This window comes from Quercus robur, chromosome 4 (assembly GCF_932294415.1).
Source record: "Quercus robur chromosome 4, dhQueRobu3.1, whole genome shotgun sequence".
Taxonomy (NCBI): Eukaryota; Viridiplantae; Streptophyta; class Magnoliopsida; order Fagales; family Fagaceae; genus Quercus; species Quercus robur.
The window spans coordinates 70,843,531-70,967,033 of NC_065537.1; the positions used below are offsets into that span (position 1 = coordinate 70,843,531).

A 123,503-nucleotide genomic window follows, 5' to 3' on the forward strand; every position below is an offset into this window, starting at 1 on the left:
CGAGCAATGTGATGAGAAACTTGATGTAACCAATATCATTAAAATTGCGAAGGAAAACCATTAAAATACCTTCAAATGTTCTGATTGAACTAATGTTCTATATATTTAATAACCCAAGCTAATAATAATAGCACAATTACGATTGACCATTCTCAAGCATAAGCACTAGTTGCATACTAGTTTCTATATAATATACCATAAACATAGATCTAATTTTTTCCCTACAGCAAACAGGACCATTTAATAATAAAATAATACTGCCCTATATTTGTTTGATCAATAAAATAAAACTTTTAAAGATTAAAAAGGGGTCCCAATTACAATCCTGTTCTATATACATAATTCTATTCCAAAGTCTTCTCTGCCAAATCATAATCAATTTTCCATTGAAAAGCCAAAAAAATATTGGGGAAGTAATACAAGGTCCAATTTATCCTCCTTGCCCCATTAATGTCAATAATGTTTCCACATCAACAAACAACCAAAGTGAATCAATAGACTACAGTCTACTTCAAATAATTCAGCAAAGCAAAACTATACTTAATTTTTGGGCAAACACCACTTATGGTCCTTAAAGATTCTCCTAGTTTTCAGTTTTGACCTTAGTGTTTTAAAATAGTTAAAAATTTGTAAAATAAATTTGGTCATTAAAGTTTTCCCCATTACTCCATTTTCTTCCTTTTTATATCCTTGTATTTTCCCAACATTAGAATAGAAAACTATACAACAAATTCAATTTCAGAAAGGTGGACAATCTTATCCTCTTTTTTCGTTCCATGTCAATACCGCGAAACAATTACAAACCATCATGGTAGTCACATGGCACTTGTAATCCACCTAGACTACCAATGTATAAATTTTAAATCGTTTAGAACCCTCTTTTTGTAATCATAAACGTGCCCAATCACATGAAAATGTCAGTGTCCAAATTAACATGTAGACCAAATTATCTCATTCTAAATAATTTAAGGATTCCATTACTATTTTAGAAACTCTAGCTAAATAGGAAAAATGAGGCAGACTTTAATGACCAAAAGTTGCTTTTGCTCATTATTATTATTATTATTTTTTACATTTTTAAAATAAACCCTAAGGTTGTCACTAGGGTAACCTCAGATCAATGCAACTCCCACACTTAATACAACATAACACATTTAATCCATAAAAACCCCTAACGAAACACGACTCTACCTACAGTTACATGATTACAGTAGCTTATGTTTGGCATAATCCTATAGGCTATTGACTTTACATTGATGCAAAACAATATGTCATGTACACAACACGGTATCAGAAGGTAACGGCTGATCATAGCAGAAATTTTTTTGCAAGCCTAATGAAATGGAAAGTGAAACAAATTTTCATACCAAATATGAATTGGATGCGTGACAATTTCAGAATACAGAAAAAGATAGTAACATCAGTCTCCATTTATATTTACCATTTCGTTCTTGGAAATGACTCATCCCCTCAACAACCGAAACCACAAAATCGTATTTAACAATTTTGACCACTCTTAAGAGCATCTTCTTCCACCACAATGGAGATTTTGGCTATCATCAGTCCTCTGTTATTCGGGGGGGCTATCACCCAATGTTTAATGTGGACCATTTGGCAAGAAATAGGAGTACTTTTGACGGGACAGAGAGTACATCATTCTAGTTGAAACTGTTTTTTCTGTGATTGTTGTATGATTGGATGGCTGCCTTGAGTAGGCTGTCTTTTTCCTTTTTCGAGGATTTTGTGGACTTCCATGTTGTTTTTGTTAGTCTCTAAGACTCTCTTGTATACTACCTGTGTACAAGAGGCCTTTTTTTTTTTTTTTTTTTTTTTTTTTTTTTTTTTTTTTTCAGTTTTCTCTAAAATGATACAATTTTGCTAAGTTACCTGTAAAAAAAAGTTAAAAAATTATTACCACTCTTTATATCCATTCAAGTACAAATTAAAATCCAAAAGCCATGTATTGAGGTTTGAAACTTAATATTTAAGTATAGCAACACAAAAATATCTAGTACCAAGAATAAAATAGAATTTAGGAATGTAAATGCTGAAATTTTGAGTTGAATTCTTGAATCGAGCCTTTTTATTTCCACTTTCTCTTCTTGCTCACTTTTCACTTGGAAACTGCATCATTTGGTTTGTCAAGTAAGAAAAGATTCTCCACATAATTATCAGCACAAGAATAACCTGGGCTCCTCCTTCTAGAATACCCCAAATTCTTCACTCGTTGGCTCTCAAGGTCATATGAACAGAGCTCCCAACCAAATGATAGTTCGTACTGCACTAATAAAAGACCATTCTTCCGGAAAGCTAACACTCTACAGGATTGCGTCTTGAGGTCAATAGTGAACAGTTTAGTCCAAGAATCAACAACGCCATACTCTTTCATCACAGAAAAAGAACAACGCTCACCCATATACTCATGGCATATTAGAGAAATCAATCCCTTGAATACCAAGATATCAATATCAGCCTCAAATTTAAAATTACCATTTGGCAAGGATATCACGCGGAAAACCTCATCACCCAAATCAAATGACAAAACTATTGAACCTCGGGCATCACTATGATACGCGGCAAAATAAACAGCTCCATTTAAAGAAACGGCTGTTGATAGGGACCGATTACTACTATAAACTCCAGGCGGATACGAGTCTCCACCACTCGTTATTCTCCAAGATCCCTCGTTAACAGAGTAAACCTCAACCAGAGGTTTTGTGGCGCTAATATTTATAGGTTGAAATGCAATTCTCAACAGCTTATAATCATTGATCCTAGAATCAAACCCAAACGCTAGATAAAAAAGAATGGAGGTCGTATCAGAAGGATTGCGAAGGTCAATATCAAACCCAAACGCTAGATAAAAAAGAAAGGAGGTCGTAACGGAAGGATTGGGAAGGGCAATAGATTTTCTAATGCAGGGATTCCAAACGATGTAACGGCTTTGATCATAAAGGCAAAACAATCCATTAACGAAACCGACTACTTGAAAATTGCGACGAAAATTATTCGGGAACTCAAGTTGTTGAATTTGTTCAGATGACGAGTCATTATTGTCATTGTCTTCTTCGTGAATTAATTTGTAACCCGTGTTGACATCAGAATACGTAACAATTAATTTGTTGGAATTGGAGTGTGATCGAGTGAGATTGGAATTGATGAAGGCAGGACTTGTGATTAGAGAGTTCCATGATTTGGATATGCACCTGAATCGGATTAGGGATTTCACGGGTAGTCTATGCAGGATCTCCAGGAACACATCGCATGGCAGATACTCCGTCATTCCGTATCTTTCTTTTTTCTCTTTTTTTCTCGGCTTTGCCGAATTTAGAGTGTCGAGAAAATTTTCAATTTGAAGCACTTGTTGTGTGCCTTGTGGGTTGTTGTGCATGTGGCTTTTATTTGGATGGCTAAAGCCGGTTTGGCTTTATCCTAGTGATAGTAGAAAACTAAGTTCTACTTGGTTTTGGTTTCTTGCACAGTAATATAGGAATTCAAGTCCTTGTTCGTTTAGTACTGTTATATATATATAATATCCTAGTGATAGTAGAAAACTAAGTTCTACTTGGTTTTGGTTTCTTGCACAGTAATATAGGAATTCAAGTCCTTGTTCGTTTAGTGCTGTTATATATATATATATATATATATATATATAAAAATAAATAAGACTAGTGCAAATACAATAGGGTGCTTTATTATTTGTGTGAAAGAGTCAATGGTGTATTTAGGGCTTGGGTCTTGTGAGAGTGCTTGTGTGCTACTATTGTAATCTCTTTATTTTATTGTAGACCTTTCTTTGTTGCCGCCTATAAATGCAGGCAAGTGTCGAACCACGTAAATCCTTATGTCCATTATTTTCTTCTCTCTTCTTTAATCTTGCGTTTAGTAGGTGTATTTTCACAATAGTCTTGTGACAGACAATTAAATTTCACTAACAAAAATTATATTTTTTTCCCTTTAAAAAAATTGAGATAGTATGTGTGTTGCAGGCCCTGCAAGTTCTTTAGTAAATGAAAATCTTATTTCATAAAAAAAAAAGTCATATCAAATCAATATCTAACTATATAAATCTAAAATTTGAAGCGTGGAATTTTTTAATGTTTCTATGCTCACGCTGACCACAATAGTAGCCATGTCATTACTATCACTTTTCCTGAATTTTTCCTACAATTCAAAAATCATTTGCTCAACTTTAAATACTAAGAAAAAGACAATAATTCCTAGCCCTATCTCCACTGTAAAACCTAATTTTTATGGTTTTAATTCCATCGTAAAGCTCAAACCCAAGCCTATGTTTCAAGGCTTCAATTTTTTAACGGAAACCTTTTTGTGTTTCATGGTTTCAACTTTCTTACTCCTTACCTTTTGGTTTATAGAGTTTACGGTTTCAACCTTCAGCGTTTCAATTTTGCAACGGTTTCAATTTCTCAATGACAACCCTTCAGCTCGCTAACACGAGCCTCTTTGTCTTACCTCCTTCCTCTCTTCCTCCCCTCACAGTATATACTTACTGACAGAAGTTGGATGATTTAGTTCAGGTATCCTCTCATAATAATTCAATGTAAGGATTAGAATAATAGTATTGTTCCTTTTGATTGATGTCTTTTTTTTTTCCTTTTTAAATTTTGTTAGCGCCACTTTTGTGTTGTGGTGTGGATGATTGTTATGTTGATTTTGATTGTTGGGTTTTTTTCCCTCTGTCATTTAATCAAGCTCTTGATATCTTGGCTTTTTTATTTGTCAAGATTTTTGTTAATTCTTTTTTTTGCTAAATGGTCAATATGTTTTTTTTTTTTGAAGAATGGTCAATACGTCTTTCGTTGAACTGTAAAGAAAATGTGCTTCTAGCTTTCTGCCTATCTTCTAATTTAGCTGGCGCAAAGGGTGAGTAAAATAGCTAGCCTAATCGGCTTTCGGCTTTCCTACTACGTTCACATAGTAGCCGAATGGGTCAACTTTAATTTGTAGTCATCCTTCAATAATGAAAGTTTCGACTTGCATTCTTCTAGGAGGTAGCTCAGTTATCACAGTTGTTTGGAGTCATCCTAAACACATGCAAACACACAAAATAGCATACATGCAAAATCTATATTTATATAGTAACTAATAGTCAAAATGTTTGATTTTTTGTTGACCACTTCTCGCTGCGCCATGTGACTACATAAATTAATGTCACGTATACATTTAAAAACAACATTAGGCACATTTTTGGCCAATAGGTACATTTTCAGTCAATAGACACATTTTCAGTCAATATGCACCTTTTATTCAATGGACACTTTTCCTGTCAATAGACACCTTTTGGTGTGTGTATATATATATATATATATTTTTTTTTTTTTTTGGGAATCACCTTTTGGTATATTCAAATATGAAGGATTATGATATTTCAATAGACATCTTTTGGTATATAAAATTTAAAGGGTTATGATTTTTCAATAGATACCTTTTGGTATATACAGTGCCGGCTCAACAGTAGAGCAAGAAATGCAGTCGCCTAAGGCCCCAAGGAAAAAAAAGGCCCCCAAATTTTAACCAATAAGATTATTTATAATCAATAAATAAAATAATATATTTTTTACCAAATGAAAAACAAATAAAAAATAGAGAAAAATGCAACATCTACAATATTTTTTACAACACTTTTACAATTATGCTAAATAGTAGGTTGTTACAACCTGTTATTGATGGCAAAAAAATAATTATAGTGATATTTTCAAAGAGAGAAAAAAGAAAAAGAAAAAAAAAGCAACTTAAAATCTAGGATTTGTTGTAAAAAAAATATTGTGAATGTTGTACTTCTAAAAAAATTAAGAATAATAATAATAGTTTAATTAGCAAATTTTTACTAGTTCTCATCTAAGTCCATCACTAACACAATTGTTTTACTTACTATTATCAATCTACCATATCAACAAGTATGAAAAATTTTGTCAAATTTTTTCTGTTTATAAAATTTCTAAAAAAAGAAAAATTTCTATGTAATTTTTGTTAATTAGTAGTAATTTTGCATATAAAACAAGATAATCAATTTTCGCCTTAGGCCCCCAAATATATTAAGCTGCCCCTGGGTATATATTATAACATATCTTATATAAATAAGGTTTTACAACCTATTTAAGTGAAAATCCTCTCTACATAAAGTGACATCATTTAGATAAGCATGTGACAGTTTTTTTATTTTTATTTTATAAACGCCACCCTTCAAAATCACACTACCACATACCAAAAAAAAAAAAAAAAAAACTTTCATCACCAATCCATTCTTATCAATTAAAAAAAAAAAAAAAAACACATTCTAAACAAAAATAATAATCGTCAAAATTTAGAAATCCGATCAATGATTGAAGGATGTGCAGCATCACAGATTCACAGTGTAAGTATTATATAAAGGTCATTATGCATACTGCGTGTTTAGTTCATGCATAAGGAACATCAATTTTAGGGTCTTGGAGATCAAATTGGCTTCATAGATTGTTTTTATGAATTTTAATTTGCTTATGTAAAATAACATGTCTTTGATGACTTTATTAAACCCATGGGATGCTCCTTATAGAAGTTGACTGGGTACTCAAATATGAAAGATATTTGTATTAACTTTCATGAAGTTAATGAAAGTTCAGTGAGCACGAAGAAGAGAAGCATGCTAACACCAATGGGAGAATTGACCAAGGAATCTTGGTGCCATGGGAATTATTAGAAAATTTTGGATTTAAAAAATTGTATTAGATTGTGATTTTAATAAACAGTACATGTTTATTTCTTTATTTTTACCATACAATCAAAACAATTATAAAAATTATATTTTAAAAAAAAAAGCAACAACAAGATAAAACATTATAAGAAAAAACACACAATATGAAGAAAAGTAATTAATCTGGCGTTATGTAAGACTTTTATTACTTCCCACAAAAAACTAACAAATCAAACAATATTGCTATCTTCTATCTAATTAATAAAACTTTGTGTTATTTATTTCAATATCATTTTTTTTTTTAATTTCATGCATTTTTGCTTACTACCAACTAAAAAAAAAAATGGTTTTTTTGTTCTTTGTCTTGTTTTGTTTGTTTGTTTGTTTGTTTTTTTTTTTTTTTTTTTTGTACGTTTTTAGAGTACCCCTTAAACATAACCAGATTAACCTAGTTATTTAGCCAAGTGATTAACTTAGGTAAATTATGTAGATCTAGGTTAACACATATAAATCATATCATTGACAAGTGCGGAAAATAAAGAATACAACAATATGATAACCCAGGAAAACCAAACCGATAAAAAACTTAGGGAGGATTTAACCTAGCTATCCTTAAGGTAAACTGAATCCACTATGAAAGAATTAAAGTTTACATAATAGCGAGTTAGACCACTAACATCCTATTGCTACATCGAGTAGGAAACTTACTACCACGACCACGTGACAACTCTGAGTCCACAGACTACTTCTTTCTTGGATTCCCAACAAGTACAAGCACTCCTGCTTGTGTATCTTTAAGGTCTTGAATCTGCAACTTAATTAATCACCAAGCTCTCGACATCAATCTTGAGATTGGAAACCCTAAGTATATGTGAAGGCAAACACCTCTAGATCTCACAGAAGATTCACACACACAACATAAAGAGCAACCTCAAAATGTGGCTAGGGTTTTCCTTTTTATACTTAAGGCAAAACATAAAACCCTACACATTAAACGGGCTTGGGCTAAGTTGGAAATTCTGTGAAAAAAAAAAATCTGCACGACTTTCGATTGATTGAGTCTAATTCTCGATCGATCGAGCCAGACAAATTTACACAGTAAATCCTGCAGTAACTCGATTCCAACTTTACATAAAAACACATACTTTGAGCAAGTCTAAACAAGACTAAAACGTTTTGATTATGGTTTGCCAACATTACAAAATGAAGTTCTAATACATTAGTTCCTAATTCCTTAGAAGCTAACAAACTCCCCCTTTGGCAATCCGTGACAAAATACAAACGAAACAAATTGCTCAAAGTTACATAAAAACAACTATTACAAAAATATTGCCCAACACAACAAATTCAACCTAACTACTATCTATCAGTTGCAAGTGTAAACAGCAACATGACTGAATCAACTTGTATATTCTTGAAACACTCAACAAAACGCATAAATGCATGTGTGGAAAATTCAAGTAAAATAAAGTAACTTCTTGATTTCACATAACATAAAAACAAAGACATATATCATGAATAACCTCATAAATAAAAAAAATAAACAATGTGAAACAAGAAACATATATCATCAATGTATCTCCCCCTATCATGGACAACCCAATAAAAAAAAACAAAAATACATCATGAGCCAAAAATGTAGATATAGAATGAAGCACCTAGATACAATTTAAAAGCTCCACAGCTCCAAAGAAAATCTCCCCCTAACAACAAAATCTCCCTTACATATGTACTCCCTTTTTTTGTGACGAATTGCCAAAGGGTACTCACTCATCATCAAAAGGAGGTGGCGGAGGTGACCATCTAAAATGCTCCAAATCTGCTCACAAGGCACGAAACTCATCAAGCATGTCCACCAAAAGCTGACCATAAGCCGCCTAAATGGTCATGACAGTCTCCAATATACGTCGAATGTTTGAATCATTCGAGGTAGAAGGTGGAGCAACAACAGCAGCAATAGCAGCATCAACAGACTCCTTAGCCATAGTATCACCTGTAGAAGAGGGAGGAGGAGGTGCGACACTAGAAGACTCAACCCTCGGACGTTTAAAGCTAGCTCTCATCTGAGTAGTCCTTTACCTAAGAAAGGTGGCACCGATAGGAGCAACGATATGAACAAGCTCAGACGTAGGAAATTGGTCTAATCCTAAATGCAAAAGAATCTGATGAATGAAAACTGGAAAGAAAAGAGCATGAGCAGTAGAACTACTCCTATGAACCTTAATCAAAGAACAAATAAAAAGATGAGGAAAACTTATAGGAGTGTTCGTGACAAGGGCATATAAAAATGCACAACGCTTGATAGGGATGGTGTGCAAATGAGAAATGGGCCAGATGGAATGGCAAGAAATCCAAAAAAAAAAAAAGATAATGAGTCTCGGTCAACTCGTAAGAGGTGATCCAAGGATCAGAACCCTACTAGATAGTAGTACCAGTGATAAATGACATAATGTCATCAAGGGGCGGAGACTCATCGTACGGATGGATAGGATGCTAGACCAGAGGTACCCCAAGAGTAGCAGCCACTACCGAAGTAGTAATGGTGTACTCATCACCCTGTGTCCAACTTCTCACAAGAGTGTTGCAATCATAGGAGTGGACAGAGAGGTTCGAGTAGAACTCTATGATCAAGGTAGCCAGAGGAGGATGATCAATATCCAACAAGGGTAACCAGCCCCTAGGGTCAAAGTTTCTCCTAATCTCACCATCTAGCTCGTCTAACAAAACTTTCCTCTCAACCCAAATGTTCCTACGCAGGTTCAGCTTCTCATAAGCGTCCTGGTTTTTCTCACTCAAGAACCTCTCACTATCAAAAGTGGGGGAAGGAGTAAAGGTGGAGGTCTTATGGGCTTTAGTTTTCCTAACCATGATGCTAAGGACCAAAGGAACAAACACAAAAGAGATAAAGAGAAAAAAAATAGAAAAACCAAGGGCAGACTGCAAGTTAGTACAAAACAATATAGAAATAACAATTCTATATGATGCATGAACAATATCAACACATGATGCATGCTTTAATGCAGTGAGAATAAGTTCAATTACACTTTAAAATAACAAAATTGGCTTGAGCATAGAGTTTAAATAAAAAAACCCCAAATTTGAAAAACCACTTTCAAAAATCCAACAAATTGACCAAATTGATCATTACACAAGATGGATAACATAAAATAATGATCAAAGCAATCAATCTAACAAGCCAATTTCATCAAATTAAGCTCAATTGAACAAAATCTCCAAATCGGGTAGTTTCAAGCCCTAGAAATTTAAATTTTTCCCAAAACACCAAATTGATCAAATTAAACCACAAGGATCATGTTTATAGTATCCCACAACAAAAACCCAATGATCAATTTAGAAAGAAAGTATCAAAAACACCAAAAACCCCAAATTTTTCATAGGTCCGAAAATATCCCTAAATGCATGAAAAATGAAAATAAATGGAAAAATAAGGGTAAAAGGGTCTTACCGGTGTATGAAGACAAAAACCTTGCAAAAGAATCAGAGGAAAACGACAAAAAAATTGATTGGAAGCCTTGACCGATCGAAGAGAGAGAGAGAGAAAAGTTTTTGAAAAAGTTTGAAAGTGACAGAACATGTGAAAACTCAAGGTTTTAAAAAACTCTCTATACAATTTTCGATTGATTGAAAATTAGATTCGATCAAAATGGTCAGGTTCAAACCAAAATTTTAATCGCATTTTTGATCGGTCGAGCAACAGGTTCGATCGATCGAAAATCTGGAAAACACAATTTTTTGAAAAACAAAGCAATTTTATGCAGAAACTCCTCAAAGTATAGTATTTTATGAATAGAATGCATGAGTATGAGATGAAATGCTCTTCAAAAACACTTATATTGAACCCAGATTTCCCAAAAATAAGATTTTTCAATCAATTCTCCTTAAATTCTTAAACGGCAAACATGTGTTGTATAAAACTCAAGGAATTTTCAAATTTGGTTGGTCAAACCAAAATCACACACAATAACATGTACAAGGTTTAGCAAAGAGTAACTTGAGTAGTGTGTGCAACTAGCAAAAACTTGAGATACATGTGAGGTGATATGTAAATAAAAATCAATCACAATTTCTACAAAATTCATCACGTAATTTGAGAGAGACTATTACCTAAAGAGTTACATCATATAACTCTCACATTTCCTAGAATAAAAGCTTGCAATCATGTAAGTTTCTTGATTTGCCTCATAATGTACACACCAATTTTATTTGATTAGAAACTTATTAAAATAGTCAGGATAATGTACACACCAATTTTATTTGATTGTGAAGTTATTAAAGCCCAATAATGTACACACCAATTTTAGCATTTAAACCAAGGCTACACCTTATGTTCTTTTTGTGCATGTGCTACATTTTCTCGAGCACAGAATCATATGATATACACTAAGATGTTCATGATTAACTAGTAAACAATGGTGAGATGATTATTTATGCCTTTCTCAATAAGTTCAAGTCCAACAATCAAAGGCATGTGACTTCAAAATCAAGACAAAATGATCAAAAACTATGAACATCTTCCCACACAACATGCACTACAAAGCTCAAGCTAGTAAAGTGCAATAAATAAGCTCATCAAAGCTAAACAAGGTACATACACATGTTATGTAAAAATAAATTGGCCAACTTGATTTCAAATCCAAGACAAATAATGCAAAACATATTTTGCTTCCCTTTTTCCTTTTTTTTTTTTTTTGAAAAGAAATAACAAAAACAACTTAGAATGAAATGCATGAATGTTATGCAATGCAAATCCTAGAAAAGCAAAGAAAACAAAAGCAACAAAGAAGAATAGTTACAAAGAGTAGAGCGATGAAGCATAAGGACCATGTCAGAAAGACTTAATTAGATTGAGCCTTTTGCATCCAAAACTTTTTAGATGCAACACGAGCATTGGAGTTATTCTTCAAATTATAATTCTGAGCAACTCCAGGATTGGAATAAAGGTTTAAAACCTTTACCAACTCACCAATAAGTACCATAGGATCTTGTGCTTGAGGCACCAGTACTTTTGGTTTATTTGCTCGCTTAGCAGCTTGCAACTTGAAACAGTTTGGACAAATGTCCCCAAACTTTCCACAAAAATGAGGATTAGGAGTCTTAGGTTTAGATTCTTGAAGGTCAACCCTAATTTTCCTAGGAGGTGAAACTTCAACAGGTTTGACAACCTTACTCACAGGAGACTTAGAAGAAGGAACAAAATTTGTGGAATTGGATTCAGGCACATAAATGCTTTCTACAAAACCTAAGCCAGTTTTGTTAGAGGGAGACTTTTGAACACTCAGCATGTGATCAAGTTTGGAGTTTGCAAACCTATTAGTTTTATTCTCTAGCAACAGATAATTCAAGTTCCAAATTCTTAACTTTATCAAGTAAAAGCATGTTTTGAGTCTTCACATTATTCAGCAATTCATTAGCATCAAATAGTTTCACAAGCAAATTCTTCTTATCAAGTTCAAGAGATGCAATTTTCTTTAAGCCTAAATCAACACTCATATTATCCTTTACAACAACTTTGCAAAGTTTATTATAGGCTTCTTGTAAATCTGCATCCTCAGAGAGTTCCCCATCAGAAGGGTTCTCTTCAATAGCAACACTTTCGTCAACTACAGCAGTAGTAGTGAAAGCAATGAAGTTTCCATCCTCATCACTACCAGACTCATTGTCAGAAACTTCATCATCACTAAGGGTTACAGCCATAGCCTTACCCTTAGACCTCAAGAATGTTGGACATTCAGATTTCACATGACCATACCCTTGACATCCAAAACATTGTTGACCCATAGAATTATTAGAAGGTTGAACTACTTTCTCTTTAGGTTTTTCAGTGTTATTAGCCTTAGTGGGATCATTCTTCCTAAAATTTTTAGGTTCAGCATTGTTTTTACCTCTTGCCCTTCTGTTATTGTTCCTAAGAAAGTTTCTAAAGTTCTTGGCAAGATAGGCAATCTCTGTAGTAGAGAGCTCATCATCAAATCCACTCACATCAACATCATCAACTGACTTAAAAGCCATTGATTTGGATTTGCTTGTCTTAGGTAGGTCCAACTCATAGGACTAAAGAGATCCTATAAGTTCATCAACAAGGATGGAGTCCACATCCTTGCTTTCAGTGATGGCAGTCACTTTGGGTCAAAAATCCTCAGTCAAAGATCTAAGAATCTTTCGAACAATTTTAGGTTGATCATAGATTTCACCCAGATTATAAGCAGAATTAGCAATATCCTTAAGCTTAGCATAGAATTCATCAAAAGATTCATCATCAGACATCCTAATGCTTTCAAATCTAGTAGTTAATTGCTGCAACTTATTGATTTTAACTACCTTTGTGCCTTCATGCACAGTTTGGAGGATATTTCAAGCAGTATGAGCAATCTCAACATTAGAGATTCTCTTAAACTCCTCCATAGAAACAACATTAAAGATAGCATTTATAGCTTTGCTATTAAAAGCAGTTGCTTCTTTTTGAGAAGTTTGTCACTCACTAACAAGAGTAGTAGGCTTCTCCCATCCATATTCAACGGAGTTCCAAACTCTCTCATCAATAGATTTCAGGAATGCTTTCATCCTTACTTTCCAATAAGCATAATTATTCCCATCAAAGTGAGGTGGAATAACAAGAGTGTGTCCATGTTCCATGACAACAGGGGTCAAGGATCAGCTCTAAGATCAAAAGATCTTCAATAAGAGAGCAACCTGCTTTGATGCCACTTGTACGTTTTTAGACCCCTTAAACACAACCAGGTTAACCTAGTTATTTATCCAAGTGATTAACTTAGCTAAATTATGTAGATCTAGGTTAACACATATAAATCATATCATTGACAAGTGCGGAAAATAAAGAACACAACAATATGATAACCTAGGAAAACCAAACTGGTAAAAAAATTGGGGAAGATTTAACTTAGCTATCCTCAAGGTAAAACTGAATCCACTATGAAAGAAGTGAAGCTTACACAATAGCGACTTAGACCACTAACATCCTATTGCTAGCTCGAGTAGGAAACTTACTACCACGACCACGTGACAACTCTGAGTTCACGGATTACTTCTTTCTTAGATTCCTAGCAAGTACAAGCACTCCCACTTATGTATCTTTAAACTCTTGAATCTGCAACTAAATTGATCACCAAGTTCTCGACATCAATCTTGAGATTGGAAACTCTAAGTGTATGTGAAGACAAACATTTCTAGATCTCATAGAAGATTCACACACAAAACATAAAGAGCAATCTCAAAACGTGGTGAGGATTTTCCCTTTTATACTTAAGGCAAAACATAAAACCCTACATGTCAAATGGGATTGGGCTGAGTTGGAAATTCTGCAGAAAAAAAAATTTGCACGACATTCGATCGATTGAGTTTAATTCTTGATCGATCGAGCCATGCAGATTTACACAGTAAATCCTGCAGTAACTCGATTCCAACTTTACATAAAAACACATACTTTAAGAAAGTCTAAACAAGACTAAAATGTTTTGATCATGGTTTGCCAACATTACCAAATGAAGTTCTAATACATTAGTTCCTAATTCTTTAGAACCTAATGTGTTTTTTTTTTTTTTTGAAATTCATTCTGTAACTATTTTCATGCATCGCATAGGTTAACGACTAGTAAATCTAAAAGCCGAAGCGTAGCATTTAATGTTACTACGCTCACATTGACACATCAGTAGCCACGTCATTACCATCATTTGTCCTGAAATTTTTTCTACAATTCATAAATTTTTTTTCTCAATTTTAAAATACTAATAAAAAGAAAATAATTCTCAGCCATCCATATCATAAAGCTCAAACCCAAGCATGTGTTTCACGGTTTCAATTTTTCAACGAAAACCCTTTTGTGTTTCATGGTTTCAACTTTCTTACTCCCCACCTTTTAATTTATTGTGTTTTAATGCTTCAATGTTTCAATTTTGCAATGGTTTAAATTTCTCAATGGCAACCCTTTAGCTTGCCAGCCTCTCTCCTTTCTAAAGCAATTTCATATCTTCAGAGTTTGGCTTTCTATCGGCATTCTCTGTCTTCCCTCCTCCCTCTCTTCATCTCCTCATAGTATATAAATATTGACAGAAGTTAGATGATTCAATTCAAGTCTACCCGCATAATAATTCAATGTAAGGATTAGATTAATATTATTGTTCCTTTTGATTGATTTTTTTTTTCCATTATAAATTTTGTTATTGCCTCTTTCGTGCTATGGTGTGGATGATTGTTATTTTGATTTTGATTGCTGGGTTTATTTGCCTCTCTCATTTAATGGAACTCTTGATATCTTGGCTCTTTTATTGGTCAAGAATTTTGTTAATTTTTTTGGGTTGAATGGTCTATATATATATATATATATATATATTTTTGAAGAATGGTCAATGCATCTTTTTTGAACTGTAAGGAAAATGTGCTTCTAGCTTTCTGCCTACCTTCTAATTTAGCTGGCGCAAATGATGAGTAAAATAGCTGGTCTAATGGGCTTTCGGCTTTCCTACTACGTTCACATGAAGCAGCCAAATGGGTCAGCTTTCTGCCTATATAATTTTGTGTGTTTGTAGTCATCCTTCGATAAAGAAAGTTTCAACTGGTATTCTTCCAGAAGGTAGCACAGTTATCACAGCTGTTTGTAGTCATCCTAAACACATGCAAACACATAAAATAGCATACATGCAAAATGGTTTCAATAAAATCACTGTCCTATTGCTAGAGTTGGTGATGAGCCTCACATTAACTTCAAGGCAACCTTCCTAACCTAAGGCCACATAAAGACAATATGGGTTTGTTCATTTTTAAGTATTACCTAGTGTGACTCTAATTTCTTTGTGTAGTGTTGTGGTGTGGATACCTCAACAATTTTGTTTGGTTAACATGTGGGGAAGTTCTAGGTAGGGATACGCCAAAAAGAGTGAAAATCATGTAGTGTAAGATTATAACTTTTGTTTTGTCATTACTGATTTCTGCAATGTATGGTGTGGATACTGAAATTCATTACTATACTTAAAACATGCCACTTTTCCTTTTCTCTTGGTCTTTTCATTTAAGTGAATCTGTCCTTCATCATTGGACGCCATAATTATCAGCAAAAGAATAACATGAGCTTCTACAAAGCCCCAAATTCTTCACTTGTTGGCTCTCAGGGTCATATGAACAGAGCTCCCAACCAAGTAATACTTCTTTATGCAGTAATAAATGACCGTTCTTCCTGAAACCTAACACTCCACACAATTGCCTATTGAGGTCAATAGTGAACAGTTTAGTCCAAGAATCAACAACGCCATACTCTTTCATCACAAAAACAGAACAACACTTGACGCTCATACAATGCTTGCCCACATACTCATAACATATTAGAGAAAGCAATCCCTTGAATACCGAGATATCAATATTAGCCTCGAATCTGAAATTACCATTTGGCAAGGATATCACGCGGAAAACCTCATCACCCAAATCAAATGACAAAACTATTGAAACCCGGGCATCACTATGAATATGATACGCGGCAAAATAAACAGCTCCATTTAAAGAAACGGCTGTTGATGGGGACCGATTACTAATATAAACCCCAGGCGGATACGAGTCTCCACCACTCGTTATTCTCGAAGATCCCTCGTTAACAGAGTAAACCTCAACCAGAGGTTTTTTGGTTCTAATATTTTTAGATTGAAATGCAATTCTCAACAGCTTATAATCATTGATCCTAGAATCAAACCCAAACGCTAGATAACAAGGAAAGGAGGTCGTAACGGAGGATTGGGAAGGGCAATAGATTTTTTAATGCAGGGATTCCAAACGATATAGCGGCTTTGTTCATAAAGGCAAAACAATCCATTAACGAAACCGACTACTTGAAAATTGCGACGAACATTATTGGGGAACTCGAGTTCTTGAATTTTTTCAGATGAGGAGTTATTGTCTTCTTCGTGAATTAATTCGTAACCCTCTACAACATGGGGTATAACATCCAAATACTTAACAATTAATTTGTTGGAGTTGGAGTGTGATCCAGTGAGATTGGAATTGATGAAGGCAGGACTTGTGATTAGAGAATTCCATGATTTGGAAACGCACCTGAATCGGATTAGAGATTTCAAGGGTAGTCTATGCAGGATCTCCAGCAACACGTCGTATCGCAGATACTCTGTCATTCCGTATCTTTCTTTATTTTATTTTTTTTCGGCTTTACCGAATTCAGAGTGTCAAGAAAAGTTTCAATTTATAGGTCTTGTTGTCGGCCTTCTGACCGACAATATATATATAACTGTATCCTACCATAATTAGTATTTCTAATTTCCTTGTTTGTTTAGAGCAACGTATCTGTATGTCTAAGAGATTTTGTCTATTTTACATAAAAAAATTATTTTTTCTATTTTACACTATCACTCTTACAAAACACTCACGTTAATTTATTTATTATATACACTTTTTTATTAAAATAATATTTTCCCTCATTTTTTTTCTATTATTTCTCACCTACCCCCACTTATAACACTTCTTTTTTCTCTGAGAGTATGAATACACTCCCTTCTTCTTCTTCTTCTTCTTGTCCTTATCTCTATCTCCGCCTCTCTTTCTTCTTCTCCTTTTTATTTTTTATTTTTTTGAGAATCTTTTTTTTTCCTCTTCTTCTTTTACAATTTGGGTTTTATACTTTTATTATAGATGATGAATTTGGGTTGGGTTTGATTAAGGGAAGTGATTTTGGGCAGAGAAAGAAAAATTTTGGTTTGGGTTTTTCTTTCCTCTTCTTCTCCTTCTTCTTTTTTCAATTTCGGTTTGATTATTTATATGAATTTGTATATGGGTTTGATGAATTTGGATTTAGATTTAGAACGATTTTGATAATTTTGTGGTGTGTCCGTGTTGTTGTAGTGGTGGTTGGCAATACTGGGTTGCAGTGGTGGTGGTTAGCAGTGTTGGGTGGTTGTGATGGTCAGCTTCTTCTTCTTCTTCTTCTTCTTCTTGGCATTGAAGAATGGGTGAGAGAGAGTTTGACAAGGCAAGAGAGACGAGAGAGAAAAAAAAATATAACTGTGCATATATACACGGTTACTGTAGCAATTGTGCATAAATGCACAGTTTTACACCCACTGATGTGGGTTTTTTTTTGGCTCAAAATGTGTAAAATGAGCAACTTTTTCTATTTTGCAAGATTTTATACATACTAATGCTTTATCCCATGAAAAAATAGAATAAAAAAAGCATATATATATTTTTTGAGAATGAAAGCATACATATTGTTAGAGTTCCATTTGATACAAAATTTAAATCCTATTGAAAATATAATCGTTAATCTATATTGCCATACTAAAAAAAAATAGAATTAATAAAAAAAATGAAAGGCCATATGAATAGAATCAAAGGCAAAAAATTTAAGGGGCACATAAATTAACTAATAAAATGGTCGAAATATTGACATTAATGTTGATTTCAAACATTATGGTTAATGTGCAAAATTGTAAACTTCAAACATCAATATTGGGGAGGTTATATTTCAAAATAAGTTAGGGGGATGCATGGGTATAGCTTATGGAGAATGATTAAAAGGTAAAACGGGGATAAATTTATTCTCTTGAGTAAGGTTTTTGCATGATAATTGGCGCATGAATCATTCTCTAGAACAGTTGCACCCTGATTTATATGCCTCTTCAATGGATAAGGATGTTTCAACTAATTAAATCATGGATAGTAGATTAAATGCGGTGGAATGGAGTTGGAATGTGAGATTTATTAAAAGGTTTTCATGTTTAGAAATTGGGATCAATGAATTTTCTTTTAGATATTCTCTATTCATGGGGATTGAATAGGACGAGATGAAAATTCATGGGGATTGATCATTTTTATATTTGTTCTTAATATGAGGTTATTTGGGGTAAATAAAAGAGCCTTTAGTGCGTCAATGCTCATAGGAGGGCCTCATTTTTCATTTAGAAAATAGTATGTAAGGTGTTGTATGCACCTATATAAATGGTGAGACTGTAAACCATTTGCTAATCCATTTCATATGTTTTATAGAGGATACTCCAACATTCCTTATCTTTCTTTCTTTTTTTCGGCTTTACCAATTTCAGACAAAGGAAAATTTTCTATTTGAAGCACTTGTTGTAGGCCTTGTGGTTGTGGGCCTGTGGCAGACAATTAACATTTACTAACAAAAATTAATTTTTTTTCTCCCTTAGAAAAATTGAAATTTTATGTGCGTTATAGGGGTCCCGCTCCCCTCCCGTTCAAAATTCTTCAGTCTTCTCCAGTTTTTACCCAGATGAAGGACACGTAGCACATAAAACATCTAAAGGTAAAAAACATGCCACACAAAAAATCATTTATCTCCATCTTACCCACCCCTTTCACTTAGCAAACTCCATTCACAAACCCACCTCCCATATTGTCACAAGGTCAGTTTTTCACTCAAATTTTCTGCTTGTGATGGCCCTAAGTCCCTGACTTAGTCTCAGCCAACAACACACACTCACTACAATAACACTTAGAACAAATTATATAGGGACGTTTAAACACATAGCACACACAATATTTACAGGGAACCCACCCCCAACCTTTATTACTTAATCTCAAGTACAAAGGAAACCCTTTTACAAGCCTAGAGAATTACACAGAATTTTCCCAATGCCAAATACACTTTGTTGTTAACACCCCCAATAGCCTTGGGGTTAAATACACAGAATTAACTGTTATGGCAGTTACTGCTTAGTAATAGCCTGGGTCTTGGACAATTTGCCACTTGTGTTTTGACTTAGGACACCTTCAACTGATGCTGTCTTGACCTGCTCTCCATGTTTTCAGCCCCTACATAGCAGGTTTGATCATCAGGAAAGCTATGAACTACTTGGTAACTGCTTAGTAACTATCACTACACATGCTGCATATGCACAACCCATGTCTCAGCAGACCATGGGGCCTCTACCCATCCTCCAACAGCCCACACAACATGTTCCCACACATTTTAGGGAGGTTTGGCCCATGCTCAAGGCCTCCCATCAGCACTACAGTCCACACAACATGCCCACATGCAACACACAAAGTAACTGCCATCAGCCCACTAGCACTTGTCCATGCATTCAGTCAACCCCTACTAGCCCAATGCCTTGCACACAACATTTAATCATCATAGTAGCCTAGCCCTGCCTTGCATTCTAGCCACCAAACCCACACATAAGGAACCAACAACTAAGCCAGCAATGCCATGCACCATCACATAGGGTCATCACTACCTACTGCTGCTTATCATCAAAATCCACCTCTGCCCACCATGGCCCTCCTCTGCCATGGCCTTGGGGCATCATGTGGAGCAAGGTGCCTCCATATGTTGACCCTCATCATTGCTCATCGATCTAACTTGAGTAGGGAGACTGGGTAGGTCCCCCTCAAAGAGCCCTTAGGAGCATCACTAGTCAAGCATGAAAAGCCATGAGTGTGTTGAGAAAATAGGAAGCCAAGTGATTGGCCTAATGCTACCCAAGCACCCTTATTCCTCATGTCATCATCAACAACACATAATGCTCATAACACATATACACCAACAATCTTGGCAAACGGATAGCAAGGAGCCATCAGAATGGTGCCGGAGGCACCACCCACTAACGCCCATGGTGATTTTCATCTCCTTAGAAAGGCCACTTGGTGATTGTCAATTTTCACTTTTTGCTCATCACCGGCTTGCACTTTTTGGTCTTTGAGAAAGTGTAAGAAAAGAAATTGAAATCTTGAAGCTTTTATCAAAAAATGGAAATTGAAATCTTGTATATGGGTAAGTTTCTTTCCTTTCTTACATTGCTTCCTCTCCTCTTCTTCTCAAAGCCGCATTAAAGAACATCCCAACTATGGTTGGTTCCAGCAAAGCAACCATTTCCTTTTAAGAAAACAAAAAATAAAAGTACAGTAGCCGCAAAACCTTCGTAGCATTGCTATTTGTTGCCATGCGTATTAGTGGATGGCGTCGCTAGCACCATTCTAATGGCTCCTGGCCGTCCGTTTGCCAAGATTGTTAGTGGATATGGGAGGTGGGTTTGTGGATGGAGGTTGCTGAGTGAAAGGGGTGGGTAAGATGGAGATAAATGATGTTTTGATGTGGCATATTTTTGACCTTCAAATGTTTTATGTGCCATGTCTCTTTTATCCGGGTAAAAACTGGAGAAAATTGAAGAATTTTGAACCGCGGGGGGGGGGGGGGGGGGGGGGAGTCGGACCCAATAATAATATCCTTATTTTTCTTTTCTTTTCTTTTTCAATTTCAATAAAAATCAAAATTTTATTTCATCAAAAAAAAAAAAATCTTATCAAATTAGTTGAAATTTAAAAGGCCTTTTGTTGTTTAGCCAAAAAAAAAAAATTAATTAATTAATTAAAAGGCCTTTTGTCAAAAACAAACTTAAGGAAAAAAACATTTTAGTGAATATGAGATTTGCTCGAAGATGCAAAATTTAATGGCCACCTAACTTAACTAATAAAATGTACAAAATATTGATATTAAAATTGATTTCAATCATTAGGGCTAATGTACAAAATTGTAAACTTCAGATGTCAATGGGGAGGTTAAATTTCAAAATCAGTTAGAAGAATGCATGGGTGTAACCAATGGAGGAGGATTAACGTAGATTGGGATAACTTCATTCAATTAAGTAAGGATTTCGCATGATAATTGGCACGGGAATCATTCTCTAGAAGAGTTGAACCCTTTATTTGCGTATTCATTGAACAAGGATGTTTCAATTAATTCAATCATGGATGGTCAATTAGATGGGGGCGCAATGGAGTTGAAATGTGAGATTTATCAAAAGGTTTTCATATTTAGAAATTGGTGTCGATGAATTTTCTTTCATATCTTTTGTACTCAAATATTCCCAAGAGGTTAGCGACCAATAGGATGAAATAAAAATTCAAGGGGAGTGGTCATTTTGATGTTCATTCTTAGTATGAGATTATTTGGGGTAAAATAGAAAAGTCTTTAGTGTGTTAAAGCCCGAAGAATTTTTCATTTGGAAAGTATTAGGGGAGGTGGTGTATGCATGCACCTATATAAATGGTGAGAATATAGACCATTTGTTGATCCATTTAATATGTTTTATAGAAGGTAGTCTTAGAGCCTTTTGAGATCCAATGGCTATTACTAGGGAAGGTAGATTGGAGGAATTAGTTCGAAAAACACCCCTCAAATATTTGGAATTTTGACTCGTTATGTCTTATGTCGCTATCATTAGAAATAGTTATATTTTTTACAATACCCAAAAAAAAAAAAAAAAATCCTTATGTTAAGTTGAAATCATTGATGATTTGAACCAAGTTTAATTGGTCTCATGTGTGGGGTCTTACTAGTTGCATTTCCATTTAGATTTTATAGAATCGCTTCATTCATGTGCAATTCTTTTGGGTTCTTTGTTTATCATCTTGAACACAAAGTAATCTTGTCTTCTAATAAAATATCTTAGTTTATAAAAAAAAAAAAAAAAAATTCTAAATAGAAAGTGTACTTACATTTTTGTCTAAAATTTAAAATGATCCTTTCCAAACAAAGAAGGCTTGACAAAGAGCCATAGGCCCCCTCCAAAATATATATATATATATATATATATTCTAGGAAAAAAGAAAAAACTACTGCCACATTACGCGATTGCATCCTTAGTCCTATGTATTGTTGTTATCTGCAACACAAACGGCAATCATAAAAAATATTAATCTTCAATTTATAAAATCATTAGCTAAAATAAATTTTCTCCTATTAGCATCCATACTCTAAAATCACCTACTAATAACAATCACATCACAAATACAACAATAATAGGCACAAGAATTGTGTCACATTACAAACCATATAAAATAAACTACAATGAACTATTAACCAAGTGCTGTCCAAGGACTGTCAATTCTGCGGTACAAACTATCCAGCCAACTATGAATTCCAATATTTGTATTTGCAGTCTTTGTTTTTTTTTTATTAGGTAGTAATAACAAAGATAATCAACAAATAAAGATATATAAAACACCAAAAACAAATCAATAATCAATAAACAGTAAAGGCAAATTTCCTTGAATTATCAACCATGCTAGAAAATAATCCTGAAATTCATTTCTTTCCCCTGATTATCCATGAAACAAACATAGCCAAAGTACAATGATTATATATATATATATATATATATAAACAAAAGAAAGATCTACAGTGAAGTCCAAAACACCAAAGCAGCAGCAAACGAACTTGCAAACACCATTTTGAAAACTAAACAGAGCCACCTCCCCCAAACTAATAAATTACACCAAGAAAGGGGTGCATACAAACTCTCCTGCAAATATATTACACTCCACCTAGAGGATTAGTCAAATAACCTACTAGCAGCAAACAGCATCTAGCTAGCACAGAAGCTGCAACAATTTGAAAGCAGCAAGCAGGGGATACGTGATTCACCAGCCCCACTTTCTATGTGCAAATTATTGTTTTTTTTAGCACAAGCACATGACTACTAGCTCAACCATCACCAAAACAGTCACAACCATGCTACAAAAAAATTGTTTAACACCTAATCCTCGACATATACTTACTGTCAATTGTTGTGATTCTTTTAGGTACAAAGGCCCCTATTCTCCATTGTATTTCGCAAAAAAAAAAAAAAAAAAAAAAAACTTTTAACTATTTGTTCTTCAGTAAACATAATTTTTGAAAATTTACAAGTGTTCCTCGGCCTCCAGATATGATATACAGCAGCTGCTATGGCCATTTTCCCCACTCTCAATTGTATACTTCTACCTCTTATGATTGTTCCTCGGCCTCCAGATATGATAACATAGTTCAAGGAAAAATAAAAATATTATCTACAAGATACATACTACATCTCCATCATTTCAGTTCTCTAACATGGTTCAAGGAAACAAAAGAATATAATCTATAAGATATATACTACATCTCCATCATATCAATAGATTTTTTTTTTTTATAAGGTAAAAAAAAAAAAAAAAAAAATTGTTTACTTGTGTTTGACTAGTTTGTGTGTTAGCTGTCCTACCCTTAGCAGCACCAACGGGTTGTGATGTACTCAACACAATTATAGGGGCAATTTATCAAGCATGTTAAGCATGAACAAAGAAGTAGGGACTCTGGCCTTGGCCAACAAATTAAACACAATCAAAGAATCAGAAAATTAAGAGAGAGAGGACTTCCTTTTGCTGAAGAGCTGAGTTTGCTGAGAAAACAATAACCCACCGCCAGCGAAGGCAGATGTGGCATCCAACTAACTGCTTGAAAAAAATCAGTTTAGGCGTGGCTAAGGCTGAGGAGAGTTGGGTTAAGTTCTATTTACCCTAGGTTAGTTAGAGGGTTAAGTTTACCCGGTTTAAGTTGTCCAGGGTTAGGTTATTTGGGTTGGGTTAAGTTTAGAACTTTCACAATAGAATATTCTAGATTCTGTTAGAATTAACTGCGGTAATAACAGAATTGGGGTATTTGCACATTTACGAAACATAAAGGAAGAAATTGGTTGCTTCCAAAGAAAAGAGATGGGGGGAAATTCTGAACCACCCCCAAAAAAAAATTTCAACTCTCAAAAACTTAAACTGTTAAGAAATAGTGAATTTAACCATTGAATCATAATTCTAATAGTTAAGTAATTTCCAACATTTTTTTTATTAAAAATATTTATTAAATTGCTTTCCTTTTTGGGCCAGAACTCCAATTCCTCTAGAAGTTGAATGAAAGAGTCCAATAGCTTTGGTTCTTTTTGAGGGTGTGATTGCCTTCTTTTATTAAGTCCAATTGCCTAAAGAAACCTAAGCTGTGATTGCTTACACTTACATCATCTTCCTTCTAATTTCTATATAATATACAATAAACATAGATCTAATTTTCTCCCTAAAGCAAACTGGGCCATCTAATAATCAAATAATACTATTGCATATTTGTTTGATCAGTAAAATAAAACTTCTATAGAAAAAAAGGTCCCAATTACAATCCTATTCTATACTCATAATTCTATTCCAAAGTCCTCTTTGCAAAACCCTAATCAATTTTCCATAGAAAAGCCAAAAAAATTATTGGAGAAGTAATACAAGGTCCAATTTAACCTCTTTGCCCCATTAATGTCAATAATCTTTCCACATCAATAAACAACCAAAGTGAATCAATAGACTGCAGTCTACTTCATATAATTCAGCTAAACAAAACAATACTTATTTTCTGGGCAAACACCACTTATGGTCCTTAAAGTTTCTCCCATTTTTCAGTTTCGACCTTGGACTTTCAATATAGTGAAAATTTTGTAAACAATCAAATTTGTATTTTCCCAACATTAGAATGGAGAACTATACAACAAATTCAAGTTCAGAAAAGTGGACAATCTTATCCTCGTTTTTTGTTCCATGTCAATACCACGAAGCAATTATAAGCCATCATGGTAGTCACATGGCACTTGTAATCCACCTAGACTACTAGTGTACAATTTCTAAACCATTTAGAACCTTTTTAAAAAAATTCATACACGTGACCAATCACATCAAATGTTAGTGTCCAGATTAGAATGTAGACCAAATTATATCATTTTAAAAATTTAAGGATTCCATTACTACTTTAGAAACTCTAGCTAAATAAGAAAAATGAGGCAAAATTTAATGACCAAAAGTGGCTTTTGCTCATTATTTTTTTATTTTATTTTTTACATTTTTAAAACAAACCCTAAGGTTGTCACTAGGGTCACCTCAGATCAATTCAACTCCCACACTCACACATTTAATCAATAAAAACCCCTAACAAAACACGACTCTACCTACAGTTACATGGTTACAGCAACTTATGTTTGGCCTAATCCTATACTCTATTGACTTTACATTGATGAAAAACAATATGTTAGGTACACAACACGGTATTAGAAGGCAGCGACTGATCACAGCAGAAAAATCTAAGCATGCCTAATGAAATGAAAAGTGAAACAAATTTTTATACTGAATATGGATTGGATGTGATGCTTTCAGCATATAGAAAAAGATAATAGCATAAGTCTTCATTTACCTTTACCGTTTCGTTCTTGCGAATGACTCATCCTGTCATCAACCAAAACCACAAAATCATATTTAACAATTTTGAACACTCTTTAGAGCATCTTCTTCCACCACAATGGGGATTTTGGGCATCATCAGTCCACTATTATTTGGGGGGATACCCCTCCATGTTTAATGTGGACTATTTGGCAAGAAATAGTCATACTTTTGAGGGGACAAAACATACATCATTGTAGTTGAAACGGTTTTTGCTGTGATTGTTGTATGATTGGATGGCTGCCTTGAACAGGCTGTCTTTCTCCTCTTTCAAGGAGTTTGTGGACTTGTGTTATTTTTGTACATTGTGTCTTTTTCTTTTTCTTTTTTCTCTAAACTGATAAAATTTTGCTACATTACCTATAAAAAAATTTTAAAAAATTATGACTGCTCTTTTTTATCCATTCAAGAAAAAATTAAATCCAAAAGCCATATATTGAGGTTTGAAACTTAATATTTACTTATAGCAATGCAAAAATATCTAGTATATACCAAGAATAAGATAGAACTGAGGAATGTAAATGCTAAAATTTTGAGCTGAATACTTGAATCAAGCCTTTTTACCTGCACTTCCTCTTCGTGCTCACTTTCCTCTTGGAAACGGCATCATTTGGTTTGTCAAGTAAGACAAGATTCTCCACATAATTGTCAGCATAAGAAAAAGAATACCAGCTGCTTCCATAAAACTCCAAATTGTTCACTTGTTGGCTCTCAGGGTCATATGAAAAGAACATCGAAGCATCTAGTTGTATTTTCTGCCCTAATATATGATCATTCTTCCAGAAACCTAACACTTTCCAACATTGCATATCGAGGTCAATAGTGAACTGTTTGGTCCAAGAATCCACATCACCAGACTCTTTCATAACCCAAACAGAACAAGACTTGACACTGCACATATAATACTCGCCCATAAGCTGATGCTCATAACATATTAGAGAAAGCAATCCTTTGAATACTGAGGTAACAATACGAGCATTCAATTTGAATTTACCATTTGGCAAGGATATCACGCCGAAAACCTCATCACCTAAATCAAATGACAAAACTACTGAACTCTGGGCTTCGCCCCAATCATTCGCCAGAAAATAAACAGCTCCATTTAAAGAAGCTGCTTGATGGGGCCAATTACTAATAGTAATCTTAGCCGGATATGAGTCGCCACCACTAGTTATTCTCCATGATCCCTCTGTTATAGAGTAAACCTCAACCAGAGGTGGTTTGGCACCTTCGGAACTAATTTTTTACTAATTGATATGCAATTCTCACCACCTTATAATCATTGTTCCTCGAATCAAACCCAAGTGCTAAATAACAAGGAAAGAGGCCAGTAACTGAAGGCTTGGGAAGCGTAATAAGTTTTCTAATACAAGGATTCCAAAGAATAAAGCGGTTTTCTTCATAAAGGCAAAACAATCCATTCACGGAACCGACTAATTGAAAATAATCGCATCTACTCCTTAGTGGGAACTCAGGATCTTGAATTTGTTCAGATAAGGAGTCATTGTCTTCGTGTATTAATTCTTTTTTTCGGCTTTACCAATTTCAAACTAGGGAAAATTTTCTATTTGAAGCACTTGTTGTAGGCCTTGTGGTTGTGGGCCAGTGGGGCAGACAATTAACTTTTACTAACAAAAATTATTTTTTTCCCCTTAGAAAAATTAATAAAATCTTATCAAATTAGTTGAAATTTAAAAGGCCTTTTGTCAAAAACAAACTTAAGGCAAAATACATTTGAGTGAATATGAGATTTGCACAGAGATGCAAAATTTAATGGCCACCTAACTTAACTAATAAAATGGACAAAATATTGATATTAAAATTGATTTCAAACATTAGGGCTAATGTACAAAATTGTAAACTTCAAACATTAATGGGGAGGTTAAATTTCAAAATTAGTTAGAGGAATGCGTAGGTGTAACCAATGGAGGAGGATTAAGGTAGATTGGGATAACTTTATTCACTTAAGTAAGGTTTTCGCATGATAATTGGCACGGGAATCATTCTCTAAAGGAGTTGAACCCTAATTTATATGCCTATTCAGTGAACAAGGATGTTTAAATTAATTCAATCACGGATGGTCAATTAGATGGGGTGCAATGGAGCTGGAACGTAAGATTTATTAAAAGGTTTTCATTTTTAGAAATTGGTGTCAATGAAATTTCTTTCAGATCTGCTATACTCAAATATCCCCAAGAGGTTAGCGACCAATAGGATGAAATGAAAATTCAAGGGGAGTGGTCATTTTGATGTTTGTTCTTAGTATGAGATTATTTGGGGTAAAATAGAAGAGTCTTTAGTGTGTTAAAGCCTGAAAAATGGCTCATTTTTCATTTGGAAAGTAGCATGGGAGGCGTTATATGCATACACCTATATAAATGGTGAGACTATAGACCATTTGTTGATCCATTTAATATGTTTTATAGAAGGTAGTCTTTAAAGCCTTTTGAGATTCAATGGCTATTATTAGGGAAGGTAGATTGGAGGAATTAGTTCAAAAAACATCCCTCAAATATTTGGAATTTTGACTCGTTAAGTTTGAATATATATATATATATATATATATATATATATCTTGTGTTAAGTTGGAATCATTGATGATTTGAACTAAGTTTAATTGGTCTCGTGTGGGGTTCTACTAGTTGCATTTCCATTTAGATTTTATAGAATCACTTCACCCATGTGCAATTCTTTTGGGTTCTTTGTTTATCATCTTGAACACGAAATAATCTTGTCTTCTAATAAAATATCTTAGTTTATAAAAAAAAAAAAATAATTATTCTAAATAGAAAGTGTACTTTACATTTTTGTCTAAAATTTAAAATGATCCTTTCCAAACAAAGAAGGCTTGACAAAGAGCCATAGGCCCAAAAAAAAAAAAAAAAAAATTCTAGGCAAAAAGAAAAAACTACTGCCACATTACGCGATTGCATCCTTCAGTCCTTCTATGTATTGTTGTTATCTGCAACACAAATGAAAATCATAAAAAATATTAATCTTCAATTTATAAAATCATTAGCCAAAATAATTTTTTATCCTATTGGCAACCATATTTTAAAATCACCAACAAATAACAATCACATTACCAATACAATAATAATAGACACAAGAATTGTGTCACATTCCAAACCATATAAACTAAACTACAATGAACTATTAACCAAGTGCTGTCCAAGGACTGTCAATTCTGCGGTACAAAGAATCCAACCAACTATGAATTCCAATATTTGTATTTACAGTCTTTGTTTTTTTATTAGGTAGTAATAATAAAGATAATCAACAAATAAAGATATATAAAGCACAAGATATATAAAGCACCAAAATCAAATCAATAATCAATAAACAGTAAAGGCAAATTTCCTTGAATTATCAACCATATAGAAAATAATCATGAAATTCATTTCTTTCCCTTGATTATCCATGAAACAAACATAGCCAAAGTACAATGATTATATATATATATATATATATTAAAAAAACAAAAGAAAGATCTACAATGAATTCCAAAACACCAAACCAGCAGCAAACGAACTGCAAACCCCATTTTTAAAACTAAACAGAACCACCTCACCCAAACTAATAAATTACACCAAGAAAGGGGTGCATACAAACTCTCCAGCAAATATATTACACTCCACCTAGAGGATTAGTCAAATAACCTACTAGCAGCAAACAGCCTCTAGCTAGCACAGAAGCTGCAACAATTTGAAAGCAGCAAGCAGGGGATACGTGATTCACCAGGCCAACTTTCTATTTTCAAATTATTCTTGTTTTTTTAAGCATAAGCACATGACTACTAGCTCAACCATCACCAAACCAGTCACAACCATTCTACAAAAAAATTGTCTAACACCTAATCTTCGACATATACTTACTGTCAATTGCTGTGATCCTTTTAGGCGCAAAGGCCCCTAATCTCCATTTTATTTCCAAAAAAAAATTCTTTTAACCATTTGTTCTTCAATAAACATAATTTTTGAAAATTTAAAAGTGTTCCTCGGCCTCCAGATATGATATACAGCAGCTGCTATGGCCATTTTCCCCACTCTTGATTGTATACTTCTGCCTGTTAAATTTTCCCCCCAATCAATTACTGCTCCACAGTGATCACGCACCTGCTGCCATAAACATTCCCACACTACTTGCTGCCACATCCTAATTGAAAAGGAACATTCAAAGAAAATATGATCCCACGATTCACACTTGTTTCTGCATAATCAACACAACAAATTTCCTTGCCAGCCCCACTTAACTAATCTATCAAAAGTGGAAAGCCTATCCTGAATAGCTAACCAAAAAATAAATGCATGTTTTGGCTTGATGGCAGTATCCCAAACCACTTTATCCCAATCAACTTCATTGCTTCTATTTCTAAGGGCTTCCCAAGCAGATTTACAAGAAAATATACAATTTTTAGTTAAGAGTCCATACTAAAGTGTCTTCTCCATGAATAGGAACCAACATTGCTGCTGTAAAAGACTCTGATCCATAGATTGAGGAGGCCTCCACTGCCAATAACCATTGACAATAATACTAGACACCCTAGCTGAAGGATAGCTGCCTGCTGCAAATATGGCTTTAGTATCAAATCTGTGACTAAGGACCCCTTGAGGATGCCAATTATCATGCCAGAAACCCTACTCCCATCTCCAATTTTCCATTTAAAAAACAGAACAGTTCTGGGGGGGTTTTACCTCCCAAAAAATTTGCCCTTTCTAAAGGTATTTGTGTATCCATGCCACCCACAAGGAGCCAGCTTGCACAAGCAAAATCCAAATGTGCTTCGTTATGGCAGCCCTATTCCACTCCCTCCCTAACCCTTTTCAGCCCCAAGTCACCCTCCTTTGTTGGCAAACAAACTTGAGTCCAAGCTACTTTAGCTATCTGAACAGCCTGATCAGATTGAAAAGCTTCTCAATGTCCTTAATGAGCTTAGCTGGAAAAATGAAATAGCTTGTCCAATAAACTTGAATCCCAAACAAAACATATTGAATAAGTTGGACTATACCAGCAAAAGATAGGTTTTTAGTTGCCCAAGAAATTATTCCAGCAGCTATTTTCTCCAAAACCAACTTTCGATCCATATAAGACAGTTCCCTGGTATGAGAGGTAATCGAAGATATTTGACAAGAAGAATCCCTTCCTTAAAAGGTAAGACATGAAGAATTTTTTGTTTTGTTTTACTAATTTTGGTATAGAAGAGAAGAAAATTTCACTCTTCAAAGCTAGGAACTCAAGGATGGATGAACAAATAGAAAAACCCCAACACCTTGACAAATCAAAAAGAGTGTGATGAAACACATTTTCATTTGAAGATAAAGAGTCTATGTCATACATTTAGCCATGGATAGTCAATAAAATGGGGTGCGATGGAGTTGGAATGTGAGATTTACTAAAAGCTTTAATGTTTAGAAATTGGAGTCAATTAATTTTCTTTTAGATATTCTCTACTCAAATATCCCCAAGAGGTCAGCTACTGATAGGATGAGATGAAAATTTAAGGGGATTGATAATTTTGATGTTTTTTCTTAGTATGAGGTTATTTGGAGTAAAGTAGAAGAGTCTTCAGTGCTTCAATGCCCAAAGGAGGGTCTCATTTCTCATTTAAAAAGTAGTACGTAAGGTGATGTATGCACCTATATAAATGGTGAGACCGTGAACCATTTGCTAATCCATTTCATATGTTTTATAAAGGGTAGTCTTTAGAGCCTTTTGGGATCTGATGGCTGTTACCAAGGAATGTAGATTCAAGGAATTACTTTGAAAAACACCCCTCATTCCTGCAGCACATATTGTTTCTCTTATGGAACTCACATAATGAGAGAGACTGCATCACATCAGTTCTAACTATCCTAGGGTAGAAAGGGTACCATGAAAGGAAAGAGAGAAAATCATTACACCTATACAAGAAAACCATGAGAGGGTCATGCCAGGCTTTTGAGGCAGGGTTGTTATTTTGTTGGAGTCACTGGCATGGAAACCATAGTTCAGATATTTGGAATTTGATTCTAGGCTGTTTGATGTGAACTTTATGGATGAAACGAAATCGTTGCTCCTTTGAGGACACTGAGAAGACGTTGGTTGAGTTAAAAGATTTGTGCCACCATAGTCCTTTTGATTGGTCATGGTGCTGGGGTTTTACGGATTGTTCCTCTTTTATAGAGTTTGTTTTTTCTCATAGAATAGCCTCTTGATTTCTTTTCTCTTTGCTTTCTGTTTTTGCTTTTCTGTGTTCATCATCATTAACACCATGTATTTTCATTTTTTTTTTTTTTTCTTAAATAATATTATTCTTATTACCTATCAAAAAAAAAAAAGGAAACATAACAACAGTTCTCTAACATAGTTCAAGGAAAAAGAAAAATATAATCTATAAGATATGTATTATGTCTCTATTGTATCAGTTCTCTAACATGGTTAAAGGAAACAAAAAAATATAATCTATAAGATACATACTACATCTCAATCATGTCAATAGATTTTTATTTTTTATAAGTAAAAAAAAAAAATGTATACTTGTGTTTGACTAGTTTACATGTTAGCTGTCCTACCCTTAGTAGCACCTACGGGTTTTGATGTACTCACACAATTATTGGGGCAATTTATCAAGCATGTTAAGCATGAACAAAGAAGTAGGGACTCTGGCCATGGCCAGCAAATTATACACAATCAGAGAATCAGAAAATAAAGAGAGAGAGAGGACTTCCTTTTGCCGAAGAGCTGAGTTTGCTAAGAAAACAATAACCCAGCACCAGCGAAGGCAGATGTGGCATCCAACTGACTGCTTGAAAAAACAAAATCAGTCTAGGAGTGAGTAAGGCTGAGGAGAATTGGGTTAAGTACTATTTACCCTTGGTTAGTTAGAGGGTTAAGTTTACCCGGTTTAAGTTATCCGGGTTAGGTTATCTGGGTTGGGTTAAGTTTAGTACTTTCTTTTCTTTTTTCTTTTTTTGATAGGTAAGAAAAAATATTATTAAAGCTGGAAAAGAATGATAAAAACAGAAGGTTCACGATAGTGAACAAAGAGGAAAGAGAAGTAAAAATAAACGAATTGTCACTAAACTATTCTAAGAGACAAAAGAAAATCCATAAGTGTAGAACAATCCAAGAGACCACAACACTGAGATCAACCAAAAAGGGTCCAATGACATAAATCTAACAACTATGCCAAAGATTTTCCAGTATCCTCAAAAGAACGCCGAGTCCATTCAGTCCAAATAGTCCACATTAACTGAGGTAGAGACAGAATTGGGGTATTTGCACATTTATGAAACATAAAGGAAGAAATTCCAATTCCTCTAGAAGTTGAATGAAAGAGTCCAACAGCTTTGGTTCTTTTTGAGGTTGTGATTACCTTCCTTTATTAAGTCCAATTGCCTAAAGAAACCTAAGCTGTGATTACTTAGACTAACATCATTTTCCTTCTAATTTCTATATAATATACCAAAAACATAGATATAATTTTCTCCCTACAGCAAACCGGGCCATTTAATAATCAAATAATACTATACCATTATTTGTTTGATCAATAAAATAAAACTTCTATAGAAAAAAAAAAAAAGGTCTCAATTACAATCCTATTCTATACTCATAATTCAATTCCTAAGTCCTCTCTGCAAAACCCTAATCAATTTTCCATAGAAAAGCCAGAAAAATTACTGGAGAAGTAACACAAGGTCCAATTTACCCTCCTTGCCCCCATTAATGTCAAAATCTTTCCACAACAACTAACAACCAAAGTGAATCAATAGACTGCAGTCTACTTCATATAATTCAGCTAAACAAAACAATACATATTTTTTGGGCAAACACCACTTATGGTCCTTAAGTTTCTCCCATTTTTCAGTTTTGACCTTAGAGTTTCAAAATAGTTAAAAATTTGTAAAATAATCCAAACTGAATTTTCCCAACAGCAGAATAGAGAACTATACAACAAATTCAAGTTCAGAAAAGTGGACAATCTTATCCTCTTTTTTTGTTCCATGTCAATACCACGAAGCATTTATAAGCCATCTTGGTAGTCACATGGCACTTGTAATCCACGCAGATTACCGGTGTACAATTTCTAAACCTTTTATAACCTTTTTTTTTTTAAATCATAAACAAGCCCAATCACATGAAATGTCAGTGTCTAGATTAGCATGTAGACCAAATTATATCATTCTAAAAATTTAAGGATTCCATTACTACTTTAGAAACCCTAGCTAAATAGGAAAAATGAGGCAAAATTTAATGACCAGAAGTGGCTTTTGCTCATTATTATTTTTTTACATTTTTAAAACAAGCCCTAAGGTTGTCACTAGGGTCATGTCAAATCGATGCAACTCCCACACTCAATACAACATAACACATTTAATCAATAAAAACCCCTAACAAAACACGACTCTACCTACAGTTACATGGTTACAGCAACTTATGCTTGGCCTAATGCTATACTCTATTGACTTTACATTGATGCAAAACAATATGTCAGTTACACAACACAGTATCAGAAGGCAACAGCCGATCACAGCAGAAAAATCTAAGCATGCCTAATGAAATGGAAAATGAAACAAATTTTCATACAAAATATGGATTGGATGTGACACTTTCAGCATATAGAAAAAGATAATAACATAAGTCTTCATTTACATTTATGATTTCGTGCTTGCAAATGACTCATCCCGTCATCAGCCAAAACAACAAAATCATATTTAACAATTTTGAACACTCTTTAGAGCATCTTCATCAACTACAATGGGGATTTTGGCCATCATCAGTCCAATATTATTTGGGGGGCTATCCCTCCATGTTTAATGTGGACTATTTGGCAAGAAATAGGCAGACTTCTGAGGGGACAGAACGTACATCATTGTAGTTGAAACTGTTTTTGCTGTGATTGTTGTATGATTGGAACAGGCTGTCTTTTTTCTCTTTCAAGGAGTTTGTGGACTTGTGTTATTTTTGTTAGACTCTAAGACTCTCTCTAGTATACTACCTGTGTACATTGGGTTTTTTTTTTTTTTTCTTTCTCTAAATTGATAAAATTTTGCTACATTACCTATAAAAAAAATTTTAAAAAATTATGACTACTCTTTAGTCTTTATATCCATTCAAGAACAAATTAAATCCAAAAGCCATATATTGAGGTTTGAAACTTAATATTTAAGTATAGGAACACAAAAATATCTAGTATATACCAAGAATAAGATAGAACTGAGGAATGTAAATGCTGAAATTTTGAGTTGAATACTTGAATCAAGCCTTTTTACCTGCACTTCCTCTTCTTACTCACTTTCCTCCTTGGAAACTACATCACTTGGTTTGTCAAGTAAGACAAGATTCTCCACATAATTATCAGCATAAGAACAACATGTGCTTTCACAAAACCCCAAATCCTTCTCTTGTTGGCTCTCAGGGTCATATGAAAAGAGCATCAAACCACCTGATTGCATTTTCTGCACTAATACATGATCATTCTTCTAGAAACCTAACACTTTCCAATATTGCATATTGAGGTCAATAGTGAACTGTTTAGTCCAAGAATCCACAATGCCGTACTCTTTCATCACCCAAATAGAACAACACTCGATGTCCAAATGCCGATACTCATAACATATTAGAGAAAGCAATCCATTGAATACTAAGGTACCAATATGAGCATCCAATCCAAATATACCATTTGGCAAGGATATCAAGTGGAAAACCTCATCACCCAAATCAAATGACAAAACTATTGAACTCTGGGCATCTTCCCAATCAATCGCCGCAAAATAAACAGCTCCATTTAAATAAGCTGCTTGTGGGAGCCAATTAGTAATCCTAGGTGGATATGAGTCACCACCACTAGTTACTCTCCAAGATCCCTCACTAACAGAGTAAACCTCAACCAGAGGTGGTTTGGCACCTTCGTACCTAACATTTACACTTTGATAGGCACTTCTCACCACCTTATAATCATCGGTCCTCAAAACAAACCCAATTGCTAGAAAACAAGTAAAGAGGCCAATAAAAGAAGGGTTGGGAAGGGTAATAACTTGATGCCATAAATGGGTAACTTCCTTCCCAAAGCGCCACAGCCACTTTCCAAGCAAAGCTTATTTAAAAAGCCCAATCCTCATAATCCCCAAACCACTTGCCTCCACCGGCCAAAAAACCTTATCCCAAGCAACAAGCAGATATTTAAAAACTTCATCAGATCTCCCCTAAAGGAAATTCCTGTGAATTCTCTCTAATCTACTAGCAGAAAACAGCATCTAGGCACAAGACCAGAACAGCAAACTAGCACAGAAGCCACAACAATTTGAAGGCAGCAAGTAGGGGATAAGTGATTCACCAGCTCCACTTCCTATTTGCAAAATCTTCTAGTTTCTTTTACCACTAGCACAAGACTACTAGCTCAACCATCACCAAACCAGTCACAACCATGCTACAAAAAATTTCCTAACACCTAATCTTTCACATATACTTCTGTTAATTTTTGTGATCCTTTTAGGCACAAAGCCCCCTATCTCCATTTTATTTCCAAGAAAAATTCTTTTAACCATTTGTTCTTCAGTCAACATAATTTTTGAAAATTTACAAGTTTTCCTCAGCCACCAGATATGATATACAGCAGCTGCTATGGCCATTTTCCCCACTCTTGATTGTATACTTGACTGTTAAATTTTTTCCCCCAATCAATTCCTGCTCCCCAGTGATCAGGCACCTGCTGCCATAAACATTCCCACGCTACTTGCTGCCACATCCTGCTTGAAAAGGAACATTCAAAGAAAATATGATCCCTGGATTCACACTTGTTTCTGCAGAATCCACACAACAAATTTCCTTGCCAGCCCCATTTAATTAATCTATCAAAGTGGAAATCCTATCCTGAATAGCCAACACAAAAATAAATGCATGTTTTGATATGATGGCAGCATCCCAATCAACTTCATTGCTTCTATATCTAAGGGCTTCCCAAGCAGATTCACAAGAAAACATACAATTTTTAGTAAGAGTCCATACTAAAGTGTCTTCTCCATGAATAGGAAATAACTGGCATTCCTGCTGTAAAAGACTTTGATCCATAGATCAAGGAGGCCTCCATTGCCAATGACCATTAACAATAATACAAACCCTTGCTGAAGGATAGCTGCCTGCTGCAAATATGGCTTTAGTATCAAATTTATGACTAACGACCCCTTGAGGAAGCCAATTATCATTCCAGAGACCCCATTCCCATTCCCATCTCCAATTTTTCATTTAAAAAAACCTCTCACAGATTCCCTAAGCTTCAGAATCTTTCTCCATCCCCAAGAGCAGTTCTGGGGATGGAGAAAGATTCTCCCAATTCCAGTCCCTCCCTAACCCTTTTCAGCCCCAAGCCACCCTCCATTGTTGGCAAACAAACTTGAGTCCAAGGTACTTTAGCCATATGAACAGCCTGATCAGAGCCACTCCATAAAAAGGAATTGAAAAGCTTCTCAACGTCCTTAATGAGCTTAGCAGGAAAAATGAAATAGCTTGTCCAATAAACTTGAATCCCAAACAAAACATGTTGAATAAGTTGGACTCTACCAGCAAAAGATAGCTTTTTACTTGCCCAAGAATTTATTCTAGCAGCAATCTTCTCCAAAAGCAGCTTTCAATACTTATAAGACAGTTTCCCTGGTATGAGAGGTAATCCAAGATATTTGACAGGTAGAATCCCTTCCTTAAAAGGTAAGACATGAAGAATTTGTTGTTTCACTAATTTAGGGACAGCAGAGAAGAAAATTCCATTCTTCAAAGCTAGGAACTCAAGGACGGATGAACAATTAGAAAAACCCCAACACCTTGACCAATCAAAAAAAGTGTGATGAAACACATTTTTAATTTGTAGATAAAGAGTCTATGTCTTACATTCATCCAAACAAAACAATACTTATTATCGGGCAAACACCCCCTTTGGTCCTTAAAATTTTTGCTACTTTTGGTCCTTAAAGTGAAAATTGGGAGAAACTTTGAGGACCAAAAGTGGACAAGGATGTTTCAATTAATTCAATCATGGATAATCGATTAAATGGGGTGCGATGGAGCTGGAATGTGAAATTTATTAAAAGGTTTTCATGTTTAGAAATTGGAGCCAATGAGTTTTCTTTTAGATCTTCTCTACTCAAATATCCCCAAAGGTTAGCAACCGATAGGATGAGATGAAAATTCAAGGGGATTGATCATTTTGATGTTTGTTCTTAGTGTGAGGTTATTTGGGGTAAAAGAAAAGAGTCTTTTGTGTGTCAATGCCCAAGAAGGGCCACATTTTCCATTTAGAAGGTAGTATGTAAGGTGTTGTATGCACCTATATAAATGGTGAGACTATGAACCATTTGCTGATCCATTTCATATGTTTTATAGAGGGTAGTCTTTAGAGCCTTTTGGGTTACCAAGGAATGTAGATTCAAGGAATTAGTTAGAAAAACACCCCTCATTCCTGCAGCACATATTGTTTCTCTTATGGAACTCACATAATGAGATAGACTACATCACAGCAATTCTAACTATCCAATGGGGTAAAAAGGGTACCATGAAAGGGAAGAGAGAAAATCATTAAATGTATCCAAGAAAACCATGAGAGGGTCATGTCAGGCTATGAGGCAGGGTTGTTATTTTGTTGGAGTCATTGGGTTGGAAACCATCATATTTGGAATTTGAAAAGAGCTGTTTGATGAGGACTGTATGTACGGACCAAAATCGTTGCTCCTTGGAGGACACTAAGAAGATGTTGGTTGAATTAAAAGATTTGTTTTTATTAAAAAAATTGATTAAATTGCTTTCCTTTGTGGCCCAGAATTCCAATTCCTCTAGAAGTTGAATGAAAGAGTCCAATAGCTTTGGTTCTTTTTGAGGGTGTGATTACCTTCTTTTATTAAGTCCAATTGCCTAAAGAAACCTAAGCTGTGATTGCTTACACTTACATCATCTTCCTTCTAATTTCTATATAATATACCATAAACATAGACATAATTTTCTCCCTACTGCAAACCGGGCCATCTAATAATCAAATAATACTATCCTATATTTTTTTGATCAGTAAATAAAACTTCTATAGAAAAAAAAGGTCCCAATTACAATCCTATTCTATACTCATAATTCAATTCCAAAGTCCTCTCTACAAAACCCTAATCAATTTCCCGTAGAAAAGCCAAAAAAATTACTGGAGAAGTAATACAAGGTCCAATTTACCCTCCTTGCCCCATTAATGTCAATAATCTTTCCACATCAACTAACAACCAAAGAGAATCAATAGACTACAGTCTACTTCATATAATTCAGCTAAACAAAACAATACTTATTTTTTGGGCAAACACCACTTATGGTCCTTAGAGTTTCTCCCATTTTTCAGTTTCAACCTTAGAGTTTCAAAATAGTTAAATTGTAAAATAATACAATTTGTATTTTCCCAACATCAGAACAGAGAACTATACAACAAATTGAAGTTCAGAAAAGTGGACAACCTTATCCTCTTTTTTTGTTGCATGTCAATACCACGAGGCAATTATAAGCCATCATGGTAGTCACATGGCACTTGTAATCCACCTAGATTACCGGTGTAATATTTCTAAACCACTTAAAACCTTTTTAAAAAAAAATCATAAACGTGCCCAATCACATGAAATGTCAGTGTCCAGATTTGCATATAGACCAAATTATCTCATTCTAAAAAATTTTTTTTTTGATAAGTAATAAGATATATTGAAAAAAAGAAACACCCAAGTGCACCGGAAGTGAACAAGGGATAGGAATCAAATACAAAAATTACAAGAGTCTAGGAAAACAATAAAAGAAGGGAAAGATTTATTTTGCAAAGCAAACAACCAATCCCTTAAAGTTCTAAAAAAGAGAAGCTTGAGGTCCGGAATAGATCTCTCAGAATCTTCAAAACATCTACTATTCCTCTCCCTCCAAAGGCACCACAATAAGCAATGAGGAATGATAGACCAAATAAAACCATTTCGATGACGACCAAAGCTGCCTTGCCAACAACGCAGTAGCCCCAAAACAGAGTGTGGCATAACCCAAGAAACTCCAAAAAGACCCAAAACCATAGACCATAGATCCGAAGCAAAAGGACAATGAAGGAATAGATGGTCAATCGATTCACCATTTCTCTTACACATGTAGCACCAATCCAAAATCCATACCTTCCTTTTACGTAAATTATCAATCGTCAAGCATTTCCCTAAGGCAGCAGTCCAAACAAAGAAAGCAACTCTAGAGGGAATCTTCTGCTTCCAAATACTTTTCCAAGGAAAACCAAAGAAGGCGGAGCCAGCTAAAATTCTATAATAATCACTAACCAAGAAACCCTTAACTTTGCTAGGAATCCAACACAATTTATCCTCACCTAGCCCCCTTATAGAAGAACCATAAATGGTTTCCAAGAAATCAGACATAGCCTCTAGATCCCGAGCATGCACACCCCTAACGAATCTCACATCCCAAAAGCGGACACCATTGGTGGACATCATAAGCTCAGCCACACTAGCATCCTTATTCCTGCAAAATCTAAACAAGTCCGGATAACTAACAGCAAGAGAAGTCTCTCCACACCACCGGTCCTGCCAAAACTTCACTCTAGACCCATCACCAATATCATATAAAATATGGCTAGAGAAGGAAGGCCATCCCTGATGGATATTTTTCCATAAACCAACACCATGAGGGCCAATCACAGCTCTGGTACACCATCCCCCCCACATACATCCATATTTTATCTCTATCACTTCCCTCCAAAGGGCATCTTCCTCAATCCCGAATCTCCAAAGCCACTTCCCAAGCAGAGCTTCATTGAAGAGTCTAAGCTTCCTTATCCCTAAGCCACCCGAAGAAATAGGAGAACAAACAGTAGCCCATTTAACCAAATGAATTTTAGGATCATCACCAAAACTGCCCCATAAGAAATTCCGCTGGAGCCTCTCAATTCGGTTAGCCACATTAGCAGGAATAGGAAATAGAGACAGAAAATAAGTGGGTAAATTAGAAAGGGTGCTTTTGATTAGGGTGACTCTACCTCCCTTGGATAAATATAAGCGTTTCCAACCCGCCAATCTCCTCTCCATTTTCTCCAGAATTGGATTCCAGATAGTCTTATCCTTGAATTTAGCACCCAAAGGAAGACCAAGATATTTCATTGGGAGAGAGCCCTGCTTGCAGCCCAGAACAACCAAGAAAAGGTCTAAATGATTGACTACCCCAACTGGAACCAATTCTGACTTGCCTAGGTTAATCTTTAGGCCTGACACCGCCTCAAACCAGATAAGAATCATACGAAGAATCAAAATCTGATCTAAATCAGCCTCACAAAAGATTAGAGTGTCATCCGCAAAAAGGAGATGAGACACCGCCTTGGATCTTCCCTCCAAGTTACCCACACTGAAACCCGACATGCGACCTTCACGAACAGCTTTATCCAACATTCTTCCAAGAGCTTCCATCACCAAGACAAACAAGAAAGGAGACAACGGATCACCTTGCCTCAAGCCTCTAGTGCTACCAAAGAATCCACAAGGAGAGCCATTAATCAAGATGGAGAAACGGACAGTGGATAGACAAAAGAGGATCCATTGTCTCCATTTGGCAGAGAAACCACTTCTTTCTAACATCCGCAGCAGGAAATTCCAATTTACATGGTCAAAGGCCTTCTCAACATCCAACTTACAAATCAGCCCCGGCATCCCAGACTTCAATCTACTGTCAAGACATTCATTAGCAATAAGAACAGGGTCAAGGATCTGCCTGTCCCTCACAAAAGCATTTTGGGAAGCTGAGATTAAATCCCCCATCACCGAGCGGAGACGATTAGCCAAGACTTTAGCAATAATTTTATAAACCCCTCCAACCAAACTAATGGGCCGAAAATCTCCAATCTCATTAGCCGCATGTTTTTTAGGAATGAGAGTAATAAAAGTTGCATTTAAACTTTTCTCAAACTGACCAATGGCATGAAAATGATGAAAAACAGCCATGAGATCAGGCTTAACAATCCCCCAGCAAGCTTGGAAAAAAGCCATAGGGAAACCATCTGGACCAGGGGCTTTATCACCATTAAAACTTTGAATGACATCAAAAATTTCTGCCTCTTCAAAAGGCCTCTCTAACCAATCCGCATTCTCACCAGATATCATTGGAAAAACCAACGAATCCGGAAATGGCCGCCCAACCTGCTGCTCAGAGTATAGATTCATGAAGGAATGAGTAATGTAGTCTGCAATTATACCCTGATCCGAAGACAAGGTACCATTAACCATTAGGCTTTCAATACCATTATTTTTTCTGTTAGAATTAGCCATTCTATGAAAGAATTTGGTATTGGCATCCCCTTCCTTCAAATACAACACCCTAGACTTTTGCCTCCAACTAGTCTCTTCCATAAGAGTCAACTTTTCAATATCTGTACGAAGATTAGTTTGAGCTAACTTCTCCTCAACAGATAGACTAAGAGTCTCCGCTTTAGCATCCAAACCATTCAGTTTGTTCCAAAGGTCTTGTTTCTTGAAAGTGACATTGCCAAACTCGGTCTCATTCCACTTTTTTAAATCCAACTTTAAGGCAGCCAACTTCTTAGCAAGAATAAAACTTGGGGTTCCTTGGAACGAGTAGGAAGCCCACCACATCTTCACTTTGTCGACAAAATTATCCACCCTCAACCACATATTTTCAAAACGGAAAGGAATTTTTCCTCTTCGCTGCCTCCCACCCTCCAACAATATAGGAAAGTGGTCAGAAAGAACTCTAGACATCCTTTTTTGGGTGAACTGAGTGAAGTGATCAGCCAAAGTAGGGGAGAAAAGGAACCGGTCTAGCCGAGAAGCAGAGGAAGAATTGGACCAGGTATAAAGGCCCCCTTCCATATTAATGTCCATCAACCCATGCAAAGAAACAAAATCAGAAAATCCAAACATAGCCCTAGAGAAGGTAGCAGCCCCCAACCGCTCAGAAGGGAAACGGATAATATTAAAGTCCCCTCCTAGACACCAAGGCAAATCCCACCAAGTGATCAACCCGGTTAGTTCCTCCCACATCAACTTACGCCTATTGTTCAAATTTGGCCAATAGACGCCTGAAAAAGCCCACTCAAATTGGTCGCCTACATTTTTAAACTTGCAAGAAACCGAAAAATGCCCCACCGCTTCCTCCACCTTTTCCACAACTCGACTATCCCACATCAATAAAATTCCTCCAGAAGCACCATCTGAGGCCAAGTACAGCCAATCTACATATGGACAACTCCATATACTTCGAACAATACCTCTCGTAATCCATTCTAGTTTGGTCTCTTGCAAACACACAATATCTACCTTCCAGGATCGCAACAAGTTGCGGATCTGAAGCCTCTTGCCAGCTTCATTCAGACCTCTGACATTCCAAGAAAAAAGCTTCAAATTCATTGATCAATGGAAAGAACCCGATTCCGATTAATACCACAACGCCTAGCAGATGAAGAGCCATAATTTATGGAACTAAACAACCCTTTCAACTCTCTTAAACCTTTCACCCCCGAACCTTTTGAACCACATGATTTCTTATTCACCTCAGCCCTTCGAAATAATTCAGCTTCAACAGCCAGTAAAAATTCTGTTGCTTGATCTTCTAAACCCTCAAGGGACGTGCCAAGGAAACTATGAAAATTATTGAATCTCTTTTGAAACCAATCAGAATGAGGTTCAAGATTCTGTGAAGTATCCGTACTCACCACACTTCTCTCATCTACAAGAGATTGTTCTGCCATGGCTGAAGGTAGAGAAAAAGCAATTGGCTCAACAACTAGGGGCTGATCAGCTTCCTCCGAGTAGGAATCCAAAGCCCCATCCTCCACCAGAACCTCATCCTCTTCGAAAAGAGCCGATGACACATTCGTGAGGTCAGGAGATTCCAAATTAACTAAGGCCAACTGTTGATGCATTTCCAAAACATCTGTAGCTTCACACCGAGGCAAAGCGATCTGAAGCGGAACCGCAACCCTCCTCCCATCGCGTAATTCAAGAACCCACTGCTCCGAGTCCCCCCATTTCTTGACTATATTACCGGAATGCTCCTGGAGAGACAAACGGAGTTCACGCAGTAAGCTCTCTGCGCCATCTGAGGTGCATTCCACCCCATTCATGGCCTCCTCGGACTCGTCGGAGCTGAGAAGCTCAGAGTCGACTACGTCGGAGCCGAGAAGCTCAGAGTCGAGAACGTCGGAGCCGAGAAGCTCAGAGTCGAGTACGTCGGAGCCGAGAAGCTCAGGGTCGACTACATCGGAGCCTTGGAGCAACTCAGTCGACGCCGCTGGCTCAAAGCAGGCTTCAACGAGCTTGTCGGAGTTGAGGGGTTGAGCAGCGGCGACATCGGAGACGTCGGAGGGCATCGACGACATCCGAGGCTTGGACGATGAGCACGAAGAAGTCTGGTTGGGTCGCTCGCCTAGACTCGACATCCCTGGGTTATGGGTCACTCGCATCGGAGAGACTCTGTTGGGCTTTGCTTTTCTTTTGGGTTGCCAGATCTTAGAGGGCTTGGGCTTAAGTTTGAGGGGCTGGGGTGGGTTAAGTGGGGAGGCTTCAGCAAGATCATTGGGCCTAAAAGTACCTTGCGTGGGCCCAGCACCAGAACAGCCCACTTCCTTAATATTGGAGCACTTAATATCCCACTTGCCATTCAGCCCACGCACCAAACTTAGAGAAACTTCTAGGGACAGAGGAGAATCAGCACCATTAAGAGTGTCGTCCTTTATATCAAGCATGACTTCAGCCTCAGGAACTGTGCTTACCTGCCCAGCACCCCTTTCACGCAGATCCTGGTTCTGAGTCTTCCGCCTGCTCAAGGTAGACTTGATAGATTGATATGATTTGATTGAATTTTGAATTATGGGCATTGCAAGCTTTCCTGAACTGCTTCCTCCATTGGTTTTCCGATGACCATCCGCCGCTGCCGACAGAAACGATTTTTGATTTCTAAACTTCTGCACTGTCGGGAACATGGCAGATTGAGGTGGCGATTTAACACCAAGAGTGTCAGGAGCAATAGCCTTACGAAGATGTAAGCCAAAACCTCTCCACCCACAACCCAACTTTCCTTCCGGTACAATGATGAGGCCCTTCCGACGACCATGAAGAAGTTCAGAGATCATAAGAAAGCTTCCATGCACATTGAATCCCAGTTGCAAAATAAAAACCTTACTACCATCCCTGAAGGTTCTAGCAAAATTATCAGGACGAGTATTTGACAGGAGTTCCTCAACATAAGATAGCAGACGAAAAGCACTATCTTTTCCCATGAAAACCGACCTGAGAGAATCCTTATATCTTTCAAATATACGTAAAGAGTAGAAAGTACCTCCCTCCTCTACTGAAAATTCAAACGTTTTGGATTCGACAAAAAAGAAAATGGAACCACCCATGAAAACCAAGGGCACGAACAGACCAGAGAATTATGTGACTAATCCGAGGTAGCCAGGCCTCACTTCATAGCCAAAAGTTTTAATCCTTTACCCGTATATTATCACCCTAACAAATAAACAAATATCTCATTCTAAAAAAAATTTAAGGACTCCATAACTATTTTAGAAACTCTAGCTAAATAGGAAAAATGAGGCAAACTTGAATGACCAAAGATGGCTTTTGCTCGATATTATTTTTTTACACTTTTAAAATAAACCATAAGGTTGTCACTAGGGTCACCTCAGATTGATGCAACTCCCACACTCTTTACAACATAACACATTTAATCAATAAAAACCCCTAACAAAACACGACTCTACCTACAGCTACATGGTTAAAGCAACTTATGTTTAGCCTAATCCTATACTCTTGACTTTACACTGATGCAAAACAATATGTCAGGTACACAACACAGTATCAGAAGGCAACGGCTGATCATAGCAGAAAAATTTAAGCATGCCTAATGAAATGGAAAGCGAAACAAATTTTCTTACAGAATATGGATTGGATATGACACTTTCAGCATATAGAAAAAGATAATAACATAAGTCTTCATTTAGATTTACCATTTCGTGCTTGTGAATGACTCATCCCATCATCAACCAAAACCACCAAATCATATTTAACAATTTTGAACACTCTTTAGAGCATCTTCTTCTACCACAATTGGGATTTTTGCCATCATCAGTCCAATATTATTTGGGGGGGATATCCCTCCATGTTTAATGTGGACTATTTGACAAGAAATAGGCATACTTTTGAGGGGACAAAACGTACATCATTGTAGTTGAAACTGTTTTTGCTGTGATTGTTGTATGATTGGATGGCTGCTTTGAACAGGCTGTCTTTTTTCTCTTTCAAGGAGTTTGTGGACTTGTGTTATTTTTGTTAGACTGAAGACTCTCTCTCGTATGCTACCTGTGTACACTGGATCTTTTTTTTTTCCCTCTAAATTGATAAAATTTTGCTACATTACCTATAAAAAAAATTTAAAAATTATGACTACTCTTTACTCTTTAGTCTTTATATCCATTCAAGAACAAATTAAATCCAAAAGCCATATATTGAGGTTTGAAACTTAATATTTACTTATAGCAACACAAAAATATCTAGTAATACCAAGAACAAGATAGAACTGAGGAATGTAAATGCTGAAATTTTTAGTTGAATACTTGAATCGAGCCTTTTTACCTGCACTTCCTCTTCTTGCTCACTTTCCTCTTGGAAACTACATCATTTGGTTTGTCGAGTAAGGTAAGATTCCTCGCATAATTATCAGCATAAGAATAATATGTGCTTCTATAAAACCCTAAATTCTTCACTTGTTGGCTCTCAGGGTCATATGACAAGAGCTTCGAACCATGTGATTTTATTTTCTGCACTAATACATGATCATTCTTCAAGAAACCTAACACTTTCCAACGTAGCATATTGAGTTCAATAGTGAACTGTTTAGTCCAAGAATCCACAACACCATCCTCTTTCATAACCCAAACAGAACAACTCTTGACGATGCTCAGATGCTGATACCCATAACATATTAGAGAAAGCAATCCATTGAATACTGAGGTACCAATATCAGCATCCAATCCAAATTTACCATTTGGCAAGGATATCAAGCGGAAAACCTCATCACCCAAATCAAATGACAAAACTATTAAACTCTGGGCATCGCCCCAATCATTCGCCGCAAAATAAACAGCTCCATTTAAATAAGCTGCTTGTGGGTGCCAATTACTAATAGTAATCCTAGGCGGATATGAGTCACCACCATTAGTTACTCTCCAAGATCCCTCGCTAACAGAGTAAACCTCAACCAGAACCAGAGGTGGTTTGGCACCTTCGTACCTAATATTTCCAGCAATTCTCACCACCTTATAAGCATCGGTCCTCAAATCAAACCCAACTGCTAGATAACGAGGAAAGAGGTCAATAAAAGAAGGGTTGGGAAGGGTAATAAATTTTCTAATACAAGGATTCCAAAGAATAAAGTGTTTTCCTTCATGAAGGCAAAACAATCCATTCGCGGAACCGACTAATTGAAAATAGTCCCAACTACTACTCCTTAGTGGGAACTCAAGATCTGGAATTTGTTCAGATGAGGAGGAGTCATTATTGTCATTGTCTTCGTGTATTAATTTGTAGCGCTCTACATGGGATTTGACATCCAAATACCTAACAATTAATTTGTTGGAATCGGAGGGCGATCGAGTGTAACTGGATTTGATGAAGGCAGGACTTGTAATTAGAGAGTTATATGATTTGGAAACGCACCTGAATTGAATTAGGGATTTCACGGGTAGCCCATGCAGGATCTCCAGCAACACTTCGTTGGGCAGATACTCCAACATTCCTTATCTTTCTTTTTTTCGGCTTTACCAATTTCAGACTGCTGGGAAAATCTTCAATTTGAAGCACTTGTTGTGGACTTGTGGCATGCCGCAGACAATTATATCCTTCTTTTCTTTTCTTTTCTTTTTCGATTCCAATAAAAATGAAATTACTACTACAGTATTTCATAAATAAATAAATAAATAAATAAAAATCTTATTGAAATTTAAAAGGCCTCTTGTCAAAAACACACTTGAGGCAAAATACATTTTAGCGAATATGAGATGTGATTAGAGACATAGAATTTAACGGCCACGTAATGTAGCTAATAAAATAGACAAAATATGGGAGGTAATTTGTAGGCTAGCATGCATTTGGGAGATAATAGCATTAGTTAGCATGCGTTAGAAACAATTCAGTAAAGTAGCATCTCAAGTTTTATTGACTGAAACTCGAGTCTCAAAAACTCAAGTTTCACTTGTTGTTCTGGAGGTTTTTTTGCCATATAGATCTCAAGTCTTATAGACTCAAGTTTGTAAACAGTAAACCCAAGTCTATAGGACTCGATTTCTATAGATGAAGATCTAGAAGACAAAGAAGAAGAACAAAGGACCATGGTTTTCAAAACCGGACTGGGAGGTTGGACCGTGAAAATAAAAAATCATGATGAAAACTGGTTTTTTAAGCCTAAAGAACCGGATTTTTTGTTAATTCCGTGAACCTCTAAAACCGGGGTTGGACCATACGAACTGGTGAGAACCGCGCGGTCCAACCCCTTATAAATTTAAAAAAAAAAAAAAAAAAAAAAAAAAAAACACAACTTAACACAATTTTATTCTACTTAATTAAATTATCCATCTCTTATAATTAAAATCCTTCAAAGATATTCAACTTTACTTCAAAATTAATCATAAATTTTAATGTTTTCATGGTTATTATTTTATTTTATTAACTTTCTTATTTAATTATTAAATATATGCTTGAAAATCATTAAATTTTCCTCACATATATAGATATATTGTTAATTTTACTAGTTTTATAAATTTAATATCTATATTTAGGCTTTAATTAATTATTAAATTAATTATGACTTCATCACGGTTTGACCCCAATTCGACCACGGTTCGACCTCAAAAACCTTGAACCTCTCCCTTTTACGGTTCAATGAACGGTCTGAGTCTGAAAACCTTGCAGAGGACCAGATCAGATCTAGAACTGAGGACCAAATTAGGAAGGCAGAAGAAGAAGAAGAAGAAGAAGAAGTGGAAAGGAAGAAGAACAGTGGACTAGATTGAGCAAGAAGAAGAAGAATCAAATCTGGAAGGAAGAAGAAAAGAATTGAGGAAGAAGAAGAAGAGGTTTGTTCGTGGAATGTGGAGAATGGGGAACTCGAGTTTTAAATACTCGATTCCACGTGGAATTTTTTTCCACATCAGACTGCCATCACATGCAACTCGAGTTCAACCTTTGAACTCGAGTTTTAGAGTCTTGAGATGCTAGTTTGCTACATAGTTTTGCAAACATGACAACTAATTGAAATATTTCAAAAATAATGTTAAATGCAAAAAAAAATTCTGATATATGGACATTAAAATTGATTTCAAACGTTAGGATTAATGTCCAGAATTGTAAACTTTAGACGTCAATGGGGAGGTTAGATTTGAAAATCAATTAGAGGGAGGCATGGGTGTAACCTATGATGGAGGTTTATGATAGGTTGGGATAACTTTATTCACTCGAGTAAGGTTTCCACGTGATAATTAGTGCGAGAATCATTCTATACATAGTTTTGTAAACATGAAAACTAATTAAAATATTTCAAAAATAGTGTTAAATGCAAAAAAAAATAAAATAATAATAAATAAATAAAATAATTCGAAATATGGACATTAAAATTGATTTCAAACGTTGGGATTAAGGTCCATAATTGTAAACTTCAAACGTCAATGGGGAGGATAGATTTCAAAATCAGTTAAAGGGAGGCATGGGTGTAACCTATGATGGAGGATTATGGTAGGTTGGGAAAACTTTATTCACTTGAGTAAGGTTTCCACATGATAATTAGCATGAGAATCATTCTATAAAAGAGTTGTTGCCTGATTTATATGCATATTCAGTGGACAAGGATGTTTCAATTAATTCAATTATAAATAGTCGATTAGATGGGGTGAAATGGAGGTTTTTTTTTTTTTTTTTTTTTTTTTTTTGAGAAGGAGGGTGAAATGGAGTTGGAATGTGAGATTTATTAAAAGGTTTTCATGTTAAGAAAAGAAATTGGAGTCAATGAATTTTTTTTAGATCTTCTCTACTCAAATATCCCCAAGAGGTTAGCAATTGATAGGATGTGATGAAAATTCAGGGGGGGGGGGGTCATTTTGATGTTTGTTCTTAGTATGAGGTTATTTAAAGTAGGCTAAAATGCAAAACTGACCTTCTAAGTTTTTGCAAATTTCATTTCAGTCCCCTAACTTTGTTTTTGTTCATTTCAGTTTTCTAACTTTCAAGTTTATTCAATTTGGGCTTTTCTATCAACTTTTGCTATATGTTGTGGTTAATTTTTCAATTTTTTAAATTAAAAAAATTCAATTAATGATTGAAAATTTTTTTTCCAATTTTTTTTTTCAAAAAATTTTAACAAAAGTTAATGGAAAAGTCTTAATTGAATAAATCTGAAACTTAGAGGACTCAAAAATGAAAAAAAAGCAAAGTTAAAGGACTGAAATGAAATCTGAAGAAACTTAAAAGATCAGTTTTGCATTTTAGCTTTTAAAGTAAGATAGAAGAGTCTTTAGTGCATTAAGGCCCCAAGGAGGGCCCCATCTTTCATTTGGAAAGTAGTATGGGAGGTGTTGTATGCACCTGTATAAATGGTGAGACTATGGATTATTTGTTGATCCATTTCATATGTTTTATAGAGGATGGCAGTCTTTAGAGTCTTTTGGGATCCGATGGCTATTACCAGGGAAGGAATGCAGATTGAAGGGATTAATTCGAAAAACACCCCTGAAATTTTTAGAATTTTGTCTCGTTATATCTTATGTGGCTATCATTAGAAATAATTATATTTATTAATTATTACTATACATATAAAAAAAAAAATCTGATCTTAAGTTGGAATCATTGATTATTTGAACTAAGCTTAATTGGTCTCATGTACAGCGTCTTACTAGTTGTATTTCCATTTAGATTTTATAGAATCGCTTCATTCAAGTGCAATTCTTTTGGATAATTGTGTTTTTCATATTGAACACGAAGTAATATTGTCTTCTAATAAAATATCTTTGTTTATAAAAAAAAAAAATTAAAACTATTCTAGACTTAAGTGTACTTTACATTTTTGTATAAAATTTAAAATGATCCTTTCCAAACAAAGAAGGCTTGACAAAGATCCATAGGGCAAAAAATAAATCTAGACAAAAAGAAAAATTGTTGCCACATTACACGAATGCATCCTTCAATTTTCCTATGTATTGTTGTTATCTGCAACACAAATTACAATCATAAAAAATATTAATCTTCAATTTATAAAATCCTTAGCAAAAAAAATTTCTCCCATTACCAACCATACTCTAAAATCACCTACTAACAACAATCACATTATCAATACAATAATAGACAAGAATTGTCACATTACAAATCATATCTCATAAACACTTCAAAACCATAGCCGCGCGCATTGCCAATATTGTAATAAACTAAACTATATCGACTATTAACCAAGTGCTATCCAAGGACTGTCAATTCTATGGTACAAAGAATCCAACCAACTAATGAATTCCAATCAACTCCCCTTTTTAAATATTTGTATTTGCAGTCTTTGTTTCTTAGTTTTTTATTTGGTAGTAATAGTAAAGATAATCAACAAATAAAGACATAAAACATCAAAATCATAATCAACAAACAGTATAGGAAAATTTCCTTGTATTATCAACCATACTAAAAAATAATCCTGAAATTCATTTCTTTCCCCTGATTATCCATGAAACAAACATAGCCAAAGTACAATGATAACATGCCTACTGCAAATATGGCTTTAGTATCAAATTTATGACTAAGGACCTCTTGAGGATGCCAATATCATGCCAAAGACCCTACTCCCATCTCCAATTTTCCGTTAAAAAAACCTTTCACAGATTCCCAAGCTTCAAAATCTTTCTCCCTCCCTAACCCTTTTCAGCCCCAAGCCACCCTCCTTTGTTGGCAAACAGATTTGTGTTGACACCTCATTTTGCAACCTGCATTTAACCTTACTTGGAAGGTAAAAGGGTAATTTTGACTTGAAAATATGCATCTTGATTTTGGTCATTAGATCCTTAATCTCATTTCACCAAAATGATCTTGATGTTGTAACGATCAAATCGACTGGTCAAAAGCCTTAATCGGACCACCAGATTAAAAGTTATCATCAAATCAAGTTTTAATGGCCGAGATGCACTATCACAAATTGAGTCTAACTATATACGGTTATGAACAATTGATTCCAATTGGTTATAATTATAATCAATTTGAGATTAATGATGTGTCATAATTTGATTGGTTAGGACTACATTTTATGATAAGGTTACACACACCTAATTAATTAGATAGTTAGACATTAATTATTCAATGAGTAATTTGTGCAATTATCTTTTAATTAAGGTAAATTTGGAACCAATTAAGTTTGAAATGGGAGTGATTGGAGCCATTTAATATTATTTGGGAGCTAATTTGAGACCTATTAATGTTAATTGTGCTGAAATCATTTTCTAACAAATTACCTCTACTCACCATTTCGTCAATATCTCTTAGAATATTTTGAATTTGCGAATGAGGTTAATTTTCCTAGAAACTACACATCCGGGGCTTCAATTTGAGCACACAAAACCTCTCCCTCTTCTCCTCTCTTGAGTTCTAGTGAAGTTGAGTAGTCTTGTCATATCTTGGTCTTCCTAAGACTCAAGGTATTAAGTGAGACTCACTCTTCCTCTCCTAACTCTTCTTTTCCTCCACCCTTAGGACCTCTAACGTATGGATATTGCATGAAGGTATAATCCATTTCCCTAACTTGTTTTTTGTATTGCCATGATGAGAATTTAGGATTAAAGCATGATAGTAATTATTTAAATTCTTTTGAATATGTTTGAATATTTTTAAATGTTCTTAGTTGTTCATCACATGTTCATGCATAAACATTAGTTTTGATCTTAAATCCACATAAAAAATATAAAAAACATGTTTTTTTTTCATAATTCTTTCAAATCCTTGAATCTAGGATATCACTATACACACACATTCACTAGAATTTATTTTTCAATTCAAATGCAATGCTTAATAAATTGAATTAAGGTCATCAAATGCACACACTTTAAATTCAACATATAAATTGATTGACATATTGGATGATATGATATGAATGTTGGCCACCATAGTCTAGAAGACTGATTTCACCGGCAAGGTGGGTGCCTAACACCTTCCCACCTTGTAACATGGCCTCTGAACTTAGATCAAGGGTTAGTAGATCAAATGCTTATCCATGTAATTTTTCAATTTCTAGATTGTAACTAGGAAAAAAAGCCATGTACTTTATCTTAGATTGTATCTAGGACCAAAGCCATGTAATTTTCCTATGATTAATGTAAATTCAATTTCAAATTAATAAAATAAGGAATCTTTCAATTATGGTTTTCTTATTTTTCCAATAATTAAATAAGTGGCGACTCCATTGTAAAACCCCTAATCTAAGGGGGGGAAATATAATCAGTCGAACCTCCATTTTGAGAGGCAATAACACGACTCTACCCATTCACGTGGGTTTAGCTCAACATCCATAAAAATGGGCCAAGGGCGCGGTCTCTCACAACTTGAGTCCAAGCTACTTTAGCCATATGAACAGCCTTATTAGAGCCACTCCAAAAAAAGGAAGCGAAAAGCTTCTCAATGTCCTTAATGAGCTTAGCAGGAAAAATGAAATAGCTTGTCCAATAAACTTGAATCCCAAACAAAACATGTTGAATAAGTTAGACTCTACCAGCAAAAGATAGCTTTTTAGTTGTCCAGGAATTTATTCTAGCAGCTATCTTCTCCAAAAGCAACTTTCAATCCTTCTAAGACAGTTTCCCTGGTATGAGAGGTAATCCAAGATATTTGACAAGGAGAATCCCTTCCTTAAAAGGTAAGACATGAAGAATTTGTTGTCACTAATTTAGGGATAGCAGATATGAAAATTTCACTCTTCAAAACTAGGAATTAGAAAAACCCCAGCACCTTGACCAATCAAAAAGAGTGTGATGAAACACATTTTAATTTGAAGATAAAGAGTCTACATCATACATTCAGCCAAACAAAACAGTACTTATTTTCGGGCAAACACCACTTTTGGTCCTTATTTTTGCTACTTTTGGTCCTTAAAGTGAAAATTGGGAGAAACTTTAAGGACCAAAAGTGGTGTGCGCCCTAAATTCAGTACTGCTTTAAGAATTTGATTACTAATTTAGAAACTCTAGACTAAATAGGAAAATGAGGAAAAGTCTGATGACCAAAAGTGGTGTTTGCCAATTTTTTTTACGTTATTAAAATAAATCCTAGGATTGTCACAAGGGTCAACTTGATTGATGCAGCTCCGACACTCAATACAACACAACACATTTGATCAATCAAAACCCCTAACAAATTTCATTACTCTACCTAAAGTTACACGGTTGACAGTTACAGAAAATTTTTAAATGTTTGGACTCATCCAATACTTTGTTGAATTTAAATGTACAAAACACAGTATCAGAAGGAAACAACTGAACATAGCAGAAAAATCTTAGCAAGCATAATGAAGTGGAAAGTGTAAAAAAATATTTATATTGAATATGGATTAGATGTGACAAATCAGCATATAGAAAAAGATAACAACATCAGTCTTTAATTAATATATACAAATTCTTGCTTGCAATGTGTAATACAATCATCATTCTCAACCACAAAATCATATTCAACAAAATAAATATAGTATATTCAGGTTTGAAAATTAAAATTTATTTATAGCCACACCACAATATCTAGCATATACTAAGAATAAGTAGAATTAAGGAACGTAAATTCTGAAATTTTGAATTGAATCATGCTTTTACCTGCATTTCCTCTTTCTCTGTTTAGGCACTCTCCTTTTGGAAACTGCATCATTTGGCTTGTCGATTTAAACAAGGTTCTCTCCATTGACTCCACTGTAGGGAATTAAACCGAATTCCCAACCTGTGAGAAACAAAAAAAAAAAATAGAGAAAACACACGCCAAAGAAAAAACAATCACATGCACAAGACAATATTTACGTGGTTCGGCAATTTGCCTACGTCCACAGAGTTACAGGGATTTCACTATTATCAGGGAAGAATACAGAGTACAAGATGTGGCTACAATATTTTCTCTCACTCTAAAACACAGCAACACCACTCATAATGAAACCATTACCCCCAAAAGGCTTGTCCATGAGCGCTCCAACTTGGGCCTATCGGCCTAAGCCTCCGCTCCATGGACTAATCCTCAGTAAATCTCCCATTAAAAACCACGCAATATTATTCGGGTCAGGTCGGGTTGTCGAATCGGATCAAACAAAACTAGGCTCCACAAAACCCAACAAATCTCCCACTTGGAGACTAGTTCAATCACCTACATCAAACCGCTATCCTCCAAAACACAATCCCTCATCCCTACAACTCATCCTCTTGTCCTCAAGCTAAAAGACCAATTGAAACTACACACAGCTTCAACTTCTCAATAGTGACACCCTTAGTCAATATGTCTGCTGGGTTCTTAGATCTACAAATCTTCTCAAGTATTACCAGATTATCTTCAACAAGGTAATGGATAAAGTGGTATTTTGTTTGTATATGTTTCGACTTTGAATGAAAAGTCGAATTTTTGGCAAGAAAGATTGCACTCCGACTGTCACTGTGTAGAATGCCCATCTCCTGCGTCTTACCCAATTCATCTAAGAAACCATGTAGCCAAATCATCTCCTTTCCAGTTTCAGTTGCAGCAACATTGATGCAGCGTAAGCGTGTAGAAGCAGAATCTGTAACGCACAAATACCACAATTCTTCCACAAAACCTAAGTTCCACAAGAACACTAGGCAAGTAGGCAAAATAATAGAGAAAACCTCTCTAACAAGCTTTTATTAATCAACACATAACAACCATAATCAACCCCTCTATAAAGAGTATTTATAGGAACAGAATTTCTCCTACTCCTTTTAGGAAAAGACATAATAAACCTACGCCTACTTGAAAAAGGAAAAACAATTTAACTTGGAAAAGAAAAACAATTAAAACCCTAATTCATCTATGGAAAAAGAAAACAACATAAAATATTAAAATATTTTATTCTCCCTTAACCAATCTGCATCATTCTCTCGAGGTTGGGGAAAACTCGTCCTCGAGTTTTGTGGAATCTTCCACGATCATTTGGAACCCCGAATAATCCTCTCCATCCTATTCTTCTGCGCAAGACAAGATGAATCAATATGCTACTTATTAATCTTTTCTCACTCATAATAAATCTTGATGTACGAATTTTTATTCTTGACCTCTTTTGCCATGGCAGGATATATGAAGCAAGTACTAAAAAAAAATCCATGCACACGTCCAAAAACTTCATATTTCCTCCTCGACAAAGATTACTTAAAATCACTCGTTCACGCCTGTTGTTGACCTCTATCAATTCTTGTTCAATAAAATCCTCCCAGAAGGGATCAATAACGTTTTCCATTAATCTTTCCAAATTGAAGTAAACTGTATTACCAAAGAAATTTGAGAGAAGCTCATCAACCCCAATGAAATCATAGTGTCTAATGTGTTCAAGTTCAAGCTTTAATAGATTGAAACTTTGTTCATCAATTGAAAACTCGTCTACTACTGAACAAACTGATTGTACCAACCTATGATTGTAATCAGTAAAATCAATAACCTTTTGTCTTTGAAGGTCGAAAGTCTCATCAATGGTGTGAGTTATGGGCTCACCTTGTATGTATATGACTTTATTTTTATCGAGCTCAATCTTGTCTTCTTGACTAAAATCTTCAGGATAGTTATCATAAATTGGTGGAGAATCCCAATTTATTACACAGACTCTTTCAATGTATTCATCCTCCTTTTTGAGATCGTAGTCCTCCTCCTCAACATCAAAATACTCCTCCTCCTCCACATAACATGGATTTGGATGGCAGTTTTGAGGTTGGTTTTCAACGGCTAAGGCGGCGAGCTGCTTTAAAAGCGCATCAAACCACTCCTCTGTTCGTTGAAAGAGCGCCTCTAATTGCGCATCGTGTGCAACCTCATCGCATTCATACACGTCATCTATGGCAACAAGTCTTCCCCCACATGCTCCTCTTTGTGCCATGGTAGGAACCTAGCCTTGCTCTGATACCAACTGATGCAGCATAGGCGTGTAGAAGCAGAATCTGTAACGCACAAATACTACAATTCTTCCACAAAACCTAAATTCCACAAGAACACTAGGCTAGTAGGCAAAATAATAGAGAAAACCTCTCTAACAAGCTTTTATTAATCAACACATAACAACCATAATCAACCCCTCTATAAAGAGTATTTATAGGAATAGAATTTCTCCTACTCCTTTTAGGAAAAGATATAATAAACCTACGCCTACTTGAAAAAGGAAAAACAATTTAACTTGGAAAAGAAAAACAATTAAAACCCTAATTCATCTATGAAAAAAGAAAACAACATAAAATATTAAAATATTTTAATCTTCCTTAACGTGGAAGATTGCCACAAAACTCGAGGACGAGTTTTCCCCAACCCCGAGAGAATGATGCAGATACGTTAAAGAAGAATAAAATATTTTAATATTTTATGTTGTTTTCTTTTTTCATAGATGAATTAGGGTTTTAATTGTTTTTCTTTTTCAAGTTAAATTGTTTTTCCTTTTTCAAGTAGGCGTAGGTTTATTATGTCTTTTCCTAAAAGGAGTAGGAGAAATTCTATTCCTATAAATACTTTTTATAGAGAGGTTGACTGTTGTTATGCATTGATTAATAAAAGTTTGTTAGAGATGTTTTCTCTATTATTTTGCCTACTAGCCTAGTGTTATTGTAGAACTTAGGTTTCGTGGAAGAATTGTAGTAATTGTGTGTTACAGATTTTGCTTCTACACGCTCATGCTGCATCAAACATACTCAGCTTCTGTAGTAGACAAAGTAACAATGTTCTGTAGATTTGAAGCCCATGATATAGTTGTACCACCCAGTGTAAAAACAAACCCGGTAGTACTCTTTCTACTATCAATATCACCAGCAAAATCAGCATCTACATAACCCTTCAATTTCAAACTTGCATTTGTGAAGCAAAGACATGTATCTGATGAACCCTTCAGATATCTCAAAATCCACTTTACTACCTCCCAATGCTGCTTTCCAGGCCTACTCATGAACCTGCTCACAACTCCCACTACATGTGCAATGTCTGGCCTTGTACACACTATAGCATACATCAAGCTGCCAATAGCTGAGGCATAGGACACCTTGCTCATATGGTCCCTTTCTTCTTCTGTCTTCGGTGACTGTTCTTTGCTTAGTTTGAAATGACTACCCAAGGGTGTGCTCACTGGTTTTGCTTCATTCATGTTGAATCTGCTGAGAACTTTTTTCACATACTCTGACTGTGAAAGTTTCAATGTACCATTAGCCTTGTCTCTAATGATTCTCATACCAAGGATTTGCTTTGCAGCTTCCAAATCCTTCATTGCAAACTGTTTAGACAACTGCTTCTTCAGATTATTAATCTCCTCAATACTAGACCCTGCAATAAGCATATCATCCACATACAACAGTAATATAATGTAAGAATTGTTAAAAGACTTAACATAGCAACAATGATCAGCTTCACATCTCTTGATCCCAATTCTATGCATAAAACTGTCAAATTTCTTGTACCACTGTCTAGGAGCTTGTTTTAGGCCATAAAAACTCTTTCTTAGTTTGCAGACTAGATTCTCTTGTCCCTGAACAATGAACCCTTCTGGCTGAATCATGTTAAGGTCTTCCTCCAAGTCACCATGAAGGAATGCTGTCTTCACATCTAACTGTTCAAGATGTATGTTTTCTGCAGTCACCATTCCCAGTACCAGTCTAATTGTTGACATCTTCACAACTGGAGAAAATATCTCTGTGAAGTCAATGCCCTCCTTTTGCTGGAACTCTTTAACAACTTCTAGCCTTGTAACGTTTACTACCATCATGCTTATTCTTTATTCTGTATACCCACTTGTTATGCAATGCCTTCTTTCCTACTGGCAATTCAGTTAGTTCCCATGTCTAATTCCCCAACAAGGAATCCATCTCATCCTTCATGGCTAACTCCCACTTGCTTGAGTTATCATCTTGCAAGACTTCATCATAACACTCTAGCTCACCACCATCAGTCAACAGGAGATAATTTAGAGTAGGTGAATAACGATGTGGAGGTTTAACGTTCTTGGAAGATCTCCGGACTTCAGCTACAGGTGTACTCTGATCTACCTGTGAATTTACATTCTCCTTATCTTCTTCACCCCTTTTCTGGATAGTACTTTCAGTCAATTCATCTAAGTTGACAAACTCAGATTTCTTTTGATCTATCTCTGCAACATCTGATACTACAGTTGACCTGTCCTTGTACATAACATGTTCATTAAATATTATATTTCTACTTCTGATGATTTTCCTGTTTTGTTCATCCCAAAACCTATAGCCAAATTTCTCATCACCATAGTCAATGAAAAAACATATTTTAGACTTTGCATCAAGTTTATTACGAGCATCAGAATCAATATGAACATAAGAAACACAACCAAAAGCTTTTAAATGTGAAAACTTTACCTCTTTACCACTCCAAACCTCCTCAAGAAGTCTGAACTCCATGGGAATTGATGGTCCTTGGTTTATCAGGTAAACTGCAATGCTAACAGCGTCAGCCCAGAAAGTTTTTGGCAGTCCAGCATGCAACCTCATACTCCTAGCATGCTCATTGAGAGTTCCGTTCATGCGTTCAGCCACATCATTCTGCTGTGATGTCCCAGGAATGGTTTTCTCCATCCTAATTCCCTGTGCAGCACAATACTCACTTAACCCTCCATCTATGTACTCTCCTCTATTATCTGACCTCAAACATTTTACTTTCAAACTTGTTTCTATCTCAACCATGGTTTTCCACTTCTTAAAAGTTTCAAATATATCAGATTTATTTTTCAGAAAATAAACCCATACTTTTTTGCTTGAGTCATCAATAAAAGTGATGTAGTACCTTGAACCTCCAAGGGATGCAACCGGAGAAGGCCCCCACAAATCAGTGTGTACTAACTCCAATTTTTCAGCCTTAGGTGTCCTGCCAGTTTTTAAGAAGCTCACCTTTTTCTGCTTTCCTAAGATGCTGCTTTCACACATGTCAAAATCAATGGACTTCAATTCTGGTAGTTTTCCTTTTCACAGCAACATCTTCATCCCTTTCTCACTTATGTGACCAAGTCTGCGATGCCATAGGCTTGTATCAGTACTTGCATCAACAATTGCAATTATGTCTCTTGGACTTGAGGTCATATATAGAGTACCGGTTTTCTTTCCATGAGCCAATACCCTAGCTCCCTTTGTAACCTTCCAAGTACCACCAACAAATAGTATTGCATGCCCTTCATCATCAAGTTGTCCAACAAAAATCAGATTCCTCCTCAGGTCAGGAATATGTCGAACCTTCTCCAATAACCAAACAGATCCATTGGGCAATAATATCCGGACGTCTCCCATACCTACAACATCCAAGGCTGAACCATCAGCCAAATACACCTTACCAAAATCACCTGCAACATAATTCTGTATGATTTCTCGGTGTGGAGTGGTATGAAATGAAGCTCCTGAATCCAAAACCCAATCATCAAGTGGATTGTCTACTGCAAGAAGTAATGCATCCTGTATCTCTTCTATTACAGCATTAGCAGAATCATCTCCATTCTTCTTCTTAGGACTTTTGCATTGATTCCTAAAGTGACCTGTTTTCCCATAGTTCCAGCATTGTACTTGTTGGCCTGATCTAGATTTGCTTCTGTTCTGATTAGAATTTCTGGATTTTGATCTGCCCCGATTTGAATTTCTGTCATTACCTCTTCCTTATGGTAGAACCAGATCCTGAGGTTTCACCTGCGTCTCTTCTACGAATCTCCTCAGCCAGAATTAAATCTCGTATATCATTGTACTTCAGCTTTTCTTTTCTTGTAGAATTGCTTACAGCCATCCTCATTGGCTGGCAAAGAAACCAAAACGATTAGAGCACGAATCTCATCATCAAAATCAATTTCTACAAACGACAATTGATTTATGATAGTACTAAATTCATTCAGATGTTGTGCTACTGAAGCATTCTCTGTCATCTTCAAATTGAACAATTTCTTCATCAGATGCACCTTGTTATTTGCGGACGACTTTTCATACATATCGGACAAAGCCTTCATCAGATTTGCTATGGTTTTCTCCTTTACAACATTATGTGCAACAGACCTAGACAGAGTTAACCTGATAACTCCCAGTACCTGTCTGTCAAGAAGAGCCCATTCCTCAGCCTTCATAGCCTCAGGTTTTGTCCCCAAGAGAGGCAAATGCAATTTCCTCCCATAGAGATAATCTTCAATCTGCATCCTCCAATACGCAATTTTTGTGCCATCAAAATTTTCTATTCCAGACGACTTTCCTGCTTCCACTGCCATTGCTCCCACTTAAACCTAACCCTAGGCTCTAATACCAGTTGTAGGGAATTAAACTGAATTCCCAACTTGTGAGAAACAAAAAAAAAAAAAAAGAGAAAACACACGCCAAAGAAAAAACAATCACACGCACAAGACAATATTTACGTGGTTCGGCAATTTGCCTACGTCCACGGAGTTGCAGGGATTTCACTATTATCAGGGAAGAATACAGAGTACTAGATGTGGCTATAATATTTTCTCTCACTCTAAAACACAGCAACACCACTCACAATGAAACCATTACCCCCAAGAGGCTTGTCCATGAGTGCTCTAACTTGGGCCTATCGGTCCAAGCCTCCGTTCCATGGACTAAGCCTCAGTAAATCTCCCATTAAAAACCACGCAATATTATTCGGGTCAGGTCGGGTCATCAAATCAGATCAAACAAAACTAGGCTCCACAAAACCCAACATCCACAAATTATCAACACCAAGAAATAAGTGTGGCACACCACAAATCCCCAAATCCTTAACTTGTTGGCTCTCAAGGTCGTATGAAGAGAGTTCAGAAAAAAATGGTTTTACTTGTCTTTCCACTAATATATGACCATTCTTCTAGAGACCTACCATCCTTCTAATTCCTTCGTTGTGATCAATAGTGAATTGTTTAGTCCAAGAATCAAAAGTGCCATAGCTTTTCATCCCCCACACGGAGCACTTAATTGTTCGTAAAATCACAACATACTAGAGAAAGTGATCCCCTGATTACTAAAGTATCAATCTCAAGATTAGCTCTGAATTCATCATTTGGCAAGGATATAACGCGAAAAACCTCATCATGCAAATCAAATGACAAAACTAATGAATGACCATCATTGGCAAAATCATTCGCCACAACTCCATTTAAAGAAGGAGCTGGTTTCAACCAATATTTAAAACTAATCCCAGTTGGAAACAAGGCGCCTTGGTCTTCCTCTTCAGTTCTACATGGAAGTGCAATCATTACCACCTTGATCCTTAGATCAAACCTGAAAACTGAACGATTCCACATTTTGAAATTAATTAAATGAGTAATTATCATCGTCATTGTCAACGTGAATTAATTTTGTACATTAAATAAATGCGGAAACTGAACGATTCCGCGTTTGTTTTTGCTGTTTCTGCATTTTGGGTCTTAATTAATATTTTTAGGTTAGAAATCGAGTCTCTAAGACTCGATTTCCAGGAAGACACCATGTGGAAAAAAATACCACATCAGACGTGATCAACCCATGAAAATCAAGTCCCAAAAACTCGATTTATAGGCCCTAAATCGAGTCTCTTAGACTCGAGATACTAGTAAAAAATATAGTTTGAAAATTTGACTACTAACTATATAGTTGGAAAGTTATGTCTAGTTTCCCATTTTCGCCAATTGCTAACATTTACATCAGTTTCCTTCTAATTTCTATATAACATACCATAAACATAGATCTAAATTTCTCCCTACAGCAAACCGAACCATTTAATAATCAAATAACACTATCCTATATTTGTCTGATCTACAGAAAAAAAAAATGGGGGGTCTCAATTACAATTCTATTCTATACTCATAATTCTATTCCAAAGTCCTCCCTGCAAAACCCGGACACCACTTATGGTCCTTAAGTTTTCTCCCATTTTTCAGTTTTGACCTTAGAGTTTCAAAATAGTTAAAATTTGTAGAATAATCCAATTTGGTCATTAAAGTTTCCCCCATTACTCCATTTTCTTCCTTTTTATATCCTTGTATTTTCCCAACATTAGAATAGAGCACTATACAACAAATTCAAGTTCAGAAAAGTGGACAATCTTATCCTCATTGTTTATTCACTTGAGTAAGGTTTTTGCATGCTAATTGGCATGGGAATCATTCACTAGAAGAGTTGCACCCTGATTTATATGCCTATTCAGTGAACGAGGATGTTCAATTAATTCAATCATGGATGGTCGATTAGATGGGGTGTAATGGAGCTGGAATGTGAGATTTATTAAAAGGTAAATTGGAGTCAATGAATTTTCTTTTAGATCTTCTCTACTCATATATCCTCAAGAGGTTAGTAACCGATAGGATGAGATGAAAATTCAAGAGGAGTGGTCATTTTGATGTTCGTTCTTAGAATGAGGTTATTTGGGGTAAAAGAGAAGAGTCTTTAATGTGTTAAGGCTCGAAGAAGGACCTTATTTTTCATTTGTAAAGTAGTATGGGAGGTGTTCCATGCATGCACCTATATAAATGGTGAGACTGTGGACCATTTGTTGATCCATTTCATATATTTTATAGAATGTAGTCTTTAGAGCCTTTTGAGACACTACAAAAAAGATTGCTATTTGCGACGAAACTTTTTTGACGATTACAAAAAGCCATCGTAAAAACTAGCTTTTTCGACGGCAAGTCTCTTCCATCGACAATGACTCATCAAATATCAACACATTTGTGACGGCAAAATGAGTCTGTCAAAAATGCTTATTATTTTTGTCGAAAATGTGATTTTTTTTTGAGGGAAATGTTCCCGCCTTACTTTTTACGATGGCATAAAAATGTTCATCGCTAGTAAGATATTATTTATGACAACTAAAGAAAAATTGTCGGAACTATTAACACTTGTGACAGCTTTGGTACATCGAAAATATAAAATATATATTTTTTATGGTGTTAGTATTTGCGACAAACAATCTTCCATCGTAAATATAAAAGAGGGTATTATTTACAACGACAGAAGAAATACCGTCGGCACTATTAACACTTGTGACGGCCTTTGTGACAAACATGATTCCATCATAAATATAAAAAAGGGTATTAGCGATAGACATGAAGCCATCGAAATTGGTAAAATATTTTGGAGGGAAAATTCCCCCCTTAATTTTCACATTTATGACAACATTTATCCATCGCAATTAATTTTTTTTTTTCTAATTGAGTTTGTATTTGCGACAAACATGCTAACTGTCGTAAATAGTTAATTTGCTTTAAAAGAAAGAATGTATACTTTAAAATTTGGTAGCAAAATTTTATTTTTCTTTACCGCCACTCCCTCCCTCCTACCCCCACCCCTCTCAAAATTTAGAATTTGGCAGTAAAAAATTTAAAATTCAGATCATCCAAAAAAAAAAAAAATTTATACTTTAAAATTTTATAATTGACCCTTATAAATTTGTCGAAAAAAATTCAAAAAATAAAATAAAGTTGGTACAACAATGTGAATGATCCCATCTTCTCAACCCAAAGAAAAAAAAAAGGATAAAAAACCCAAAAATATAGGAAATTCATATCAGGTAAACATATCCCTAATTACAAAACAAAACAAAAAAAAGCCCAAATCTATCTTCCTCAACAAATCCTTAATTCCTAGTACAAAAACCAAAAAATAGAAAAATAAAAAAAATAAAAAACACAACGCTGTCTTACAGTTACTCTCTTATGCCATCAGTATCTTTGCTTATCTCTACACCATCGTTCTCCATACTTGCTAGAATCCAATTACCACAAAAAATTTATTTTTTGTGTGGGTTAAAGATATGCCCTTACTAATACTAAATTATTTGCGAGGGCTACGATTGACCTTCACAAAAAATCATTAATATATTAATTTTTTTTGGAGATGAAAGTTATTCTAAAATTCAAAGAAAAATAAAAAGAAATGCATAAATGCATAATTGTTTAAATTCAAGTTTTTGTAGTTTAAAATAATGCATAAAAGATAAGTTTACAAATTAAATGGTAAATTACATCTGATTGGTATGAAAATTGGCATTCATGTTAAAAACATATAGAGCATATAATCCAATGGTTGGATTTTCAAAATATGAATTCAAAAATAAGTTATTGGGTGGTGTAACATTTGTTAGAATTACGTTAGGTGTAATTTGAACCTAAACCTATATTTCTTAATTCGATGTGAATTTTAACAAATCTTCTGCTAGATCACATTATCTTTGTATATTTTTCATGCTTACAAAATTTCAAGGTGATTAAAGATCAATAGTCATGTCATCAATCAATTGTCTAGATTCAAGTTTTAGTAGTTTAAAATAATGCATAAAAGATGAGTTTATAGATCAAATGGTAAATTACATCCAATTGGCAGGAAAATTGGCATGCATGTTAAGACCATATAGAAAATGTAATCCAACGGTTGGATTTTCAAAATATGAATTCAGTAATAAGTTATTGGGTGGTGTAACATTTTTTAGAGTTATGTTAGGTGTAACTCAAACTCAACCCTATATTTCTTAATTAGATGCGAATTTAGACAAATCTACCGTTAAAATACATTATTTTCATATATTTTTCATGCTTACAAAATTTCAAGGTGATCAAAGATTAATAGTCATGTCATCGTTCAATTGTCTCGATTCAAGTTTAAATAGTTTAAAATAATACATAAAATATGAGTTCATAGATCAAATGGTAAATTACATCCGATTGGGATGAAAATTAGCATGCATGTTAAAAATATATAGAACATGTAATCCAATGGTTGGATTTTCAAAATATTAATTCAATAATAAGTTATTGGGTGATGTAACATTTTTTAGAGTTACAACACATGTAACTTGAACCCAACTCTATATTTCTTAATTCGATGTGAATTTTGACAAATCTACTGTTAGATTACATTATTTTCACATATTTTTCATTTTTATAAATTTTCAAGGTGATCAATTATTAATTGTCACATCATTAATCAATTGTTTAAATTCAATTTTTTATAGTTTAAAATAATGCATAAAAGATAAGTTTATAGATCAAATGGTAAATTACATCCGATTGGCAGGAAAATTGTCATGCATGTTAAGACCATATATAACATGCAATCTAACGGTTGGATTTTCGAAATATGAATTCACTAATAAGTTATTGGGTGGTGTAACATTTTTTAGAGTTATGTCAGATGTAATTCGAACCCAACCCTATATTTCTTAATTCGATGTGAATTTAGACAAACTACCGTTAGATTACATTATCTTCATATATTTTTCATGCTTATAAATTTTCAAGGTGATCAAAGATTAATAGCCATGCCATCAATCAATTGTCTAGATTTAAGTTTTAGTAGTTTAAAATAATGCATAAAAGATGAGTTCATAGATCAAATGGTAAATTACATCTGATTGGCATGAAAATTGATATGCATGTTAAGAACATATAGAAAATATAATCCAATGGTTGGATTTTAAAAATATTAATTCAATAATAAGTTATTAGGTGATGTAACATTTTTTAGAGTTACAACATGTGTAACTTGAACCCAACTCTATATTTCTTAATTCAATGTGAATTTTGACAAATCTACCGTTAGATTACATTATTTTCATATATTTTTCATGCTTACAAAATTTCAAGGTGATCAAAGATTAATAACCATGTAATCAATCAATTGTCTAGATTCAAATTTTAGTAGTTTAAAATAATGCATAAAGGATGAGTTCCTGGATCAAATGGTAAATTAAATCCGATTGGTATGAAAATTGGCATGCATATTAAGAACATATAGAACATGTAATCCAATTGTTGGATTTTCAAAATATTAATTCAATTATAAGTTATTAGGTGATATAATATTTTTTAGAGTTACAACACGTATAACTTGAACCCAACTCTATATTTTTTAATTCGATGTGAATTTTGACAAATCTACCGTTAGATTGCATTATCTTAATATATTTTTCATGCTTATTAAATTTCAAGGTGATCAATTATTAATTGTCATGTCAACAATCAATTTTCTAGATTCAAGTTTAAGTAGTTTAAAATAATGCATAAAAGATGAGTTCATAGATCAAATGGTAAATTACATCCAATTGGCATGAAAATTAGCATGCATATTAAGAAAATATAGAACATGTAATCCAATGGTTGGATTTTCAAAATATTAATTCAATTATAAGTTATTGGGTGATGTAACATTTTTTAGAGTTACAACACGTGTAACTTGAACCCAGCTCTATATTTCTTAATTAGATGTGAATTTAGACAAATCTACCATTAGATTACATTATCTTCATATATTTTTCTTGCTTACAAAATTTCAAGGTAATCAAAGATTAATAGCCATGTTATCAATCAATTGTCTAGATTCAAGTTTTAGTAGTTTAAAATAATGCATAAAAGATGAGTTCATAGATCAAATGGTAAATTACATCTGATTGTCATAAAAATTAGCATGCATGTTAAGAACATATAGAACATGTAATCCAATGGTTAAATTTTCAAAATATTAATTCAATAATAAGTTATTGGTTGATATAACATTTTTTAGAGTTACAACACATGTAAGTTGAACCTAACTCTATATTTCTTAATTCGATGTGAATTTTGACAAATCTACTGTTAGATTACATTATTTTCACATATTTTTCATTTTTATAAATTTTCAAGGTGATCAATTATTAATTGTCATGTCATTAATCAATTGTTTAAATTCAATTTTTTATAGTTTAAAATAATGCATAAAAGATAATTTTATAGATCAAATGGTAAGTTACATCCGATTGGCATGAAAATTGGCATGCATATTAAGACCATATATAACATGCAATCTAACGGTTGGATTTTTAAAATATGAATTCACTAATAAGTTATTGGGTGGTGTAACATTTTTTAGAGTTCTGTCAGGTGTAACTCGAACCCAAACCCTATATTTCTTAATTCGATGTGAATTTAGACAAATCTACTGTTAGATTACATTATCTTCATATATTTTTCATGCTTACAAATTTTCAAGGTGATCAAAGATTAATAGCCATGTCATCAATCAATTGTCTAGATTCAAGTTTTAGTAGTTTAAAATAATGCATAAAAGATGAGTTCATAGATCAAATGGTAAATTACATCCAATTGGCATGAAAATTGGCATGCATGTTAAGAACATATAATCCAATGGTTGGATTTTTAAAATATTAATTCAATAATAAGTTATTAGGTAATGTAACATTTTTTAGAGTTACAACATGTGTAACTTGAACCCAACTCTATATTTCTTAGTTCAATATGAATTTTGACAAATCTACCATTAGATTACATTTTTTTCATATATTTTTCATGCTTACAAAATTTCAAGGTGATCAAAGATTAATAGCAATGTCATCAATCAATTGTCTAGATTCAAGTTTTAGTAGTTTAAAATAGTGCATAAAGGATGAGTTCATAGATCAAATGGTAAATTAAATCTGATTGGCATGAAAGTTGGCATACATGTTAAGAACATATAGAACATATAATCCAATGGTTGGATTTTCAAAATATTAATTCAATTATAAGTTATTGGGTGTTGTAACATTTTTTAGAGTTACAACACGTGTAACTTGAACCCAACTCTATATTTCTTAATTCGATGTGAATTTTGACAAATCTACCGTTAGATTGCATTATTTTCATATATTTTTCATGCTTATAAAATTTCAAGGTGATCAATTATTAATTGTCATGTCAACAATTAAAATTTAATTAAAATTTTTTTGAGAAAACTTTAATTAAAATTTTAAATCAGTAAATTTTATTTATAAAATAAGATAATTTTGGAAAATTGAGAGCAAGTTAGTATACAACATTTTTAATATTAATTAAAAAAAATTTGGTTAATGAGATTTCAAGTGAAAAATGTTTTTTTCCTTGGGAGGTTTTGCCAAATAAAATACACAATTTTTTTTTTTTTTTTTAAATATTGAGGTTATATTTTCTTACAAAAAAATCCACCTACACAATATTGAGGTTATATTTCACTGACTTTTGAAACTTCCTATTTGAGATGGAATAAAATTGCAACATAGGTTAAAATTTTCTTTACCGCCACCCCCTCCCTCCTACTCCTACCCTTCTCAAAATTTAGAATTTGGCAGCTAAAAATTTAAAATTCAAATCATCCAAAAAAAAATAATAATTTATACTTTAAAATTTTATAATTGACCCTTATAAATTTGTTGAAAAAAATTCAAAAAAAAAAAAAGTTGGTACAACAATGTTAACAAACCCATCTTCTCAACAAAAAATAAAATTTTAAAAAACCCAAAAATATAGGAAATTCCTTTCAGGTAAACATATCCCTAATTACAAAACAAAACAAAAAAAAGCCCAAATCTGTCTTCCTCAACAAATCCCTAATTCCCAATGCAAAAACCAAAAAATAGAAACATTAAAAAAAAAAAAAAAAAAAAAAAAAAACAAAAAACAAAAACACAACTCTGTCTTATTACTCTCTTGCGCCGTCAGTATCTTTGCTTGTCTCTACACCATCGTTCTCCATACTTGCCAGAATCCAATCATCTTGCTAAGCCACTGGTATCACTTACTCTATCTCACTCTCTTTGTCTGCACTTTAGTTTTTTGTACAGTTTTAAGTTATACTGCACGATTTGGTTAAATGAATCCACTGAATAGACATATAGTGATAGTGGATGGTTGGGTGTTGAGCCAAAAAGCTAATGAATGAATGGTTGAAAATTTTTTTTGATTAAAAAAATATATTTGAATGAATGGTTGGTGTTTGTTGTGGATATATAATAATATAATATAATATTAGTGTATCGTTGAATGTTTCTTTGTCTGTAAAACTGCAAGGAGACTAGAATCCTATTGAACACTTTTCAATAATATGTATTTGTTGAAGTTGTGACAATAGTATAATAATAATAGTATTTGTCTTGTAGTATATAATAATATAAGTGTACCGTAAAAAGTAACTTTAGCATTTTTATTTTTTTTTGCTAAACTTTAGCAATTTGTTGAAGTTGTTCATTTTATTTGTATATAATTATTTAATTAAATTAGTGGATCTCTAAAATTTGATTAAGCTTTTCATGTTAGTTAGTTAGTTTACAATATATTCAAATGTGGTGTTGTTAAGTTAGTTTTTTAGTTTTTAACTTTTATAACAAGTTTATCTATCACAAATTTTTTTTATCTTTATATTGATATTTCTAATATGGTCCTGGGTTTTAATTATATTTTTATTGACTAAATAATTACAACTTATCAAAGATGTGGCTTTCTTTTTAACTACGTTACAGGTGAATGGCAAAGAAAAGTAAGAAGCGAGCTATAAAACAAGCGAGAGATAAAGGTGATAGTGGTAGTCAATCACAAGTTGTACCTTCATCATCTGAGTCTCCAACTAATGAAGCACTTGTTTCTTCTAATAGTGTGATTAATGGGGGCAGCGAAGGTAATACTTAATATTTTCCTAAAGTTTATATCCTAATATACCAATTTTATGCTTAAAGCTTATTTATTTATTTTTACTTATTCCATTATTGGTAGGATCTACTGTACAAAAGAAAAGAGGTCGGGGAAAGGCTAAGGGTGTTTATCTAGGTCATAACCACAAGTGTGAGATACATGACAAGTCTTTTTTCCCTATTTTTTGGTTACTTTAATCATTTTATTTTTTAGTGCTTACATTTCATTTATATGTAATATTTTACATGCTTTGTGTTTCTTTCATATTATTAGATTCATAGAAAAGAAAATACCACAAGAGATTACTATTAAGTTCCACCAAAACATTACTGGGCCATGGACAACTTTTTCAAAATACCCTAAAGAACAACTGAATATGCTTTATGAGTTATACAAAGAAGCACAATTTGAGACAGATGACTTAGTTCTTGAGTGGGAGGTATTTGATGAGCATGTCAAACGAAGCTATCCTGATTGGATGTGGCACCTTAGAGAAGAATGTGTAACAAATAAAATTCCTCAAGATGAATGGTACAAGCATCCCCCAGATGATGTAACTCCAACTATTTGGAAAGAGACGTGCAACAAATGGAATAATCGCAAGTGGAAGGTGATTATAAAATGAACTTTATTAATATTTTTTTTAATATATTTTTTTCTAAAATCTTTCTTAGAAGCAAATGTTTAATAATTAACTCATTTAGTGTATTTTTTTTCATGTAACTAGGAAAAGAGTGATAGAAACAAAAGAAATCGCAGAAGGAGATCAAAATATTACAGACCAATGCTGGAGAAGGAAATCAAAATGTGGATGGAAACACAAAAGATGACTCTGAGGAGGAAGATGACTAAGATGGCTCTCAGAAGGAGAATACTGACTCAGATGATGATTGATCTTCCAATATTTATGCTTTCAAGTTTGGTGAAGGATATTATAGCTTTCATGTAGATGTTTTAATTAATATTTTTTATTCTATTTTATAGACGTTTTAATATTTTTTTTATTGCATTATGCACTTTCTAGATTTGGACAATTATGGATTTGTGCTTGTTATTTGAATTGAAAAACTTTTGGGAGATTTATGTTTCCTCGCAATTAAAATATTAGAAATGATTTCTCTTTTGTTATTGACAGAGTTATTTTGTTGCAAATAATGTATTACTGATGTGGTGAATAGGTTTCAATAACGGTCAAAGTCCATTGAAAAAGGTAAATGGTCACATTGATAATGTATTGTTGACGAAAAACCAATTATTTTACGATGGCTTTTAGTCGTTGAAAAACTACATTAACGACGACTATAGTTCATCACAAAAGTTATTTTCGACGACAAATCAAGTACTTATGACGGCTTTTATTCGTCAAAACAAGGACATTAACAACGGCCTTAGTTTGTCGTAGAAAGTATTTGGTCGTTTCACTTCCTCGTATGAAGTTACATTGTCGATGACAAATCAAGTAATTACGACCGCTTTTATTCGTCAAAAAAAGGTATTAACAACGGCCTTAGTTCGTCGTAGAAAGTATTTGGTCATACGACTTCCTCATATAAAGTTGTATTGTCGATGACAAATGAAATTACTACGACGGCATTTTGTCGTTGAAACTATGCATTAACGATGGCCGAAGGTCGTCACAAAAGGTATTTGGTCGTCCAACTTCCTCATATGAAGTTGAATCTACGACAACAATTATCAAGTACTTATGACAGAGTTGTGCTGTCGAAAATGAGTGTTAGCAACGGTCTCGTCGGTAATATAGTATTACCGACAAGGCTTTTTCCGAAGGCCGTAGACGGCCATTTACCGTCGGCAATACTAATCTACGACGGCTTTTTGTGTTGTTGCGACAAACTCTGGCCATTGCTAATAGCAATCTTTTTTGTAGTGGATCCGATGGCTATTGCTAGGGAAGGTAGATTGGAGGAATTAGTTCGAAAAACATCACTCAAATATTTGGAATTTTGACTCGTTATATCTTATGTGGTTATCATCAGAAATAGTTATATATATATATATATATTTGATAAATAACGGAATTGTATTAATCAAAAGTCCAGGTACACTGGGGGTGTGCATAGATAACAGTACATCAAACACAAATTACAAAGATCAAACATTTCTAAAAAAATTAGAACAAGGAAAAGATTAAAGGAAGAACTCCAAATACACCATAGGACACAATGTGGGGTATCCCTCCATAAATCAATGCGCCAATGCCCACCGAAGGAACCTTGCCAACTCGAAAATAAATCATAGACACTATGCGACATAACCCATAGAAGACCAAATAGAGCCCACACCATAGACCCCAATTCATAAGCATTAGGACAATGAAGAAGAAGATGATTCATCAATTCCCTATTCTTTTTATACATATAGGGGCGGAGCTAGGATTTTTTGTTTAGGGGGCCAAATTTTGGTACTAATATATTAGTTTGGAGTCAAGATAACTCATCACACACATGCATAAATGCGCATACACAAATATAAACATTAATATTTTGATACTAGAGTAGGTCGTAATTTATAAATATATTGTATATAAAATTAACAACTTTCACATGTATATTCGCAATATAATTTTTTAAGGGAACGTTTCATTTGTTAAACTCTAACGAGTATACAAAAGCTGTCTAGTTTGATATTAAACATGTACGAAAAACCAAATTAGAGAAAACAAAAATCATCTTGTCTTTATAACTACTAGACCAATTGACAAATTCTATTGGTTTTTCAGAGCATCGTTGGACAAAATGGGCATTTGCCCTTTTCGCCAAAACTTTCTAGCAAAATACCCCATGTCTGAAACTATTTAGGGAAATGCACTTATTTTGAAACTTGATTTTTTAAAAATCGAGTTTCATTTTAAAACTCGATTTTGGACAATCGAGTTATAGCGAACTGAAAATTCAAAAAAAAAAAAAAAAAAAAAGAATCTAGAACTTGAGTTCATGGCACTCGAGTTCCTTGAAAAAATTCAAGTGGAACTCGAGTTCCATGAACTCGAGTACTTTGAATGGAACTCGAGTTCCCCAAAAAAAAAAAAAAAAAAAAAAATTCTAAGTCCACATTCACTATAACTCGATTTTCCAAAAATCGAGTTTTACATTTGAAACTTGATTTTTAGAAAATCGAGTTTCAAAACAGGGGCATATCCCTAAATAGTTTCAGATATGAGACATTTTGTTGGAAAGTTTGTGAGAAATGGGTAAAAGCCCATTTTGGCCGAGCATCGTTAAATGAACTCAAACATTTGGGAGGCCAACTTATATTTTTGTAGCAAAATATTTAAAGTTTTTAATACTTATACATAATATAAAATCATTTTCTTTTTTTTTAAATTTTGGGAGGGCCATGGCCCCCCCAAGCCTTGCATTTCCATTTAGATTTTATAGAATCACTTCATTCATGTGCAATTCTTTTGGGGTTCTTTGTTTATCATCTTGACCACGAAGTAATCTTGTCGTCTAACAAAATATCTTTGTTTATAAAAAAAATTAAAATTATTCTAAACTTAGAAAGTGTACTTTACATTTTTGTCTAAAATGATCTTTTCCCAAGGATTTTTATTCAAAATTACATTAATTTTCAAACAATTTTGTTAGTTAGTACGTTTTCAAAACTATTTAGAAAACTAATATCTCGAGTGTAACATACTTGATTTTGAGAGTGATAAATCGAGTTTGCAGAACTCGATTTCATTTAAAATGAAATCGAGTTTGTAAGGCTCGATTTCTCATCCATGAAGAACAGAAACTCCGCCTAGAAACTCAACGCATGAAGAAACCCAAAACCCATAGGAAAACCCAAACCAACAAAGACACCCGCAGAAAACCCAAACCACGAAGATAGAAAAAACAAACCCTCAACAGTGAAGGCGGCGGCGATTGAACCCAGGCGGCAAAGGCATGCGATAGTGACGGGGTATGATATTTCTCTCTGTATTTTTGGGTGGGTTTCTTGATGTTTCTCTCTCTAGGTTTTTGGGTTTCATTGGGTTTGTTGAGTGATCTGAGTGAAGGAGATTCTTGAGTGAGGAAGAGACAGAGTGAAGAAGGCAAGATTGTGAAATTGAGTCTATAAGGCTCGATTTCAATTGAAATGAAATCGAGTTCAATGGACTAGATTCTAGCACTCCAAAATCGAGTCTATTGCACTCGAAATGTTAGTTCCCTCAATAGTTTCAGTGTTATTTTCCAAAAAAAAACCACCTTGTAGGCACTACAAGTTCTTAAGTAAATAATAATATCCTTATTTTTCTTTTCTTTTCTTTTTCAATTTCAATAAAAATCAAAATTTTATATCATCAAAAAATAAATAAATAAAAATCTTATCAAATTAGTTGAAATTTAAAAGGCCTTTTGTCAAAAACAAACTTGAGGCAAAATACATTTTAGTGAATATGAGATTTGATCGGAGATGCAAAATTTAATGGCCACGTAACTTAACTAGTAAAATGGACAAAATATTAATATTAAAAATGATTTCAAACATTAGGGCTAATGTACAAAATTGTAAACTTTAGACATCAATGGGGAGGTTAAATTTCAAAATCAATTAGAGGAATGCATGGGTGTAACCAATGGAGGAGGATTAAGGTAGATTGGGATAACTTTATTCACTTAGGTAAGGTTTTTGCATGATAATTGGCACAAGACTCATTCTCTAGATGAGTTGAACCCTACTTTATATGTCTATTTAGTGAATAAGGATGTTTCAATTAATTCAATCGTGGATGGTCCATTGAATGGGGTGCAATGGAGTTGGAACGTGAGATTTATTAAAGGTTTTCATGTTTAGAAATTGGTGTCAATGAATTTTCTTTCAAATCTTCTGTACTCAAATATCCCCAAGAGGTTAGCGACCAATAGGATGAAATGAAATTTCAAGGGGAGTGGTCATTTTGATGTTCGTTTTTAGTATGAGATCATTCGGGGTAAAATAGAAGAGTCTTTAGTGTGTTAAAGCCCAAGGGCTCATTTTTCATTTGGAAAGTAGTATGGGAGGTATTGTATGCATGCACCTATATAAATGGTGAGACTATAGACCAATTGTTGATCCATTTAATATGTTTTATAGAAGGTAGTCTTTAGAGCCTTTTGAGATCCAATGGCTATTACTAGGGAAGGTAGATTGGAGGAATTAGCTTGAAAAACATCCCTCAAATATTTGGAATATTGACTCGTTAAGTTCGAATATATATATATATATATCTCTTATGTTAAGTTGGAATCATTGATGATTTGAACTAAGTTTCATTAGTCTCATGTGTGGGGTCCTACTAGTTGCATTTTTAGATTTTCTAGAATCACTTCATTCATGTGCAATTCTTTTGGGTTCTTTGTTTATCATCTTGAACACGAAGTAATCTTGTCTACTAATAAAATATCTTAGTTTATAAAAAAAATTTAAAATTATTCTCAATAGGAAGTGTACTTTACATTTTCCAAACAAAGAAGGCTTGACAAAGAGCCATAGCCCCCACCCCCCCCCCCCCCCCCCCCCAAAAAAAAAAAATTCTAGGCAAAAAGAAAAAAACTACTGCCACATTACGCGACTGCATCCTTCAGTCCTTCTACGTATTGTTGTTATCTGCAACACAAATGACAATCATAAAAAATATTAATCTTCAATTTATGAAATCATTAGCTAAAATAAATTTTCTCCTATTAGCAACCATACTCCAAAATCACCTACTAATAACAATCACATTACCAATACAATAATAATAGACACAAGAATTGTGTCACATAACAGACCATATAAACTAAACTACAATGAACTATTAACCAAGTGCTGTCCAAGGATTGTCAATTCTGCGGTACAAAGAATCCAACCAACTATGAATTCCAATATTTGTATTTACAGTCTTTGTTTTTTTTATTAGGTAGTGATAATAAAGATAATCAACAAATAAAGATATATAAAGCACCAAAACCAAATCAATAATCAATAAACAGTAAAGGCAAATTTCCTTGAATTATCAACCATACTAGAAAATAATCCTGAAATTCATTTCTTTCCCCTGATTATCCATGAAACAAACATAGCCAAAGTACAATGATTATATATATATATATATATATATATTCCACTCCCTCCCTAACCCCTTTCAGCCCCAAGTCACCCTCCTTTGTTGGCAAACAAACTTGAGTCCAAACTACTTTAGCTATATGAACAGCCTGATCAGATTGAAAAGCTTCTCAATGTCTTTAATGAGCTTAGCTGGAAAAATGAAATAGCTTGTCCAATAAACTTGAATCCCAAACAAAACATATTGAATAAGTTGGACTATACCGGCAAAAGTTAGGTTTTTAGTTGCCCAAGAATTTATTCTAGCAGCTATCTTCTCCAAAACCAACTTTCGATCCATATAAGACAGTTCCCTGGTATGAGAGGTAATCCAAGATATTTGACAGGAAGAATCCCTTCCTTAAAAGGTAAGACATGAAGAATTTGTTGTTTTGTATCACTAATTTTGGTATAGCAGAGAACAAAATTTCACTCTTCAAAGCCAGGAACTCAAGGACAGATGAACAAATAGAAAAACCCCAACACTTTGATCAATCAAAAAGAGTGTGATGAAACACATTTTAATTTGAAGATAAAGAGTCTACGTCATACATTTAGCCGTGGATAGTCGATTAAATGGGGTGCAATGAAGTTGGAATGTGAGATTTACTAAAAGGTTTTCATGTTTAGAAATTGGTGTCAATTAATTTTCTTTTAGATCTTTTCTACTCAAATATCCCCAAGAGGTTAGCTACTGATAGGATGAGATGAAAATTTAAGGGGATTGATAATTTTGATGTTTTTTCTTAGTATGAGGTTATTTGGGGTAAAATAGAAGTCTTTAGTGCTTCAATGCCCAAAGGGGGCCTCATTTTTCATTTAGAAAGTAGTATGTAAGGTGATGTATGCACCTATATAAACGGTGAGACCATGTACCATTTGCTGATCCATTTCATATGTTTTATAAAGGGTAGTCTTTAGAGCCTTTTGGGATCTGATGGCTGTTACCAAGGAATGTAGATTTGAGGAATTAGTTTGAAAAACACCCCTCATTCCTGCACAGCACATATTGTTTCTATTATGGAACTCACATAATGAGAGAGACTGCATCACATCAGTTCTAACTAACCTGGGGTAGAAGGGTACCATGAAAGGAAAGAGAGAAAATCATTGCACCTATCCAAGAAAACCATGAGAGGGTCATGCCAGGCTTTTGAGGCAGGATTGTTATTTTGTTGGAGTCATTGGCATGGAAACCATAGTTCAGATATTTGGAATTTGATTCTAGGCTGTTTAATGTGGACTGTATGGACGAAATGAAATCGTTGCTCCTTTGGGGACATTGAGAAGCCATTGGTTGAGTTAAAAGATTTGTGCCACCATAGTCTTTTTGATTGGTCATGGTGCTAGGGTTTTATGGATTTTTCCTCTTTTATAGAGTTTATTTTTTCTCATAGAATAGCCTCTTGATTTCTTTTCTCTTTGCTTTCTGTTTTTGCTTTTCTGTGTTCATCATCATTAACACCATGTATTTTCCTTTCTTTTCTTTTTTTTCTTAAATAATATTATTCTTATTACCTATCAAAAAAAAGGAAACATAACAAAAGTTCTCTAACATAGTTCAAGGAAGAAGAAAAATATAATCTATAAGATATGTATTATGTCTCCATCATATCAGTTCTCTAACATGGTTCAAGGAAACAAAAAAATATAATCTATAAGATACATACTACATCTCAATCATATCAATAGATTTTTATTTTTTATAAGTAAAAAAAAAAAATGTATTCTTGTGTTTGACTAGTTTACGTGTTAGCTGTCCTACCCTTAGTAGCACCTGCGGGTTTTGATGTACTCACACAATTATTGGGGCAATTTATCAAGCATGTTAAGCATGAACAAAGAAGTAGAGACTCTGGCCATTTCCAGCAAATTAAACACAATCAAAGAATCAGAAAATTAAGAGAGAGAGGACTACCTTTTGCCGAAAAGCTGATTTTGCTGAGAAAACAATTTCCGAGCACCAGCGAAGGCAGATGTGGCATCCAACTGACTGCTTGAAAAAAAAAAATCAGTCTAGGAATGAGTAAGGCTGAGGAGAATTGGGTTAAGTACTATTTACCCTTGGTTGGTTAGAGGGTTAAGTTTACCTGGTTTAAGTTATCCGGGTTAGGTTATCTGGGTTGGGTTAAGTTTAGTACTTTCTTTTCTTTATTTTTTTGATAGGTAAGAAAAAATATTATTAAAGCCGGAAAAGCATGAAAAATATAGAAGGTTCACGATAGTGAACAAAGAGGAAAGCGAAGTAAAAGTAAACGAATTGTCACTAAACTATTCTGAGAGACAAAAGAAAATCCATAAGTGTAGAACAATCCGAGAGACCACAACACTGAGACCAACCAAAAAGGGTCTGATGACATAAATCTAACAACTGTACCAAAGATTTTCCAGTATCCTCAAAAGAATGCCAAGTTTGTTCAGTCCAAATAGTCCACATTAATTGAGGTAGTGATAGAATTGGGGTATTTGCACATTTATGAAACATAAAGGAAGAAATTCCAATTCCTCTAGAAAGTTGAATGAAAGAGTCCAACAGCTTTGGTTCTTTTTGAGGTTGTGATTACCTTCTTTTATTAAGTCCAATTGCCTAAAGAAACCTAAGCTGTGATTACTTACACTTACATCATTTTCCTTCTAATTTCTATATAATATACCATAAACATAGATATAATTTTATCCCTACAGCAAACCAGGCCATTTAATGATCAAATAATACTATACCATATTTGTTTGATCAGTAAAATAAAACTTCTATAGAAAAAAAAAGGGTCCCAAATACAATCTTATTCTATACTCATAATTCAATTCCAAAGTCCTCTCTGCAAAACCCTAATCAATTTTCCATAGAAAAGCCAGAAAAATTACTGGAGAAGTAACACAAGGTCCAATTTACCCTCCTTGCCCCCATTAATGTCAAAATCTTTCCACATCAACTAACAACCAAAGTGAATCAATAGACTGCAGTCTACTTCATATAATTCAGCTAAACAAAAAAAATACTTATTTTTTGGGCAAACACCACTTATGGTCCTTAGTTTCTCCCATTTTTCAGTTTTGACCTTAGAGTTTCAAAATAGTTAAAAATTTGTAAAATAATCCAAATTGTATTTTCCCAACAGCAGAATAGAGAACTATACAACAAATTTAAGTTCAGAAAAGTGGACAATCTAATCCTCTTTTTTTGTTCCATGTCAATACCATGAAGCAATTATAAGCCATCTTGGTAGTCACATGGCACTTGTAATCCACCTAGATTACCAATGTACAATTTCTAAACCATTTAGACCCTTTTTTTTTTTAATCATAAATATGCCCAATCACATGAAATGTCAATGTCCAGATTAGCATGTAGACCAAATTATATCATTCTAAAAATTTAAGGATTCCATTACTACTTTAGAAACCCTAGCTAAATAGGAAAAATGAGGCAAAATTTAATGACCAAAAGTGGCTTTTGCTCATTATTTTTTTTTTTTACATTATTAAAACAAACCCTAAGGTTGTCACTAGGGTCAAGTCAGATCGATGCAACTCCCACACTCAATACAACATAACACATTTAATCAATAAAAACTCCTAACAAAACACGACTCTACCTACAGTTACATGGTTACAGCAACTTATGTTTGGCCTAATGCTATACTCTATTGACTTTACATTGATGCAAAACAATATGTCAGTTACACAACACAGTATCAGAAGGCAACAGCTGATCACAGCAGAAAAATCTAAGCATGCCTAATGAAATGGAAAACAAAACAAATTTTCATACAGAATATGGATTGGATGTGACACTTTCAGCATTTAGAAAAAGATAATAACATAAGTCTTCATTTACATTTACCATTTCGTGCTTGTGAATGACTCATCCGGTCATCAGCCAAAACCACAAAATCATATTTAACAATTTTGAACACTCTTTAGAGCATCTTCTTCAACTACAATGGGGATTTTGGCCATCATCAGTCCAATATTATTTGGGGGGATATCCCTCCATGTTTAATGTGGGCTATTTGGCAAGAAATAGGCAGACTTTTGAGGGGACAGAGCGTACATCATTGTAGTTGAAACTGTTTTTGCTGTGATTGTTGTATGATTGGAACAGGCTGTCTTTTTTCTCTTTCAAAGAGTTTGTGGACTTGTGTTATTTTTGTTAGACTCTAAGACTCTCTCTCGTATACTACCTGTGTACATTGGGTATTTTTTTTTTTTCTTCTCTAAATTGATAAAATTTTGCTACATTACCTATAAAAAAATTTAAAAAAATTATGACTACTCTTTAATCTTTATATCCATTCAAGAACAAATTAAATCCAAAAGCCATATATTGAGGTTTGAAGCTTAATATTTAATTATAGCAACACAAAAATATCTAGTATATACCAAGAATAAGATAGAACTGAGGAATGTAAATGCTGAAATTTTGAGTTGAATACTTGAATCGAGCCTTTTTACCTGCACTTCCTCTTCTTGCTCACTTTCCTCCTTGGGAACTACCTCATTTGGTTTGTCAAGTAAGACAAGGTTCTCCACATAATTATCAGCATAAGAACAACCTGTGCTTTTACAAAACCCCAAATTCTTCACTTGTTGGCTCTCAGGGTCATATGAAAAGAGCATCAAACCACCTGATTGCATTTTCTGCACTAATACATGATCATTCTTCCAGAAACGTAAAACTTTCCAATATTGCATATTGAGGTCAATAGTGAACTGTTTAGTCCAAGAATCCACAATGCCGTACTCTTTCATCACCCAAATAGAATAAATATAATGCCAACTCTCATAACATATTAGAGAAAGCAATCCTTTGAATTCTGAGGTAAAAATACGATCATCTGATCCAAATTTACCATATGGCAAGCATATCAAGCGGAAAACCTCATCACCCAAATCAAATGACAAAACTATAAAACTCTGGGCATTACCCCAATCATTGGCCACAAAATAAACAGCTCCATTTAAAGAAGCTGCTTGCTGGGGCCGAATACTCATAGTAATCTTAGGCGGGTATGAGTCACCACCACTAGTTACTCTCCAAGATCCCTCGTTAACAGAGTAAACCTCAACCAGAGGTGGTTTGGCACCTTCGTACCTAGTATCACTTTTATAGGCAATTCTCACCACCTTATAATCATTGGTCCTCGAATCAAACCCAAACGCTAGATAACAAAAGAATTCGGCAGTAACAGAAGGGTTGGGAAGGGTAATAAATTTTCTAATACAAGGATTCCAAAGAATACAGCGGTTTCCTTCATAGAGACAAAACAATCCATTGGCGGAACCGACTAATTGAAAATAGCTAAGACGACTACTCCTTAGTGGTAACTTAAGGTCTTGAATTTCTTCAGATGAGGAGACATTATTGTCATTGTCTTCGTGAATTAATTTGTAGCGCTCTACACGGAGTGCAACATCCAAATACCTAACAATTAATTTGTTGGAATCGGAGTGTGATCGAGTTCGAGTGAGATTGGAATTGATGAAGGCAGGACTTGTGATTAGAGAGTTCCATGATTTTGAAACGCACCTGAATCGGATTAGGGATTTCACGGGTAGCCTATGCAGGATCTCCAGCAACACATCGTATGGCAGATACTCCAAGTCCATCATTCCGGATTTTTTTTTTTTCGGCTTTACCGGATTCGGAGTGTTGGGAATTTTTGTCAATTTAAAGCACTTGTTGTGGGCCTTGTGACAGACTATTAAATTTTACTAACAAAAATTACTTTTTTCTATTTTGTATATATAAAAATATATTAAAAAAAAAAAAAAAGTAGAGTAGGATAGTTTTATTCACTCAAGGAAGGTTTTCACATGATAATTGGCACATGAATCTATAGAAGAATTGTACCTTGATTTATATGCATATTCAATGAACAAAAATGTTTCAATCATGGATAGTCAATTAGATGGAGTGAAGTGAAGTGAAGTTAATGTGAGATTTATTAAAAGGTTTCCATGTTTAGAAATTAGAGTCAATGAAAATTTTTTTAGATCTTCTCTACTCAAATAAGAGGTTAGCAACCGATAGGATGAGATAGATGAGATAGAGTGTAGTCTTTAGAGCCTTTTGGGATCTAATGGCTATTACCAGGGAAGGTAGATTAGAAGAATTAATTTGAAAAGCACCCCTTAAATATTTGAAATTATGTCTCGGTATGTCTTATGTGGCTATCATTAGAAACAATTATATGTTTTACTATACATAAAAAAAAAAATATTTTCTAATCTTAAGTTGGAATCATTGATGATTTGAACTAATTTTAATTGGTCTCCTGTGTGGCGCCTTACTAGTTGCATTCTCATTTTGATTTTATAGAATCGCTTCATTCATGTTGGGTTGGGTCATCACGAACAAGGAGTAATCTTGTCTTTTAATAAAATATCTTTGTTTATAAATATATATATATATATATAATTAAAATTAAAACTATTCTAGACTTAGAAAGGCACTTTACATTTTTGTCTAAAATTTTAAATGATCCTTTCCAAACAAAGAAGGCTTGACAAAGATCCACAGGCCAAAAAACAAATCTGGACAAAAAGAAAAAACAGCTGCCACATTACGCGAATGCATCCTTCAGTCCTATGTATTGCTGTTATCTGCAACACAAATGACAATCATAAAAAATATTAATCTTCAATTTAAAAAATCATTAGCAAAAAAAATTCTCCTAGTACCAACCATACTCTGAAATCGCCTACTAACAACAATCACATTACCAATACAACAATAATAGACAAGAATTGTGTCATATAACAAACCATGTAAAATAAACCATAACGAACCCTTCCAAGTGCTGTCCAAGGACTGCCAATTCTACCGTACAGAGAATCCAACCAGCTAATGAATTCCAATCAATTCCCACTTTTTAAATATTTGTATTTGCAGTCTTTTTTTATTTTATTTTTTTTATTGGTCGTGATAATAAAGATAATCAACAAATAAATTCATATGAAACACCAAAATCAAATCAATAAACAATAAAGGCAAATTTCCTTGTATTATATCAATCATACTAGAAAATAATCCTGAAATTCATTTCTTTCCCCTGATTATCCAAGAAACAAACATAGCCAAAGTACAATGATAATATATATATATATATATATTTTTTATTTATGAATAAAAATGTATTAAAAAAAACAAAAGAAAGATCTAAAGTGAAGTCCAAAACACCAAACCAGCAGCAATCAAACTGCAAACCCCATTTTGAAAACTAAACAGAACTAACTCCCCCAAACTAGAAAATTACACCAAGAAAGGGGTGCATACAAACTCTCCAGCAAATATATTACACTCCACCTAGAGGATTAGTCAAATAACCTACTAGCAGCAAACAGCATCTAGGCACAAGACCAGAACAGCAAACTAGAACAGAAGCTGCAACACTTTGAAGGCAGGAAGCAGGGGATAAGTGATTCACCAGCCCCACTTTCTATTTGCCTTGTTTTATTTTTTTAACCACTAGCACATGACTACTAGCTCAACCATCACCAAACCAGTCAACCATGCTACAAAAAAAATTGTCTAACAAGTAATCTTTTACATTTACTTCTCTCAATTGTTGTGATCCTTTTTTTTTTGCTAGGTAATAAAAGTTTTATTGATAGCAAAAATGCAATGAGTTTACGATTGTAAACACATGGCAAAGAAAGAACACAAACAAATCAAATAGCAGATCTAAGAGAAATAAGAAAATCAGACAAGGAAATACAATGCATGAGGCCCCAAAACAAAGTCCTAGCTAGCGATGTCTTTAACAGTTCAATAGGTCTCTCAATGTCCTCAAAAGTTTGGGCATTGCGTTCCTTCCATACTAACCACATAAGACATGCCGGTACCATATTCCAAACATTTGAAGAATAATTCCCCAAACAATTCCTCCAAGTGAAAAGAAGAGAGTCAACTATATACTACATCACCCACTGAACACCAAACATAAGGAAAACCTCACTCCACAAAGCATGAGCAAACTTACAATGGAGTAAAAGGAGATCCACAGTTTCCTCATCACACCGACAAAGACAACACTAATTAACAAGAGGCAAGTTCTTCTTAACAAGGTTATCTACGGTAAGAATCTCATCCCTAACAGTAGTCCATAAAAAGAAAGACACCCTTTTAGGTACCTTAATACACCAAATGCTCTGCCAAAGGAAAGAAACAGAAGGGGATTTTAATAAAGAATTATAAAAGGTGCGCATATCAAAAATACCACTACGATTCAACTGCCAAATTAGAACATCATCACTCTCCCCCTTGGTATTCTGGTAGAAACATGCTAAAAAAAAAAGGAGTAAAATCTCCCATTTTCCTAGTCATTGAATGCACGACAAAAAAGTAAGTTTCAACTCCTACCACCCCCATCTGGTGCATAAAAAAACAGATCAGAAATCAAAGCCTCTTGAGCCATAGCACAGACAAATAGTTCCAGATATAACTCTTTCAAAGAAGTAGGACCGCTCCAAGGGTCATGCCAAAATCGAATGCGACTACCCTCTCCCTCTGCATACACCATATGACTAAAGAAACTATCTGCATCTTTTCTAATTCTCTTCCTCCACAACCCACAGCCATGTGTCCCTCTAACAACTCTAGTGCACCACCTCCACTACCCTCCCCATATATGGTGGCAATGACCTGAAGCCATAAATGGGTAACTTCCTTCCCAAAGCGCCATAGCCACTTCCCAAGCAAAACTTGTTTAAAAAGCCCAATCCTTAGAATCCCCAAACCACTTGCCTCCACCGGCCAAATAACCTTATCCCAAGCAGCAAGCGGATATTTAAAAACTTCATCAGATCTCCCCCAAAGGAAATTCCTCTGAATCCTCTCTAATCTGTCCACTACATGTTGTGAAATGGTAAACAAAGAAAGATAATAAACGAACTGTCACTAACCTATTCTAAGAGACAAAAGAAAATCCATAAGTGTAGAACAATCAGAGAGATCCCAACACCGAGACCAACCAAAAAGGGTCCGATGACATAAATCTAACAACTGTGCCAAAGATTTTCCTGTATCCTCAAAAGAACGCTGATTCCATTGAGTCCAAATAGTCCACATTAACTGAGGTTGTAACAGAATTGGGGTATTTGCACATTTACGAAACATAAAAGAAGAAATTCCAATTCCTCTAGAAGTTGAAAGAAAGAGTCCAACAGCGTTGGTTCTTTTTGAGGTCGTGATTACCTTCTTTTATTAAGTCCAATTGCCTAAAGAAACCTAAGCTGTGATTGCTTACACTTACATCATTTTCCTTCTAATTTCTATATAATATACCATAAACATAGATATAATTTTCTCCCTACAGCAAACCAGGCCATTTAATAATTAAATAATACTATACTATATTTGTTTGATTAGTAAAATAAAACTTCTATAGAAAAAAAAGGTCCCAATTAAAATCCTATTCTATACCCATAATTCAATTCCAAAGTCCTCTCTGCAAAACCCTAATCAATTTTCCATAGAAAAGCCAGAAAAATTACTGGAGAAGTAACACAAGGTCCAATTTACCCTCCTTGCCCCCATTAATGTCAAAATCTTTCCACATCAACTAACAACCAAAGTGAATCAATAGACTGCAGTCTACTTCATATAATTCAGCTAAACAAAAAAAATACTTATTTTTTGGGCAAACACCACTTATGGTCCTTAGAGTTTCTCCCATTTTTCAGTTTCGACCTTAGAGTTTCAACATAGTTAAAAATTTGTAAAATAATCCAATTTGTATTTTCCCAACAGCAGAATAGAGAACTATACAACAAATTCAAGTTCAGAAAAGTGGACAATCTTATCCTCTTTTTTTGTTACATGTCAATACCATGAAGCAATTATAAGCCATCTTGGTAGTCACATGGCACTTGTAATCCACCTAGATTACCAGTGTACAATTTCTAAACCATTTAGAACCTTTTTTTTTTTAATCATAAACGTGCCCAATCACATGAAATGTCAGTGTCCAAATTAGCATGTAGACCAAATTATATCATTCTAGAAATTTAAGGATTCCATTACTACTTTAGAAACCCTAGCTAAATAGGAAAAATGAGGTAAAATTTAATGACCAAAAGTGGCTTTTGCTCTTTTTTTTTTTTTTTTTAAAAAAAAAAAAAAACAAACCCTAAGGTTGTCACTAGGGTCACGTCAGATCAATGCAACTCCCATACTCAATACAACATAACACATTTAATCAATAAAAACCCCAAACAAAACACAACTCTACCTACAGTTACATGGTTACAGCAACTTATGTTTGGTCTAATGCTATACTCTATTGACTTTACATTGATGCAAAACAATATGTCAGTTACACAACATAGTATCAGAAGGCAACGGCTGATCACAGCAGAAAAATCTAAGCATGTCTAACAAAATGGAAAGTGAAACAAATTTTCATATAGAATATGGATTGGATGTGACACTTTCAGCATATAGAAAAAGATAATAACATAAGTGTTCATTTACATTTACCATTTCGTGCTTGCGAATGACTCATCCTGTCATCAGCCAAAACCACAAAATCATATTTAACAATTTTGAACACTCTTTAGAGCATCTTCTTCAACTGCAATGGGGATTTTGGCCATCATCAGTCCAATATTATTTGGGGGGATATCCCTCCATGTTTAATGTGGACTATTTGGCAAGAAATAGGCATACTTTTGAGGGGACAGAACATACATCATTGTAGTTGAAACTGTTTTTTCTGTGATTGTTGTATGATTGGATGGCCGCCTTGAACAGGCTGTCTTTTTCCTCTTTCAAGGAGTTTGTGGACTTGTGTTATTTTTGTACATTGTGTCTTTTTTTTCTTTTTTCTTTTTTCTCTAAATTGATAAAATTTTGCTACATTACCTATAAAAAAATTTAAAAAATTATGACTACTCTTTTTATCCATTCAAGAAAAAATTAAATCCAAAAGCCATATATTGAGGTTTGAAACTTAATATTTACTTATAGCAACGCAAAAATATCTAGTATATACCAAGAATAAGAAAGAACTGAGGAATGTAAATGCTGAAATTTTGAGTTGAATACTTGAATCGAGCCTTTTTACCTGCACTTCCTCTTCTTGCTCACTTTCCTCTTGGAAACTGCATCATTTGGTTTGTCAAGTAAGACAAGATTCTCCACATAATTATCAACATAACAATAAGAATACCATCTGCTTCTATAAAATCCCAAATTGTTCACTTGTTGGCTCTCAAGGTCATATGAAAAGAGCATCGAACCATCTAGTTGAATTTTCTGCACTAATATACGATCATTCTTCCAGAAACCTAACACTTTCCAATATTGCATATCGAGGTCAATAGTGAATTGTTTAGTCCAAGAATCCACAACACCATACTCTTTCATAACCCAAACAGAACAACACTTGACACGGCACATAAAATACTCGCCCATATGCTGATGCTCATAACATATTAGAGAAAGCAATCCTTTGAATACTGAGGTAACAATATGAGCATTCAATTTGAATTTACCATTTGGCAAGGATATCACGCGGAAAACCTCATCACCTAAATCAAATGACAAAACTACTGAACTCTGGGCTTCGCCCCAATCATTCGCGGGAAAATAAACAGCTCCATTTAAAGAAGCTGCTTGATGGGGCCAATTACTAATAGTAATCTTAGGCGGATACGAGTCGCCAGCACTAGTTATTCTCCAAGATCCCTCTCTTACAGAGTAAACCTCAACCAGAGGTGGTTTGGCACCTTCGGACCTAATTTTTACCAATTGATATGCAATTCTCACCACCTTATAATCATTGTTCCTCGAATCAAACAGAAACGCTAAATAACAAGGAAAGAGGCCAGTAACTGAAGGCTTGGGAAGGGTAATAAATTTTCTAATACAAGGATTCCAAAGAATAAAGCGGTTTTCTTCATAAAGGCAAAACAATCCATTCACGGAACCGACTAATTGAAAACAATCGCATCTACTCCTTAGTGGGAACTCAAGATCTTGAATTTGTTCATTATTGTCATTGTCTTCGTGTATTAATTTGTAGCGCTCTACATGGGATTTGACATCCAAATACCTAACAATTAATTTGTTGGAATCGGAGTGTGATCGAGTGAGACCGAAATTGATGAAGGCAGGACTTGTAATTAGAGAGTTGCATGATTTGGAAACGCACCTGAATTGAATTAGGGATTTCAAGGGTAGTCTATGGAAAATCTCCAGCAACACTTCGAATGGCAGATACTCAAACATTCCTTATCGTTCTTTCTTTTTTTCGGCTTTACCAATTTCAAACTAGGTAAAATTTTCTATTTGAAGCACTTGTTGTAGGCCTTGTGGTTGTGGGCCTGTGGCAGACAATTAACTTTTACTAACAAAAATTATTTTTTTTCCCCTTAGAAAAATTAATAAAATCTTATCAAATTAGTTGAAATTTAAAAGGCCTTTTGTCAAAAACAAACTTAAGGCAAAATACATTTGAGTGAATATGAGATTTGCACAGAGATGCAAAATTTAATGGCCACCTAACTTAACTAATAAAATGGACAAAATATTGATATTAAAATTGATTTCAAACATTAGGGCTAATGTACAAAATTGTAAACTTCAAACATCAATGGGGAGGTTAAATTTCAAAATAAGTTAGAGGAATGCATGGGTGTAACCAATGGAGGAGGATTAAGGTAGATTGGGATAACTTTATTCACTTAAGTAAGGTTTTCGCATGATAATTGGTACGGGAATCATGAAGAGTTGAACCCTAATTTATATGCCTATTTAGTGAACAAGGATGTTTCAATTAATTCAATCATGGATGGTTAATTAGATGGGGTGCAATGGAGCTGGAATGTAAGATTTATTAAAAAGTTTTCATTTTTAGAAATTGGTGTCAATGAATTTTCTTTCAAATCTGCTGTACTCAAATATCCCCAAGAGGTTAGCGACCAATAGGATGAAATGAAAATTCAAGGGGAGTGGTCATTTTGATGTTTGTTCTTAGTATGAGATTATTTGGGGTAAAATAGAAGAGTCTTTAGTGTGTTAAAGCCTGAAAAAGGGCTCATTTTTCATTTGGAAAGTAGCATAGGAGGTGTTATATGCATCTGCCTATATAAATGGTGAGACTACATACCATTTGTTGATCCATTTAATATGTTTTATAGAAGATAGTCTTTAGAGCCTTTTGAGATCAAATGGCTATTATTAAGTAAGGTAGATTGGAGGAATTAGTTTGAAAAACATCCCTCAAATATTTGGAATTTTGACTCGTTAAGTTCGAAATTATATATATATATATATATATATATCTTATTTTAAGTTGGAATCATTGATGATTTGAACTAAGTTTAATAATTCTCATGTGTGGGTTCCCACTAGTTGCATTTCCATTTAGATTTTATAGAATCACTTCACCCATGTGCAATTCTTTTGGGTTCTTTTTTTATCATCTTGAACACGAAATAATCTTGTCTTCTAATAAAATATCTTAGTTTATCAATAAATAAAAAATTAAATTATTCTAAATAGAAAGTGTACTTTACATTTTTGTCTAAAATTTAAAATGATCATTTCCAAACAAAGAAGGCTTGACAAAGAGCCATAGGCCCAAAAAAAAAAAAGAAAAAATTCTAGGCAAAAAGAAAAAACTACTGCCACATTACGCGACTGCATCCTTTGGTCCTTCTATTTATTGTTGGTATCTGCAACACAAATGAAAATCATAAAAAATATTAATATTCTTTTTTTTTTCCGCTAAAAAAAATATTAATCTTCAATTTATAAAATCATTAGCTAAAATAATTTTTTATCCTATTGGCAACCATATTTTAAAATCACCAACTAATAACAATCACATTACCAATACAATAATAATAGACACAAGAATTGTGTCACATTCCAAACCATATAAACTAAACTACAATGAACTATTAACCAAGTGCTATCCAATGACTGTCAATTCTGCGGTACAAAGAATCCAACCAACTATGAATTCCAATATTTGTATTTACAGTCTTTTTTTTTTTTAATTAGGTATTAATAATAAAGATAATCAACCAATAAAGATATATAAAGCACCAAAATCAAATCAATAATCAATAAACAGTAAAGGCAAATTTCCTTGAATTATCAACCATGCTAGAAAATAATCCTGAAATTCATTTCTTTCCCCTGATTATCCATGAAACAAACATAGCCAAAGTACAATGATTATATATATATCTATAAATATATATATTAAAAAAAAAATCTACAGTGAATTCCAAAACACCAAACCAGCAGCAAACGAATTGCAAACCCCATTTTGAAAACTAAACAGAACCACCTCCCCCAAACTAAAAAAATTACACCAAGAAAGGGGTGCATACAAACTCTCCAACAAATATATTACACTCCACCTTGAGGATTAGTCAAATAACCTACTAGTAGCAAACAGCATCTAGCTAGCACAGAAGCTGCAACAATTTGAAAGCAGCAAGCAGGGGATACGTGATTCACCAGGCCCACTTTCTATTTTCAAATTATTCTTGTTTTTTTAAGCATAAGCACATGACTACTAGCTCAACCATCACCAAATCAGTCACAACCATGCTACAAAAAAATTGTCTAACACCTAATCTTCGACATATACTTACTGTCAATTGCAGTGATCCTTTTAGGCACAAAGGCCCCTAATCTCCATTTTATTTCCAAAAAAAATTCTTTTAACCATTTGTTCTTCAGTAAACATAATTTTTGAAAATTTACAAGTGTTCCTCGGCCTCCAGATATGATATACAGCAGCTGCTATGGCCATTTTCCCCACTCTTGATTGTATACTTCTACCTGTTAAATTTTTCCCCCAATCAATTACTGCTCCACAGTGATCACGCTCCTGCTGCCATAAACATTCCCACACTACTTGCTGCCACATCCTGATTGAAAAGGAACATTCAAAGAAAATATGATCCCTGGATTCACACTTGTTTCTGCAGAATCAACGCAACAAATTTCCTTGCCAGCCCCACTTAACTAATCTATCAAAAGTGGAAAGCCTATCCTGAATAGCCAACCAAAAAATAAATGCATGTTTTGGCATGATGGCAGTATCCCAAACCACTTTATCCCAATCAACTTCATTGCTTCTATTTCTAAGGGCTTCCCAAGCAGATTTACAAGAAAATCTACAATTTTTAGTTAAAAGAGTCCATACTAAAGTGTCTTCTCCATGAATAGGAACCAACATTCCTGCTGTAAAAGACTTTGATCCATAGATCGAGGAGGCCTCCACTGCCAATGACCATTAACAATAACACTAGACACCCTAGCTGAAGGATAGCTGCCTGCTGCAAATATGGCTTTAGTATCAAATCTGTGACTAAGGACCCCTTAAGGATGCCAATTATCATGCCAGAAACCCTACTCCCATCTCCAATTTTCCATTTAAAAAACAGAACAGTTCTTGTGGGGGGGGGGGGGGGGGGTGTAGGTTTTACCTCCCAAAAACTTTGCCCTTTCTAAAGGTATTTGTGTATCCATGCCACCCACAAGGAGCCAGCTTGCACAAGCAAAATCCAAATGTGCTTCGTTATGGCAGCCCTATTCCACTCCCTCCCTAACCCTTTTCAGCCCCAAGTCACCCTCCTTTGTTGGCAAACAAACTTGTTCAAGCTACTTTAGCTATATGAACAGCCTGATCAGATTGAAAAGCTTCTCAATGTCCTTAATCAGCTTAGCTGGAAAAATGAAATAGCTTGTCCAATAAACTTGAATCCCGAACAAAACATATTGAATAAGTCGGACTATACCAGCAAAAGATAGATTTTTAGTTGCCCAAGAAATTATTCCAGCAGCTATCTTCTCCAAAACCAACTTTCGATCCATATAAGACAGTTCCCTGGTATGAGAGGTAATCGAAGATATTTGATAGGAAGAATCCCTTCCTTAAAAGGTAAGACATGAAGAATTTTTTGTTTTGTTTTGTTTTACTAATTTTGGTATAGCAGAGAAGCAAAATTTCACTCTTCAAAGCTAGGAACTCAAGGATGGATGAACAAATAGAAAAACCCCAACACCTTGACAAATCAAAAAGAGTGTGATGAAACACATTTTCATTTGAAGATAAAGAGTCTATGTCATACATTTAGCCATGGATAGTCAATTAAATGGGATGTGATGGATTTGGAATGTGAGATTTACTAAAAGCTTTCATGTTTAGAAATTGGAGTCAATTAATTTTCTTTTAGATATTCTCTACTCAAATATCCCCAAGAGGTTAGCTACTGATAGGATGAAATGAAAATTTAAGGGGATTGATAATTTTGATGTTTTTTCTTAGTATGAGGTTATTTGGAGTAAAGTAGAAGAGTCTTTAGTGCTTCAATGCCCAAAGGAGAGTCTCATTTTTCATTTAAAAAGTAGTGTGTAAGGTGATGTATGCACCTATATAAATGGTGAGACCGTGAACCATTTGCTGATCCATTTCATATGTTTTATAAAGGGTAGTCTTTAGAGCCTTTTGGGATCTGATGGCTGTTACCAAGGAATGTAGGTTCAAGGAATTACTTTGAAAAACACCCCTCATTCCTGTAGCACATATTGTTTCTCTTATGGAACTCACATAATGAGAGAGACTGCATCACATCAGTTCTAACTATCCTAGGGTAGAAAGGGTACCATGAAAGGAAAGAGAGAAAATCATTACACCTATACAAGAAAACCATGAGAGGGTCATGCCAGGCTTTTGAGGCAGGGTTGTTATTTTGTTGGAGTCACTGGCATGGAAACCATAGTTCAGATATTTGGAATTTGATTCTAGGCTGTTTGATGTGAATTTTATGGACGAAACGAAATCGTTGCTCCTTTGAGGACATTGAGAAGACGTTGGTTGAGTTAAAAGATTTGTGCCACCATAGTCCTTTTGATTGGTCATGGTGCTGGGGTTTTACGGATTGTTCCTCTTTTATAGAGTTTGTTTTTTCTCATAGAATAGCCTCTTGATTTCTTTTCTCTTTGCTTTCTGTTTTTGCTTTTCTGTGTTCATCATCATTAACACCATGCATTTTCGTTTCTTTCTCTTTTTTTCTTAAATAATATTATTCTTATTACCTATCAAAAAAAAGGAAACATAACAACAGTTCTCTAACATAGTTCAAGGAAAAAGAAAAATATAATCTATAAGATATGTATTATGTCTCTATCGTATCAGTTCTCTAACATGGTTCAAGGAAACAAAAAAATATAATATATAAGATACATACTACATCTCAATCATGTCAAGAGATTTTTATTTTTTATAAGTAAAAAAAAAAAAAAAATGTATACTTGTGTTTGACTAGTTTACATGTTAGCTGTCCTACCCTTAGTAGCACCTACGGGTTTTGATGTACTCACACAATTATTGGGGCAATTTATCAAGCATGTTAAGCATGAACAAAGAAGTAGGGACTCTGGCCATGGCCAGCAAATTATACACAATCAAAGAATCAGAAAATAAAGAGAGAGAGAGGACTTCCTTTTGCTGAAGAGCTGAGTTTGCTGAGAAAACAATAACCCAGCACCAGCGAAGGCAGATGTGGCATCCAACTGACTGCTTGAAAAAACAAAATCAGTCTAGGAGTGAGTAAGGCTGAGGAGAATTGGGTTAAGTACTATTTACCCTTGGTGAGTTAGAGGGTTAAGCTTACCCGGTTTAAGTTATCCGGGTTAGGTTATCTGGGTTGGGTTAAGTTTAGTACTTTCTTTTCTTTTTTCTTTTTTTGATAGGTAAGAAAAAATATTATTAAAGCTGGAAAAGAATGAAAAAAACAGAAGTTTCACGATAGTGAACAAAGAGGAAAGAGAAGTAAAAATAAACGAATTGTCACTAAACTATTCTAAGAGACAAAAGAAAATCCATTAGTGTAGAATAATCTGAGAGACCACAACACTGAGATCAACCAAAAAGGGTCCAATGACATAAATCTAACAACTGTGCCAAAGATTTTCCAGAATCCTCAAAAGAACGCCGAGTCCATTCAATCCAAATAGTCCACATTAACTGAGGTAGAGACAGAATTGGGGTATTTGCACATTTATGAAACATAAAGGAAGAAATTCCAATTCCTCTAGAAGTGAATGAAAGAGTCCAACAGCTTTGGTTCTTTTTGAGGTTGTGATTACCTTCATTTATTAAGTCCAATTGCCTAAAGAAACCTAAGCTGTGATTACTTACACTTACATCATTTTCCTTCTAATTTCTATATAATATACCAAAAACATAGATATAATTTTCTCCCTACAGCAAACCGGGCCATTTAATAATCAAATAATACTATACCATTATTTGTTTGATCAGTAAAATAAAACTTCTATAGAAAAAAAAAAGGTCTCAATTACAATCCTATTCTATACTCATAATTCAATCCCTAAGTCCTCTCTGCAAACCCTAATCAATTTTCCATAGAAAAGCCAGAAAAATTACTGGAGAAGTAACACAAGGTCCAATTTACCCTCCTTGCCCCCATTAATGTCAAAATCTTTCCACATCAACTAACAACCAAAGTGAATCAATAGACTGCAGTCTACTTCATATAATTCAGCTAAACAAAACAATACTTATTTTTTGGGCAAACACCACTTATGGTCCTTAGAGTTTCTCCCATTTTTCAGTTTTGACCTTAGAGTTTCAAAATAGTTAAAAATTTGTAAAATAATCCAAATTGAATTTTCCCAACAGCAGAATAGAGAACTATACAACAAATTCAAGTTCAGAAAAGTGGACAATCTTATCCTCTTTTTTTGTTCCATGTCAATACCACGAAGCAATTATAAACCATCTTGGTAGTCACATGGCACTTGAAATCCACGCAGATTACCGGTGTACAATTTCTAAACCTTTTATAACCTTTTTTTTTTTTAAATCATAAACATGCCCAATCACATGAAATGTCAGTGTCTAGATTAGCATGTAGACCAAATTATATCATTCTAAAAATTTAAGGATTCCATTACTACTTTAGAAACCCTAGCTAAATAGGAAAAATGAGGCAAAATTTAATGACCAGAAGTGGCTTTTGCTCATTATTATTTTTTTACATTTTTAAAACAAACCCTAAGGTTGTCACTAGGGTCATGTCAAATCAATGCAACTCCCACACTCAATACAACATAACACATTTAATCAATAAAAACCCCTAACAAAATATTTGGCAAGAAATAGGCAGACTTCTGAGGGGACAGAACGTACATCATTGTAGTTGAAACTGTTTTTGCTGTGATTGTTGTATGATTGGAACAAGCTGTCTTTTTTCTCTTTCAAGGAGTTCGTGGACTTGCGTTATTTTTGTTAGACTCTAAGACTCTCTCTAGTATACTACCTGTGTACATTGGGTTTTTTTTTCTCTAAATTGATAAAATTTTCCTACATTACCTATAAAAAAAATTTAAAAAAATTATGACTACTCTTTAGTCTTTATATCCATTCAAGAACAAATTAAATCCAAAAGCCATATACTGAGGTTTGAAACTTAATATTTAAGTATAGGAACACAAAAATATCTAGTATATACCAAGAATAAGATAGAACTGAGGAATGTAAATGCTGAAATTTTGAGTTGAATACTTGAATCGAGCCTTTTTACCTGCACTTCCTCTTCTTACTCACTTTCCTCCTTTGAAACTACATCATTTGGTTTGTCGAGTAAGACAAGGTTCTCCACATAATTATTAGCATAAGAAGAACATGTGCTTTCACAAAACCCCAAATCCTTCTCTTGTTGGCTCTCAAGGTCATATGAAAAGAGCATCAAACCACCTGATTGCATTTTCTGCACTAATACATGATCATTCTTCCAGAAACCTAACGCTCTCCAATATTGCATATTGAGGTCAATAGTGAACTGTTTAGTCCAAGAATCCACAATGTCGTACTCTTTCATCACCCAAATAGAACAACACTCGATGTCCAAATGCCGATACTCAACATATTAGAGAAAGCAATCCATTGAATACTGAGGTACCAATATGAGCATCCAATCCAAATTTACCATTAGGCAAGGATATCAAGTGGAAAATCTCATCACCCACATCAAATGACAAAACTATTGAACTCTGGGCATCTCCCCAATCAATCGCCGCAAAATAAACAGCTCCATTTAAATAAGCTATGTTGTGGGAGCCAATTACTAATAGTAATCCTAGGCGGATATGAGTCACCACCACTAGTTACTCTCCAAGATCCCTCACTAACAAAGTAAACCTCAACCAGAGGTGGTTTGGCACCTTTGTACCTAACATTTACACTTTGATAGGCAATTCTCACCACCTTATAATCATCGGTCCTCAAAACAAACCCAATTGCTAGAAAACAAGTAAAGAGGCCAATAAAAGAAGGGTTGGGAAGGGTAATAACTAGACACCATAAATGGGTAAATTCCTTCCCAAAGCGCCACAGCCACTTTCCAAGCAAAGCTTATTTAAAAAGCCTAATCCTCATAATCCCCAAACCACTTGCCTCCACCGGCCAAAAAACCTTATCCCAAGCAACAAGCAGATATTTAAAAACTTCATCAGATCTCCCCCAAAGGAAATTCCTGTGAATTCTCTCTAACCTACTAGCAGAAAACAGCATCTAGGCACAAGACCAGAACAGCAAACTAGCACAGAAGCCGCAACAATTTGAAGGCAGCAAGTAGGGGATAAGCGATTCACCAGCTCCACTTCCTATTTGCAAAATCTTCTAGTTTTTTTTACCACTAGCACAAGACTACTAGCTCAACCATCACCAAACCAGTCACAACCATGCTACAAAAAATTTCCTAACACCTAATCTTTCACATATACTTCTGTCAATTTTTGTGATCCTTTAAGGCACAAAGCCCACTATCTCCATTTTATTTCCAAGAAAAATTCTTTTAACCATTTGTTCTTCAGTCAACATAATTTTTGAAAATTTACAAGTTTTCCTCAGCCACCAGATATGATATACAGCAGCTGCTATGGCCATTTTCCCCACTCTTGATTGTATACTTGACTGTTAAATTTTTCCCCCAATCAATTCCTGCTCCCCAGTGATCAGGCACCTGCTGCCATAAGCATTCCCACGCTACTTGCTGCCACATCCTGCTTGAAAGGGAACATTCAAAGAAAATATGATCCCTGGATTCACACTTGTTTCTGCAGAATCCACACAACAAATTTCCTTGCCAGCCCCACTTAACTGATCTATCAAAAGTGGGAAGCCTATCCTGAATAGCCAACCAAAAAATAAATGCATGTTTTGGCATGATGGCAGCATCCCAAGCCAATTTATCCCAATCAACTTCATTGCTTCTATATCTAAGGGCTTCCCAAGCAAATTTACAAGAAAATATACAATTTTTAGTTAAGAGTCCATACTAAAGCGTCTTCTCCATGAATAGGAACCAACATTCCTGCTGTAAAAGTGTCCAACATTCCGGATTTTTTTTTCTCGGCTTTACCAAATTCGGATTGTTGGAAATTTTTTCAATTTAAAGCACTTGCTGTGGGCCTTGTGACAGACAATAAATTTTACTAACAAAAATTACTTTTTTCTATTTTGTGTGTATATATATATATATATATAATTTAAATAAAAAATAAAAAAGGAAGAAGAAGAGTAGATTCGGATAACTTTATTCACTCGAGTAACGTTTCCACATGATAATTGGCACATGAATCATACTATAGAAGAGTTGCACCCTGATTTATATGTATATTCAATGAACAAAAATGTTTAAATCAATTCAATCATGGATAGTCAATTAGATGGGGTGAAATAGAGTTGAAATGTGAGATTTATTAAAAGGTCTTCATGTTTAGAAATTGGAGTCAATGAAATTATTTTTAGATCTTCTCTACTCAAATATCCCCAAGAGGTTAGCAACTGATTGGATGAAATAGAGGGTAGTCTTTAGAGCCTTTTGGGATCCAATGGCTGTTACGAGGAAAGGTAGATTGGAGGAATTAATCCTAAAAGAACCCCTTAAATATTTGAAATTATGTCTCATTATATCTTATGTGGCTATCATTAGAAATAATTATATTTTTTACTATACATTAAAAAAAAAAAAAAAATTTAATCTTAAGTTGGAATCATTGATGTTTTGAACTAATTTTAATTGGTCTCTTGTGTGGCGTCTTTCTAGTTGCATTTCCATTTAGATTTTATAGAATCGTTTCATTCATGTGCAATTCTTTTGGGTTACTGTGTTTATCATCATGAACACGAAGTAATCTTGTCTTTTAATAAAATATCATTGTTTATAAAATAAATTAAAACTATCCTAGACTTAGAAAGACACTTAACATTTTTGTCTAAAATTCCAAACAAAGAAGGCCTGACAAAGATCCATAGGCCGAAAAACAAATCTGGACAAAAGAAAAAATAGCTGCCACATTACGTGAATGCATCCTTCAGTCCTATGTATTGTTGTTATCTGCAACACAAATGACAATCATAAAAAATATTAATCTTCAATTTATAAAATCATTAGGAAAAAAAAAAAAAAAAACTCTTATTACCAACCATACTCTAAAATCACCTACAAACAACAATCACATTATCAATACAACAATAATAGACAAGAATTGTGTCACATTACAAACCATATAAACTAAACTATAACGAACCCTAAATCAAGTGCTGTCCAAGAATCCAACCAACTAATGAATTCCAATCAATTCCCCCTTTTTAAATATTTGTATTTGCAGACTCTGTTTTTCTTTTTTTTCTTTTTCTTTTTTTTTTCTTTTTTTCTTTTTTTTTTTATTGGTAGTAATAATAAAGATAATCAACAAATAAATACATAACAAACACCAAAATCAAATCAATAAACAGTAAAGGCAAATTTCCTTGTATTATCAACCATACTAGAAATAATCCTGTAATTCATTTCTTTCCCCTGATTATCCATGAAACAAACATAGCCAAAGTACAATGATAATATATATATATATATATATATGAATAAAAATGTATTAAAAAAAAAAAAACAAACAAAAGAAAGATATAGAGTGAAGTCCAAAACACCAAACAAGCAGCAAATAAACTGCAAACCAAACTGCAAACCCCATTTTGAAAACTAAACAGAACCACCTCTCCCAAACTAGAAAATTATACCAAGAAAGGGGTGCATACAAACTCTCCAGAAAACATACTACACTCCACCTAGAGGATTAGTCAAATAACCAACTAGCAGCAAACAGCGTCAAGGCACAAGACCAGAACAGCAAACTAGAACAGAAGCCGCAACAATTTGAAGGCTGCAAGTAGGGGATAAGTGATTCACCAGCTCCACTTCCTATTTGCAAAATCTTCTTGTTTTTTTTTTTTTTTTTTTACCACTAGCACATGACTACTAGCTCAACCATCACCAAACCAGTCGCAACCATGCTACAAAAAATTTTCCTAACACCTAATCTTTCACATATACTTCTGTCAATTGTTGTGATCCTTTTAGGCACAAAGCCCCCTATTCTCCATTTTATTTCCAAAATAAAAAATTCTTTTAACCGTTTGTTCTTCAGTCAACATAATTTTTGAAAATTTACAAGTGTTCCTCGGCCTCCAGATATGATATACAGCAGCTGCTATGGCCATTTTCCCCACTCTTGATTGTATACTTCTGACTGTTAAATTTTTCCCCCAATCAATTCCTGCTTCCCAGTGATCAGGCACCTGCTGCCATAAACATTCCCACACTACTTGCTGCCACATCCTGCTTGAAAAGGAACATTCAAAGAAAATGTGATCCCTGGATTCACACTTGTTTCTGCAAAATCCACACAACAAATTTCCTTGCCAGCCACATTTAACTAATCTATCAAAAGTGAAAAGCCTATCCTGAATAGCCAACCAAAAAATAAATGCACATTCCTGCTGTAAAAGACTTTGATCCATAGATCAAGGAGGCCTCCACTGCCAATGACCATTAACAATAATACCGGACACCCTAGCTGAAGGATAGCTGCCTGCAGCAAATATGGCTTCAGTATCAAATTTGTGACTAAGGACCCCTTGAGGAAGCCAATTATCATGCCAGAGACCCCATTCCCATTCCCATCTCCAATTTTTCATTTAAAAAAACCTCTCACAGATTCCCTAAGCTTCAGTTTCTCCATCCCCAAGAGCAGTTCTGGGGGGGTTTTACCTCCCAAAAACTTTGCCTTCTAAGAAGTATTTGTGTATCCAAGCCACCCACAAGGAGCCAGCTTGCACAAGCAAAATCCAAATGCACAAGCAAGAAATATTACCGGTGTAATATTTCTAAACCACTTAGAACCTTTAAAAAAAAAAAATCATAAACGTGCCCAATCACATGAAATGTCAGTGTCCAGATTAGCATGTAGACCAAATTATCTCATTCTAAAAAATTTAAGGACTCCATTACTATTTTAGAAACTCTAGCTAAATAGGAAAAATGAGGCAAACTTTAATGACCAAAAATGGATTTTGCTCGATATATATATATATATATATATTTTTTTTTTTTTACACTTTAAAATAAACCCTAAGGTTGTCACTAGGGTCACCTCAGATCGATGCAACTCCCACACTCAATACAACATAACAGATTTAATCAATAAAAACCCCTAACAAAACACGATTCTACCTACAGTTACATGGTTAAAGCAACTTATGTTTGGCCTAATCCTATACTCTATTGACTTTACACTGATGCAAAACAATATGTCAGGTACACAACACAGTATCAGAAGGCAACGGCTGATCATAGCAGAAAAATCTAAGCATGCCTAATGAAATGGAAAGTGAAACAAATTTTTATACAGAATATGGATTGGATGTGACACTTTCAGCATATAGAAAAAGATAATAACATAAGTCTTCATTTAGATTTACCATTTCGTGCTTGCGAATGACTCATCCTGTCATCAACCAAAACCACAAAATCATATTTAACAATTTTGAACACTCTTTAGAGCATCTTCTTCTACCACAATGGGGATTTTTTTCCATCATCAGTCCAATATTATTTGGGGGGATATCCCTCCATGTTTAATGTGGACTATTTGACAAGAAATAGGCATACTTTTTAGGGGACAGAATGTACATCATTGTAGTTGAAACTGTTTTTGCTGTGATTGTTGTATGATTGGATGGCTGCGTTGAACAGGCTGTCTTTTTTCTCTCTCAAGGAGTTTGTGGACTTGTGTTATTTTTGTTAGACTCTAAGAGTCTCTCTCGTATACTACCTGTGTACATTGGATCTTTTTTTTTTCTTTTTTTTTTTTTCCCTCTAAATTGATAAAATTTTGCTACATTACCTATAAAAAAATTTAAAAAATTATGACTACTCTTTTGTCTTTATATCCATTCAAGAAAAAATTAAATCCAAAAGCCATATATTGAGGTTTGACACTTAATATTTACTAATAGCAACACAAAAATATCTAGTATATACCAAGAATAAGATAGAACTGAGGAATTTAAATGCTGAAATTTTTAGTTGAATGCTTGAATCGAGCCTTTTTACCTGCACTTCCTCTTCTTGCTCACTTCCTCTTGGAAACTTCATCATTTGGTTTGTCAAGTAAGGTAAGATTCCTCACATAATTAGCAGCATAAGAATAACGAGCGCTTATAGAATACCCCAAATTCTTCACTTCTTGTTGGCTCTCTGGGTCATATAACAAGAGCATCGTACCATATGCTTGTGTTTTCTCCACTAATACATGATCATTATTCAAGAAACCTAACACTTTCCAATCAACACAATGTAGCATATTGAAGTCAATAGTGAACTGTTTAGTCCAAGAATCCACAACACCATACTCTTTCATAACCCAAACAGAACAACTCTTGATGCTGCTCAGAAACCGACTCTCATAACATATTAGAGAAAGCAATCCATTGAATACTGAGGTACGAATATCAGCATCCAATCCAAATTTACCATTTGGCAAGGATATCAAGCGGAAAACCTCATCACCCAAATCAAATGACAAAACTATTGAACTCTGGGCATCACCCCAATCTTTCGCCGTAAAATAAACAGCTCCATTTAAAGAAGGTACTTGATGGTGCCAATTACGAATAGTAATTCTATGCGGATATGAGTCACCACCACTAGTTACTCTCCAAGATCCCTCGCTAACAGAGTAAACCTCAACCAGAGGTGGTTTGGCACCTTCGCACCTAACATTTACACTTTGATAGGCAATTCTCACCACCTTATAATCATCGGTCCTCAAATCAAACCCAATTGCTAGATAACAATGAAAGACGTCAATAAAAGAAGGGTTGGGAAGGGTAATAAATTTTCTAATACAAGGATTCCAAAGAATAACGCGGTTTCCTTCATGAAGGCAAAACAATCCATTCGCGGAACCGACTAATTGAAAATAGTCCCGACTACTACACCTTAGTGGGAACTCAAGATCTTGAATTTGTTCAGATGAGGAGGAGTCATCATTGTCATTGTCTTCGTAAATTAATTTGTAGCGCTCTACTTGGCATATGACATCCAAATACCTAACAATTAATTTGTTGGAATCGGAGGGCGATCGAGTGAGATTGGAATTGATGAAGGCAGGACTTGTGATTAGAGAATTCCATGATTTGGAAACGCACCTGAATCGGATTAGGGATTTCACGGGCAGTCCATGCAGGATATCCGGCAACACATCGTATGGCAGATACTCCAGGTCCAACATTCCGGATTTTCTTCTTCTTCTTTTTTTTTTTTTTTCGGCTTTACCAAATTCGGCGTATTGGGAATTTTTCTATTTAAAGCACTTGCGTGGGCCTTGTGATAGACAATCAAGTTATACTAACGGAAATTACCTTTTTCTACTTTGTATAAAAATATATATATTAAAAAAAAAAAATAGATTGGGATAACTTTATTCACTCTGTAAGCAGTGGCGGCTTCAGAAATTTTTTTCAAAATGTTTTTTAAGAAGTTCATTTGAAATACTAATAAAATTATTAATTATTGTTATTTAGTTGTTTCATTAATTTGTTTGTCTTTTATAAATTATAATTTGTTATATTGTTATTTCATTAATTATAAAATTATTAATTGTTGTTTAGCCTAACATAATTTAATTTGTTTGTCTTTTATAATGTATTGGTTAATTAAATTATTAATTATTGTTTATTAGTTGCTTCATTATTTTTCTTGACTAACTATTAGCACACACCCCATAATTTAATTTTGTCTTTTATTGGTAAGCTACAGTCTCTGCTCTGAATGCCTTTACTTCCCCAATTCAAATATCCCACCCAGCCCCATGGCCCCATCCATCCCTCACTCAACAGACAAGCCCTATGGCCCAAATCGCAAGAGCTAATCAAATGAATTCACACGTCACAATACACTAAAAGACAACTCAGTAACTCACCCACACCAACACCAACACCAACACCAACGGAGAAAGCCAAAACAAACAGCAACCGATAGGATGAGATGTAATTATACAATACTCTCAGAATACCATAAATACATACTCCTCCATCTCACATAATTGTGAATCTCACTAATTAAATTTATAATGGGACCCACAATTCGTGTGAGAAAGGGAAGTATGCATTTATGGTATACTCGGAGTATACAATAATTTTCCAATAAAGGATAGTCTTTAGAGCCTTTTGGGATCCAATGGCTGTTATCAAGGAAGGTAGATTGGAGGAATTAATTCAAAAAGCACCCCTTAAATATTTGAAATTATGTCTCGGTATATCTTATGTGGCTATCATTAGAAACAACTAATAAGTTTCCCATGCGATACACATAATTTTGTGATATTTTATATAAGACGGTTTTGAATAATGTTGTGCATATATTATTAAAAAAAAAAAGTAAAGTAAATTAGAGTAAAGAAACATATACATTTTGAGATATTAAAAATTAATTTAGTAGTTTCACAACATATTTATAGCCTTCTCAAGGTAAGATTTAAAAAAAAAAAAAAAATCATGAAACCAAAGATAAATGCAAAAAGTAATAGGACCATGAAAATCAACCAATTTATGTTGTGTTCACATATTTCATACCATGAAATGAAAATATGCCCAACTCTCTCACGGTCTTCTACTCATCGATAGTGCGACATTAAGACATGATGTGGGCAAATGTATATTCATATATCTTATAGATGATTTAAAATTAAACCATGATAGAATATGACTTTACATTGCACACCAAATAGTCTCTCTACTTATATAATCAAAACAAAAACTATCTAACCAAAATATCTAAATCTAAATCATATTTTAAACCCCTAATTTTAAAAAGAAAAAAGAAAAAAAATTTACCCATAAGGGTTTCGGTGTCTTAAAGGTGATGGAAGGCTAATATAACAAAGGTGGTGACCCGTCAAATTCCCCCCTCTCTATTTTTCAAATGTTTTGTCAGTCTCAAGTCTTTTATTATAGTAATATATGGTGAAACAACGCCTTTTTTTTTTTTTTTAAACAGTTCACAATATTTTTGGTTCTCTCTCTCTCTTCAAGGCCTTATGTAGTTAGTTATAACCATTAGTCCTTAATTAATTATTATTTTTTTTTGCTTTAAAAAAAATACTAAAACAGTGGATACGCTAAAAGACATGAAGAGTAGAGAAAGATGTAGCGTAAGCTTAAGCAATTAATGAGATATTAATAAGATAACAATAAAATAAGTTAATCTAATCTTTTGAATAACAGTAAAAATAACTTAATGAAAGAAGTAAAAAAAAGGCTTAATACAAAATTAGAGTACCACTTAGCAGGATCTCATGCTTTTCCACATAAAGTCTTTACTCTTATATATATATATATATATATATATATTGATGATTACATGTTTTACTATACATAAAAAAAAAAATAAAATAAAATAAAAAAAAATTCTGATTTTAAGTTGGAATCTTAATGATTTGAACTAATTTTAATTGGTCTCCTGTGTGGTGTCGTATTAGTTGCATTTCCATTTAGATTTTATAGGATCGCTTCATTTATGTGCAATTGTTTTGGGTTACAGTGTTTATCATCATGAACTAGAAGCAATCTTGTCTTTCAATAAAATAACTTTGTTAATAAAAAAAAATTCAAACTATTCTAGACTTAGAAAGACACTTTACATTTTTGTCTAAAATTTTAAATGATCCTTTCCAAACAAAGAAGGCTTGACAATGATCCATAGACCAAAAAACAAATTTGGACAAAAAGAAAAAACTGCTGCCACATCACGCGAATTCATCCTTCAGTCTTATGTATTGTTGTTATCTGCAACACAAATGAAAAAAAAAAAATATATATATATATATATATATATTAATCTTCAATTTATAAAATCATTCGCAAAAAAAAAAAAAAAAAAAAAAAAAAAAAACTCCTATTACCAACTATACCCTGAAATCACCTACTAACAACAATCACATTACCAATACAACAATAATAGACAAGAATTGTGTCACATTACAAACCATATAAAATAAACTATAACGAACCCATAACCAAGTGCTGTCCAAGGACTGCCAATTCTACCGTACAAAGAATCCATTATTGTTGATTATCTTTATTATCACGACCAATTAAAAAAAAAAAAAACAAATAAATTCATATAAAACACCAAAATCAAATCAATAAACAGTAAAGGCAAATTTTCTTGTATTATCAACCATACTAGAAAATAATCCTGAAATTCATTTCTTTCCCCTGATTATCCATGAAACAAACATAGCCAAAGTACAATGATAATATATATATATACATACATACATATATATAGTTATTTATGAATAAAAATGTATTAAAAAAAAAAAAAAAAAACCAAAAGAAGATCTACAGTGAAGTCCAAAACACCAAACCAGCAGCAAACAAACTACAAACCCCATTTTGAAAACTAAACAAAACTAACTCCCCCAGACTAGCAATTTACACCAAGATAGGGGTGCATACAAACTCTCCAGCAAATATATTACACTCCACCTAGAGGATTAGTCAAATAAACTACTAGCAGCAAACAGCATCTAGGCACAAGACCAAAACAGTAAACTAGAACAGAAGTTGCAACACTTTGATGGCAGCAAGCAGGGGATAAGTGATTCGCCAACCCCACTTTCTATTTGCAAAATATTCTTGTTTTATTTTTTTTAACCACTAGCACATGATTACTAGCTCAACCATCACCAAACCAGTCAACCATGCTACAAAAAAATTGTCTAACAAGTAATCTTTCACATTTACTTCTGTCAATTGTTGTGATCCTTTTTTTTTTTTTTTTTTTTTGCTAGGTAATAAAAGTTTTATTGATAGCAAAATGCAATGTGTTTACGATTGTAAACACAGCAAAGAAAGAATACAAACAAAATCAAATAGCAAATCTAAGAGAAATAAGGAAACCAGACAAGGAAATACAACGCGTGAGGCCCCAAATACGAGACCACTCAAACAAAGTCCTAGCTAGCGATGTCTTTAACAGTTCAATAGGTCTCTCAATGCTCCCAAAAGTTCGGGTATTGCGTTCTTTCCATACTAACCACATAAGACATGCCAGTACCATATTCCAAACATTTGAAGAATAATTCCCCAAACAATTCCTCCAAGCGAAAAGAAGAGAGAACTGTATACTGCATCACCCACTGAACCCCAAACATAAGGAAAACCTCACTCCACAAAGCATGAGCAAACTTACAATGGAGTAAAAGGTGATCCACGGTTTCCTCATCACACCAAGAGGCAATTTCTTCTTAACAAGGTTATCTATGGTAAGAATCTCATCCCCAGCAGCAGACCATAAAAAGAAAGACACCCTTTTAGGTACCTTAATACACCAAATGCTCAGCCAAGGGAAAGAAACAGAAGGGGATTTTAATAAAGAATTATAAAAGGAGCGCAAATGAAAAATACCACTACAATTCAATTGCTAAATCAAAACATCATCACCCTCCCCCCCTGGTATTCTGGTAGAAACATGCTAAAAAAAGAGAGTAAAATCTCCCCGTTTCCTTGTCATTAAATGCACGACAGAAAAGTAAGTTTCAACTCCTACCACCCCTATCTGGTGCATAAAAAATCAAATCAAAAATCAAAGCTTCTTAAGCCATAGCACAAACAAATAGTTCCAAATATAACTCTTTCAAAGAAGTAGGACCGTTCTAAGGGTCATGCTAGAATTGAATGCGACTACCATCTCCCGCTGCATACACCACATGACTAAAGAAACTATCTGCATCTTTGCTAATTCTCTTCCTCTACAACCCACAACCATGTGTCCCTCAGACAACTCTAGTGCACCAACCTCCACTACCCTCCCCTTATTTGGTGGCAATAACCTGATGCCATAAATGGGTAACTTCCTTCCTAAAGTGCCATAGCCAATTCCCAAGCAAAGCTTGGTTAAAAAGCCCAATCCTCAGAATCCCCAAACCACTTGCCTCCACCGGCCAAACAACCTTATCCCAAGCAACAAGAAAATATTTAAAAACTTCATCAGATCTCCCCCAAAGGAAAATCCTCTAAATCCTCTCTAATCTGTCTGCTACATGTTGTGGAATGGTAAACAAAGAAAGATAATAAGTTGGAAGGCTCGACAAAGTGCTCTTCAATAAAGTAAGCCTACCCCCTTTCGGTAAAAATAACCGCTTCCAATTCGAAAGCCTTTTCTCCATCCTTTCTATAATAGGGTTCCAAATCAAAGCATCCTTGAAATTAGCCCCAAGAGGCATTCCCAAGTAAGACATGGGCAAACAACCAACCTTACAACATAAAACACAAGCCAAAGCATCCAAGTTCCCAACCTCACCCACTAGCATAATCTCACTTTTACCAACATTCACTTTCAAGCCTATAATAGCTTCAAAGAATATCAACACCATCCGAATATAAAATAATTGTTCCCTGGATGCATCATAAAAAAGAATAACAAAAAAGAATAGTATCATCAATAGACAGAAGATAAGAAATATGCAAACCACCATTGTGACTAGCTTGGAAACCCCTAATAAAATCTCCCTCCTCTGTCCTCTTCACTGTGAATTGAGGATTTCTTTAGGCAATTCCTCTAGAAGTTGAATGAAAGAGTCCAACAGCTTTGGTTATTTTTAAGGTTATGATTACCTTCTTTTATTAAGTCCAATTGCCTAAAGAAACCTAAGCTGTGATTGCTTACACTTACATCATTTTCCTTCTAATTTCTATATAATATACCATAAACATAGATATAATTTTCTCCCTACAGCAAACCGGGCCATTTAATAATCAAATAATACTATACAATATTTGTTTGATCAATAAAATAAAACTTCTATGGAAAAAAAAGGTCCCAATTACAATCCTATTCTATACTCATAATTCAATTCCAAAGTCCTCTTTGTAAAACCCTAATTAACTTTCCATAGAAAAGCCAAAAAAATTACTGGAGAAGTAATACAAGGTCCAATTTACCCTCCTTGCCCCATTAATGTCAATAATCTGTCCACATCAACTAAAAACCAAAGTGAATCAATAGACTGCAGTCTACTTCATATAGTTCAGCTAAACAAAACAATACTTATTTTTTGGGCAAACACCACTTATGGTCCTTAGAGTTTCTCCCATTTTTCAGTTTCGACCTTAGAGTTTCAAAATAGTTAAAAATTTGTAAAATAATCCAATTTGTATTTTCCCAACAGCAGAATAGAGAACTATACAACAAATTCAAGTTCAGAAAAGTGGACAATCTTATCCTCTTTTTGTTTCATGTCAATACCACAAAGCAATTATAAGCCATCTTGGTAGTCACATTGCACTTGTAATCCACCTAGATTACTAGTGTACAATTTCTAAACCATTTAGAACCTTTTTTTTAATCATAAACGTGCCCAATCACATGAAATGTCAGTGTCCAGATTAGAATGTAGACCAAATTATATCATTCTAAAAATTTAAGGATTCCATTACTACTTTAGAAACCCTAGTTAAATAGGAAAAATGAGGCAAATTTTAATGACCAAAAGTGGTTTTTCCTCATTATTATTTTTTTTTTTTACATTTTTAAAACAAACCCTAAGGTTGTCACTAGGGTCACGTCAGATCGATGCAACTCCCACACTCAATACAACATAACTCATTCAATCAATAAAAACCCCTAACAAAACACGACTCTACCTACAGTTACATGGTTACAGCAACATATGTTTGGCCTAATGCTATACTCTATTGACTTTACGTTGATGAAAACAATATGTCAGTTACACAACACAGTATCAGAAGGCAAAGGCTGATCATAGCAGAAAAATCTAAGCATGCCTAATGAAATGGAAAGTGAAACAAATTTTCATACAGAATATGGATTGGATGTGATTCTTTCAGCATATAGAAAAAGATTATAATGTAAGTCTTCATTTACATTTACCATTTCGTGCTTGCGAATGACTCATCCCATCATCAGCCAAAACCACAAAATCGTATTTAACAATTTTGAACACTCTTTAGAGCATCTTCTTCAACTACAATGGGGATTTTGGCCATCATCAGTCCAATATTATTTGGGGGGATATCCCTCCATGTTTAATGTGGACTATTTGGCAAGAAATAGGCATACTTTTGAGGTGACAGAACGTACATCATTGTGGTTGAAACTGTTTTTGCTGTGATTGTTGTATGATTGGAACAGGCTGTATTTTTCCTCTTTCCAGGAGCTTGTGGACTTGTGTTATTTTTGTTAGACTCTAAGACTCTCTCTTGTATACTACCTGTGTACACTGGGTCTTTTTTCTTTTCCCTTCTAAATTGATAAAATTTTGCTACAATGCCTACAAAAAAATTTAAAAAATTATGACTACTCTTTAGTCTTTATATCCATTCAAGAACTAATTAAATCCAGGAGCCATATATTGAGGTTTGAAACTTAATATTTAAGTATAGCAACACAAAAATATCTAGAATATACCAAGAATAAGATAGAACTGAGGAATGTAAATGCTGAAATTTTGAGTTGAATACTTGAATCAAGCCTTCTTACCTGCACTTCCTCTTCTTGCTCACTTTCCTCTTGGAAACTACATCATTTGGTTTGTCAAGAAGTTAAGATTCCTCACATAATTATCAGCATAAGAATAATATGTGCTTCTATAAAACCCCAAGTTCTTCACTTGTTCACTCTCAGGGTCATATGACAAGAGCTTCGAACCACGTGATTCTACTTTCTGCACTAATACATTATCATTCTTCAAGAAACCTAACACTTTCCAATGTAGCATATTGAATTCAATAGTGAACTGTTTAGTCCAAGAATCCACATCATCATACTTATTCATAACCCAAACCGAACAACACTGGACTCTCCTCCTATGCTGACACTCATACTTATAAGATAGTAGAGAAAGCGACCCATTGAATACTGAGATACCAATATCAGCACCCGATCCAAAGTTACCATTTGCCAAGGATATCACACGGAAAACCTCATCACCCAAATCAAATGACAAAACTACTAAACTCTGGGCACCGCCCCAATCATTCGCCACAAAATGAAGAGCTCCATTTAAAGAAGCTGGTTGTGGGTGCAAAACACTACAAGTAATCCTAGCCGGACATAAGTCACCACCACTAGCTACTCTCCAAGCTCTCTCGCTAACAGAGCAAACCTCAACCAGAGAAAGTTTGGCACTTTTGGCAATTCTCACCAACTTATAATCATTGTTCCTCGAATCAAACCCAAACCCTAGAAAACAAGGAAAGAGGCAAGGGGTGGGAAGGGTAATAAATTTTCTAATACAAGGATTCCAAAGAATAAAGCGGTTTCCTTGATGAAGGCAAAACAATCCATTCGCAGAACCGACTAATTGAAAATAGGCCCAACTACTCCTTAGTGGAAACTCAAAATCTTGAATTTGTTCAGATGAGGAGGAATCATTATTGTCATTGTCTTCGACAATTAATTTGTAGCGCTCTACATGGTATTCGACATCCAAATACCTAACAATTAATTTGTTGGAATCGGGGTGGGATCGAGTGAAACTGAAATTGATGAAGGCAGGACTTGTAATTAGAGAGTTGAATGATTTGGAAACGCACCTTAATTGAATTAGGGATTTCAAGGGTAGTTTATGCAGGATCTCGTACAAAACTTCGTTTGGCAGATCCTCAAACATTCCTTATCTTTCTTTCTTTCTTTCGGCTTTACCAATTTCAGACTGTTGGGAAAATCTTCAATTTGAAGCACTTGTTGAGTTGTTGTGGAATTGTGGCATGCCGCAGACAATTATATCCTTCTCTTCTTTTCTTTTCTTTTTCGATTTCAATAAAAATGAAATTATTACTATTTCATAAAAATAAAAATAAAAATCTTATTGAAATTTAAAAGGCCTTTCGTCAAAAACACACTTGAGGCAAAATACATTTTAGTGAACATGAGATGTGATTAGAGATGCAGAATTTAATGGCCACGTAATGTAACTAATAAAATGGACAAAATATGGGAGGTAATTTACAGGCCAGCATGCATTTGGGAGATAATAGCGTTAGTTAGCATGCGCTAAAAACAATTCAATAAAGTAGCATCTCAAGTTTTATTGGCTGAAACTTGAGTCTCAAAGACTCAAGTTCCACTTGTTGATCTGGACGTTTTTGGCCATATAGATCTCAGTCTTATAGACTCAAGTTTGTAAAAAGTAAACCCAAGTCTATAGGACTCGATTTCTATAGATGAAGATCTAAAAGACAAAAGAAGAAGAATAGAGGAACAGATCAAATCCAAAACTGAGGACCAAATTGGGAAGGAAGAAAAGGAAAGGAAGAAGAATATAGGACCAGATTGAGCAGGAAGAAAAAGAATCAGATCTGGAAGGAAGAAGAAAAGAATTGAGGAAGAAGAAGAAGAAGAGGTCTATTCGTGGAATGTGGAGAATGGGGAACATGAGTTTTAAATACTCGATTTCCACATGGATTTTTTTCCACATCAGACCGCCATCACATGCAACTCGAGTTCAACCTTTGAACTCGAGTTTTAGAGTCCTGGGATGCTAGTTTGCTACATAGTTTTGCAAACATGACAACTAATTAAAATATTTCAAAAACAATGTTAGATGCCAAAAAAAAAAAAAAAAACTAAAATATGGACATTAAATTGATTTCAAACGTTAGGATTAATGTCCAGAATTGTAAACTTCAGACTTCAATGGGGAGGTTAGATTTCAAAATCAGTTAGAGGGAAGCATGGGTGTAACCTATGATGGAGGATTATGGTAGGTTGGGATAACTTTATTCACTCGAGTAAGGTTACCACATGATAATTAGTGGGAGAATCATTCTATACATAGTTTTGCAAACATGACAACTGATTAAAATATTTCAAAAATAATGTTAAATGCAAAATTTTTTTGAAATATGGACATTAAAATTGATTTCAAACATTAGGATTAATGTCTAGAATTGTAAACTTCAGACGTCAATGGGGAGGATAGATTTCAAAATCAGTTAGAGGGAGGCATGGGTGTAACCTATGATGGAGGATTATGGTAGGTTGGGATAACTTTATTCACTCGAGTAAGGTTTCCACATGATAATTAGCGAGAGAATCATTCTATAAAAGAGTTGCAGCCTGATTTATATGCATATTCAATGGACAAGGATGTTTCAATTAATTCAATTATGGATAGTCGATTAGATGGGGTGAAATGGAGTTGGAATGTGAGATTTATTAAAAGGTTTTCATGTTTAGAAATTGGAGTCAATGAATTTTTTTTAGATCTTCTCTACTCAAATATCCCCAAGAGTTTAGCAATCCGATAGGATGAGATGAAAAGTCAAGGAGGGTCGTTTTGATGTTCATTCTTAGTATGAGGTTGTTTGAAGTAGGCTAAAATGCAAGACTGACCATCTAAGTTTCTTCAAATTTCATTTCAGTCCTCTAACTTTGTTTTTGTTAATTTCAGTCTTCTAACTTTCAAGTTTATTCAATTAGGGTTTTTCTATCAACTTTTGCTATATGTTGTGATTAATTTTTCAATTTTTTAAATTAAAAAATTCAATTAATGATTGAATTTTTTTTTTCCAAAATATTTTAGCAAAAGTTAATGGAAAAGCCTTAATTAAATAAATCTGAAACTTAGAGGACTCAAAAATGAACAAAAGCAAAGTTAGAGGACTGAAATGAAATTTGAAGAAACTTAAAAGATCAGTTTTACATTTTAGCTTTTAAAGTAAGATAGAATAGTCTTTAGTGAATTAAGGCCCCAAGGAGGGCCTCATCTTTCATTTGGAAAGTAGTATGGGAGGTATTGTATGCACCTGTATAAATGGTGAGACTATGGACTATTTGTTGATCCATTTCATATGTTTTACAGAGGAGAGCAGTCTTTAGAGTCTTTTGGGATCTGATGGCTATTACCAGGGAAGGTACGCAAATTGAAGGGATTAATTCAAAAAACACCCCTAAAATTTTTAGAATTTTGTCGCTTTATATCTTATGTGGCTATCATTAGAAATAGTTTTATTTATTACTATACATAAAAAAAATAAATAAATAAATTTTGATCTTAAGTTGGAATCATTGATGATTTGAACTAAGTTTAATTGGTCTCATGTGCAGCGTCTTACTGGTTGCATTTCCATTTAGATTTTATAGAATCGCTTCATTCACGTGCAATTCTTTTGGGTAATTGTGTTTATCATCTTGAACATGAAGTAATATTGTCTTCTAATAAAATATCTTTGTTTATAAAAAAAAAAAAATTAAAACTATTCTAGACTTAAGTGTACTTTACATTTTTGTCTAAAATTTAAAATGATCATTTCCAAACAAAGAAGGCTTGACAAAGATCCATAGGGCAAAACACAAATCTAGACAAAAAGAAAAACTGTTGCCACATTATGTGAATGCATCCTTCAGTCCTCCTATGTATTGTTGTTATCTGCAACACAAATGACAATCATAAAAATATTAATCTTCAATTTCTAAAATCCTTAGCAAAAAAAATTTCTCCTATTACCAACCATACTCTAAAATCACCTACTAATAACAATCACCTTATGAATACAACAATAATAGACAAGAATTGTCACATTACAAAACATATCTCATAAACACTTCAAAACCATAGCCGCATTGCCAATATTGTAATAAACTAAACTATAACGACTATTAACCAAGTGCTATCCAAGGACTGTCAATTCTACGGTACAAAGAATCCAACCAACTAATGAATTCCCCTTTTTATATATTTGTATTTGCAGTCTTTGTTTTTTAATTTTTTATTTGGTAGTAATAGTAAAGATAATCAACAAATAAAGACATATAAAACATCAAAATCATAATCAACAAACAGTATAGGAAAATTTCCTTGTATTATCAACCATACTAAAAAATAATCCTGAAATTCATTTCTTTCCCCTGATTATCTGTGAAACAAACATAGCCAAAGTACAATGATAATATATAAATATATATATATATATATATATATGTGTGTGTATTAAAAAAACAAAAGAAAGATCTACAGTAAAGTCCAAAACAGCAAACCAGAAGCAAACAAACTACAAACCCCATTTTGAAAACTAAACAGAACCACCTCCCTCAAACTAGCAAATTATACCGAGAAAACCTACTACATTTCACCGAGAGGATTAGTCAAGTAACCTACTAGTAGCAAACAGCATTTAGGCACAAGACTAGAACAGCAAACTAGAACAGAAGCCGCAAAACTTTGAAGGTAGCAAGCAAGGGATAAGTGATTCACCAGCTCCACTTCCTATTTGCAAAATCTTCTTGTTTTTTTTTATTTTTTTATTTTTTTATTTTTTAACAACTAGCACATGACTACTAGCTCAACCATCACCAAACCAATCACAACCATGCCACAAAAAAATTGTCTTTCACATATACTTCTGTCAATTGTTGTGATCCTTTTAGGCACAAAGGCCCCTATTCTCCATTTTATTTCCAAAAAAAAAATTCTTTTAACCATTTGTTCTTCAGTCAACATAATTTTTGAAAATTTATAAGTGTTCCTCGGCCTCCAGATATGATATACAGCAGCTGTTATGGCCATTTCCCCACTCTTGATTGTATACTTCTACTTGTTAAATATAACCCCCAATCAATTACTGCTCCCCAGTGATTAGGCACCTGCTGCAATAAACATTCCCACACTACTTGCTGCCACATCCTGCTTGAAAAGGAACATTCAAAGAAAATATGATCCCTGGATTCACACTTGTTTCTGCAGAAACAACAGTGGAAAGCCTATCCTGAATAGCCAACCAACAAATAAATGCATGTTTTGGCATGATGGCAGCATCCCAAACCAATTTATCCCAATCAACTTCATTGCTTCTATATCTAAGGGCTTCCCAAGAAGATTTACAAGAAAATATACAATTTTTAGTTAAGTCCATACTTGTCTTTTCCATGAATAGGAACCAACTGACATTCCTTTTGTAAAAGACTTTGATCCATAGATTGAGGAGGCCTCCACTGCCAGTGACCATTAACAATAATACACACCCTAGTTAAAGGATAGCTGCCTGCTGCAAATATGGCTTTAGTAGCAAATTTATGACTAAGGACCCCTTGAGGATGCCAATTATCATGCCAGAGACCCTACTCCCATCTCCAATTTTCCGTTAAAAAAACCTTTCACAGATTCCCTAAGCTTCAGAATCTTTCTCCATCCCCAAGAGCAGTTTGGGGGGGGGGGGGGGGGGGGGGGGTGGTGTTTACCTCCTAAAAACTTTGCCCTTTCAAGAGGTATTTGTGTATCCAAGCCACCCACAAGGAGCCAGCTTGCACAAGCAAAATCCAAATGTGCTTCATTATTGCAGCCCTATTTCAGTCCCTCCCTAACCCTTTTCAGCCCCAAGCCACCCTCCTTTGTTGGCAAACAAACTGAGTCCAAGCTACTTTAGCCATATGAACAGCCTGATCAGAGCCACTCCATAAAAAGGAACTGAAAAGCTTCTCAGTGTCCTTAATGAGCTTAGCAGTAAAAATGAAACAGCTTGTCCAATAAACTTGAATCCCAAACAAAACATGTTGAATAAGTTGGACTCTACCAGCAAAAGATAGCTTTTTAGTTGTCCAAGAATTTATTCTAGCAGCTATCTTCTCCGAAAGCAACTTTCAATCCTTCAAAGACAGTTTCCCTGGTATGAGAGGTAATCCAAGATATTTGACAAGGAGAATCCCTTTCTTAAAAGGTAAGACATGAAGAATTTGTTGTCACTAATTTAGGGACAGCAGATATGAAAATTTCACTCTTCGAAGCTAGGAACTCAAGGACCGATGAACAATTAGAAAAAACCCAACACCTTGACCAATCAAAAAGAGTGTGATGAAACACATTTTAATTTGAAGATAAAAAGTCTACATCATACATTCAGCCAAACAAAACAGTACTTATTTTCGGACAAACGCTACTTTTGGTCCTTATTTTTGCTACTTTTGGTCCTTAAAGTGAAAATTGGGAGAAACTTTAAGGACCAAAAGTGGCGTGTGCCCAAAATTCAGTACTGCTTTAAGGATTTGATTACTAATTCAGAAACTCTAGACTAAATAGGAAAATGAGGAAAACTCTAATGACCAAAAGTGGTGTTTGCCAATTATTTTTTACGTTATTAAAATAAATCCTAGGATTGTCAGTAGGGTCAACTTGATTGATGCAGCTCCCACACTCAATACAACACAACACATTTGATCAATCAAAACCCCTAACAAAATTCATGACTCTACCTAAGGTTACACAGTTGACAGTTACAGAAAAATTTTAAATGTTTGGCCTCATCCAATGCTTTGTTGAATTTAAACGTACAAAACACAGTATTAGAAGGAAACAACTGAACATAGCAGAAAAATCTTAGCAAGCATAATGAAGTGGAAAGTGTAAACAAATTTTAATATTGAGGGCCTGTTTGAGATCCGCTTATTTTGTTGAAACTGAAATTTTTTTATTGAAAGTATTGTAGATAAAGGTAAATGCCAGTTGAAATAGTATAGTGGGACTCATGAATAGTACCAAAAAGTGCAGTAGGGCTCATGAATAGTAACAAAAATAAGCTGAATAGTAAAATAAGTTGGCAAAAAATAAGTTAGCCAAACGGACACTGAATATGGATTAGATGTGACAAATCAGCATATAGAAAAAGATAACAACATCAGTCTTTAATTACTATATACAAATTCCTGCTTGCAATGTGTAATAAAATCATCATTCTCAACCACAAAATCATATTCAACAAAATAAATATGGTATATTCAGGTTTGAAATAATAAAATCATCATTCTCAACCACAAAATCATATTCAACAAAATAAATAAGGTATATTCAGGTTTGAAACTTAAATTTACTTATAGCCACACCACAATATCTAGTATATACTAAGAATAAGTAGAATTGAGGAACGTAAATTCTGAAATTTTGAATTGAATCATGCTTTTACCTGCATTTCCTCTTTCTCTTTTTGTGCACTCTCCTTTTGGAAACTGCATCATTTGGCTTGTCCAGTAAAACAAGGTTCTCCACATAATTATCAACGACTCGAAATAAGTGTGGCACACCACAAATCCCCAAATCCTTAACTTGTTGGCTCTCAGGGTCATATGAAGAGAGTTCAGAAGAAAATGGTTTTTTACTTGCCTTTCCACTAATATATGACCATTCTTCTGGAGACCTACTATCCTTCTTATTCCTTCATTGCGATCAATAGTGAACTGTTTAGTCCAAGAATCAAAAGCGCCATAGCTTTTCATCCCCCACACGGAGCACTTAATTGTTTGTAAAATCACAAGATACTAGAGAAAGTGATCCCCTGATTTCTAAAGTATCAATCTCAAGATTAGCTCTGAATTCATCATTTAGCAAGAATATAACGCGAAAATCCTCATCATGCAAATCAAATGACAAGACTAACGGATGACCGTCATTGGCAAAATCATTCGCCACAACTCCATTTAAAGAAGCAGCCGATTTCAACCAATATTTAAAACTAACCCCAGTTGGAAACGAGGCGCCAGCACTGAGAGTAAACCTCAACCAGAACTGACTTATCCTCTTGCTCTTCCTCTTCAGTTCTACATGGAAGTGCAATCATTACCACCTTGGTCCTTGGATCAAACCCGAAGACTGAACGATACCACGTTTTGAAATTGATTAAATGAGTAATTGTCATTGTCATTGTCAACGTGAATTAATTTTTTAAAGTGCTTCAGACGTGCAGTTCTTAACAATTTAATGCATTGGAGTTGGAAAGAAACGAACGTGACTGAGTGAGGTGGGAATTGATGAACGCATGGCTTGTGAATAGAGAGTTCCATGATTTTGAAACGAGCCTTAATCGGATTATGGATTTGACGGGTTGTTTTTGCAGTATCCCAAGCAACAGTTCTTCTGGGAGATGGTTAAGAGTTAGAGAGAAACCAGGAAGCTTCCCTCCTATTTTATAGTCAACAAAATCACCAACGCTTTTATCTCTCCTTTGACTCCTATACTGACCAGGTCTGTAAGTTAAGTCATCAGCTCAACCAGTGGGTCACTGATCAAATCGCAAGGTCATACAATTTTTTTTTTTTTAACATATATAAAAATAAGTTTGAGATAACATTACATAAACATTTAAATTAAAAAATAGGCATATGCCTACATTAAACTAGTCATTATACTTCAAAATTAAGGTTTCATAATAACATATTAGTCTTTTGATAGGATAGAAGTCCTTTTTTTTTTTTTTGAGAATGGGATAGAAGTGTTGGAGGTAAGTAGATAGATAAAAAAGTGCATTTAAAAAAATTCTTTAGGTTTTTTCTTTTTTTTGAGAGAGTTTCAATCTATTATAATATTATAATCCATTAAATTATCATATTATAATCCATTAAACAGTAAAGAAGTTACTAAAGTGGATTTGTAAATATAGCTGTAGGGTCACGTTTTTCAGGCCAAGTCCAAGATGCATGGTACCTTAAGCCAGTGAGCTTGATACAATGAATTTGTAGAGAGTGGGTCAAAGAGCTAGGCTTTAGTGTATGGAGAGCGATTAACACGGTGTTCTTCATGATCAAGCTGAGTTTCCAAAAAGGATTGATCCTCAGCACGGTCCAGGGAGCTTTTTTTGGTGCCTCTGGTGTGTTGAGGGGTCTCTGCATCCCCCCCCCCCCCCTTTTTATAGTGGTTTTTTTTCTCCTGAATGGGGTCCCAAGGGTAGGCACTTATCCCATCAGCCCTTCCCTCCACTTGTTGGGAGTGGTTGTAGAGGCAGACAAGTATGGCTATGTCAGGCACAAGGCACTGAATGCAATAATGGCAGCCTTTCCCTCAGACACTTCTATTTTCTTCGTTGTCCATTTCTGCTTTAGTATTTTTCCTGTTCCATGGAACGATCTAGAGTGTCACTACCAGTGGCATATTGCCCCCTTTATCCTCAGCTACATCCATGCCCAGTAGGAGTCTCCTCATGGCCGAGGAGGGGTTTTGCCTTGGGCTGTTGGCCCAATGTAAACATTGACATGGGCCTCCTAGTCTTTTACCCCCCCTCCCCCCACAATAGCCCTTCAAAATCCTGTTGTTTGGCTGCTCGGACGAAGAGGAGGGTTTTGGTGACATCGAGCCTTTGTTAGGGCTTGCCAAGTCTTGTCCTCCATTAATGCCAGAGCCTCTTCGCTTGCTTGAGGCACGTTCCTGGCTATAAGACATTCTTTTAGTCTATCCAAGTCGCGCTCCTATCATTTCGGTGCACGAGGTGCACTTTAATTAGGGTCTCTTCACGAGGCGACATAAATCCAACGGTTGAAGACTACTTTGGAAATTGAGCGAGATTTATCTCGCTTGTAATTCCTTCTTGGAGATTTGGGCAAATTGATTGCGACCAGGCTTGCCCCCTATATAAGACGCATGGTGGGAGATCATTCCCCTTTATTCGCAGACCCTTAAGTTTTTCAGGTTTCTAACTCTCCAAATGCTCCCAAAGTCCCCATTGTGAGAGTGACTGAGACTTAGGGAGTGAAATGGTCAAGGATAGGGTAAGGGTGAAGGAACCAAACCCTCTTCAGAAGCCTCGGGTGTCTCCGAGATTCAAAATGGCCCAATTAGGGCAAGGGAGACAAAGGCCAAAGATATTTCTTCCCCTCAATTGGACGAGAAAGAAGTCTCTCTTCCTTTAGCCAAAATCCGAAGCAGGTGTAGGTCGCATCAGATTTTTTGTGCGACAAAATTGGGACTTTCATCCGGCGCCGTGTGTCACGCATGTGAGGGTTTGGGTTTCCCATTGCCGATACCATCCATACTTGCTCGATTGCTGCTAGAGTAAGTATGGGGATTTGGTGCTCCTGCTTCTTCTTCTCTTCCACCGCCGGCGCCATCTAGACTTGCTTGGTTGTTGCTAGAGCAAGATCGTGGATCGGGCGACTTCGCTTCTTCTTCTCTTCCACCGCCAGTGCCATCTATACTTGCTCGATTACTGCTGGAGCAAGATTAAAGATTTATCATTCCCGTGTACCGCTTTTTATAGTTAGCTTTTGATATAGGCTTGTCTAAGCCCTTTTATGTATATTGTACTTTTTCTTTATCTAATAAAAAGACGATTTTACTTCATTTTGCATATTCTTTCTTTTCCGCAATAATTACTTTGTGAATGGATGTACTGGTGTTTTTTCTTTCGAATAGTGCTTAGAACCGATGCCATTGATAGTAAAGAATTGTCACTTTGAACTTATCAAAACTGACGGGCACCACAATGCCAACTTTAAGTAAGTCAACTATATAAGACTAACCTGTAAAACATCTGCGTGTTCTGTACTGCGAATAGGGTGACCGCCCGAGGACGTGTAACCTAAAGTGAACTGTCTGAGGGGGTCGTCGAGTACTAGGGTTCCTCTCCACCCTTCCGATGACATTTATAACTTTGACTTGCTTTAGGCGTTTAGTCCGAGGACCGAGGCAAGACCTTGGTTCTGTCTAGCATTTAGACTTCTGGAGTGACTAGTTTTCCCATAAGTTTGAGTCTAAGGACCATGTAAGACCTTGGTTCTGTCTAGCACTTAGATTTCTTGGAGTGACTAGTTTCTCCATAGGTTTGAGTTCGAGGACCATGCAAGACCTTGGTTCTGTCCAGCACTTAGGCTTCTAGAGTGACTAGTTTCCCCATAGGTTTGAGTCCGAGGATCATGCAAAACCTTGATTCTGTCTAGCACTTAGGCTTCTAGAGTGACAAGTTTCCTCATAGGTTTGAGTCCGAGGACCATACAAGACCTTGGTTCTGTCTAGCACTTAAGCTTTTGGAGTGACTAGTTTTCCCATAGGTTTGAGTCCGAGGACCATGTAAGACCTTGGTTCTGTCGAGCACTTAGGCTTCTGGAGTGGCTAGTTTCCCCATAGGTTTGAGTCTGAGGACCATGCAAGACTTTGGTTCTGTCTAGCACTTAGGCTTCTGAAGTGACTAGTTTTCCCATAGTTTTGAGTCCGAGGACCATGCAAGACCTTGGTTCTGTCTAGCACTTAGGCTTCTGGAGTGACTAGTTTCCCTATAGGTTTGAGTCCAAAGACCATACAAAACCTTGGTTCTGTCTAGCACTTAGGCTTCTGGAGTGACAAGTTTCCCCATAGGTTTGAGTCCGAGGACCATGCAAGACCTTGGTTCTATCTAGCACTTAGGCTAGTTTCCCCATAGGTTTGAGTCCGAAGACTATGTAAGACATTGGCTTTGTCTAGCACTTAGGCTTCTAGAGTGACTAGTTTCTCTATAGGTTTGAGTCCAATGACCATGCAAGACCTTGGTTCTGTCTAGCACCTAGACTTTTGGAGTGACTAGTTTCCCCATAGATTTGAGTCCGAGGACCATGCAAGATCTTGGTTCTGTCCAGCACTTAGATTTCTTGGAGTGACTAATTTCCCTATAGGTTTGAGTCCGAGGATCATGCAAGACCTTGGTTCTGTCTAGCCCTTATCATGCAAGACCTTGATTCTGTCTAGCCCTTAGGCTTTTGGATTGACTAGTTTCCCCATAGGTTTGAGTTCGAGGACCATGGAAGACTTTGGTTCTGTCTAGCACTTAGGCTTTTGGAGTGACTAGTTTCCCTATAGGTTTGAGTCTGAGGACCTTGCAAGACCTTGGTTCTATCTAACACTTAGGCTTTTAGAGTGACTAGTTTCCTTATAAGCTTGAGTCCGAGGATCATGCAAGACCTTGGTTCTGTCTAGCACTTAGGCTTTTAGAGTGACTAGTTTCCCCATAGATTTGAGTCCGAGGACCATGCAAGACCTTGGTTTTGTCTAGCATTTAGACTTCTTGGAGTATCGTCGGTGCGCGTTAATTTCCCCAAAGCCAAAGGTCCAAGGACTCGACATAGCTAAAGTTTTGTTTAACCGCTTCAAAAGATTCTAGTTTGGCCCTCAGCTTCTTTCTCTTAAGGAAATTCAGCAATCCTGACTACTAGGCCCGTGAGAGTTAGCCCCTTGACAAGTGCGCGGGGCACACATCTGATGTCAGAAGCCCCTAGAATCGCACTCCGTTTGGCGATCCTTCTCGCGTAGTCAACGCTTCGAAGTATAGACCTAAGCGGAAGCTGAGTAACGACAATGACAGTTTGTTCTTGGAAATAATGGGGGGTGGCTTTCGCGTAGCTTGCATCACTGCCAAAATGGTCCTCTCGAGGGGCTCTCGATGATAGGAATTTGACCGTGATTAACCCTTGCATTCGCCAACGTACAAGTTCTTCCCACAGACGGCGCCAATTATAGGGTCACATTTTTCAGGCCAGGCCTAAGATGTGTGGTACCTTAGGCCAGTAAGCCTGGTACAATGAATTTGTAGAGAGTGGACCAAAGAGCTAGGCTTTAGTGTATGGACAACGGTTAACACGGTGTTCTTCATGATCAAGCTGAGTTTCCAGAAAGGATTGATCCTCAGCATGGTCCGGGGAGCTTTTTCTAGTGCCTCCGGTGTGTTGATGGGTCTTTGCCCCTCCTTCTGTCTCCTTCCATCCCCTTTTTATAGTGGTTTCCTTCCTCCTGAATAGGGTCCCTAGAGTAGGCACTTGTCCCATCAGCCCTTCCCTTCAGTTGTTGGGAGTGGTTGTAGAGGCAGAAAAATATGGCTGTGTCAGGCACAAGGCACTGAATGCAATAATGACAGCATTTCCCTCAGATACTTCTATTTTCTCCATTGTCCTTTTCTGCTTTAGTACT

General features: G+C 34.8%; 2 protein-coding genes across 27 annotated transcripts; both read right to left on the reverse strand.

Moving 5' to 3' along the window:
• Positions 1-2,508: 2,508 nt before the first annotated feature.
• Positions 2,509-103,133, reverse strand: LOC126723549 (F-box/kelch-repeat protein At3g23880-like). Of its 22 annotated transcripts, none has more exons than XR_007654375.1 (4): positions 102,531-103,131; positions 46,342-46,961; positions 45,928-46,126; positions 28,493-28,691 (listed from the first exon to the last, which is right to left on the reverse strand). XR_007654375.1 is itself a non-coding variant. In XM_050427106.1 (4 exons), exons 1-4 carry the CDS (start codon positions 103,077-103,079, stop codon positions 32,459-32,461), a joined length of 1,122 nt encoding a protein of 373 aa, XP_050283063.1. In that variant the 5' UTR covers positions 103,080-103,125; the 3' UTR covers positions 32,326-32,458. The 22 variants fall into 22 exon arrangements, 19 of the variants coding, with proteins under 19 accessions (XP_050283059.1, XP_050283052.1, XP_050283055.1 ...); XM_050427106.1 differs by lacking the exons at positions 28,493-28,691; positions 45,928-46,126 and adding an exon at positions 32,326-32,510 and having other exon boundaries at positions 102,531-102,897; positions 102,997-103,125; XR_007654377.1 differs by lacking the exons at positions 28,493-28,691; positions 45,928-46,126; positions 102,531-103,131 and adding exons at positions 2,509-2,553; positions 96,643-97,635 and having other exon boundaries at positions 46,814-46,961.
• Positions 103,134-105,400: 2,267 nt separating this feature from the next.
• LOC126723554 (putative F-box protein At1g47730) lies at positions 105,401-111,659 on the reverse strand. 5 transcript variants are annotated; one of them, XM_050427114.1, is made up of 4 exons: positions 111,409-111,659; positions 110,354-111,309; positions 109,745-110,144; positions 105,401-105,633 (listed from the first exon to the last, which is right to left on the reverse strand). In XM_050427114.1, exons 1-2 carry the CDS (start codon positions 111,483-111,485, stop codon positions 110,391-110,393), a joined length of 996 nt encoding a protein of 331 aa, XP_050283071.1. In that variant the 5' UTR covers positions 111,486-111,659; the 3' UTR covers positions 105,401-105,633; positions 109,745-110,144; positions 110,354-110,390. The 5 variants fall into 5 exon arrangements, with proteins under 5 accessions (XP_050283071.1, XP_050283069.1, XP_050283070.1 ...); XM_050427112.1 differs by having other exon boundaries at positions 109,745-109,838; positions 109,955-110,144; positions 110,354-111,654; XM_050427113.1 differs by having other exon boundaries at positions 109,955-110,144; positions 110,354-111,654.
• Positions 111,660-123,503: the final 11,844 nt, after the last annotated feature.

Bases quoted from the DNA above. Each gene is read 5' to 3' on its own strand.
- LOC126723554 (XM_050427113.1), bottom strand. From the start codon at position 111,485: ATGTTTGAGGATCTGCCAAACGAAGTTTTGTACGAGATCCTGCATAAA.
- LOC126723549 (XM_050427087.1), bottom strand. From the start codon at position 82,057: ATGATGGACTTGGAGTATCTGCCATACGATGTGTTGCTGGAGATCCTG. The intron at 32,511-80,899 runs GTAAAAAGGCTC...TTTTTCAAGCAG, and splicing joins AGCAAGAAGAGGAAGTGCAG to TCAGTTGGATGCCACATCTG.